A 144,179-nucleotide genomic window follows, 5' to 3' on the forward strand; every position below is an offset into this window, starting at 1 on the left:
CCTGAGCAATTCACAGTGAAATAAGTCCCTAATCAAAAGGAAACCCCCTTGGGTCCACGTGCAGCATGTCCAGAACACACCCCGACACTGAGCAATCCCCCTCAAAACAGGACATCTTTGAGTTCAAGTGTTTAAACTGTCAGATCAAATCGGCTCAACGTGGAGATTACTTGCGCAGGTGGCCATTGAATGCTTGGTTTAATGCCGGCTGCAATATCCTGCTCCTCCTGTTGATCCCAAGAACTCAGAGTGTGTAAAACCTAGCACTGTCAAAGAGAGCTGACCGAGGCTTGCCAGTCCTGCACTCTGAACAACCAGAGGGAATACACACGGTTCTGTAACCTGTTACCTGGACTACAATCAGTAATTTCATATACCACAGCAGTGTGTTTTCAATGAGTCCCCCTTGTCATTCACCACGAAATGTGTGAAACCAGTCTCCACCCTTTAATTACCCAGCACAGGGATAGTTTTAGGCAATTGGACATTTATCAGGGACTGAGGGGCAAAGACGTTAAGTGTCAGGATACACTCTCTGTGTCGAATGTTGGTCACACATCATCAAGTGATATAACCCACACACAACAAAAGTGCTACAGCAAAAGAGCAACTGTATTGTGTTTTGATGCACACTGGGAGACAATCCCTTAAGGACTCGTTCACTCATTTCTTTTGAACGCCAAACCCCTTACGGCACAGCCTCCCTCCCAGAGCTCAGAGTGACTACATTACAATGAGGGGCCTCTGTGTTTTCCTACAGTGAACTTTGCCAACTTTCTGACAGCTGATAAATGAGCAAAACACTGGCTCCCCGTTCAGCCTACTGATCATTAAATACCACACACCGCAGGACTGGGGTGCGAGGAAATGCTCCCACTAGCAGCACTTTATTCTGTTTGGTGATGATATACTCTTATGCTACATGTTGACTTAGACTTCCTGTTTATATAATATTTTTTGAATTGTCACGTGTGTTGTAGACATCGTTAAGCCCTATAACATGTAAACCTGCTGTATATAAACTCAAGTTGATCCACATACAAATTCACAAAGAACCGAAATGGGGAGAGAGCACCTTATGAAGTTGGAGACCACCTACCACCTACTACACTAGAAATCCCACACTTCGAAATAAGTTCCCCCCCCCCAAAGAAGGGGAGAACTTATTTTGAATCAGCTGCTTCTCCTCACAGTTGTAACAAATGAGACTTGGAGGGCCTCCTGGCTCTGTCATAAACCCCATCTGAGATAATACGTGATGGTCCCCACCACCACCAGAAACCATCAGTTGGAATTGAAGAGTCAGTCCACTCCACTTGCTCACCCACTGGATAGGAAGTCTGCTAATCTGAAACCTGATCCATGGGGAAGGAAGGGCTCAGGAACCAGCCTTCAGTGCTTTCACCAATCATATTCATCATCAGGCCGGGCCGCCCGGGTCCAGACTCATTAAGCCACACTGCCGCTCTTAACTAAACATCTTCTCCATAAAATAAATGCTTCCAGGTTACTCAGTCACAGTCAGGGCCCAGGTCAGAGACATATCACGCATCTGATCTCAATTACTGCTGCCTGGGGAACCTATACATGAACCTCAACACCACCCGTGCCTGAGCAAATAATGCAGTGCAGCCATGGTAACCGATAGAGAGAGGATAGCCCCATACAGATACGGTATGCATCATGAAAAGGGGTCAATTATTATTTGATAATTGGTTCCTAGTGCTTTTTCATTCCTTTATATATCCATCACGAGATGCGTGTGGTTTTGTTGCTGCGAGCTCAATTTGGAGAGACATCAGATAGAGTCAAGTTCAGACTGTAGTGTTCTGGGATGCAGTAGACCATGGTGTGTACCATAGAAATAGAATGTAATAGAATAGAAACATTCTAATTCTATGGAGTGTACTGTACAATCACAAACATTCCAGAGGGAACTGTATTGGCACCAGATCTGGGTTCAAATACATTTTCAAATATCGAGAGCTTGGGACTATAAGGTTCTATCTGCAGAAAGATGACTCTGAGATAATTGGTTTTAAAGTTCTGAACACTAATTGGTTTGAATGGTGTCAGCAATTTTTATCTTGTATTCTTTTGAACTTAACAATGTGAATTGGGATATTTAGAGTACTATATAAGTAGAGAACATTGAACAGAGCAAGGCTATGGCAATAACAACATTTTGACAAAAAATGCAGATAGAACCTTATAGCCCCAAGCTCTCGATATCTCAATTACCTCACATGCATTTCAAAGTAATATTCAGATACGTTTAATTTGAAAAGAAAAGTAGTTAAATATTCATACAAGTAGTATAAAAACACTTGGAAATTATTTGAAAATACTCAAATACACTGACTCAAATGCACTTCCATGAATTTAATCCAGGTATTTGAAAATAGTATTTAAAATAAGTATTTGAAAATACTTTCAAAGACAATTGGGTAGACTATTTGGTTTTTCAAATAACCATTCAAATACTTATTTTGAGCTGTGTATTTGAAAATACAAAAATACACAGAAAATATTTTAGGTATTTCAGGTATTTAAAATATATATTTTAAATACCTGATACTCATATAAACATGTATTGGAACCCAGGTCTGATTGGCACAGCCTAATAGCAAATCAATGAGTTTAGCTCGCAATACTCCAGTGGTCAGATTTAAAATTCCCATTTTGGGATAAGCCTTAAAAGAGAAAAGCTGCGTCTGTCTGCGTAACGTGTCTCTGCTCCCTGACGGAGAGCCAGCCACTGTCAGAATGAATGTATTGCTGACACAGTCTTGGGCTCTTGGACATGAAGGATACAGGACGAGCTGGGTCTTCTCTCGCTCCTCCAGTCTCTGGGCTGCAGAGTGATGCATCTACACCCCCCCCCCCCCCCCCCCCCCCCCCCTCTCCTTCCCCTCCCTCCCCTCTCTCTCTCTCTCTCTCTCAGAACACACAGAATGAATTTGGCAGACTCAGAGGGTTGGGATTGGCTCATGCTTGGGCTCCATAGAAAGCCAAAAACAGACTATGCTGAGGATGACTTCTGAAAGTATTGAAAGACCATCACTCCTTCTAGTGGATTATTATAGTTTTTCTCGGGATGCATCTCAATAGCCTAAAGTGGATTTCTCTTTTGGTCTCATTTTCTTAACCTGCACTGATGTGAAAGACTTACAAGAACTCCTACATACAAGTCACTTTCATTCATGTCTATCTCAGTTGCATCATGCCGACATAGCGGCACACAATAAATAACATGTTTGCAATAATTACTTGTGTATTATTAGCGCTGCAAAATAATTTTGACAGCACGTCCTCGTGCATATCATTGTTATATCTTATCGTTGCAGATTTATCATGACATGTATTTATATAAACTATTTAAAAGAAATACACGTTTTATATTTGCTAATTATGTCATCTTTATAGTAAATCATTGAAATCAGAATTGTTGTTGCCATTGAAGTCTCCTTCTGTCTACTACAAACATGCTGTGGTTAACCTGAGGCAGGAGATTCTAGCCTGGGCAGCCGCTAGTGGGGGCTATGGATATCCACTATCGTCTAGGCTTAATGTGCCCAGCTGGTAATACACTCGTGTCCCCCCGCGACGGGTTCGTACATAAAACATCCTCCATTAAGGCTGCAAAGGCATCGGTTTCCTCCTTAACTAGCTTTAATGGCGTGCCGCCTAAAACAACATTTTCCACCACCATTTGGGGATTTTCGGACAACTTCCGGATGTTGCACACCGCATTCAGCCAATCAGGTTGCAGCAATCTGTTGTTTACCCCTGGCTGAAAGTAGGGGTTCCCGGGGTTCAAACCAGGTAGGCTATGGTATAGTATAAGTGGGAAGTTTACCATGTGAACAGTTTGAAATGTTATCCTATTGGCCTACTGTTTAAGTATACCCTTAAATTGAAGTCTTATAATTATCATTTACTTGTATTAATTTATGGTAGCCTACCTTATACTATTGAGAATGTTATTTGTAATTTTGAATCTTGTGTTGTTTGATTGGATTAACTATCTTTGGTTTGTCTCTGTAGGAGGAGCTACGGCTACAAAAGGGCTGGTGCAAAAAGGTTTCTGTAATGTCAGAGTGTTTGTATACAGGCCTTTGCAATGTAGCCACTGTCAAATGTTTGGACATGTATCAAGTGTCTGCCGAAAGGAGAAGCCAAGGTGTGGGAGAGGGAACAATGGCATAAATGGATGCAGAGTTTAATTTATTGTATTATTTTGGTAGTTAAAATAGTCTGCCAATAAATACCAAAGGAGAAGAAGAAGAAGATGCAAAGGTGTGGGATATGTGGGAAAACTCACTATGAAGGAGAATGTGTAGCAGAAGAGAATGACGAAGGAACAAAGTACTGTAACTGTGGTGGAGATCATGAATTGAAGTCCTTGGAATGCCCAATTAGGGTGAAAGAGATTGCCAAAATCAGGGCGGTTTAGAGAGTCTTCTATGTGGAGGCTGTCAAACAGGTAGAAAGATCAAGTATGTCTAAAGGTCCCATGGTAGTGAATACCAGTAGGCCTACACTGCAGCCTACACTGCTTTTCTTTTGAGAATGTATTCACCCCCATCCAGTTGGTGGCGACAATACAGCACTTAGTTGTGGTACGCCATAAAACCTTAGAAGAAGAAAAATAATATACTGGTCATAGAGAATGATAGAGGCCTTTAGTGGCAAAAAGGGCATTTTAGCATGGGCAGGGCCATTGAGGGCTTCCACCATGCTTCCACGATTTTAAAGTAGTCAAAGCAGTCAAATGGGTGGGGATTCCTATGGGTTGTAGCCTCAATAGTGATGCCCTGCTGTCACAGACGCTATAATGTCACAGATATAAAGATAATTTATCAATTTCTATGGTACTGCTTAACGATTACATTGGTAGAAGCTTTTACAGTTTTTTACAGTTTTTTTTACAGATGGCTCCAAGGACCCAGATAGTGGTCGCACAGTAGCAGGAGTTTACATTACTGAATTTGATGTGGAGAAATATCAAAGACTGTTGGACTGTTGGCGATAGTAGCTGCCCTCCAGTGGGTGGAGGACGTTCAACCTGTCAGAATTGTAGTATGCTCAGATTCCCTGTCTGTATTGAATAGCTTATCATCCGGAAAATTTTCCAAGTCAAGGTAAGCTTTTGGTTTGATTAATTTATTGCCACCAGGGCCTGCCAGTGAAACTGCTAAACTGCTTGCTGACTGTACACTGTAATGCATGACTGTAGCAGGTTTACTGCATGATAGTAGCTACAGTGTATTCGGAAAGTATTCAGACCCCTTGACTTTTTCCACATTTTGTTACATTACAGCCTTATTCTAAAATGGATTATTATTTTTTGCCCCCTCATCAATCTACACACAATACCCCATAATGACAAAGCAAAAACAGGTTTTATAAAAAAAAAGATATATATATATAATAATAACATGACATTTACATAAGTATTCAGACCCTTTACTCAGTACTTTGTTGAAGCACCTTTGGCAGCGATTACAACCTTGCGTCTTCTTGGGTATGACGCTACAAATCTAAAATCTAAAATCGAATACAACAGGTGTAGACCTTACCGTGAAATGCTTAATTACAAGCCCTTAACCAACAATGCAGTTTTAAGAAAAATAAGAGTTTAGAAAATATTGACTAAATAAACTAAAGTAAAAAAATAAAAGAGCAACAATAAAATAACAATAACAAAGCTATATACAGGGGGTACCGGTACCTAGTCAATTTGCGGGGGTACAGGTTATTCGAGGTAATTGACGTAATATGTACAGGTAGGTAGGGGTAAAGTGACTATGCATACATAATAAACAGCAAGTAGCAGTAGCGTAAAAAAAAGGGGGGGAGGGGGGGGTCAATGCAAATAGTCCAGTTAGCCATTTGATTAGATGTTCAGCAGTCTTATGGCTTGGGGGGTAGAAGCTGTTAAGAATCCTTTTGGACCTACCGCTTGCCGTGCGGTAGCAGAGAGAACAATCTATGACTTGGTTGGCTGGAGTCTTTGACAATTTTTAGGGCCTTCCTCTGACACCGACTGGTATAGAGATCCTGGATGGCAGGAAGCTTGGCCCCAGTGATGTACTGGGCCGTACGCACTTACTCTGTAGCACCTTGCGGTCGGAGGCAGAGCAGTTGCCATACAAGGCGGTGATGCAACCAGTCATGATGCTCTCAATGGTGCAGCTGTATAACTTTTTGAGGATCTGAGGACCCATGCCAAATCTTTTCAGTCTACTGGGGGGGAATAGGCATTGTCGTGCCCTCTTCCCGACTGTCTTGGTGTGTTTGGACCATATAAGTTTGTTGGTGATGTGGACACCAAGGAACTTGAAGCTCTCAAACTGCTCCACTACAGCCCCCTCGATGAGAATGGGGGTGTGCTCGGCCCTCCTTTTCCTGTAGTACATGATCATCTCCTTTTTCTTGCTCACATTGAGTGAGAGGTTGTTGTCCTGGCACCACACTGCCAGATCTCTGACCTCCTCCCTATAGGCTGTCTCATTGTTGTCGGTGATCAGGCCTACCACCGTTGTGTTGTCGGCGAACTTAATGATGGTGTTGGAGTCGTGCTTGGCCACGCAGTCATGGGTGAACAGGGAGTACAGGAGGGGATTGAGCACGCACCCCTGAGGGGCCCCTGTGTTGAGGATCAGCGTGGCAGATGTGTTGTTGCCTACCCTTACCACCTGGGGGCGGCCTGTCAGGAAGTCCAGGATCCAGTTGCAGAGGGAGGTGTTTAGTCCCAGGGTCCTTAGCTTAGTGATGAGCTTTTAGGGCACTATGGTGTTGAATGCTGAGCTGTAGTCAATAAATAGCATTCGCACGTAGGTGTTATTTTTGTCCAAGTGGGAAATGGCAGTGTGGAGTGCAATAGAGATTGCGTCATCTGTGGATCTGTTGGGGCTAGGGTTTCTGGGATGATGGTGTTGATGTGAGCCATGACCAGCCTTTCAAAGCACTTCATGGCTACAGACGTGAGTGCTACGGGATTGTAGTCATTTAGGCAAGTTACCTCTTGGGCTCAGGGACTATGGTGGTCAGCTTGAAACATGTAGGTATTACAGACTCGGTCAGAGACAGGTTGAAAATGTCAGTGAAGACACTTGCCAGTTAGTCAGCGCATGCTCGGAGTATACATCCTGGTAATCCGTCTGGCCCTGCGGCCTTGTGAATGTTGACCTGTTTAAAGGTCTTACTCACATCGGCTACGGAGAGCGTGATCACACAGTTGACCGGAACAGCTGGTGCTCTCATGCATGCTTCCGTGTTGCTTGCCTCGAAGTGCGCATAGAAGTCATTTAGCTTGTCTGGTAGGCTCGTGTCACTGGGCAGCTCGCGGCTGGGCTTCCCTTTGTAGTCCGTAATAGTTTGCAAGCCCTGCCCCATCCGACGAGCGTCGGAGCCGGTGTAGTAGGATTCAATCTTAGTCCTGTATTGACGCTTTGTCTTCTTGATGGTTTGTTGGAGGGCATAGCGAGATTTCTTATAAGCGTCCGGAATAGAGTCCAGATCTCTACCTTTTAGCTCAGTGCGGATGGTGCCTGTAATCCATGGCTTCTGGTATGTACGTACGGTCACTGTGGGGATGACATCATCGATGCACTTATTGATGAAGCCGGTGACTGATGTGGTATACTCCTCAATGCCATCGGATGAATCCCGGAACATGTTCCAGTCTGTGCTAGCAAAACAGTCCTGTAGCTTAGCATCTGCGTCATCTGACCACTTCCGTATTGAGTGAGTCACTGGTACTACCTGCTTTAGTTTTTGCTTGGAATCAGGAGGATATAATTATGGTCAGATTTGCCAAATGGAGGGCGAGGGAGAGCTTTGTACGTGTCTCTGTGTGTGGAGTAAAGGTGGTCTAGAGTTTTTTTATCCTCTGGTTGCACATGTAACATGCTGGTAGAAATTAGGTAAAAAGGATTGAAGTTTCCCTGCATTAAAGTCCCCGGCTACTAGGAGCGCCGCCTCTGGATGAGCATTTTCTTGTTTGCTTATGGCCTTATACAGCTCATTGAGTGCGGTCTTAGTGCCAGCATCGGTTTGTGGTGGTAAATAAAGAGCTACGATAAATATAGATGAAAAGTCTCTTGGTAAATAGTGTGGTCTACAGCTTATCATTAAATACTCTAACTCAGGCGATCAAAACCTTGAGACTTCCTAAAAATTAGATTGACAAATAGACACAGACCGCCAACCCTTGTCTTACCGGAGGCAGCTGTTCTGTTTTGCAGATGCACGGAAAATCCAGCCAACTGTATATTATCCATGTCGTCGTTAAGCCACGACTCGGTGAAATATAAGATATTACAGTTTTTTATGTCCCGTTGGTAGGATAGTCTTGAACGGCGCTTATCCAGTATATTCTCCAATGATTGCATGTTGGCCAATAGGACGGATGGTAGAGGCGGGTAACCCACTCTCCGACAAATTCTCACAAGGCACCCGGACCTGCGTCCCCTGTATCGGCGTCTCTTCTTCATGCAAATGATGGGTATTTTGGCCTGGTCCGGTGTCAGCAGTAAATCCTTAGCGTCCGACTCGTAAACTAATAACTCTTTGTCCAGTTCAAGGTGAGTAATCTCTGTTCTGATATCCAAAAGCTCTTTTCGGTCATAAGAGACAATGGCAGAAACATTATGTACAAAATAAGATACAAACAATGTGAATAAACCCACAAAATAGCACAATTGGTTAGGAGCCCGTAAAACGGCAGCCATCTCCTCCGGCTTGGCACACTTGTATTTGGGGAGTTTCTCCCATTCTTCTCTGCAGATCCTCTCAAACTGTCAGGTTGGATGGGGAGCGTCGCTGGACAGCTATTTTCAGGTCTCTCCAGAAATGTTCGATTGGGTTCATGTGCGGGCTCTGGTTGGGCCACTCAAGGACATTCAGAGACTGTACCGAAGCCACTCCTGCAGTGTCTTGGCTGTTTGCTTAGGGTCGTTGTCCTGTTGGAAGGTGAACCTTCAACCCAGTCTGAGGTCCTGAGCGCTCTGGAGCAGGTGTTCAATAAGGATCTTTCTGTACTTTGCTCTGTTCATCTTTCCCTCGATCCGGACTAGTCTCCCAGTCCCTGCCGCTGAAAAACATCCCCACAGCATGATGCTGCCACCACCATGCTTCACCGTAGGGATGGTGCCAGGTTTCCTCCAGACGTGACGCTTGGCATTCAGGCCAAAGAGTTCAGTCTTGGTTTCATCAGACAAGAGAATCTTGTTTCTCATGGTCTGAGAGTCCTTTAGGTGCCTTTTGGCAAACTCCAAGCGGGCTGTCATGTGCCTTTTATTGAGGAGTGGCTTCTGTCTGGCTCAACCATAAAGGCATGATGGTGGAGTGCTGCAGAGATGGTTGTCCTTCTGGAAGGTTCTCCCATCTCCACAGAGGAACGCTGAAGCTCTGTCAGAGTGTCCATCGGGTTCTTGGTCACCTCCAAGACCAAGGCCCTTCTCCCCAGATTGCTCAGTTTGGCCTGGCGGCCAGCTCTAGGAAGAGTCTTGGTGGTTCCAAACATGAAGGCCACTGTTTTCTTGGGGACCTTCAATGCTGCAGAATTATTTTGGTACCCTTCCCCAGATCTGTGCCTTGACAAAATCCTGTCTCGGAGCTCTACGGACAATTCCTTTGACCTCATGGCTTGGTTTTTGCTCTGACATACACTGTCAACTGTGGGACCTTATATAGACAGGTGTGTTTATATTCTATATTCTTTCCAAATCATGCCCAATCAATTGCATTTACCACAGGTGGACTCCAATCAAGTTGTCGAAACATCTCAAGGATGATCAGTGGAAACAGGATGCACCTGAGCTCAATTTCAAGTCTCATAAGAAAGTGTCTGAATACTTCTGTAAATAAGGTATTTATTTATTTTTTATACATTTGCAACAATTTATAAAAACCTGTTTCCACTTTGTCATTATGGGGTATTGTGTGTCGATGTTTATCAATTTTAGAATAATGCTGTAACATAACAAAATGTGGAAAAGGCAAGGTGTTACGAACCTCGTGGCTTTAAACGTCTAGGGTGGCTGGACAAGAGACCCGTAACATAATTCATGCGAATTAGAAACGTGACATGGAACAGTGAGAACAAAAACTACACGACAACCATAAACTACCGTCAAACATAAAAGGTTTATTTTTGAACACACTGTAAAGGTTTGGGAAAAAGGGCTGAGCAGGACCCAAGAAATGAAACACTAGTGTAAAAAAAACCTAAACTGATCTTGCCTGCCTCAAGAACCGCTAAGCTACTGCTAATCATACAAAAATACAGTGGGTTGTCCGCTCAGGTCTAACTAGTGTTTTTAGACAGTTTTCTTCCTACGGGTAATGTACGCCCAAGGGCAACTTGCTTAAATTCCCCTTTTCCCAGAAACACACGAAGTTACCAAACAGAGTAACCAGCAAATGAGTGAGTACACAAAACACAGGACACCACAGTATCCATACTCACATACGGAAATCGTCTCTCACAACAAACACAACTGACCGGCTTTTAAACAATGGGATGTGTGATTGAAAAACCAGAAACAGGTGGTGCAATGCAGAGGAATGTCCACTGATTGGTCCACCTCAGCAATCAGCAGACACCCCAACGACCACCAATCAGGAACATAAAGGACACCTGTGATTAGGGCAGAAGGAGAGGAAAAAGACACAGGATACCTGTATCCGTAACACAAGGGATCTGAGTACTTTCCGAAGGCACTGCATGTTGACTCTGACGTTAGCTAATATGGTGACAACAATGTAGGAGCGGTTAGCGGTTATGATATGAAGGTTTGGCTTGGAAAGGTTTTTTCACCTGGTCACAGACAGCTGATGTGTTGTGCACTGAAGTCCACAAGCGAAGGGAAAAGGTGAGAGGAGGAGAGCGCATAGATGCAAGAAGGAATTACCGAGCAAAGTGATCATGCTGTTTGTATGTGGCTGCTATTAATGTTAACTATGTTTGTGTGTGATCAGGGGTGTATTCCAGTGGATGCTGCTGAGGGGAGGTTGCCTCATAATAATGGCTGGAATGGAGTCAATGGAGTGGTTTTAACCACATGGAAACCAAATGTTTGATGTGTTTGATACCATTCCATTGACTCCATTCCAGCCATTATTATGAGCTGTCCTCCCCTCAGCAGCCTCCACTGGTGTATTCATTCCGCCGATTCTGTTGAAAATGTGTCCCTGTCTGTCACCTTGATTGCTAAAATGTGGGGATGGTGGAGTTCTTTTTAGAATTTAGTAGGGCTCTTTTTTATTTTCTTAGCAGTACAAACTTAGGTAGGAGTGTAAATGCATTTGAATTCAATCACCTTTTGACAGCACCCCTTTTGATTTGAACGAAACCTTCCATACATATTTGCCCATCGCCAAAACATTCATGAGATAAAGATGCTCAAAGTTGACCTCTTTTGCATACCCCACCATACCATGAGACATCCATGTCTGTCTTCATCACTAGGAAAGATAAATGGTTGAGATTAAGCTTACAAACAGGGTTGTCAAATATTCACATATGTTGTAGCTTAGACCCTATTTTACATCATCTGAGATTTTTGTGTTGTGCCCGCCATCGGTTGAGACACAACATGCATTTGAATACAGGATGGGTGTCATGTTTTGGCTGATACTGTAAATGTACTGTGATGGAGTGAGAGGGTGGGTGTGTGAAGGGTGGTATATTCCTGCTCATTGGCTACATCTGCTGGCCAAGAGAGAGGATGGCCCGGAATGGTAAGAGCCTAATTACACACACCTGAAATTAATTAGTTTGGAGCTTGGGCGGTGGCTGTTTTAACCTGGCTTTGGCCAGATCTGTTTTTTGGAGGAGGGCCTTTTTCGAAACGACTCGGAGAGGCGGTGGAAAATGGAGTCCCTTGAGAAGGCAAGATGCAGATGGATGTTAGGAGAAATGCAGTATTATCATAAGGAGACGTATACTTGGATGACGGAGGAGGAATGGAGGGAAAAAGAGAGGCAGAGGAGGTCTAAGAGAGAGAGGGAGGAAGACTGTGAGCTTGAGTCTGTAACTGTAAAAAATAGCGGGGAAAAGGGAGAAGGTTTGTTAAAGAAGAATGGTAGGAAATGTAAGCAAAGTGAGTTGAAGCCAGGAGGAGAAATGAAAGCGAATGAGGTTGAAGTATCGGAGGTGGTAGATGTGGTGAAGTGCTCGGAGCCAGAGGCTTGCACAGAGGGTCAGGATAAAGATTAGTCTGTGACAGTAGGAGTGAAGTTTTTGGAAAGAGTGGACCCTTGCCTTTTGGCTGATCCATTTGTGGTTACAAGATGGGTGAAAAAAGCATTGGGTATAGTGGAATCGGTGAGGGTAACCAGAAGTGGTCTAGTGATAATTGTTTGTGTTTCTGTTGGGCAGAGGGAGAAGGCGCTCAGAGTTAAACAAATGGGGGAAAGAATTGTGAATTGTTTCACTCTCAAGAAAAGGGTGCCATTGAAAGGAGTGATTACTGGGGTAGCAGTAAATGTAGAAGTGGACCAACTGAAGGGGAAGATTCCCGGGGTGTGTGATGTTCGTCGTTTAGTGCGACACAAACAGGGTGGCGAGAGTGGGGAAACAGAAGAGTCATTGTCTGTTCTTTTGAGTTTTGAAGTTGAGGTTTGACCTGACAAAGTGAAGTTAGTGTATATATAAGTTATCCTGTACGAGCTTATGTGCCGAGTACATTACAATGTTACAGGTGTCAAACTTATGGGCATGTGGCAGCAGTATGTAGGAGGGAGGTTCCAAGGTGTGAGAAGTGTGCAGAAGGGCATGAGACAAAGGAATGTGAAGCATTGGGGAAAGTAGTGGTATGTGCTAATTGTAGGGGTGGCCATGGGGCTGGGGATCAGACATGTCCCGTGCGAGAGAAGCAGGCTGAGGTTTCCAGGGTAAGAGTAGAGAAGAAGTTGTCATATGCGGAGGAGTGAAGAAAGTAGAGGAAGAGGGGTCAAGGGGGGGGGGGAGTGGTGAGAGTAGTAGATATGTACCAGTACAGAGGGATAGGCAAGCAAGTGATATATGTTTCATTAAGATTGGATTTTTAGAGTTTATAGCAATGGTTATTAATTGTACTGCAGGGATGGAACGCAAGTCGAAGAAAATAGGGGTTGTGGTGGCAGCTGCAGAGAGGTATTTGGGTGTGCGAGACTTGACGTCAGAAGAGTTACAGAGAGTGTTAAGTGGTAATGTCCCATAATTTCAGGTTGAGGGCATGAGGTAGGAGTGAATATATTTAAATAGTGGAGGAGGGTGGGGTTAATTATTAGTCATCATTTTGAATTTGTGAGTGTAGTGTTAGATGGTAGGGTATTTCTTTGCTTTGTTTTATAATTTTTTTCAAGGAAAAGATAAGGGAGTTGTACTCCAGTCTAGTAGGTGGCGGTAATGCAACAAATTGGATGCCAACTGCCGTTAAACCTCATAGAAGAAGAAGAATCTGTTTTTTTGGTCTGGAGCAGCAAGAGCTGACATGCAGGGCCCTCCAACCCTGGGAGGAATATCAAACCCAACTGGACAGGAACCTACCGGATGTTACCTACCTGACCCAAGTAGGGACAAGCCTATTGAATTTCTGTTTTCTTTTGTTGGATACACCGGTAAACAGCTTAGCTGTCTGGTAGCAGAGAGGGACCGGAAGACCTGTGTAGAAAGGCTCAAAGACGAGCTAGGTTTTGGTTATATTGTTACCCAGTGCTGTGGCCCATTCTGTTTCTTTCCCTGAATAAAAGTCCTGGGTTGTTTCCCTGGAGAAAGGTTACTTTTTGTCTACGCTTGTGTTACTTCACACTCTCGTTAGCTGTTGGCCAGCCCCCCCGACTGCTACAGTACTAAAATGGGAATAAAATTGAAATTTCGACTTTCAAATGGTACCACAAAGATGGTTGGAGGTGCACACATCAGAGAATGTTGACTTGAAAGGGAATATCTGTTGTTTGAAATTATACTTTCAATCCTCCATAGGAAACCTATTGAAATCATAGAAATACAGGTAATAGAACAGACATTACCATTTAAGTTGACATTCGACGATGGGTAGATCGGCATCCATCTTTGTGGTAGTAATTATAAGTTACAATTTCAATTACATTTCAATGGTGTCCAGTTAAATTGCAGTGGTCTGAAGGGATTGGTCCATTCTATGAATTATATTTCTATGAATGAAATGACACCCACCCTGTATTCGAAAGCATATTTTGTCTCACCTGATGGTGGGCACAACACAAAAACCTCAGATGATGTAAAGTAGAGTCTAAGCTACAACATTTGCAAATCTGGAGAAAAAAAAAATCGGAGTTTACGCATTTTTTTTATCATTGATGTTGAAGGTTAAAGACTTTCATTTTTTCCTTTTAAAAATTAAGAAATTATACAATAGTTTACAACCCTGTTTGTAAGGTTTTAAATTATATCAAACTCAACCATTAACCTTTTCCAGTGAGGAAGACATGGATGTCTCATGGTATGGTTGGGTATGCAAAATAAGGCAACTTTGAGCGCCTCTATTTCCTGAATGTTTTGGCATTCAGGCCCAAAATGTCCCTTTCTGACCACTTCTTCCATGGGAAAACATGTATGGAAAGTTTTGTTTAAAGCAAAGGGGATGCTGTCTCCTGGATTTACCCAGGAGGGTTTCGTTTTTCTTCATATTGGTTTCTTTATTAATTTAGTCTGTAAGCTGTGATTGACTACACACTCCAGTACAATAGGTAGCGACATGCACCTCTAACGTTTGTATACGGACCACCATAATGCCATAGAAGAAGAAAAAGGATGTTTCTTTTCTGTTTTGCCAAAATTGCAAAAGGTATGGCCATGTATCAAGTGTGTGCCGAAATAATGTTGTTGAAGAATCTGAGGATGTACGGTGTTGCAATTGTGCTGGAAATCACATTCCCAATTCCCCTGAGTTTGAAGTGGCAAGGGTCAGGGCTGTACAGCAGGTCTCCTACACGGAGGCACTTGAAATAGGTGAAGGAGCGAGTGAAGCTGAAGATTTGGCGGTGGCTGCCCCGCAGCTTATGGAAATTCAGAGTGTTGTTCAACAGTTGAGGAAAAGTGATATGCTGATCATGAAGAAGGTGGATTTTGTGGCATTTATTGCGCATGTGATTAATTGTACTGTCCAAACAAACAAGAAGTCCAAGGAACTGGCCATAATTGTATCTGCGGCTGAAAGGTTCTTGGGTCTCCGGGACTTCACAGCTGAAACATTGCAAGGAATTCCGTCTGAAGATGCTCTTCCTTCTAAGGCCCTAGAGCCTGTAGGGATCGGAGTTGACATTTGAATCTGACTAAAGGAGTATTAATTGGTTTTTGTTTCTTTGTCTTTGTCTTTGGGAACAATTAGTGTTCCCCACCCACACATGCGGCTATTCTGTGTTGAGCAGTTAACAAATAACTAGGTACTCCTATCTGCTTAATTTAGAGTTATTCATGTAACTTTAGTTATTCTACAAATGTTGGCCTATATGTTTAGATTTTTTATACATTGTAAGGCTGCATGAAGCAACTCTAATGATGATTTGAAAAAAAGGTTGCATGAAAAGCATGAACTCTGCTTTGTTTTTTTGCGCAGGCTGTACACACTTCATCAGTCTCTCATTCACAATTTAACAAGCACTTGATAATGCCTTGAATTTTCCGGTGGCATCCCCTTCGTTTGGCCGTAATGCCCCCTAAAAAAGTCCACACCTTTTGCGGCCAGTGGCCGAATATAATAATTATAATTCCCTTCTCCCTGAGTGCTGGGTGCTCCGAAGCACCTCTCACTTACATGGCTCTCTATCACGTGATCGGGTCTTTCTCACAGGCTACAAGTGAAGGCAGACACATCGGGGACGCAACTGCGCACGTCCTTATCCAATTCCGAGGTGCATATTGAAAATATTGGAAGAACTGTCCACATTTACTTTTCGTCAGCCAACAAGATGAGTAGGCCTAATGAACAGAAAAAGTACTATTCTATGTCAATCTACTATCCCCCATATTACAAAAGTTTATCTATTCTGTGCGATAAATAAATATTCCAAACATAGTCTGGGACAGTTGTGGATGCGATAGATCCCAAATTAATACAACCACTAGCATCCAAAAAACGTTTTTACGCAATGAGGCTGACACAACAGATCAGAACGTTTAGCTTAAAATGTTGACAAACTCTTCTTCACATTATCAGCTCAGCAATGCGCACACGGCAGTAGGCTATAACTGCGAATGTTCCATTAGCAGGAAAACACCATTATCAAAAGTGACCGCAAATGCGATTATGCATGTAATGCTTTTATTATAAAGGTGCATTTTTATGGTGAAAATGATCTTCAACCAAACTAGAAAAACACAGTTAGGCACTACACCCCTTGTAAAGCGGATTAATGTGCTTAATTTTAAGAAGTTATTTGGCCACTTTAGTTGTGATACAAACCTTATCAAAACATATAGGCCTATGGGCTAGGCTGCATAAGGTGTGAGACTATGATTAGAAAAAAAATCGCCTTACGCTGGGCATCATTCACAAGTGATAATACATAATTCACAAGTGATAGGCTAGTATTGTCACCCATTAGACTATTCTTGATTTAATCTTGTCTTTACATATACTAAATAATATATGTGGGAAATTTGTTTTGATTTAGAATGGACCATTAACATGCACCTGTCTCGAAACAGGGGCAGCGGAAAAAAATACATGTCATCTATGCACTTAAATAGCGAATGGAGGACGCTTTTCCAGTGGTTCATTTTCTTGCCAGCCAGATAGGCTATACTCCTGTTGTAAGGAAAAGCAATGTGCTTAATATTCGGAAAGGTGAGAAATAAATATAGTAGGCCTAGCCTATAGAAAGCTGATGGGATCCTCCTCTTTTCAATAGAGGCCATCACTCAGTTTTTTCTCATGCAATTGCATAGCCTATATAAATGTTACGCAACATGAGCTCATGGGCTCTCATTAAGTGTTTGATTAGATTTTTGATTACATTTGCATTGATGTCAGTGTGATTAGAGGGACAATAGAGTGCTGAGTACCAGGCAGTTAGCAAGTTTGGTAGGCTACTAATGACCATCAGCAGCATCAGAGCTTGGAGAAGCCTAATTACCGTGACTAAACGGTCACGTGGAATTTGACTGCCTTCATGACTTGTGACCGCCGGTTTGGCGATACGGTCACCGTAACAGCCCTAGTGGTGGATAGGCCTTCGCTGCATGCTGCAGGGGTTGCCTTTCACCAGCAGGACCCAGATATTTTACAGGTTAAGAAGGTGGACTTTATGGCCTTTATAGCTATGGTGATTAATGGCACTGCCAAGGTGAACAGGAACTCCAGGAAAATAGATATCACTGTGGAGGCGGTGAAGTGGTTCCTGGGACTGAAAGACTTCTTGGTGGAGGAGTTGCATGGAGTATTGTCACGAGACGTACTAGCCCTTGATCATGACTCTCAGTTCCATTACATTACACATAAGAGTCATTGGATGAAGGCGTCTTCTGTAGGGGGGAGTTTTGTTAAGAGCCGCACCGCTTTGCGGTTTTGAAAGCATAAGGACCGTATCTTTAATATCGGCAATAAATATTTTTCAAAAAACTAAAGATTAAATTGATACACACCTTTATAGGGTTAGGCTGCCCACACGGCCATATTTCCATGTTACAGCGCTTGTTTACGGAAAACAGATGAAAGACAGAGTGGACTAACTGTGCTAATTAGCTATCTGCATCTCCGAACACCTGTTTGTAAACGGAAGACAGACGCCACAAATGTGTTTTCACTGTCTGACAATTACTGTTGGCTGAAACTGTGTTAAAACAGTCTACAGTAAGTGTGCATTTGTGAAATTATTTTTATGTGATTTATGTTTCTAGAACCATACCACAATTGAGAATCGATTCAGGTTTAATTGGAGTATTTGGCTGTTTTGGCGTCAAGAGCCAATTCGCCCTTTAAACAGAACAGGTAAGGTCCTTGGAATAAGAAGTAACATTAGGCTCCTTTAGTCCAATATTGGGATAGAGCCTTACCACCCTCTCAGGCCCCAGAGCCTGAGAAGGGAGATATGAAGACTTGAAGGGAGGAAGAAGTGGGAGTTTTGTTTTTATTTGGGTGGATGAAGTTAGTTTTCCCCATCGCATATTAATTTTCTTTGAAATTTTATTTTTTAACCCCGTCCAGTGTGTGGTGGTTATACACCTTTTTGTGTGTATTCCGCCATAAAACCCACAGAAGAAGAAAAATAAGAGGTTTCTTTCTGTAAAGCTCCCCACTGCAGAAGCGTGTTGCATGTAGGGCCTGCGCCAAATGGACGTAGCCTAAAAGCAAGTTCAAGTCTAGCCTCGTGTTTTTTTAAGGTTGTTATTATTCTTATTTTGTTCCTCCTGCATTGTAAATTCCCACTGGGACCTGGAACTCCACATCCTAAATGGTGACTCTGTAAGTTTTTGTCTATCCCCGATCCAGAATATTTAATTTTTATAGTCATGGAATGCTTTGTAAGAGCTATTGAAGATTGAAATCCGAAATCTTATTATAAAAAATAAATACAAATATGGATTTTTCTCCATCCACCCCTGATTCCGAATATACTATCTTCATAGTCATGGCATGTTTGTTTCAATAGCTATTGACAAGAGAGAACCGAATATCAAATATAAAACCATTTTACCTCTATACTGCTGGGCCACCTTACGATGATGACGATTTTCAGGGTGTGTAATTTGCAACATTCAATGATATTGCAATTGCAAGAAAAGCAAGTATCCATACTACTTTTACGTGGTCCTCTGTAGCTCAGCTGGTAGAGCACGGCGCTTGTAACGTCAAGGTAGTGGGTTCGATCCCCGGGACCACCCATACACAAAAATGTATGCACGCATGACTGTAAGTCGCTTTGGAAAAAAGCGTCTGCTAAATGGCATATTTAGTATAAAGTATCTTCACTATGAAGGGTAATGTTCTTAGAACAACCAATAGATGGAGCCAGTTAGCTACATTGCACACTAGCCAGCCAATAAAATAAACTACATTACACACTTGCCAGCCAAGGTGTTGAGTAGGCTGCACTTGTCATACTGAAGTGAACCAGGAGATGGGGAGCTACACCACTCGTTTCGCTCCTACCAAAGGAACTTTCACAGCTACTGTCGCAGTCATAATGTCCTGTATGCAATTCTGTGTGGACTTGTCCGTTTTTAGATGGTATCTAAACAGTTTCCTGTCAGAAAATACTTCGTATCGGGTATGGGTGTTTATTTATGAGAGTACTCTAATACTTACTTTCTTTTGCACTGCCGTACTGAGAAGAGCGCGCGCGCTGAAGGTGCGTTTTACGCATTAAATCTTACAATGAGAGGTGAGTTCCTTACAGTTAATTCCCCTGCGAATGTATTTAATCAAAGTCGGCAATCCTGGTTATTTTAGTTTGTTTATCAATGAATTCACTTTGATAATTGCGTTTCTAGAGTGCGTCGTGTGCGTATGGGCATTTATCCTGCTGCTAAGATTACCAACATGTCCAGGGGAAGAGGTCAAAGACGCCTCTGCGGATGTTGGTAAGTGTCTAATATCTTGTATTATTATAACCTATAGTATTATTCTCAGGGCTGCCAAGTTTTCCGGGGGCTGCAAACTTTTTCAGGGTTCCGGCCCAGGATTTTTTCCCCTTGCAATTCTACATGTTTTCTAATGGTTTAGCCTTAGGCCCTTTTTAAAGCACAGGTCAGAGGTATTACGTTTTTTTAAAAAGACGAATACACTCAAAACTCGATGACTTGATTTGACGTTACTTAAATATTATTTGGCCATTACATTTAGAGTATGCTAACTGTATAATAAATTAATGGTTGGTGACAGTGGCTAACCATAGTATGGATTGCAGTCTCTCCTTGTCTTTAAGAAACCTATATGTAAATATGTAATTAATTTGGGTGAACTATCCCTTTAAAATAGGACCATAGAAAATCCTGCCTTGAGGTACAGTTAACTGCCAAAATAAAGGAAACCCCCAATGTAGTTTCTTAATAAGGCATTGGGCCACCATGAGTTGCCAGAACAGCTTCAATGTGCCTTGGCATAGATTCCACAAGTGTCTGGAACTCTATTGGAGGAATGCAACACCATTCTTCCATGAGAAATTCCATAATTTGGTGTTTTGTTGATGGTGGTGGAAAACGCTGTCTTAGGCGGCTCCAGAATCTCCCATAAGTGTTCAATTGGATTGAGATCTGGTGACTGAGACACACACACACACAAATAAAATTGTATTTGTCACATTCGCCAAATACAACGGGTGTAAACTTTACCGTGAAATGCGTGCTTAATACAAGCCCTTCCAAACGATGCAGAGTTAAAAAGTAATACTCAAAATGGCTAGTGTGCAATAAAATACAATAAAATAAAATACAATTTTATTGGTCACATACACGTGTTTAGCAGATGTTATTGCGGGTGTAGCGAAATGCATGTGCTTCTAGCTCCGACAGTGCAGTAATATCTAACAAGTAGTATGTAACAATTTCACAACATATACCTACTACACACAAATCTAAGTAAGGAATGAATTAAGAATATATACATATATGGACGAGCGATGTCAGAGCGGCATGGACTAAGATACAGTAGAATAGTATAGAATACAGTATATACATATGAGATGAGTAATGCAAGTCATGTAAACATTATTAAAGTGCCTAGTGTTCCATTTCTTAAAGTGGCCAGTGATTTCTAGTCTATGTCTATAGGCAGCATCCTCTGTGCTAGTGATGGCTGTTTAACAGTCTGATGGCCTTGAGATAGAAGCTGTTTTTCAGTCTCTCTGTCCCAGCTTTGATGGACCTGTACTGACCTCGCCTTCTGGATGCTAGCGGGGTGAACAGGCAGTGGCTCAGGTGGTTGATGTCCTTGATTATCATTTTGGCATTCCTGTGACATCGGATGCTGTAGGTGTCCTGGAGGGCGGGTAGTTTGCCCCCAGTAATACGTTGTGCAGACCGCACCACCCTCTGGAGAGCCTTGCGATCGCGGGCGGTGCAGTTGCCGTACCAGGCAACTGTAAAAGTTTGTGAGGGTTTTAGGTGCCAAGCCAAATTTCTTTAGCCTCCTGAGGTTGAAGAGGCTCTGTTGCAACTTCTTCACCACACTGTCTGTGTGGGGGGTCCATTTCAGTTTGTCAGTGATGTGTACGCCAAGGAACTTGAAGCTTTCCACCTTTTCCACTGCGGTCTCGTCAATGTGGAAAGGGGGGTGCACCCTCTGCTGTTTCCTGAAGTCCATGATCATCTCCTTTGTTTTGTTGACGTTGAGTGAGAGGTTATTTTCCTGGCACCACACTCCCAGAGCCCTCACCTCCTCCCTGTAGGCTGTCCCTCCATTGTTGGTAATCAAGCCTACTACTGTTGTGTCGTCTGCAAACTTGATGATTGAGTTGGAGGCGTGCTTAGCCACGCAGTCATAGGTGAACAGGGAGTACAGGAGTGGGCTGAGCATGCACCCTTGTGGGGCCCCAGTGTTAAGGATCAGCGAAGTGGAGGTGTTGTTTCCTATCTTCACCACCTAGGGGCGGCCCGTCAGGAAGTCAAATCAAATCAAATGTTATTTGTCACTTGCGCCGAATACAACAGGTGTAGACCTTACAGTGAAATGCTTACTTACAAGCCCTTAACCAACAATGCAGTTTTAAGAAAGAATACCCTAAACAAATAAAAAATATAAAGTAACAAATAATGAAAGAGCAGCAGTAAAATAACAATAGTAAAATAACAATAGTGAGGCTATATACAGGGGGTACCGGCACAGAGTCAATGTACGGGGGTACAGGTTAGTCGAGGTAATTGAGGTAATATGTACATGTAGGTAGAGTTATTAAAGTGACTATGCATAGATAATAAAGAGAGTAGCAGCAGCGTAAAAGGGGGGGGGGGGATGCAAATAGTCTGGGTAGCCATTTGATTAGATGCTCGGGAGTCTTATGGCTTGGGGGTAGAAGCTGTTTAGAAGCCTCTTGGACCTAGACTTGGCGCTCCGGTACCGCTTGCCGTGCGGTAGAAGAGAGAACAGTCTATGACTAGAGTGGCTGGAGTCTTTTACAATTTTCAGGGCCTTCTTGACACCGCCTGGTATAGAGGTCCTGGATGGCAGGAAGCTTGGCCCCAGTGATGTACTGGGCCGTACCCACTACCCTCTGTAGTGCCTTGCGGTCGGATGCCGAGCAGTTGCCATACCAGGCAGTGATGCAACCAGTCAGGATGCTCTCGATTGTGCAGCTGTAGAACCTTTTGAGGATCTGAGGACCCATGCCAAATCTTTTCAGTCTCCTGAGGGGAATTGGTTTTATCGTGCCCTCTTCACGACTGTCTTGGTGTGCTTGGACCATTTAGTTTGTTGGTGATGTGGACACCAAGGAACTTGAAGCTGTCAACCTGCTCCACTACAGCCCCCTCGATGAGAATGGGGGCGTGCTCGGTCCTGTTCTTTTTGCCTGTAGTCCACAATCATCTCCACTATCATCTCCAACTGGGTCCAGGACCCAGTTGCACAGGGCGGGGTTCAGACCCAGGGCCCCGAGCTTAATGATGAGCTTCGAGGGTACAATGGTGTTGAAGACTGAGCTGTAGTCAATGAACAGCATTGAACAGTATTCCTCTTGACCAGATGGGATAGGGCAGTGTGCAGGCGATTGCATCATCCATTAATCTATTGGGACGGTATGCAAATTGCAGTGGGTCTAGGGTGGGGAGTAAGGTGGAGGTGATATGATCCTTTACTAGCCTCTCAAAGCACTTCATGATGACAGATGAATGCTACGAGGCAATAGTCATTTAGTTCAGTTACCTTCATTTTCTTGGGTACAGGAACAATGGTGGACATCTTGAAGCAAGTGGGGACAGCAGACTGGGATAGGGAGAGATTGAATATGTCCTTAAACACTCCAGCCAGCTGGTCTGCGCATGCTCAGCGGACGCAGCTAAGGATTCCGTCTGGGCTGGCAGCCTTGCGAGGGTTAACACGCTTAAATGTCTTATGTCGGCCACGGAGAACGAGAGCTCACAGTCCTCGGGGGATGCCTGCGTCAGCGGCACTGTGTTATCCTCAAAGCTTGTCTTGGAGCAAGACGTCAGTGTGCGTGACGTGACTGGTTTTCCTTTCATAATCCGTGATTGTCTGGAGTCTCTGCCACATACGTCGCGTGTGTAAGCCATTGAATTGCGACTCCACTTTGTCTCTGTACTGACGTTTTGCCTGTTTGATTGCCTTATGGAGGGCATAACTGGACTGTTTGTATTCGACTATATTTCCAGTCACCTTGCCGGGGTTAAATGCAGTGGTTCGCACTTTCAGTTTTGCGCGAATGCTGACATCTATCCACGGTTTTTAGTTTGGATAGGTTTTAATCGTCACAGTGGGAACAACATCCCCTAGACACTTTCTGATGAACTCCATCACCATGTCAGTGTATACGTCAATTTTATTCTCAGAGGCAACCCAGAACATATCCCAGTCCGTGTGATCAAAACAATCGTGAAGCATGGATTCCGATTGGTCAGACCAGCATTGAATAGACTTTAGCACGGATACTTCCTGTTTGAGTTTCTGCCTTTAGGAAGGGAGGAGCAGAATGGAGTCATGATCTGATTTGCTGAAGGGAGGGCGGGGGAGGGCCTTGTAGCCATCCCGGAAGGAAGAGTAACAATGGCCGAGAGTTTTTGAAGTTTGAGTACTGCAGGCAATGTGTTAATAAAACTTTGTTAGCGTTTTCCTCAGGTTTGCTTTATTAAAGTCCCCAGCTACAATAAATGTGGCCTCAGGATATGCAGTTTCCAGTTTGCACAAGTTCCAGTGTAGTTCCTTGAGAGCTGTTGTGGTATTGGCTTGAGGGGGAATATACACAGCTGTGACGATAACCGAAGATAATTCTTTCAGGAGGTAATGCGGTTGGCATTTGATTGTGAGGTATTCTAGGTTGAATGAACAAAAGGACTTGAGTTCCTGTAAGTTACCACAATCACACCATGAGTAGTTAATCATGAAACATACATTGCACGATGTACTGAGAACCCAGCTGGCTGTATGGACGGGGACAGTATACCTGAAGAGAGCCATGATTCCGTGAAACAGAGTATGTTACAGTCCCTGATGTCTCTCTGGAAAGAGATCCTCGCCCTGAGCTCGTCTACTTTATTGTCCAGGGACTGAACATTAGCGAGTAATATACTCAGAAGCGGTGGATGGTGTGTACTAAAAGTCCACTCCGAATACCTCTTTTCCGCCGGTGGCGTCTTGGAGCAGCCTCTGGGATAAGTTCAATTGCTTTGGGGGGTACAAACAAAGGATCCAATTCAGGAAAGTCGTATTTCTGGTCGAAATGCTGGGGTGTTACCGTCGCTCTGTTATTCAAAAGTTATTTTCGGCTGTACAGTGCCTTGCAAAAGTATTCATCCCCCTTGGCATTTTTACTATTTTGTTGTATTACAACTTGTAATTTAAATTGATTTTTATTTGGATTTCATGTAATGGACATACACAAAATAGTCCAAATTGGTGAAGTGAAATGAAAAAAATAACTTGTTTCAAAAAAATGTATAATGGAAAAGTGGTGCGTGCATATGTATTCACCCCCTTTGCTATGAAGCCCCTAAATAAGATCTGGTGCAACCAATTACCTTCAGAAGTCACATAATTACTTAAATAAAGTCCATCTGTGTACAATCTAAGTGTCACATGATCTCAGTATTTATACACCTGTTCTGAAAGGCCCCAGAGTCTGCAACACCACTAAGCAAGGTACACCACCAACAAGCGGCACCATTAAGACCAAGGAGCTCTCCAAACAGGTCAGGGAAAAGTTGTGGAGAAGTACAGATCAGGGTTGGGTTATAAAAAAATATCAGAAACTTTGAACATCCCACGGAGCACCATTAAGTCCATTATAAAACAAATGGAAAGAATATGGCACCACAACAAACCTGCCAAGAGAGGGCCGCCCACCAAAACTCTCGGACCAGGCAAGGAGGGCATGCAACACAGAGACCAAAGTAACCCTGAAGGAGCTGCAAAGCTCCACAGCGGATATTGGAGTATCTGTCCATAGGACCACTTTAAGCCGTACACGCCACAGAGCTGGGCTTTACAGAAGAGTGGCCAGAAAAAAGCCATTGCTTAAAGAAAAAAAATAAGCAAACACGTTTGGTGTTCGCCAAAAGGCACGTGGGAGACTCCCTAAACATATGGAAGAAGGTACTGAGCTTTTTGGCCATCAAGGAAAACGTTATGTCTGGCACAAACCCAACACCTCTCATCACCCCGAGAACACCATCCCTGTTTTTCCATCGGCAGGGACTGGGAAACTGGTCAGAATTGAAGGAATGATGGATGGTTCTAAATACAGGGAAATTCTTGAGGGAAACCTGTTTCAGTTTTCCAGAGATTTGAGACTGGGACGGAGGTTCACCTTCCAGCAGGACAGTGACCCTAAGCATACTGCTAAAGCAACACTCGAGTGGTTTAAGGGGAAACATTTAAATGTCTTGGAATGTCCTAGTCAAAGCCCAGACCTCAATCCAATTGAGAATCTGTGGTATGACTTAAAGATTGCTGTACACCATTGGATACCCATACAACTTGAAGGAGCTGGAGCAGTTCTGCCTTGAAGAATGGGCAAAAATCCCAGTGGCTAGATGTGCCAAGCTTATAGAGACATACCCCAAGAGACCTGCAGCTGTAATTGCTGCAAATGGTGGCTCTACAAAGTATTGACTTTGGGGGGGTGAATAGTTATGCGCGCTCAAGTTCTGTTTTATTGTCTTATTTCTTATATTTCACAATAAAACATATTTAGCATCTTCAAAGTGGTAGGCATGTTGTGTAAATCAAATGATACAAACACCCCCCAAAATCACTTTCGCAAGCCACTGTATGTAATAATGTAAAGAACGTTCTGGGCTAATGTGAGAATTAACACCAAAAATACAAAATACTGGAAAGTTGCTTGGAGCCAGAAACAGGGCGGCCATGTCTATCAGTGCCATCTTGTAAAAGCCTGATGCTGCCACCACCATGCTTCACAGTAGTGATGGTGTTAGATGGGTGATGAGCTGTGCCTGGTTTTCTCCAGACATAGTGCTTCGCATACATGCCAAAATGTTAATTTTTTGTCTCATCAGACCACATAATCTTTTACCTTATGCTCTGTGTCTTTCATGTGCCTTTTTGCAAACTCCAGGCGTGTTGTCATGTGCCTTTTTTCTCAGGAGTGGCTTCCATCTGGCCACTCTCCCATAAAGCCCAGATTGGTGAAGTGCTGTAGAGACTGTTGTCCTTCTGGCAGGTTCTCCCATCTCAGCCAAGGAACTCTGTAGTTCTGTCAGAGTGGTCATCGGGTTCTTGTACACCTCCCGGTTGCTCAGTTTGGTCAGACAGCCAGCTCTAGGCAGAGTCTGGGTAGTTCCATATTTGTTCAGTTTCCTAATGGTGGAGACCACTTTGCTCTTGGAAACATTCAACACTCTAGAAAATATTTTATACTCTTCCCCAGATATATGCCTCATCACAATTTTTGAGATCTGCGGACAGTTCCTTGGACTTCACGATATAGTTTCTGCTCTGACATGCACTGTCAACTGTGGGACCTTTATATAGACAGGTGTGTTTCTTTCTAAATCACATCCAAACAATTGAATTGGCCACAGGTGGACTCTCAAGGATGATCAAAGGAAATTGGATGCACCTGAGCTAAATTTGGAGGGTCATAGCAAAGGGGTGTGAATACTTATGTACATTTCATTATTTGCAAACATTTCTAAACATGTTTTCACTTTGTCATTATGGGGTATTGTGTGTAGATGGGTGAGAATGTTTTATTTATTTAATCAATTTTAAATTCAGGCTTTAACGCAACAAAATGTGGAATAAGTCAAGGGGTATACTTTCTGAAGGTACTGTATCTACATGAATGCTGGGTAAAGTGACTAGGCATCAGGATAGATCATAATACTAATAATAATAATAAGAGTAAAATAAAGAACAGAGTAGCAGAAGCATATGATGAGTGTAAAAGTGTGTGTGTGTGTGTGTGTGTGTGTGTGTGTGTGTGTGCGTGCGTGCGGATGTAGTGTATGTGAATGTGTGTGGGTTTTGTGTGTGAGTGTCAGTGTCAGTGTAGTGTGTGGGTGTGAGGGAGTGTGTATGTGTATATATAGTCTTGTGAGTGTGCATAGAGTCAGTGCAAGACAGGGTCAGTGCAGATAGTCCAGGTAACCATTTAATTTACTATTTTAGCAGTCTTATTGCTTGGGTGTAGAAGCCGTCTCTGAACATGTTGGTCCTAGAGCCAATGTTCCGGTACCGTTTGCCGGACGGTAGCAGAGTGAAGAGTTTATGGCTTGGACACACACACACACACACACACACACTTCACACACACACAGACCCCTCTTTCAAAGTCACTGAAATCTCTTCTTCTAGCCATGGTAGCTAAAATACTGGGCATTTTTATACATGACCCTAAGCATGATGGGCTGTTAATTGTTTAATTAACTTAGGAACCACACCTGAGTGGAAGCAACTGCTTTCAATATACTTTATCCCTTATTTATTCAAGTGTTTCCTTTATTTTGGCAGTTACCTGTAGCTCTCCAAGAGGGTTGGTATTTTCCCCAAGTATGGGGGTTTGAATATGTTCATGTGACATTTGATTTCTACAAAATTACTCCACATTCAAGAAAAATCAAATGAATATCAATTTTCAGGTGGTTGAGGCTGATTTGCAAAACCTTGCCATCTTACTCTACATAGGCAAGATCTTTTGCAGTTATGCCTACCGTTTTTGCCTAGCAGCTTGTGCACAATACTAAAATGTCAAAACAGGATATTTAAGGCAAGGGGCATTTCAATATAGCCTATTCTCATTTTATGACTTAGCCTATATTCAGAACACTGGCCATAAATGCTTAGAAAAATGCATAGCCCTCATTTAACTTTTTGTAATTATACAATTTCTTTTCAAAGACACAAGTTGGCATATCTGATTTCAAATAGCCTAATTACATCAGCAAAATTGGTATGTGAATCAAAAGTATGGGGAATAGCAGTAGTGTTTTTGCTGAGATATGCACACTAATTAACCTATATTTTAGTCCATCGTAGGGGATGGGAATAGTTCTACAGGGATTTTTCTGCCACAGAAACCCTCGGCCGTCTAAGCGTTTTTTCAGGACGCCTAAATACAAACTGCAACAAAAAAAAAAATGAATGGAAAAACGCAAATATAAAGTATGTAGAAAATATTATGGACCTATATATTTTTAAATAATATATTCTTTGAGAACTAACAATCACCAAAATAAAAGCTTAACAGTATTTATTTTGTTATTAAGTTTGAGCAAAAGAACACAGATTGAGGCAAAATGCATAGAATTGCGGGAAATTCTTTAAAAATGCAAAATGTTCTCTCAGCTACATGAAAGAATATGTAGAATCCCTGGAAATTAGCTTTGAAACTGCAACATTTTCTCTCAGATCCATGGCAAAATGTGTAGAATTGTATAATAAATTGATAAAGAGTCGAATAAATTGATAAAGGTAACAATGTAAATTTCTCTCAGACAAGGTTATCAAAACGTCACGCCAGGGTAAGCCAACACGAAATAGAGCCCTTACTTTAATTGTTTAAAAAATAAATGGTGGGAAAATGATTGGAACCATTTCCCTGTTTGACCGCTAGGTTTTTGGGGGTATTATGACACCTCCACTGTGGGGCTCTATCGGCACGAATTTGCACGAAGTGGGCAGTTTTGTCACTTCAAGCCCAAATACACTGAACAAAAATATAAACGCAAAATGTAAAGTGTTTCATGAGCTGTTAGTGAGCATTTCTCCATTGCCAAGATAATCCATCCACCTGACAGGTGTGGCATCCCATCCTTTAACCAAATATACTTTTCTGCAGCCCGCCTCACCCAATGTGGAATGGATTCTATTATTTCTTTATTCTAATCAAGAACCTACGGCTGAAACTAGCCAGCTAGCCAGCTAACTAGCTACTTGCTATTAGCCACCGTTAGCGGTCTTCACCACTGTCCGTGGCCTTCCCTACCTACCAGCCAGCTCTAGCCTGGACAATTATAGGTTTGCACAGCGTACTATCGACCCAGAGCATATCGGAGTTTCTGCCGGAATCACTGAATCACTGGACCTTAACACCGGATCATCGCAACTAGCTAGCTGCAACCGAATAGCTGTTGTTGGCTAATTCACCACTGTCCCGATGCAATAGTTAGCCTTGAGCTAGGCCCATCTCCCGGCTATCTACCTCTCTGTCAACCGGATGGGACCTCCTAGTGTCGACACGGAGCCCCGCCGATCCATCACGACTGGTCTGCCAACGTAATCATCTGATGTGGTTTCAACAGGCTTCCCGTTGCGATGACCACGAAGTTCCATCTGCTATGTAGAACTAACAATAATTGTAAATGTAAATCAACAGCCGTGCCTCCTGCTCGCCAGTGCTGTAGCAGCCTACAAACTGCTCACGGACTTAGCTATTGCTGTTCACTGGACATTATGATCACTCAGCTACACAGCTGATTCCTGCTGGACTGTTCCTTTACACGGTACCCTATCCTGTTTATCTGTTTAGCCTCAGCCCAAACTTTCGTCGCCATTACCAGTTGTTGTCTTAGCCCTCTCGAATAACACCTGTGATTGCGTTATACCTCTCTCCCATGTCAATATGCCTAGCCTATTGCTGTTTGGGCTAGTTCTTATTGTACTATTTCACTGTAGAACCTCCAGTCCCGCTCAACCAGCCTCTATCTTTGTCCCACCCCCCATACACACGGAGACCGGCTCAATCGGTACCTCCAGTGATGCTACCTCTTTCATCGTTACCCAATGCTTAGGTGTACCTCCACTGTACTCATATCCTTCCATATCCTTGTCTGTACATAATGCCCTGAATCTATTCTACAACGCCCGGAAATCTGCCCCTTTTATTCTCTGTACCCAACACACTAGAAGACCAGTTCTTAAAGCCTTTAGCCGTATCCTTATTCTATTCCTCCTCTGTTCCTCTGGTGATGTAGAGGTTAACCCAGGCCCTGTAGCCCCCAGTATCACTCCTACTCCCCAGGCGCTATCATTTGTTGACTTCTGTAACCGTAAAAGCCTTGGATTATTGCATCAACATCAGAAGCCTCCTCCCCAAGTTTGAGTTATTCACTGCGTTAGCACACTCTGCCAACCCTGATGTTCTAGCAGTGTCTGAATCCTGGCTTAGGAAGGCTACCAAAAATTCAGAAATGTCCATCCCGAATTACAACATTTTCCGTCTAGATAGAACTGCCAAAGGGGGCGGAGTTGCAATCTACTGTAGAGCTCTATCATACTATCCAGGTCTGTGCCCAAACAGTTTGAGCTTCTACTTCTAAAAATCCACCTTTCCAGAAATAAGTCCCTCACTGTTGCCGCTTGCTACAGAGCCCCCTCAGCCCCCAGTTGTGCCCTGGACACCATATGTGAATTGCTTGCCCCCCATCTATCCTTAGAGTTCGTACTACTTGGTGACCTAAACTGGGATATGCTTAACACCCCGGCCGTCCTACAATCTAAACTAGATTCCCTCAATCTCACACAAATTATCAAGGAACCTACCAGGTGCAACCCTAAATCAGTAAACATGGGCACCCTCATAGATATCATCCTGACTAATTTACCCTCTAAATACACCTGCGCTGTCTTCAACCAGGATCTCAGCGATCACTGCCTCATTACCTGCATCCGTAATGGGTCTGTGGTCAAACGACCACCCCTCATCACTGTCAAACGCTCCCTAAAACACTTCAGCGAGCAGTCCTTTCTAATTGACCTGGCCCGGGTATCCTGGATGGATATTGACCTCATTCCGTCAGTAGAGGATGCCTGGATGTTCTTCAAAAGTGCTTTCCTCTCCATCTTAAATAAGCATGCCCCATTCAAAAAATGCAGATCTAAGAACAGATATAGCCCCTGGTTCCCCCCAGACTTGACTGCCCTTGACCAGCACAAAAACATCCTGTGGCATACTGCATTAGCATCGAACAGCCCCCGCGATATGCAACTTTTCAGGGAAGTCAGGAACCAATATACACAATCAGTTAGGAAAGCAAAGGCTAACTTTTTCAAACAGAAATGTGCATCCTGTAGCACTAACTCCAAAAAGTTTTGGGACACTGTAAAGTCCATGGAGAATAAGAGCACCTCCTCCCAGCTACCCACTGCACTGAGGCTAGGAAACACTGTCACCACCGATAAATCTACGATAATCGAGAATTTCAATAAGCATCTTGCTACGGCTGGCCATGCTTTCACCTGGCTACCCCTACCCCGGCCACCAGCTCTGCACCCTCTGCTGCAACTTGCCCATGCCCCCCCCCCCGCTTCTCCTTCACCCAAATTCAGATAGCTGATGCCCTGAAAGAGCTGCAAAATCAGCTGGGCTAGACAATCTAGACCCTTTCTTTCTAAAATTAGCCACCGAAATTGTCGCAACCCCTATTACTAGCCTGTTCAACCTCTCTTTCGTATCGTCTGAGATCCCCAGAGATTGGAAAGCTGCCACGGTCATCCCCTCTTCAAAGGGGGTGACACTCTGTATCCAAACTGTTACAGACCTATATCCATCCTCCCCTGCCTTTTGAATGTATTTGAAAGCTAAGTTAACAAACAGATCACCGACCATTTCGAATCCCACCGTACCTTCTCCGCTATGCACGCTCAAGGTCCTAAACGATATAATAACCACAATCGATAAAAGACAGTACTGTGCAGACGTCTTTATCGACCTGGCCAAGGCTTTTGACTCTGTCAATCACCGCATTCTTATTGGCAGACTAAATAACCTTGGTTTCTCAAATGACTGCCTCGCCTGGTTCACCAACTACTTCTCAGATAGAGTTCAATGTGTCAAATCGGAGGGCCTGTTGTCTGGACCTCTGGCAGTCTCTATGGGGGTGCCACAGGGTTCAATTCTCGGAACGACTCTTTTCTCTGTGTATATCAATGATGTCGCTCTTGCTGCTGGTGACTCTCAGATCCACCTCTATGCAGACGACACCATTTTGTATACATCTGGCCCTTCATTGGACACTGTTAACAAACCTCCAAACGAGCTTCAATGCCATACAACACTTCTTCCGTGGCCTCCAACTGCTCTTAAACGGTAGTAAATCTAAATGCATGCTCTTCAATCGAACGCTCCCTGCACCCGCCCGCCCGACTAGAATCACTACTCTAGGCGGGTCTGACTTAGAATATGTGGACAACTACAAATACCTAGGTGTCTGGTTAGACTGTAAACTCTCCTTCCAGACTCACATTAAGCATCTCCAATCCAAAGTTAAATCTAGAATTGGCTTCCTATTTCGCAACAAAGCCTCCTTCACTCATGCTGCTAAACATGCCCTCGTAAAACTGACTATCCTACCGATCCTTGACTTCGGCGATGTCATTTACAAGATAGCTTCCAACACTCTACTCAGCAAATTGGATGTAGTCTATCACAGTGCCATCCGTTTTGTCACCAAAGCCCCATATACTACCCACCATTGTGGCCTGTACGCTCTCGTTGGCTGGCCCTCACTACATATTCGTCTCCAAACCCACTGTCTCCAGGTCATCTATAAATCTCTTCTAGGCAAATCCCCGCCTTATCTTAGCTCATTGGTCACCATAGCAACACCCACCCATAGTATGCGTTCCAGCAGGTATATCTCACTGGTCATCCCCAAAGCCAACACCTCCTTTGGCCGCCTATCCTTCCAGTTCTCTGCTGCAAATGACTGGAACGAACTGCAAAAATCTCTGAAGCTGGAGACACTTATCTCCCTCACTATCTTTAAGCGTCAGTTGTCAGAGCAGCTTACCGATCACTGCACCTGTACACAGCCCATCTGTAATTAGCCCACCCAACTACCTCATCCCCATATTGTTATTTACATTGTTATTTATTTTGCTCATTTGCACCCCAGTGTCTCTATTTGCACATCTTCTGCACATCTATCACTCCAGTGTTAATACTAAATTGTAATTATTTTGCACTATGGCCTATTTATTGCCTTACCTCCATAACTTACTACATTTGCACACACTGTATATAGATTTTCTATTGTGTTATTGACTGTACGTTTTGTTTATTCCATATGTAACTCTGTGTTTGTTGTTTTTATCGCACTGCTTTGCTTTATCTTGGCCAGGTCACAGTTGTAAATGACAACTTGTTCTCAACTGGCTTACCTGGTTAAATAAAGAAAAAATAAAAATCAAGAAGCTGATTAAACAGCATGATCATTACACAGGTGCACCTTGTGCTGGGTTAGATAAAAGTGCTTCATTCTATAGCTAGAGGACTCCTGAAATCTCCAGGAGTGATAAGTATACTTTTTTTTTGTCTTTATCTGTTGTGGTCTAATACTGTCTTTTTGCTAGCTAGGGCCATCTACTTTAATTGCTGCCTGTTTTCCCAGTTTGTGAACTGCTGACTGCTCATAATTTGCAGATAGTTGTTGACACATCAACCAGGATCAAGGGGCAGGGTAATTTCTGACTTGTTTTGGTAATCAATGGCTGTATTGGGGGGAGTGGTTTCACCTCTTCTAGGCAATCAGCAATTAGTACAGGGAGGTGTGCTCTCCACCTCTGCTGGGCAATTAGCAATTATTGTTAGTTCTTCAGTCTCCCCTGGTTTCTTAGCGGCAGCTGTAAGCGGCGGTCGTGTCCGTGGTGGTTTTGTCGCAAAACTAAGACCGTCGCCGAAACAAAGACGGCTCTGCCGAGTTGTTCTTCAGAGTTGTTCGAGGAAGGAAAGAGAGGAAGACTCCACATCACTCTCTCACTTGTGTATCTTACCTAGTTATTTACAAATTATCTCATTTTGCTCTTTTGTAGCTTTTAAACTATGTGTGTGTTTCTATACCTGTTCACACCTCTCCCTGCAGGCTTTACAGACGCTCCCCACCCCTTGGCTGCAACCCTTCTAATTTAGTGTACCCTGTGCGCACAACCCATTTGGAATTCCGGGTCTCTGGCAGCATTTGGAACTGCTGATCTGTGGTTAAGAACGCTGAGTTATTGGTGCGGCTGGCTTCCGGGTTAAGCGGGCATTGTGTCAAGATGCAGTGTGGCTTGGCTGGGTTGTGTTTCGGAGGACGCACGGCTCTCGACCTTCGCCTCTCCCGAGTCCATACGGAAGTTGCAGCGATGGGACAAGACTGTAACTACCAATTGGATACCACGAAATTGGGGAGAAAACATAAAAATAGCCTTCAGTGCCTTGACTTTTTGGCCCTGACGGAGACATGGATCACCCCAGAGAACACTGCTACTCCAGCTAATTTTTCTTCATCTAAGTTTTCTCTCATAGTCCGAGAGCATCTGATCGTCGCGGTGGTGGCACAGGTCTACTCATTTCACCTAAGTGGAGATTTTCTCTTTTCTCCCTCTCTCACCTGTGCATCTCCTCATTTCAATTCCATACTGTCACTTGTCCACTCAAGCTTAACATAATTGTCATCTGTCGCTCACCAGGCACCCTTGGAGAGTTCCTCAATGAGCTTGACACCTTGATAAGCTCATTTCCTCATGATGGCTCACCTCTCTTCGTACTTGGCGACTTCAACCTCCTGACATCTGCCTTCGATTCATTTCTTTCCAACTCTTTCTTTATCCTCCTTGCCTCTTTTGACCTCACCCTTTCCCAATCCCCTCCAAGTCAAAAGGCAGGCAACACGCTTGACCTCATCTTTACTAGAGGCTGCTCGCCTACTAATCTCACTGCAAACCCCCTCCAGGTCTCTGATCACTACTTTGTTTCCTTTTCTGTCTCCCTTTCCTCTAACCCTAACCACTCAGTCCCTACCCAGATGGTCATGCGCCGTCGCAATCTTTGCTCTCTCTCTCCCACTACTCTCTCCTCTTCTATCCTATCATGTCTCCCTTCTGCTAAATCCTTCTCCCTTCTGTCTCCTGATTCTGCCTCTTCGACCCTACTTTCCTCTCTTTCCGCATCCTATGACTCGCACTCTCCCTTTCCTCCCGGCCGGCTCGGCCCTCCCTTCCTGCTCCGTGGCTGAGTGACTCGTTGCGAGCTTACAGAACAGGGCTGCGGGCAACTGAGCAAAAACCTTCTGGAGGACCTATAATCCTTTCACTCCCTCCTCTCTACCTTCTCTTCCTCTGTATCTGCTGCTAAAGCAACTTTCAACCACTCTAAATTTCAAGCTTCTGCCTCTAACCCTAGGAAACTATTTTCTACCTTCTCCTCCCTCCTTAATCCTCCACCCGCTCCCCCTCCCTCTCTGCGGACAACTTTGTCAACCACTTTGAAAAAAAGGTTGACTACATCCGCTACTCATTCACTCAGCCTATTGAGTCCACTGGTCTCACTCACACAGAACTACCATACGCCTTGACCTCTTTCTCCCCTCTCTCTCCAGATGACATCCTGTGACTAGTGAGGTCTAGCCGCCCGACAACCTGCATGCTCGTCCCCATCCCCTCCTCCCTTCTCCAGACCATCTCTGGAGACCTCCAATTCCTAATTTTCCTCATCAACTCATCCCTGACCACTGGCTGCATCCCCTGACTTCAAAATGGGTTGCTCCCCTCCTCAAGAAACCAACACTTAATTTCTGTACCATAAGCCGCCTCCAACGTCATTTTAGAGAATTTGGCAATACGTCCAACCGGCCTCACAACCACAGACCACGTGTAACCATGCCAGCACAGCACCTCCACATCCGGCTTCTTCACCTGCAGGATCATCTGAGACCAGCCACCCGGACAGCTGATGAAAGTGTGGGTTTGCACAACTAGGGCTGTTACGGTTAGCATATTACCGCCACACCGGCGGTCTTGAGTCATGACCACAGTCAAATTCCACCTGACCGTTTAATCATGGTAACTAGGCTTCTCCAAAACGCTCTGATGTCGCTGATGGTCATTACAGTGAGGGAAAAAAGTATTTGATCCCCTGCTGATTTTGTACGTTTGCCCACTGACCAAGAAATGATCAGTCTATAATTTTTATGTTAGGTTTATTTGAACAGTGAGAGACAGAATAACAACAAGAAAATCCAGAAAAACGCATGTCAAAAATGTTATAAATTGATTTGCATTTTAATGAGGGAAATAAGTATTTGACCCCTTCTCAAACAGTAAGATTTCTGGCTCCCAGGTGTCTTTTATACAGGTAACGAGCTGAGATTAGGAGCACACTCTTAAAGGGAGTGCTCCTAATCTCAGTTTGTTACCTGTATAAAAGACACCTGTCCACAGAAGCAATCAATCAATCAGATTCCAAACTCTCCACCATGGCCAAGACCAAAGAGCTCTCCAAGGATGTCAGAGACAAGATTGTAGACCTACACAAGGCTGGAATGGGCTACAAGACCATCGCCAAGCAGCTTGGTGAGATGGTGACAACAGTTGGTGCGATTATTCACAAATGGAAGAAACACAAAATAACTGTCAATCTCCCTCGGCCTGGGGCTCCATGCAAGATCTCACCTCGTGGAGTTGCAATGATCATGAGAACGGTGAGGAATCAGCCCCGAACTACACGGGGGGATCTTGTCAATTATCTCAAGGCAGCTGGGACCATAGTCACCAAGAAAACAATTGGTAACACACTACGCCGTGAAGAACTGAAATCCTGCAGTGCCCGCAAGGTCCCCCTGCTCAAGAAAGCACATATACATGCCCGTCTGAAGTTTGCCAATGAACACCTGAATGATTCAGAGGAGAACTGGGTGAAAGTGTTTTGGTCAGATGAGACCAAAATCGAGCTCTTTGGCATCAACTCAACTCGCCGTGTTTGGAGGAGGAGGAATGCTGCCTATGACCCCAAGACCACCATACCCACCGTCAAACATGGAGGTGGAAACATTATTCTTTGGGGGTGTTTTTCTGCTAAGGGGACAGGACAACTTCACTGCATCAAAGGGACGATGGACGGGGCCATGTACCGTCAAATCGTGGGTGAGAACCTCCTTCCCTCAGCCAGGGCATTGAAAATGGGTTGTGGATGGGTATTCCAGCATGACAATGACCCAAAACACACGGCCAAGGCAACAAAAGAGTGGCTCAAGAAGAAGCACATTAAGGTCCTGGAGTGGCCTAGCCAGTCTCCAGACCTTAGTCCCATAGAAAATCTGTGGAGGGAGCTGAAGGTTCGAGTTGCCAAACGTCAGCCTCGAAACCTTAATGACTTGGAGAAGATCTGCAAAGAGGAATGTAACAAAATCCCTCCTGAGATGTGTGCAAACCTGGTGGCCAACTACAAGAAACGTCTGACCTCTGTGATTGCCAACAAGGGTTTTGCCACCAAGTACTAAGTCATGTTTTGCAGAGGGGTCAAATACTTATTTCCCTCATTAAAATGCAAATCAATTTATAACATTTTTGACATGCGCTTTTCTGGATTTTTTTGTTGTTATTCTGTCTCACACTGTTGAAATAAACCTACCATTAAAATGATAGACTGATCATGTCTTTGTCAGTGGGCAAACGTACAAAATCAGCAGGGGATCAAATACTTTTTTCCCTCACTGTAGTAGCCTACCAAACTTGCTAACGGCCAGTCGCTAATGGCCTGGTACTCAGCACTCTATTGTACCTCTAATCACTCTGACATCAATGCAAATGTTATCGCAAATCAAACACTTCATGAGAGTCCATGAGCTCAAGTTGCATAACATTTCTATGGACTATGCAATTGCGTGAGAAAACAGAGTTTTGATTGCCTCTATTAAAAAGAGGATCCCATCAGCTTTCTATAGGCTAGGCCTACTGTATTTCTTTTTTTCTTTATTTGTTTATTTCTCAACATTCCTAATATTAAACACATTGCTTTGCTTTACAACAGGGATATAGCCTACCAGGCTGGCATAAAAATTAACTGTGGGAAAAGCGTCCTCCATTCGCTATTTAAGTCCATACGATGACACTTATTTTTTCCATTCTAAATCAAAACTAAGTAAAGGCAAGATTTAATTGAAAATAGTCTGATTGGTGACATTATCACTTGTGAATTATGCCCAGCAAGAAACAGCGCATTACTTTTTTGTTGTTGACTTTTTCAAATCATAGTCGCACACATCATGTACCATAGCCCATAAGCCTATATGTTTTGATAAGGTTTGTGGGTAGTGGTCCTCTGTAGCTCAATTGGTAGAGCATGGCGCTTGTAACGCCAGGGTAGTGGGTTCGGTCCCCGGGACAACCCATACGTAAAAATGTATGCACACATGACTGTAAGTCGCTTTGGATAAAAGCGTCTGCTAAATGGCATATTATTATTATTATTATTATTACAACTAAAATGGCCAAATGACTCCAAATGTAGCCTGTAGGCCAAGCACCCCTGCAACACGGATGGAGAGCCCATAGCCTACAGAGCCTAGTGAAACCTCTGTTCTTATAAACCCAGTCATTGCGCAATCGCGTGTGAAAATAGTTTTGACTGGCCACTATTTAAAAGAGGATCCCAGCTTTCTCGTGCTGCTATATTTATTGCTCAATTCTTAATATTAAGCACATTTAATCTGGTTTTGACTGGCCACTATTTAAAAGAGGATCCCATCTTTCTTTTGCTGCTATATCTATTGCTCGATTCTTGAAACTAAGCACATTTAATCTGCTTTACAACATACAGTATGTGGCGCGTGAGTTTCAAGTTTGGGGAAGTACATTTTCACCATAAAAATGTACCTCTATAATAAAGCATTCCATACATTATCACATTTGCAGACTTATGTAAGAGAGCCTACTATTTGTAATGTGATGAGTAGATTGGATAGTCATCATTTAGGCTAATAATATAACTCAATCACTGTTCGCAAAAAAAAGTTCAGTGCATGGCTGAGCGAGTAGGCTACAGGCTATATCAGATAGCCTACGTTTCTTCTTTCTTTGCATGGGAAAAATGTGGCCTTTTATAAACACATTTCATACAATTCTAGTACACTTTATATGACTGGAGACATTAGCAGAATCTTTTCTAATATGACACATTTCAGAGTAGCTGTCACGACTCCCTCCTTGTTCGGGCAGGCTTCGGCGTTCGTCGTCCCCGGCCTTCTAGCCTCCTGCAGCTGGACTTCTACTTCAACACCATCAGCCCTGCTCCATCGGATCGGGAGAAGGTGTCTGCCCTCGTCTCCTGCCTCTCGGGGAAAGCCCTGGAGTGGGCCAACACGGTCTGGAGTGAAGGAGGAGACGCGTTGGACAGTTCGCTCGCCTATTTCTTTGCAGTCTTTGATCATCCCCTGAAGGAAAAGAGGCGGGCGAGCGTCTGTTCCATCTGAGGCAGGGGACGAGGACCGCGCAAGACTTTGCCCTGGAGTTTAGAACCCTAGCGGCTGGGTCGGGGTGGAACGAGCGGTCCCTCATCGACCATTTCCGATGCAGCCTGCGTGAGGACGTCCAAAGGGAGCTAGCCTGCCAGGATACCACTCTGACCTTCGACCAACTGGTGGACATGGCCATCCGGTTGGACAACCTGCTGGCTTCGAGAGTACGTCCTGGAAGGGGCCTGCTTGTTTCACCCCCCCCCCCCCCCCCCCTCAACCCGGCTCACATTCCGATGGAGCTGGGTGGTGCAGCATTCCGGGAGAACAGAGGATGACAGATCCAGTGTCACTCTTGTGGCAGAAGAGGACATTCTGCTGCACGGTGTCGTCAGAGTTCTTCTGGTTCTGGAGGCGGCAGGCAGGGCACTCTCGCGTCACCCCAGGTAGCACAAACCCACACTCGTTCAGAGCCCTCTGCTGCGCATTTAACCATCCACGTCAACTTCCCTGATTACATGGTAGTTCCCCAGTGTTAGGCGCTGGTAGATTCAGGCGCAGCTGGGAACTTTATGGACAGGTCTTTAGCTCTTAGTCTACTTATTACTTTGGTTCCCCTGTCTATTCCATTGCCCATCAAAGCACTTGACAATCGACCATTAGGGTCAGGTTTTGTTAGGGAGGTTACAGCACCAGTCACTACGTTTACGCAGGAGACCCATAATGAGCAAATCACGTTTCATATTATTGAGTCCCTTGATTTCCCTGTTGTGTTGGGCCTTCCCTGGCTAGCACTACACGACCCCAACTTTTCATGGCCGCAGAGGGCTCTCACGGGGTGGTCGCGAGAGTGTCAGGGTAGGTGTCTAGTTGTTTCCGTGTGCATTCCCCCCGAATACCTCGATTTGGCGCACGCCTTTTCCAAAATGCAGGCGACCAAATTACCACCCCATCGCTAAGGGGATTGCGCGATAAACCTCCGGTTAGACGCTGTGCCGCCCAGAAGTCATGTATATCCCCTGTCGCAGGCTGAAACGGAGGCTATGGAAACATACGTCTCCGAGTCCCTATGTCAGGGGTTCATACGTCCCTCCACTTCACCCGCCTCCTCAAGTTTATTTTTCGTGAAGAAGAAAGACAGGGGTCTGCGCCCTTGCATTGATTACCATGCACTTAATAAAATTACAATTCGCTATAGTTATTGAATCAATGCATGGGGCGTGCTTCTTCACGAAATTAGATCTCAGGAGTGCGTACAACCTGGTGCGTGTCTGGGAAGGGGACGAATGGAAGACAGCATTTAGCACCACCACGGGGCATAATGAATACCTGGTGATTCCGTACGGGTTGATGAATGCTCCATCAGTTTTCCAGTCCTTTGTGAATGAGGTGTTTCGAGACATTCTTGGTCGCGGTGTGGTGGTCTACATCGATGACATCCTGGTGTATTCTGCTACATGCGCTGAGCATGTGTCCCTGGTTCGCAGAGTGCTTGGGCGACTGTTGGAGCATGACCTGTATGCCAAGGCAGAAAAATGTCTGTTCTTCCAACAATCCGTCTCTTTCCTCGGATTCCACATCACCACCTCAGGTGTGGAGATGGAGGGAGACCGTATTTCAGCTGTGCGTAATTGGCCGACTCCAACCACGGTTAAGGAGGTGCAGCGCTTCATTGGCTTTGCCAATTACTATTTGAGTTTTATCCGGAGCTTTGGCAAGGTCGCAGCCCCCATCACCTCTCTGTTGAATGGTGGGTCATCCCGGCTCCGCTGGTCTGCTTAGGATGACGGCTTTCAGCACCCTTAGGGCTCTGTTCACCTCAGCCCCGGTACTGGTCCATCCCGATCCCTCATTGCCGTTCGTAGTGGAGGTGGACGCGTCCTAGGTAGGGGTAGGCACTGTCCTATCCCAATGCTCGGGCACGCCACCCAAGTGCCTTCTTCTCTAAGAAGCTCAGCCCGGCGGAGAAGAACTATGACGTTGTTGATCGGGAGCTGTTGGCTGTTGTCAGAGCCCAGACAGCGTGGAGGTACTGGCTCGAGGGGGCTAAACACCTTTTCCTTGTCTGGAATGGCGACTGTAACCTGGAGTACATCCGGGCAGCGAGGAGGCTGAACCCTCGCCAGGCCAGGTGGGCCTCGTTCTTCTCCCGGTTTGATTTCACGCTCTCCTATATACCAGGCACTAAGAACGTGAAGGCAGACACACTTTCACGGCTGTACGACACAGAGGAGATGCCCATTGATAACACCCCCATACTCCTGGCCTCCTGCATTGTAGCGCCGGTGGTGTGGGCGGTGGATTCGGACATAGAGCGGGCGTTACGCACAGAACCATCTCCACCTCAGTGCCCAGCTGGGCTTTGGTACATGCCATCTAGTGTCCGTGATCGTCTTATCTATTGGGCACACACGTCCCCCTCCTCTGGTCACCCAGGCATCGGCCGTACAGTGCGCTGCCTTACTGGGAAGTACTTGGCTAAGGACGTGAGGGTGTATGTCTCCTCCTGCTCGGTGTGCACCCAGAGTAAGGCACCTAGGCACCTTCCAGCGGCTAAGTTACATCCCTTACCAGTTCCACAACGACCATGGTCCCACTGATCAATTGATTTTCTAAATGATCTTCCCCTCTCTCAGGGTAACAACACCATCCTGGTCGTTGTGGACCGCTTTTTACTCACCTCTTCCGGCACTACGGGGTGCCAGAGGACATAGTGTCTGACCGGGGTCCCCAGTTTACATCTAGGGTCTGGAAGGCATTCATGGAACGTCTGGGGGTCTCAGTCAGCCTGACCTCTGGGTTTCACCAAAAACCTAATGGGCAGGTGGAATGGGTGAATCAGGATGTGGGTAGGTTTCTGCAGTCCTACTGCCAGGACAGGCCGGGGGGAGTGGTCAGTGTTCTTGCCATGGGCCGAATATGCCCAGAACTCTCTCTCTCTGCCACTCCTCGACTAACATGTCACCATTTCAATGTGTTTTAGGGTATCAGCCGGTCCTGGCACCGTTGCATCAGAGCCAGACCGAAGCTCCTGCGGTGGACAACTGGTTTCGGCGCGCGGCGGAGACGTGGAACTCTGTCCACGTCCACCTCCAGCGCCCCGTGTGTCGCCAGAAGTCCAACGCTGACCACCACCGCAGTGAGGCCCCGGTCTTTGTACCGGGTAATTGGGTCTGGCTCTCGACCCGGAACCTGCCCCTCCGCCTGCCCTGCCAGAAGCTGGGCCCGCGATTTGTGGGGCCGTTCAAAGTCCTGAGGAGTGTGAACGAGGTTACGTATAGGTTGCTGCTACCTTCTGATTACCGTATTAACCCCTCGCTCCAAGAGTCTGAGGTGCGGGAGGTCCTACCCCCCCCCCTGGACATCAAGGGGGCCCCGGCGTACTCCATCCGTTCTATCCTGGATTCAAGGCGTCGGGCGGGGGGCCTTCAGTACCTCGTGGAGTGGGAGGGGTACGGTCCGGAGGAGCGGGGCTGGGTCCCTGTGAAGGATGTCCTCGATCCCTCCCTGTTGCGGGATTTCCACCGTCGCCATCCGGATCGCCCTGCTCCGAGTCCTCCTGGCCATCCCCAGGGCCGGTCTCGGTGCGCTGCTAGAGCTGCGCGTCAAGGGTGGGTGGGTGGGTACTGTCACGACTTCCTTCCGAAGCTGCCTCATCTCCTAGTTCAGGCAGGCTTTGGCATTCATCGTCACCAGCCTTCTAGCCAATGCCGCTCCTCTTTTCATCATTCCATTTGTTTTGCCTTGTTTTTCACACACACCTGGTACATATCCCCTCATCAGTCTCTGTATAATTATTCCCTCTGCTCCCCAATGTCTTTGTGTGTTATTGTTCCATTTGGAGGTGTCGCTAGCTCGTGTTGAGCATTATGTTACTTTTATCGCCGGGATATTCACCTGTGTGTTTTGTTTTCCCAGTACGCATTTAAGTCACACTGTATTTGGTTTACGCATTGCTGCGGACTGCTGTATTGGCCAAATACACCATAATCTTTGATTCACACCTCCTGCGCCTGGCTCCGTCCTACTCACCTTGTTACAGTAGCCTACTCTGCTGACACTGACAAACAGATCAATAAAAATGACGTTGTCCATATAATAAGCCTAAGAGAAGGGGAGGCACACACAGAATAAACTGGAGGAGGAAATAATTTTCCAAAAACTAACTTTTAAGTAGCACTGACCCAACATTGATAAATAGTGAATATGCTCTCCACTTGTGCCAATAAGATACGCTATACGGTTGTTCGCTCAATAGAGTTGAGAATTTTGATAACAAAAAAACACAATAGTCCTTTTAATTGTCTTCTCTTTAAAGCAATAACCATTTGCTTTCCATCTACGTTTTCCCGCAATTTTATTTTGAAATATTGCAATATCCCTGGCTTGGCCTCTCTACCTTTCACAGACAGTCGCAACTCAACAATAATGTGCCCAAATTGCGCGCGCTGCCTTTCCTTCCGATTTTAAAACAATCCACAACATATATATTTTTTTTAAGCGAATGATCCTCTGTGGACAAACCATTGTTTAGTAGCCTATTTTGAATGATTTTATTTATTTCTGTATAGACAGGAGTAGGCTAACTAGGCTATATAATTTTGGCAATTTAATTAAATTTACTTTAGGGAAAGCTTCCCTTAGCCTTATGGAAGAGTGGCCTATGCTTACACATTAAAAACCTTGAAAATGTAACCTCAATTCACTATTTGACTGCAGGCTAGGGATTACATGTTTTTTTTGTTTTTTTGTGGGGCATTCTAAATCCAAAATAATTCCACACATATATTAGTAGGCTATATGTAAAGATTAAATTAAGAATAGTCTGATGGGTGAGAATATTATCAAGTGCTTGTCAAATTGTGAATGAGAGACTGATGAAGTGTGTGCAGCCTGCACAAGAAACAGAGCAGAGCTCATGCCTTTCCATGCAACTTTTTTCAAATCATCATTAGTGGCATCATGCAGCCTTAGAATCTATTAAAAAATCAAAACATATAGCCTAACGTTTTTCACAACTGAAGTATCATAAATAACTATAAATTAAGCATATACAGTGCATTCGGAAAGTATTCAGACCCCTTCCCTTTTTCCACATTTTGTTACTTAACAGCCTTATTCTAAAATGGATTAAATTAATGTTTTCCTCATCGATCTACACATAATACCCCATAATGACAAAGCAAAAAGAGGTTTTCAGAATTTTTTTCACATTTATTGAAAAACAGAAATACCTTATTTACGTAAGTATTCAGACCCTTTGCTATGAGACTCGAAATTAAGCTCAGGCGCATCCTGTTTCAATTGATCATCCTTGAGATGTTTCTACAACTTGATTAGAATCCACCTGTGGTAAATGCAATTGGAAGTTTCACCTTCCAACAGGACAACGACCCTAAGCACACAGCCAAGACAACGCAGGAGTGGCTTTGGGACAAACCTCTGAATGTCCTTGAGTGGCCCAGCCAGAACCCGGACTTAAACCTGATGTAACATCTCTGGAAAGACCTGAAAATAGCTGTGCAGCGATGCTCCCCATCCAACCTGACAGAGCTTGAGAGGATCTGCAGAGAAGAATGGGACAAACTCCCCAAATACAGGTGTGCCAAGCTTGTAGCGTCATACCTAAGAAGACTCGAGGCTGTAATCGCTGCCAAAGGTACTTCATCAAAGTACTGAGTAAAGGGTCTGAATACTTATGTAAATGTGATATTTCCGGGGGGGGGGGGGTTATTTATAAATTTGCAAACATTTCTAAAAACCTGTTTTTGCTTTGTCATTATGGGGTATTGTGTGTAGATTGCTGAGATTATTATTATTTTTTAATCCATTTTAGAATAAGGCTGTAACGTAAATTTTTTTGGAAAAAGTCAAGGGGTCTGAATACTTTCCGAATGCACTGTAGAAGGACCTGTTTCTTTGTTAACTGCTCAACACAGAATAGCCGCATGTGCCACTCCCTGTTTTCTTCATACTATAAAATAATATCAAATAACGCAACGGAATTATAAGCAAATCTTGCCTGCTAAATGTACTAGTGTAGCCCAAAGCCATATGGCATAGCCAGATGAGGGCCTAAAATAAGGACAACTCAGAATATGCTATTCTGTTCTTCTGAAATATGTTTCTTTTGACCTGTCTAAAATAAATAATGGATTTATTGTGATGGTGTAGGCTATATTAAATGGATTTATTATACTTTTTAAAATGTAGATGTTCCAAAGGTCCACATCAGTGGCTTGTAGCTTATGCGTGGAAGCCAGGAGATGCTAATAGTGTTTTTTAATTAACGGTTAATTACCGTGAGACCGGCAGTTATTTGCATGACAACCACCGGCTGACAAAATTTGATGACCGCCACAGCCCTATGCACAACCGAAGATTTTCTACACAAACTGTCTGAGACTGTCTCGGGGAAGATCATCTGCGTGCTCGTCGTCCTCACCAGGGTCTTGACCTGACTGCAGTTCGGCGCCATAACCGACTTCAGTGGGGAAATGCTCACCTTCGATGGCAACTGGCACGCTGGAGAAGTGTAATCTTCTCGGATGAATCCCGGTTTCAACTGTATCGGGCAGATAGCAGACAGCATGTATGGCATCGTGTGGGCAAGCGGTTTGCTGATGTCAACGTTGTGAACAGAGTGCCCCATGGTGGCGGTGGAGTTATGGTATGGACAGGCATAAGCTACAGACAACGAACACAGTTGCATTTTATCAATGGTAATTTGAATGCACAGAGATACCATGACGAGATCCTGAAGCCCATTGTCGTGCCATTCATCCACCGCCGTTACCTCATGTTTCAGCATGATAATGCACAGCCCCATGTCGCAAGGATCTGTACACAATTCATGGAAGCTGAAAATGTCCCAGTTCTTCCATGACTTGCATATTCACCAGACATGTCACCCATTGAGCATTTTTGGGATGCTCTGGATCGACATGTACGACAGCGTGTTCCAGTTCCCGCCAGTATCCAGCAACTTCGCACAGCCATTAAAAATAAGTGGTACAACATTCCACAGGCCACAATCAACAGCCTGATCAACTTTATGCGAAGGAGATATGTCGCGCTGCATGAGGCAAATGGTGGTCACACCAGATACTAACTGGTTTTCTGATCCACGCCCCTACTTTTTTTAAAGGTATTACATTTAGGTATCTGTGACCAACAGATGCATATCTGTATTCCCAGTCATGTGAAATCCATAGATTAGGTCCTAATGAATTTATTTCAATTGACTGATTTCCTTATATGTACTGTAACTCAGTAAAATCTTTGAAATTGTTGCATGTTGCATTTATATTTTTGTTCAGTGTGTATCATACTTTGACTAAAACGATTACTTATTGACTTGCATCGTTGTGCAACATCATGGGTAAGCTCTGGCCATCGTCTTTCAGCTCGAAAAAGTGGATTTCTACTGGTGTGGGTGTTGAAAACAGCAAAAATAATGTCCAAAACACATAAAGAGCACATTGTTTATGTAAATTTCCCAAAGTATACAAAACAAATATGAAGCTAATTAACAGGGGCCCAGATGGCAAAACATTTCTCCCGCTTGCTATTCTCCGCTTACTATTTAGGCTATAAATTCCCACCGCCAGCGGGCGAGTGTAGTTTGCCGTTCAAGACGTGATTTACATCCCTGACGGATAGCCCCCACTATAGGACTGCTATGAGCCCTAGGCAAGCCATCTAGCCATGAGTTAATTTGAAAGACAATAGCAAGGAATTTCTCTAATCTCAAATTTGGCCTGCCACCTTCCAGCTAACCACAGCCAGTTAGAGGCTGCAAGCTGTTTTTGTTGTTTCTATAAAAAGCTTACATTGTGATTTTAATTTGATTTATTTGCTCGTTTTAAAAACACAATACAACCATACGTGGACATAGTGTATTTAGAATAATTGAGGATGACTCAACAGTAATAAGGCTAATAATTTACAGTTTAAGTAGATCAATTATATATTGATTATGCCCAAAAATAGCCTACATTTTGCTATTGATTGAATATACTATATATTTGAGGCAATACAAACGGTTCCTTTCGGCCACTCTGGAGGGACGCCGGCCTCCCAAGCGCTCATTGCGCCGACTCTTTTGCAAAATATTTAGTCTGTTGCAAAACGTTTTGCAACAAACCGTTTACTCCAAACTGAAAACATTTTACAATGAAAACAAGAGTTTCTATTGGACAAATTCAGGGGTGTATTCATCCCACCAATTCTGTTGTAAAACTATTCTTAAAAGGAAGCAAACAGAACAAAACAGGGAGGGACCTACCTGAATTTGTCCAATAGAAACTCTTGTTTTGCTCTGTTTGCTTCCATTCTTAAATGGTAAACATTTTCCGTAATGAATACACCCCAGGTGGGTCCCTCCCCATTTCATTCCGTTTGGTCCTGAAACGGTTTCTGGTGCAAGACTTAATGGATACACCCCAGTTCAGTATGGACATTTGAAAGGGTTAGGAACACTATGGCTTTAATACATATTTGGTACTAGAAATATTCACCCCAATATCTGTCCAGATGGTTGAATGAGTTGACTACTAGCACGGTATAGGGCATTGTCTCCTATCAAGAAGCAACCGTTTCCTCTTAGCAGAAAGAGACTGAAAGACTCCAGTTATCTAAATGACTGAAGAATCCTGCTTAATGAGGAAGGATCTGCTGAACTACTGCCACTCATACATACTCTTCATTGTGAAAATGCTAAATGCTATTTATGAAAATCTCAATGGATGCGTGTCTGTGAGGGAAGGACAGGAAGCCATAACAGGATAGTGACTGCATGGCCAAGGATGTGAGAGTTGGCATCTTGCTTGTCTCACGGCAGCAGACATTTCTGTTAGCACAGCTCTACGTCCCCAGTCTGACTCCTAGTAGTCCCAACATTCTTCTTTCCTGGCTTGTAAATTAATTATAGGCTGAATCTCAACTGGAGATCATTCAACTTACTATTAATGCACTTCTGCATCGCTGCTAATGGAAGATTTGTGTGAAAATAGCAGGTTAGGTTGTGCACACATCTCGAGTTAGGATTTGGCCCTGACTAAGATGACATGCTCAGAGCTCATTTAGCTGTGGTTCTGGTGAGTATGCTCGCCAGATGACATCATGAAAAATGTGCTTCTAGCATGAGCAAAACAATGAACTCAGGCTGGAACTTGATGTTGCCCTCCTCCATTATAATAATAATAATAATATGCCATTTAGCAGACGCTTTTATCCAAAGCGACTTACAGTCATGCGTGCATACATTTTTTTTTTTTTGTGTATGGGTGGTCCCAGGGATCAAACCCACTACCTTGGCATTACAAGCGCCGTGCTCTACCAGCTGAGCTACAGAGGACCAGAGGATGTTCTGCTCATGTTATAAGCACATTTTTCAGTCTGGCATCCTAGCTAGAGAAATATTGGACACCATCTGGATATTGTGTCTTGCCCGGCAACATGGATGCGCGTCGTTATGACAATGATGCACTATGCTGATCAGGAAAACATATGCGTCCTACTAGGAAAAACTCTGGCATTCTTGCTAAGTTCAAATTGTCAGGAACAGCTCAGTACGATACTTTCATTGACTGTGTATGTTTTCTCATTTGCAGTGAATCCCTGCTGCTATTACCCCTGTCAAAACTGGGGTGTGTGTTTAAGGTTTGGCACTGACCGCTATGAATGTGACTGCACTCGCACCGGCTTCTATGGACAGAATTGCACTATCCGTAAGTGAAATGTTTTGCTTATACATTCTTTGGATGAAAGTTACATTTTCCATTTTCCTCCCTGGCTTATCAAAACATTGCTATCATTTCCTGATGTGCAGAAGGACTTGTAATGAGTAAAATGAAAAGAAAAGAAAAGAAAAGAAAAGACGAAAGCATTACATAACCAGGGAATAACATTTCCAGGCCATAAAAGTTAATATTTTGGTAGTTGGGTTCTGCACAGCTGGGGTATAGCTTTACGAAGCCAGGGAGATGGATATATTTTTGTGTCCTAACTCTGTTATAGTTTAGTTGAGAAATGTCTACGTCTTTTAGAGTTCCACCGGTCCCTCATCCATCCAGTAGCTTGCAAACTCTTTATTTTTCTCATTCCCCCTCTTCCATCCTAACGGGACCTGACATGATCCTCATGATGAGTAATAGTGAATAGTGTTTCAAATTCAGTCATGTTTTGTGGTGTACCATTGACACTTGTAGGATAGGTTTCTGGGAATCATAGTGCATCACTTTATTGAACCAGCATTTAATAATGAATAATACCAAGACGAAATGAAATGAGTTTCAATGTCTCTTAATACTGCTAGTTGTGAAATAAGGTAACGGATATCAGGTGAAAAGTTAATGCCATGTTCAAACTGGCATACCAGTGCAAAACCTTGCTTATCAAAAAATGTAACATTTACAGTGCCTTCAGAAAGTAGTCATACCCCTTGACTTATTCCACATTTTGTTGTGTTACAGCCTGAATTTTAAATGGATTAAATATATTTTATTCCTCACCCATCTACACACAATACCCCATAATGACAAGTGAAAACATGTTTTTAGACATTTTTGCAAATGTATTGAAAATGAAATACAGAAATATCTCATTTACATAAGTATTCACATCCCTGAGTCAATACGTTAGACACCTTTGGCAGAGATTACAGCTGTGAGTCTTTCTTGGTAAGTCTCTAAGAGCTTTGCACACCTGGATTGTACAATATTTGCCCATTATTCTTTTCAAAATTCTTCAAGCTCTGTCAAATTGGTTGTTGATCATTGCTAGACAAACATTTTCAAGTCTTGCCATAGATTTTCAAGCAGATTTAAGTCAAAACTGTAACTCGGCCACTCAGAAAAATGTACTTTGTTCTTGACAAGCAACTCCAGTGTATATCTGGCCTTATGTTTTAGGTTATTGTCCTGCTGAAAGGTAAATTCATCTCCCAGTGTCTGGTGGAAAGTAGACTGAACCAGATTTTCCTCTAGGATTTTGCCTGTGCTTAGCTCCATTCCATTTCTTTTTTTTATCCTGAAAAACTCCCCAGTCCTTAACAATTACAAGCATAACCTTTACAGTGAGGGAAAAAAGTATTTGATCCCCTGCTGATTTTGTAAGTTTGCCCACTGACAAAGAAATTATCAGTCTATAATTTTAATGGTAGGTTTATTTGAACAGTGAGAGACAGAATAACAACAAAAAAATCCAGAAAAACGCATGTCAAAAATGTTATAAATTGATTTGCATTTTAATGAGGGAAATAAGTATTTGACCCCCTCTCAATCAGAAAGATTTCTGGCTCCCAGTTGCCTTTTATACAGGTAACGAGCTGAGATTAGGAGCACACTCTTAAAGGGAGTGCTCCTAATCTCATCTTGTTACCTGTATAAAAGACACCTGTCCACAGAAGCAATCAATCAATCAGATTCCAAACTCTCCACCATGGCCAAGACCAAAGAGCTCTCCAAGGATGTCAGGGACAAGATTGTAGACCTACACAAGTCTGGAATGGGCTACAAGACCATCGCCAAGCAGCTTGGTGAGAAGGTGACAACAGTTGGTGCGATTATTCGCAAATGGAAGAAACACAAAATAACTGTCAATCTCCCTCGGCCTGGGGCTCCATGCAAGATCTCACCTCGTGGAGTTGCAATGATCATGAGAACAGTGAGGAATCAGCCCAGAACTACATGGGAGGATCTTGTCAATGATCTCAAGGCAGCTGGGATCAGAGTCACCAAGAAAACAATTGGTAACACACTACGCCGTGAAGGACTGAAATCCTGCAGCGCCTGCAAGGTCCCCCTGCTCAAGAAAGCACATATACAGGGCCGTCTGAAGTTTGCCCATGAACATCTGAATGATTCAGAGGTGAACTGGGTGAAGTGTTGTGGTCAGATGAGACCAAAATGGAGCTCTTTGGCATCAACTCAACTCGCCGTGTTTGGAGGAGGAGGAATGCTGCCTATGACCGCAAGAACACCATCCCCACCGTCAAACATGGAGGTGGAAACATTATGCTTTGGGGGTGTTTTTCTGCTAAGGGGACAGGACAACTTCACCGCATCAAAGGGACGATGGACGGGGCCATGTACCGTCAAATCTTGGGTGAGAACCTCCTTCCCTCAGCCAGGGCATTGAAAATGGGCCGTGGATGGGTATTCCAGCATGACAATGACCCAAAACACATGGCCAAGGCAACAAAGGAGTGGCTCAAGAAGAAGCACATTAAGGTCCTGGAGTGGCCTAGCCAGTCTCCAGACCTTAATCCCATAGAAAATCTGTGGAGGGAGCTGAAGGTTCGAGTTGCCAAACGTCAGCTTTGAAACCTTAATGACTTGGAGAAGATCTGCAAAGAGGAGTGGGACAAAATCCCTCCTGAGATGTGTGCAAACCTGGTGGCCAACTACAAGAAACGTCTGACCTCTGTGATTGCCAACAAGGGTTTTGCCACCAAGTACTAAGTCATGTTTTGCAGAGGGGTCAAATACTTATTTCACTCATTAAAATTGAAAAATCAATTTATAACATTTTTGACATCTATCTTTCTGGATTTTTTTGTTGTTATTCTGTCTCTCATTGTTCAAATAAACCTACCATTAAAATTGTAGACTGATCATGTCTTTGTCAGTGGGCAAACGTACAAAATCAGCAGGGGATCAAATACTTTTTTCCCTCACTGTACATGATGCAGCCACCACTATGCTTGAAAATATGGAGAGTGGTACTCAGTAATGTGCTGTATTGGATTTGCCCAAAACATAACACTTTATTTTCAGGACATAAAATTAATTTCTTTGTCACATTTTTTTTTGCAGTATTACTTTAGTGCCTTGTTGCAAACAGGATGCATGTTTTGGAATATTTGTATTCTCTACAGGCTTCCTTTTCACTCAATTAGGTTAGTATTGTGGAGTAACTACAATGTTGTTGATCCATCCTCAGTTTTCTCCTATCATAGCCATTACATTCTGTAACTGTTTTAAAGTCACCATTGGCCTCATGGTGAAATCCCTGAGTGGTTTCCTTCCTCTCTGGCAACTGAGTTAGGAAGGACGCCTGTATCTTTGTAGTGACTGGATGTATTGATACACCATCCAAAGAGCAATTAAAACTTCACCATGCTCAAAGGATTATTCAATGTCTGCTTTTTTTTTTTACCCATCTACCAATAGGTGCCCTTCTTTGCGAGCCATTGAAAAACGTCCCTGGTCTTTGTGGTTGAATCTGTGTTTGAAATTCACTGCTCGACTGAGGGACCTTACAGATAATTGTATGTGTGGGGTACAAAGATGAGGTAGTCATTCAAAAATCATGTTTAACACTATTATTGCACACAGAGTGAATCCATGCAACTTATTATGTGACTTGTTAAGAACATCTTTTACTCCTGAGCTTATTTAGGCTTGTCATAACAAAGGGGTTAAATACTTATTGACTCGAGACATTTCAGCTTTTCATTTGTAATTAATTTGTAAACATTTTGAAAAACATATTTCCACTTTGACATTATGGGTAGTTGTGTGTAGGTCAGTGACAAAAAAACTCAATGTAATCTATTTTAAATTCAGGCTGTAATGCAACAAAAAGTCAAGAGGTGTGAATACTTTCTGAAGGCATTTCGAACTCCAGACGTATGTAAATATTTTCATACCAGAGGAGCCAGGGATCAGTAATGATTGATGCAGATAGCACTAGATGGTTGCATTTCTCACCTCCTCTCTAACCTCCACTACTAGGACACTCTGTCCTGGGCTGCCCCAGCATATCTAACAGGCATGTTTGTTTTGGGAACTATACAATTCTACTTTCAGGACATTTAAGCTGTGGAAGTTTTTGCATAGTCCATCTATAGATGCTCAATAAAGGACAGACTTTCAGTAACATGTCAACTGCATGTCTGTGAAGTGTGGACTATCAAAATGAGGTGAAATGAACAAAGATCCCCTTATCACAGCTCAAAGTCAAAAGAAACAGGTCAGGTTTGAGTTGAACACCAAGCAATATATATATATATATATATATATATTCGCGAGAAAAAAACCATATGGGGGATTGGAAGTGATGCAGACAATTACAGTGAGGGGAAAAAAGTATTTGATCCCCTGCTGATTTTGTACGTTTGCCCACTGACAAAGAAATGATCAGTCTATAATTTTAATGGTAGGTTTATTTGAACAGTGAGAGACAGAATAACAACAAAAAAATCCAGAAAAACGCATGTCAAAAATGTTATAAATTGATTTGCATTTTAATGAGGGAAATAAGTATTTGACCCCCTCTCAATCAGAAAGATTTCGGCCTCCCAGGTGTCTTTTATACAGGTAACGAGCTGAGATTAGGAGCACACTCTTAAAGGGAGTGCTCCTAATCTCAGTTTGTTACCTGTATAAAATATACCTGTCCACAGAAGCAATCAATCAATCAGATTCCAAACTCTTCACCATTGCCAAGACCAAAGAGCTCTCCAAGGATGTCAGGGACAAGATTGTAGACCTACACAAGGCTGGAATGGGCTACAAGACCATCGCCAAGCAGTTTGGTGAGATGGTGACAACAGTTGGTGCGATTATTCACAAATGGATGAAACACAAAATAACTGTCAATCTCCCTCGGCCTGGGGCTCCATGCAAGATCTCACCTCGTGGAGTTGCAATGATCATGAGAACGGTGAGGAATCAGCCCAGAACTACACGGGAGGATCTTGTCAATGATCTCAAGGCAGCTGGGACCATAGTCACCAAGAAAACAATAGGTAACACACTACGCCGTGAAGGACTGAAATCCTGCAGCGCCCGCAAGGTCCCCCTGCTCAAGAAAGCACATATACAGGGCCGTCTGAAGTTTGCCAATGAACATCTGAATGATTCAGAGGAGAACTGGGTAAAAGTGTTGTGGTCAGATGAGACCAGAATCGAGCTCTTTGGCATCAACTCAACTCACCGTGTTTGGAGGAGGAGGAATGCTGCCTATGACCCCAAGAACACCATCCCCACCGTCAAACATGGAGGTGGAAACATTATGCTTTGGGGGTGTTTTTCTGCTAAGGGGACGGGACAACTTCACCGCATCAAAGGGACGATGGACGGGGCCATGCACTGTCAAATCTTGGGTGAGAACCTCCTTCCCTCAGCCAGGGCATTGAAAATGGGTTGTGGATGGGTATTCCAGCATGACAATGAGTGGCTCAAGAAGAAGCACATTAAGGTCCTGGAGTGGCCTAGCCAGTCTCCAGACCTTAATCCCATAGAAAATCTTTGGAGGGAGCTGAAGGTTTGAGTTGCCAAACGTCAACCTCGAAACCTTAATGACTTGGAGAAGATCTGTAAAGAGGAGTGGGACAAAATCCCTCCTGAGATGTGTGCAAACCTGGTGGCCAACTACAAGAAACGTCTGACCTCTGTGATTGCCAACAAGGGTTTTGCCACCAAGTACTAAGTGGGGTCAAATACTTATTTCCCTCATTAAAATGCAAATCAATTTATAACATTTTTGACCTGCGTTTTTCTGGATTTTCTTGTTGTTATTCTGTCTCTCACTGTTCAAATAAACCTACCATTAAAATTATAGACTGATCATGTCTTTGTCAGTGGGCAAACGTTTTCCGAGCTGGTCATGGGTGCACTTCAGCCACGCTCAAGGTCCTAAACGATAATATAACCGCGATCGATAATAGACAGTACTGTGCAGCCGTCTTCATCGACCTGGCCAAGGCTTTCGACTCTGTCAACCACCACATTCTTATTGGCAGACTAAATAGCCTTGGTTTCTCAAATGACTGCCTCGCCTGGTTCACCAACTACTTCTCAGATAGAGTTCAATGTGTCAAATCGGAGGGCCTGTTGTCTGGACTTATGGCAGTCTCTATGGGGGTGCCACAGGGTTAAATTTTTGGGCCGACTCTTTTCTCCGTGTATATCAATGATGTCGCTCTTGCTGCTGGTGACTCTCAGATCCACCTCTACGCAGACGACACCATTTTGTATTAATCTGTCCCTTCATTGGACACTGTGTTAACAAACCTCCAAACGAGCTTCAATGCCATACAACACTCCTTCAGTAGCCTCCAACTGCTCTTAAACACTAGTAAAACTAAATGCATGCTCTTCAATCGAACGCTGCTGGCACCCGCCCACCCGACAAGAATCACTACTCTCGACGGGTCTGACCTAGGGTATGTGGACAACTACAAATACCTAGGTGTCTGGTTAGACTGTAAACTCTCCTTCCAGACTCACATTAAGAATCTCCAATCCAAAGTTAAATCTAGAATCGGCTTCCTATTTCGCAACAAAGCCTCCTTCACTCATGCTGCCAAACATGCCCTCGTAAAACTGACTATCCTACCGATCCTTGACTTCGGCGATGTCATTTACAAAATAGCCTCCAACACTCTACTCAGCAAATTGGATGTAGTCTATCACAGTGCCATCCGTTTTGTCTCCAAAGCCCCATACACTACCCACCACTGTGACCTGTACGCTCTTGTTGGCTGGTCCTCACTACATGTTCGTTGTCAAACCCACTGGCTCCAGGCCATCTATAAATCACTGCTAGGCAAATCCCCGCCTTATCTTAGCTCATTGGTCACCATAGCAGCACCCACCCGTAGTCTGCGCTCCAGCAAGGTATATCTCACTGGTCATCCCCAAAGCCAACACCTCCTTTGGCCGCCATTCCTTCCAGTTCTCTGCTGCCAATGACTGGAACGAATTGCAAAAATCTCTGAAGCTGGAGACTCTTATCTCCCTCACTAACTTTAAGCATCAGTTGTCAGAGCACCTTACCGATCACTGCACCTGTACACAGCCCATCTGAAAGTAGCCCTACCCAACTACCTCATCCCTATATTGTTATTTATTTTGCTCTTTTGCACCCCAGTATCTCTATTTGCACATAATCTCTTGCACATCTAGCATTCCAGTGTTAATACTAATTGTAATTATTTTGCACTATAGCCTATTTATTGCCTTACCTCCATAACTTGCTACATTTGCACACACTGTATATATATTTTCTGTTGTATTTTTTTACTTTATGTTTTTTTACCCCATATGTAACTCTGTGTTGTTGTTTTTATCGCACTGCTTTGCTTTATCTTGGCCAGGTCGCAGTTGTAAATGAGAACTTGTTCTCAACTGGCTTACCTGGTTAAATAAAGGTGAGAAAAAAAAAAAACGTACAAAATCAGCAGGGGATCAAATACTTTTTTCCCTCACTGTACATTGATGGAAGTTACAATCTATGTGCAATATTAAACCTGATCTACCCCTAAAAAAAGAAAAAAAGGAAAAAGGAAAGCAAGCAATTTCCAGTGTGGAAATTTTTCTGATAATATAGCTTTACAATGTCAAATATACAGTGGAGTTTAAATTGGATAAACTCAGAACTGAGTCTCCTCTATCCCATCAACGGTCTGTATATCCTCTTCCTTGTCATCATTCTGTCTCTGCTAAATGTCTCCTTATGTGGAGTCCTCATCATCAGTAGTCTAGAATGCTACCATGGTTGATTGCCTCTCAACCTGCTGCTATTATGGTTGGCAGCAGCAGTGTTTCCCCTTACTATTATTCAGGCAGGGTGGGCCATCTGCCTTGCTCTGTTTCCTCCACCTTTAGTTTGGCCTGAATTAATCTCAGTTGAAAATATTGTCTTTGGAAGCCCTGGATGATTATTTAGGGACCCTGCACCCTGCCTGTGAAGTAATCTGAGGGAAACATTGACTGGCAGTCTAGGAGGGCCCCAGAGTGATACTGTACTGCAGGGATCATCAACTATTAATTTTTTTCTTGAGCGGATGATCGGGGGGCCGAAACATAATAACAAATAAATTGTAGACTGCAAATTGACCACAAGAAGCCCATATATAATAGTTGACTAAAACATCATCATTTCAAATCTTGCTTTCATCTGTATGCGATCACATGTCTCTCTATTATGTGTGGGAATACTTGGGAACAGATTGGGGAACCCTGCTGTACTGTATGTAACGTCTGTTATATCAAAGCTTTTTGCATAATCTTGTTTTACCCCTACTGTGTGCCTTCTCTCTCTGTGTGTAGCTGAGTTCTGGACAAGGGTCTACCAGAAGCTGAAGCCAAGCCCTGATGTGGTCCACTACATCCTCACACACTTCCACTGGCTGTGGAGCCTCATCAACAGGACCTTCCTACGGGACTGGCTCATGAGGATGGTCCTCACAGGTTAGTCGCCTGGCATTCAGTGCAGCCGTGGTGAGCATTCTGGCACAAAAGGGTTGCCGTGCATCAGCCTGGTGGGTGCTGTGTATAAGGGGTGGAAGGGCTAACTTAATCCCATACAATGTACAGTGCTTTGCAACCAGGGGGAACATATTATTATTATGGAAATGCATGCATGCATGGATCCATTATGGTGTTGCAACAGTTGAAAATGCATTAACGCTCTCCAGAGTTCTTCAAGTACTGCATCCTTGTGGTCCTCTGTAGCTCAATTGGTAGAGCATGGCGCTTGTAATGCCAGGGTAGTGGGTTCGATTCCCGGGACCACCCATATGTAAAAATGTATGCACGCATGACTGTAAGTCACTTTGGATAAAAGCGTCTGCTAAATGGCATATTATATTATATTATATTATTATCCTTATCTCATTTTAACTACCCAGAGCCATATATATTCATATACAGTGCATTCGCAAAGTATTCAGACCCCTTTACTTTTTCCACATTTTGTTACGTTACAGCTTTATTCTAAAATTGATTAAATTAGGTTTTTCACCATCAATCTACAAACAGTACCCCATAATGACAAAGAAAAAACAGGTTTGTAGAAATATCACATTTACGTAAGTATTCAGACCCTTTACTCAGTACTTTGTTGAAGCACATTTTGCAGCGATTACAGCATCGAGTCTTCTTGGGTATGACGCTACAAGCTTGGCACACCTGTATTTGGGATGTTTGTCCCATTCTTCTCTGCAGATCCTCTCAAGCTCTGTCAGGTTGGAAGGAGAGCGTCGCTGCACAGCTATTTTCAGGTCTCTCCAGAGATGTTTAATCGGGTTCAAGTCCGGGCTCTGGCTGGACCACTCAAGGACATTCAGAGACTTGTCCCAAAGCCACTCCTGCGTTGTCTTGGATGTGTGCTTACGGTCGTTGTCCTGTTGGAAGGTGAACCTTCGCCCCAGTCTGAGGTCCTGAGCGCTCTGGAGCAGGTTTTCATCAAGTATCTCTCTGTACTTTGCTCTGTTCATCTTTCCCTTGATCCTGACTAGTCTCCCAGTCCCTGCTGCTGAAAAACATCCCCATAGCATGATGCTGCCACCAACATGCTTCACCGTAGGGATGGTGGCAGGTTTCCTCCAGACGTGACACTTGGCATTCAGGCCAAAGAGTTCAATCTTGGTTTAATCAGACCAGAGAATCTTGTTTCTCCTGGTCTGAGAGTCATTTAGGTGCCTTTTGGCAAACTCCAAGCAGGCTGTTATGTGCCTTTTACTGAGGAGTGGCTTCCGTCTGGCCACTACGATAAAGGCCTGATTGGTGGTGCTGCAGAGATGGTTGTCCTTCTGAAATGTTCTCCCATCTCCACAGAGGACCTTTGTCAGAATGACCATCGGGTTCTTGGTCACCTCCCTGACCAAGGCCCTTCTCCCCCGATTGTTCAGTTTGTCCGGGCGGCCAGCTCTAGGAAGAGTCTTGGTGGTTCAAAACTTCTTCCATTTAAGAATGATGGAGGCCACTTTGTTCTTGGGGACCTTCAATGCTACAGAAATGTTTTGGTTCCCTTCCCCAGATCTGTGCCTTGACACAATCCTGTCTCGGAGCTCTACAGACAATTCCTTCGACCTCATGGCCCTCATGGCCCTGACATGCACTGTCAACTGTGGGACCTTATATAGACAGGTGTGTGCCTTTCCAAATAATGTCCAATCAATTGAATTTACCACAGCTGGACTCCAATCAAGTTGTAGAAACATCTCAAAGATGATCAATGGAAACAGGATGCACATGAGCTCAATTTCGAGTCTCATAGCAAAGGGTCTGAATACTTATGTGAATAAGGTATTTCTGATCTTTATTTTATATAAATCTGCTAAATTTATAAAATCAGTTTTTTGCTTTGTCATTATGGGGTATTGTGTGTAGATTGATGAGGAAAAATACATACATTTATCAATTTTAGAATAAGGCTGTACCGTAACAAAATGTGGAAAAAGTAAAGGGGTCTGAATACTTTCCGAATGCACCGTATCTACTCTTATGTTACTGCACTAAGAGAAGAGTTTCTCTTCCCTACCAATGCACTCAGACTACGGCAGAATAATTGGACAGTTTGCTTACGACTTGTGTTCATTTGCCTCCTGGTTCCTTTGTTATGTTCCCAGCATGTAAATATTTGGATAACACATATTGGCCCATGGTTTCATCACCACACTCTGAGCTCTCCCTTCTAACTCTCTACAACTGCAGACAGTTTTAGGTGTATTTAAAAGGTTTAACATCTAAGAGAGGGGCATGGTGAGGTATTGTAAGTGATCTCAGAAGCCAGGGCTGTTGCCTTAAGAAAATAGGAAGGAAGGGGTCACTGAGGCCACTACTCATCACAAGATACACACTGCCTTAAAGTCTAAATAGCAGCAGCAGCTGTGATCATAGGGACTTTTTTATTTGAGTTGGTCAATATATTTGTTATTTATATTTGCATCCTACAACACTTTCTACTCACCATACTGTCATTCATTTGTATAGCTAGGCTGGTTTTATGCTGGCCCACACTCTCTCAACCTATTTCCTCCTGCCTGTGTTTGTGTGCGTGCTAACTGGTAGTTGGGTGGCGCTGCGTACCCTGGCCTGACATCCTGACCTTATTTATTCAGTCTCTTTCCCAGGCCTGTGCTCCATGGCCCTCTAGCTGATTTACCACCTCGCTCAAAATATCTCTTCCTTTCATGGAGAGTGGAATGAGACTTTCTCACCTCTGTCTCCCTTCTTTCTAACCCCATGACTGGGAAGAGGCACTACCTAGTGTGCTACCAATCTGAGGGGTGTGTTATGGTGGTAAAGTGAGGGAGGGTTGTGATTAGGCCCGGGACGATACCAGTATCGCAATATTTTTTCCATGCCAAAAATTAAAGCCTGAAGCGGACCAACGTTTTTGGTCCTTTAAAAATCAGCTGTATGTAAAATATTGTGTTCTTTAGCTTGGGAAATAAATGTGACTCTGGATGACAACATATTGATGTTTGTTTCCAACATTAGGGCTGTTTTCCTAAAGATGTTAAATCTGCTTCGTGTTTTGTTTCCTTGCCGCCATACAAACGAGTATTGCAATACTGGTATCGTCCCAGCCCTAGGTGTGATGTGGTTATTTTACCTACTTTAGTTGAAAGTACTGATTGATTGTAAGTCTCTCTGCAAAATGGTGTTTGCTAAATGACTGAAATGGATTGGAATGGAGGGAGAGAGCATGGGTCACTTCTGTACTTCCATTATACTAAAAAGCTACTGTGTTAATAAGCATTAACAATAAAACCGATGTTGTTCATCTCATCAGTATGTACTGTATCAACCTTGTGCCTCCACTAAACCCCAACACAGCTATGTCAACCCTGTTAACAACCATGTCATGTCATCATCATGTCATGTTCATCGTCCGCCATTGCAAGCCCCATGTAGCAAGCCCCATGTGTCTTACGAATTCCTAACATCTAATCTTCCATGGCATGGCGTCTGAGCTAAGTGTGTTTGTCAAAGTGGGCTTGTTTACTGGAGGTCCTGGCTTCCCATCATCCCCTCTCTCTGTCTGGCAGCTGCATTCCTCAAAGGATTATATTCCCTCCCTGGCTGGTAGCTGGATTTCCTCACGGTTTTTCAGTTTTATTACAGGATGTGATGCGTGTATTTTTCCACAGACTGCAGTGACTCTTTGAAGCAGTCAGCCATAGTTGTTTCAAGATAGATAGCCCATTGTAATGTGATATAAACAAAAGCAGAACCTGACTGACTTGTGTGTCAGAGTCAGATTGGTTTATTTTGCTTTGCAGATGAACAACAAAGTTAGTTTCTTGATATTATGTACTATAATGTTAGTTGTTTTCAGTTGCATCATATTGATACTTTCTTCCCTCAAATGTTTGCTTGTGGCTTTGCAAAGTCAAGCAACACTTCTGATAAAATAAATAATATTTTCCTGGCTGCTTGAGGCTGTTTCTCAACTTTAATTTGATTTGGGATTAAATCCAAGGCGTGTTATACTGCAGGGCACTACACAGCCAACAATGCCCCTTTTTAAAGGTAATTTACGCTTGAGCTGACCTCCTCAGTGTTTACCGTGAGTAGAATCTCTGCCAACGGCCTTGGATTGAGTCCCGGTTTTAAACTGAAAGTTGAGAATGTTTCTCAACTTCAATTGGAAGTTTCTTCAAAGTTGAGAATGTGTCTTAACTCCACTGAAAGTTGAGAATGTGCCTTGACTCAGCTGAAAGTTTAGAATGTGTCTTGACTCAGCTAAAAGTTGAGAATGTTTCTTGACTCAGCTAAAAGTTGAGAATGTGTCTTGACTCAGCTGAAAGTTGAGAATGTGTCTTGACTCAGCTAAAAGTTGAGAATGTGCCTTGACTCAGCTGAAAGTTTAGAATGTGTCTTGACTCAGCTGAAAGTTGATAATGTGTCTTAACTGAGCTGAAAGTTGCAGTTTTAAAATATGATTATCATCAGGGTTGTTTGGAGGTCAGTTCTTTTCTGACATTACAGAATGTTTCCTGTAACACATACTGGAGAATGAGAAGTGACATCTCTTCATCTAAAATGTGTGATGCACGGACATACGTATGCATGCTTTTCTATCCCATGGGTTGTATTTCCTCCAACCATTATTGCATTTTCTGTGAAACTTCAGGCCTTTAATGATCGATGTGTCAAACAATTCTGTGTTCTCCCTCCCAAAGTCAGAGCAAACCTTATTCCCAGTCCTCCTACCTTCAACTCAAAGTATGGATACCTCAGCTGGGAATCTTACTCCAATGTCTCCTATTACACCCGTATCCTACCCCCTGTGCCTGAAAACTGCCCCACCCCTATGGGTACCAAAGGTGAGAGGGCATCCAAAGTTCCTATCGGAAAATACAAAGACTACTGAAGATTACTTACAAAAATAAATCTTCCCAACGGTAACATGCATAGCTAACATACTTTCTTTCCTCTCTTTTCTCCAGGAAAGTCTGTCCTCCCAGACCCAAAGCTGGTGGTGGAGAAGTTTCTGCTGAGGAGGAAGTTCAGGCCGGATCCACAGGGAACCAACCTGATGTTTGCTTTCTTCGCTCAGCACTTCACCCATCAGTTCTTCAAGACCCAAAACAGCATGGGCCTGGGCTTCACCAGGGCTCTAGGGCATGGGGTGAGAGAGTTGGTACTCCCTGTACTGTACTGTATATTATATATTATTCAATTATGATAGAATTATCGCATTATATTCTATTATATTTAGGGGAGGAAGAGAGGTAGGTAATGTATTTAGGTGTTAGCAGGGGTGGACAACTCAAATCCTTGGAGCAAAACAAAAATCTATTCCAACTAGGGTTGGTTGATGTCAACCTTTGTCCTATCGTGATTATCAGTACCCATAAAACATTGTGATATATAAAAATAGCCACAAAAATTTAATTAAAATGTCAGCTAAAACGACAGTTGGGCTATAGTGCGAAATCGAATGCTACTGGATGAATCATGGCGAAACATAATGTTGTTGAAAGCCTGGCACGTGCAGGAAATGGCAAATCTTTTCTTATATTCCTTTCTGGTGGAGGAGCAAAACAGGTTTATCTGTATCTGTCTGTGTTGGAGCAGTGACTGTCTGTGGAACGGGCCGTCTTACCATAATGAGCTGGGTTATAAACCTACAGTAAATCATGGGCTGGATAGAAGCAGTCTACCGTCTTCAGAACTGAATAATAATTGCTTTATTTGCCTCATAAAATAATAGAAGAATAAATATTGCTTGTTCTATATCTCATAATGCTGTGATTTGAGAATGTCCTAGGGTTAGGCTTATAGACTTTCATTCTTGTTATTTTTGAAAGCCACAGCAACTTTAGGACACCTTCATAGGCTAGAATATTTGGGAAATAAGCTACTAATCATAACTTGAACTTGTCTTAAAGCTTTTATGATAGGCCTAGTAGGAGGATGGGTTATTGGCCATTTGGTTTTCAACCTCGCATGCAATGATTTTCTCGGCCTTTATGGATAATTTCTTTCTTAATAAGCTTAAACTTGATTAAACTTGTCATTAGATTTTTCTATAGGCTATTGATATTGTTTGTTCTCTCTCATTATTAGTCCTCTGGTTATCGTACGTTTTTAGGCTATTCAAATAACTTTTTGAGATGGAACTCTGTTGCATTGATTGTTTAATCAGGAGAAAGCCATGCACAAAACAATGAAGCGTAGCCTTCAGTCACATTCATAGCCTATCCAATGGAGAGAGAAGGTAATATAGGCAGCGTTTCTTTTTTTACCGCTAGACACAAGATAGTTAAGGTGTGTCCGTTATTTAAAAAGAAATGCTAACACTTTACTTGACACACAGTGTCATAACACATTATGGTCATAACCATGTCATAATGTCATAACACTGTCATGACCCATATATTTACACCTGTTGTGACATATATTACGTTATTGTATGGCTGATTATGACATCTACATAAGTGTCAAAACACACATTTATTAAAATTATTTTTTTCCTGACAAGAAGTTTCCTTTCGTTTGAAAATGTGTTTCTTAAATCCTTTGTTGTTGTAATTAATTCTTTACAGTCATGTTTTTTTATAATATTTTTAATCACTTGTAGAAAATGTACTTTATGAAACTGTCATGAAGCATTATGACCATCATGTGTCACTTTACGTGGACTAAGAATATACACTATCAAGAAGCATTATGACCAATAATCATATAAGCCAGATAGGCCTATCACGTACCTGCCCTTATATCAGTCATCAGTCAAAAAGAGGGTGTCTTGTCCTGCTCCTGAAATCTGCTGCTGCATTCATCCCAGTCATCAGCAACAGATCATTGGGGTAGGTGCATGTCTGACATCAATGTGTGTGCAATTATAATGCTAATTGAATATGGTCATTTATTTGTTATTTTTTTATATAACATAAACGTACTGCTGGATTCTAGCTTGAAATACTTGCTATACTAGAAGTTAATGATTATATGTATAAGGAATGTATATGGTGGGGTCAATGGAGTGTGGATAAGAACTAGGGGTATGGAAGTTACTGAGAGAGGAAAAAGGCAATCACTTGGTTGTGGTCACTGATAAGGTTGGATAGCCGTGGATTAGAGAGGAGTGGGGAACGTGGGCCCAGGTCAGGTCAGATTAATTGAGAAGGAACAGTTTTATTACACACATCACTTAGCTTCCTGCCTAGCAACAGAGATGTATTGGCTGTCTAGATGTGCAAGGAGGAGACTCTTATGTAGGTGTCATAACCAGCTTAAAATAACTACCATGGTAAGTTTAGTGGGTTTTTACACTCTTAACCAGCCATAAAATAACTCAATATGTCACAACAGGTCTACATATATGTCATGACAGTGTTATGACAAGATATGTCAGCTGTTATGACATGGATATGACAGTGTCATAACGTGTTATGACACTGGGTGTCAAGTAAAGTGTTACCAAAAAAATATAGGTTTAGGCTATAGCCTAATGCCCATGCATCTGACAGAGAGAGAGAGAGGGAGAGAAACAATATTTTCTGACTGGACATTTTGCACAGCTTTGGTGGAATTCTCTGCTCTGTCTCTCTGCTCTGTCTCTCTGCTCTGTCTCTCTGCTCTGTCTGGCCTACATTACTTTCTTGTGTTCTGTAGGCTAAATAACATACAGTGAGCGCCAAAAGTATTGGGACAGTGACAAATTTGTTTTGTTTTGGCTTTGTACAAAATTATACAATGACTATGAGGTTAAAGTGCAGAATGTCAGCTTTAATTTGAGGGTATTTCCATCCATATCGGGTAAACCGTTTAGAAATGTCAGCACTTTTTCTACATAGTCCCCTCATTTTAGGGGAACAAAAGTATAGGGACAAATTCATTTATGTGTATTAAAGTAGTCAAATAAGTAGTGCTTCGTCCCATATTCCTAGCACACAATGATTACATCAATCTTGTGACTCTGAAACACAACCAAAACAAACAGCAAATGCACCCAACAAGTTTATAGAGTCACAAGCTTGATGTAATCATTACATGCTAGGAATATGGGACCAAATACTAAACTTTGGAGTACAGAGCCAAAACAAATAGGAATAAGCATGTTACTCAATGTCACTTGTATGCTGTGCGCTGTGAGACTTTTTTTTACTGCGCAGCGCCAGTCAAGTTCAAATAGGCTAAACCATCATCTGTCACATCACGATGTCATCACCATCGACGAAACAAACCCTGCACACTCTACGAGAGGGAGAGAGAGACATAAGAACCATATTCATCTCTATCTCTTGCCATGCATCATGTTTCACAAAATCTATTTTTAATCTCATATTTTATAATAATCTCTAACCAGGTGGATGCCGGCCATGTCTACGGAGATAATCTGGAGCGTCAACTGAACCTCCGGCTTCTTAAAGACGGAAAGATGAAATACCAGGTATGTAGAGTAATGCATAACTCCACTCCAGCTGTGTGAAAGCATGGACAAGTCTCTACTGGAATGTTACTGTATACATGGTACCACTCTGTGGTGAACTCTGAGGAATTTGTGCTTAAAGTAAATAATCTTGGTTCCAAGCCCCATAAATTATCTTATCATATCACAAGCGGTGAAAGAATACACCAATATCGTTTAAGAGTGACTAAATCCTAACCCATGTCAGGATAAAGACGTACACTCATGAGGCCCATTGGCTTTATCTGTTGAAACCCTGCATCAGCCATCCATGAACTTCTACAGAAAGGAGTTTTGGGATTGGTATCTGCTTTTGGGAAACGGGTGTTGGTTCAAAGTCAGGGAGAGCTGGTGTAAGAACCCCATTGATCAGTGTCTCTTTCAGCAGTGGCATGTATTAACTCTAAATGACATAACGACTAGGTTCCAGTTTAACAATGTTTACTTGACCGTATTTCCACAGTACATAGTTGCCATCACACTCAGGCCAGGTCCAACTGCAAGAGAGACTTCTGCGCAGTCGCACTAATAACAGAGTGATAGCACCGTAATAACAGAAGTATAGGGATACTTAAAACATGAATTTAACAATCTCCCACTTTTCTTTAAAGACAAATAAAACATTAACAAAATAATTACATGTCCAAGTATTTTGCAAGTCCCCCATTACAAGTGGGTTGTGTGACAAAGTTTTACTTTTTATTACTCAAGCTGCCACTTTCCATTATTGAGTGCCTTTAGGAGCACAAGACCGAATGCTCCTTTTTAGTCAGACAGTCAGCAAGCTGTTCCTTTGTGGCCGACCACAGAATCCGCTGGATTATTTGTGCTTGAATAAATGCCTTGATGCTGCTAATCTCAAGACTAAGTATTTTCTCTGTGACAGACTTAGTTGACTTGACAGCTTCAACTAGGGAGTAATTGTCAGTGACACAAACTACAGGTACAATGTGACGTTTTGCCTCACCAGTGGTAAACTCTGAGAACAAACTTGCCAGAAAGATGGTGTTGTCAATTCCATCCACAAGAGCAAGGGTTTCTCCAGCAAGTGTGCTGATCCTTTTTCACTGCCAACAGATAGGTGAGAATCTTCCTTCCTCACCCATTAACATGATTAGATGTCCTCCATCTGTAAGGTTCCCTAGGGAAGCATCACTGAAGACAACTAGTTTCAGAGAGTCATCTTTTCCCACAAGCTGAAACTTGAGTCACTTGTTCTGATTTCAGTTTATGAACAACTTGGTTTGCCTCATGAATGGTTTGTACAGTGACGTGTTTTGTGTTGGATGCCAAGTTGCAGCCATCAAACATTACATCAGGTCTACTCTGTCTAGCAACCCATAGCATTTGACCTATCTTTGGCCTCAATTGATCAGCTTAAATTCCACAGAGATGGGAATTCCTTTGTATGGCTCTTGAAGAATCCATGTGGATGGGTTGAAGATTATTGATATAGCTTTCCTGTGGCATCAGTATTGTTCTGTCAACTGTAATAAACTCCATGCCAACATAACAAAAACAAAAATGTAATGCTCCTCACGGCCGACCTGGAAAACAGCTTTGAGGTGTGGAATCACAGTTGTAGCAAAAGTCTGTGAGCCACCCCAGATGAAGTCATCAGCATGACAGGCAAGTACTCCAGTCACATTGCAGTCTTGATCAAGCCAATAGAATACTGCAGGATCCACTTGTGACATTTTGCAACCTGTACTCAGCATTGTTGCCTTAACTTTGTTGTACCAGTAGAGTGATGCATCTGCCAGGCCATACACAATTTTTTTTAGTTTCCACGGTGTTCCTTCGCCCTTAGATTCAGGCGGAAGTCGGATGTGAATGTCCCTTGACAGCTCTGTTCCCTTCAGAAATGTAGATTTGATGTCCATGGAATGAAATGAAGTTTCAATTTTTTTCTGGCAGATCACTGTCAGCAGCAATCTGAGTGGCACATGTCGGTGAGTCTTTTGGGAGTTCTTTAGTAGCCAGCTCCACAAAACCTCTAGCCACTGTCGTGACGTGACTTTCATTAATGTGATGACTATTATTTATCGAATAATTACCTACTATGTTTAATTGTTACTAGATTAAATTAATCATGTAACAATTAACTCATGTAACAAATTAAGGAATTTGGGGCATCACAGGAAAAGTTGTTTAACGAGTTACCATTTCCCGAATTAACTCTAAAGATATCTAGAATCTAGATAAGGTTTGTGGGTAGTGGTCCTCTGTAGCTCAGCTGGTAGAGCACGGCGCTTGTAACGCCAAGGTAGTGGGTTCGATCCCCGGGACCACCCATACACAAAAAAAAAAAATGTATGCACGCATGACTGTAAGTCGCTTTGGATAAAAGCGTCTGCTAAATGGCATATTATTATTATTATTATCTTATCATTTAACAGTCATTTATTAATAATTTACCTCATATCAGTCTCATTCTGAAAGTCATAGATTCTTTAAGTCTGCACGAACCCGGGTCTTACTGATCATTCCGTACCACACAAATTGATTTAATTATTTATTTACTAACTAATTAAAAATGATAACACAAGATACAAACACGTACATGGTGTATAGGTAGGGATTAGAAACTTAATACAATGAAAACGGGTCCCTAGCGGACTAACACAATATGACACTTGTTACAAAAGATGGCGAGTTAAAGAGAGAGAGAGAGAGAGAGAGAGAAAACACTTGGATACACATGGACCGTGTTTATACACAGTAATCCTAATACTTAGCCCCGTACTGTCGCATGTTTGGGAAGAAAAGCAATGCATGTATTTACGTGTTGGAGGTCTTCGTCGTGTATCTCTGTTGGACCCAGGCCTTCGTGGGAAGGGGTCGATTGGGCCTTCTCTTTCGGATGGCCTTTTAGATGTACGGCTCAGATTGTCCACAAGAGGTCACAATGTCCTTCTTCTTAGTTGTCTGTTTACTTTCACTCGTTCTGGAAGTGGTCTTCTGAGGACGGCTAATCAGCCGTGTCGATGATCCCCTGTGGGGGGATAAGAGCAGTGTAATAGACGATGGTTTGAAGAGAGTAACAGGATGGTCCCACTTAAATTCACCTTCTTAGATACAGTACTTAGAACAGCTACTCAGCCGTAACGTTGATTGTTAGTGGAGGCAACTTTGTCGTCTTCACCTCGTGTTGATTTTCAGGGTCAGGACCAATATGGACAAAAGCTGCAGCTTGAGGTCCGTCTAGTCTGATCTGATAATTCTTATCTCAGTCTTTTATGCATTCTGGTAAAGAGGGGCGTTTCCGTCATACTGACACGCTCTCTGAGTTCCCTCGGGCGTGGCTAGTTACGAGGCAAAAGTATTATTATCACTATGATTTTGTTAGAAAGCTAAAATCACATTCCTATCTTCACGAAAACATTGTCTTCCTCCTTGATACAATGTAAAGGATGTAAACCTGATATATACAGTGTAAAAGCTCTTCAAGTCACAATGTTTTCGTTATAACGCCTTTATACCATTTTTAATGACATCACAAATGTACATTAATTTTCCATATTCCATTTCTCATCATTCCCAACGTTTGGATGTTGAAATATATTGTCCCAATGTTCATTGTTGGATGTTGAAGTTTTTGGGCAGCAAAAGTCTCTGAAACAAAGGACATTCCTTTCACCATACTAGAGGGCCAGAGATAGATTCTCCTATCTCTAATTTATGGCAGTATTAAGGTGTCAAGACCGGAACATTCTGTTTTTCTCAATTTTCCATTGGTTCAAGTGATAGGTCAGCTGACCCTGTTGTACCAGAAAGGGCAGCTGGTTCAGAGTATTGCAAGTTGTACCAGTTCTGATGTTTTCTTTTGTCTTTTCCTGTTCGTCCAATGACTGTTGCTGTGTGTGGAATACCACTTTCTCTTGTAATTAACAGTTTGTCCAGTTTTCTGATTGGAACAACCATGTTTGTATTTGTATTTATTATGGATCCCCAGTAGCTGCCAAGGCAGCAGCTACTCTTCCTGGGGTCCAGCAAAATTAAGGCAGTTCATAACATTTTTAAAACATTACAATACATTCACAGATTTCACAACACACTGTGTGCCCTCAGGCCCCTACTCCACCACTACCACATATCTACAGTACAAAATCCATGTGTACGTGTGTGTATAGTGCGTATGTTATCGTGTGTGTGTATGCATGTGTCTGTGCCTATGTTTGTGTTGCTTCACAGTCCCTGCTGTTCCTTAAGGTTTTTTAATCTGTTTTTTAAATTTAATTGTACTACTTGCATCAGTTACTTGATGTGGAATAGAGTTCCATGTAATCATGGCTCTATTTAGTACTGTGCACCTCCCATAGTCTGTTCTGGCCTTGGGGACTGTGAAGAGACCTCTGGTGGCATGTCTTGTGGGGTATGCATGGGTGTCCGAGCTGTGCGCCAGTAGTTCAAACAGCTCAGTGCATTCAACATGTCAATACCTCTCATAAATACAAGTAGTGATGAAGTCAATCTCTCCTCCACTTTGAGCCAGGAGAGATTTACATGCATATTATTAATATTAGCTCTCTGTGTACATCCAAGGGCCAGCCGTGCTGCCCTGTTCTGAGCCAATTGCAATTTTCCTAAATCCTTTTTTGTGGCACCTGACCACAGGACTGAACAGTAGTCCTGGTGTGACAAAACTAGGGCCTGTAGGACCTGCCTTGTTGATAGTGCTGGTAAGAAGGTAGAGCAGTGCTTTATTATGGACATACTTCTCCCCATCTTAGCTACTGTTGTATCAATATGTATTGATCATGACAGTTTACAATCCAGGGTTACTCCAAGCAGTTTAGTCTCCTCGACTTCCTCAATTTCCACATTATTTATTACAAGATTTAGTTGAGGTTTAGGGTTTAGTGCATGATTTGTCCCAAATACAATGCTTTTAGTTTTAGAAATATTTAGGACTAACTTATTCCTTGCCACCCACTCTGAAACTAACTGCAACTCTTTGTTAAGTGTTGTAGTTATTTCAGTCGCTGTAGTAGCTAACATGTATAGAGTCATCCGCATAAATAGACACTCTGGCTTTACTCAAAGCCAGTGGCATGTCATTAGTAAAGATTGAAAAAAGTAATGGGCCTAGACAGCTGCCCTGGGGAATTCCTGATTCTACCTGGATTATGTTGGAGAGGCGTCCATTAAAGAACACCCTCTGTGTTCTGTTAGACAGGTAACTCTGTATCCACAATATAGCAGGGGGAGTAAAGCTATAACAAAGCTATAACACAAACGTTTTTCCAGCAGCAGACTATGGTCGATAATGTCAAAAGCCGCACTGAAGTCTAACAAAACAGCCCCCACAATCTTTTTATCATCAATTTCTCTCAGCCAATCATCAGTCCTTTGTGTAAGTGCTGTGCTAATTGAATGTCCTATAAGCATGCTGAAAGTTTGTTGTCAATTTGTTTACTGTAAAATAGCATTGTATCTGGTCAAACACCATTTTTCCCAATAGTTTTCCAAGGGTTGGTAACAGCCTAATTGGTTGGCTATTTGACCCAGTAAAGGGGGCTTTACTATTCTTAGGTAGCGGAATGGCTTTTGCTTCCCTCCAATCCTGGGGGCACACACATTCTAGTAGGCTTAAATTGAAAATATGGCAAATAGGAGTGGCAATATCGTCCGCTATTATCCTCAGTAATTTTCCATCCAAGTTGTCAGACCCTGGTGGCTTGTCATTGTTGATAGACAACAATCATTTCTTCACCTCTTCCACACTAACTTTATGGAATTCAAAATTACAATGCTTGTCTTTCATAATTTGGTCAGATATACTTGGCTGTGTAGTGTCAGCAATTGTTGCTGGTATGTCATGCCTAAGTTTGCTAATCTTTCCAATGAAAAAATTATTAAAGTAGTTGGCAACATCAGTTGGTCTTGTGATGATGGAGCTGAGTTTGCGTTTTTCCCCAAAGTTTCATTTAAGATGCTCCAAAGCTTTTTACTATAATTCTTTGTCATTTATCTTTGTTTCATAGTGTAGTTTCTTCTTCTTTTTATTCAGTTTAATCACATGATTTCTCAATTTGCAATACGTTTGCCGATTGGTTTTGCAGCCAGACTTATTTGCCATTCCTTTTGCCTCATCTCTCTCAACCATACAATGTTTCAATTCCTCATCAATCCACAGGGATTTAACCGTTTTTACAGTCATTTTCTTAATGGGTGCATGCTTATTAGTAACTGGAATAAGCAATTTCATAAATGTGTCAAGTGCAGTGTCTAGATATGGCTACTATATTGTGATCACTACATCCAATGGATTTGGATACTGCTTTCAAACAAATCTATGCAGCATTAGTAAAGATATGATCAATACATGTTCATGATTTCATTCCTGTACTGTTTGTAACTACCCTGGTAGGTTGACTGATAACCTGAACCAGGTTGCAGGCACTGGTTAGAGTTTGAAGCTTTCTCTTGAGTGGGCAGCCTGATGAAAGCCAGTCAATATTTAAATCACCCAGAAAGTATGTATCACATACATTATCAAGCATTTCACACATGTTATCCAGATACTGACTGTTAGCACTTGGTGATCTATAGCAGCTTCCCACCAGAATGGGCTTTAGGTGAGGCAGATGAACCTGTAGCCATATTACTTCAACAGTATTTAACATGAGATCCTCTCTAATCTTCACAGGAATGTGGATCTAAATATAAACAGCAACACCTCCCCATTGGCATTTCTATATTTTCTGTAAATGTTATAACCTTGTATTGCTACCACTGTATCATCAAAGGTATTATCTAAGTGAGTTTCAGAGATAGTCAGAATATGAATGTAATCTGTTACTAGCAAATTATTGATTTCATGAACCTTGTTTCTTAAGCTACATATGTTAACGTGGGCTATTTTGACACTTTTCTTCTGAGATGCTTACTTGTTTTTATTGCTTTACTGGGAAGCTTAGCAGCAGTAGATGTGCTCATGTTCTTTATGTTAGTGCAGGGTGAACTGCACACAGTGGACTCCTCTAGGGCACACTGGCTCAGTGCTAACAGTATACATCTGGTTGTTGGCACATTCAGGGCAGTTAGAGGGACATAAATTAGGTTACTTATATTGTGTCTACCGACGCCCCTGGTGTTATGTACATTTGCTGAAGCATTATGACAACTCTGTGTCACAATGGTAGGGATTAGCTGAGCTGGGCTTGGGTCATTGATAAGTCATTGTCTCAATGCAGCCTTATAATGCTGTGAAAGGATCCAGGAACCCAAATGATTTGGGTGGATCCATCCTCCTTATAAAACGTGTTTTGTTTCCAAAAGGTGTCGAAATTGTCAACAAACGTTATACCCATTGAGCTGCAATAATCACATAGTGAGTTGTGAAGAGCAAGAATCCTGCTAAAGCGTTCAATGCCACGATTCAGAGAGGGCACAGGGCCAGATATGATGGTTTTTTTGTTAGTGTCTAGCAGAGAGTCAATCCGCTCTTTAAAATTCAGTTTCAACTGTTCAGAGCTGCCCTTCATAATGTCATTAAAACCCACATGGACTATGATAGAATCGATTTCCATGTCCTGATGTAGTACATTCGGGAGCAGCTAAGTAATGTAATTTACTCGAGCTCCGGGATAGGACATTGTTTTTGCACCAGGAATGGTCACATTTCTTACCATGGAGCTGCCCAAAATCACGACTGGCGAGAAGGACGAGGAAATCCGCCCACTACCACTGTCACGCCCATATGTTGAGTCAGGGTGTGTATATTCTTTGTTGTGTATGTTCTATGTTGTATTATCTAGTATGTGTATTTCTATGTTGGCCGGTGTGGTTCCCAATCAGAGGCAGCTGTCACTCGTTGTCTCTGATTGGGGACCATACTTAGGCAGCCTATGGGCACTATTGAGTTGTGGGATCTTGTTCCGGTTAAGGTTTGTTATATTCTACCTTAGGACTTCACGTTTCGTTTCGTTTATTGTTTTGTCGTGTGTTTATTTAGTTGAATAAACATGTACCTATATCACGCTGCGCCTTGGTCTGATTCGTCATTAAACGAACGTGACAGAAGATCCCACCAAACGAGGACCAAGCAGCGTGCCCAGGCGGAACGAATAGCCATGTCACAGGTGGGCAATTTGTGGTCATGGGAAGAGATATTTGTGGGGAGAGGACCATGGGCTAAGGTAGATGCCCAGGCAGGAGAGGTGCAACGGCAACACGGAGGAGGCCGGTCGAGGAGGAAGCCCGAGAAGCAGCCCCAATAATTTTTTTTGGGGGGGCACACGGGGTGATTGGCGGAGCCTAGTGTCAGAGCAGAGCCAACTCTCTGGACTCACGCGAGGAAGCGTATGACTGGGCAGGCTCCGTGTTATGCGGAGCTACGTACTGTGTTGCCAGTGCGCCGGCACAGTCCTGTACGTCCTGTGCTTGCACCACGCACGTGCCGTGCGAAGATGGGCATCCAGCCAGGACGGGGTGTGCCGGCTCAACGCTCCTGGTCTCCAGTACGCCTCCTCGGTCCCGCATATCCTGCGCCAGTTCTACGAACTGTATCGCCAGTGCGCGTGCACTGCCCAGTGCGTCCTGTGCTGATGCCTCACACATACTGTGCGGAAGTAGGCATTCAGCCAGGACGGTTGGTGCCAGCTCTCCGCTCCAGACCTCCAGTCCGCCTCCACAGTCCGGCCCGGCCTGTTCCTGCTCCTCGCACCAAGCCAGTGGTGCGCGTCCACAGTCCGGCCCGGCCTGTTCCGGCTCCTCGCACCAGTCCAGTGGTGCGTTTGTCCAGTCCGGCACGGCCCGTGCCCATTCCACCGGTGCTAGGTCCGGCACCGGTCAGCTGCTCCACTCCGGAGCCAGAGCAGTCCGCTCCACCGGTGCCTGATCCAGTTCCGGTCAGCTGTTCCACTCCGGAGCCAGAGCAGTCTGCTCCACCGGTGCCTGATTCAACTCCGGTCAGCTGCTCCACTCCGGAGCCAGAGCAGTCCGCTCCACCGGTGCCTGATCCAGCTCCGGTCAGCGGCTCCACTCCGGAGCTAGAGCAGTCCGCTCCACCGGTGCCCAGTCCAGCTCCGGTCAGCGGCTCCAGTCCAGACCATGACGTCAGCCCCTCTCCAGGTTCGGGGTCTCCCACACCAGGGTCCAGACAGGGCCTGGCGTATCGTGGGAGGAAGGAGAGGGGAAGTAGCGCGCCGAGGTCCAGACCAGACCAGGGGCGCAACAGGGAGGCGGAGAGTGAGAGGTCGTCACGCCCCGAGCCGGATCCGCCTCCGAGGCGGAATGCCCACCCGGCCCCTACCCTGTTATGTTTATGTTGTGCGGTCGGAGTCCGCACTGTTGGGGGGGGTACTGTCACGCCCTGACTCAGGGGACTCTTATATGTTGAGTCAGGGTGTGTATATTCTTTGTTGTGTATGTTCTATGTTGTATTATCTAGTTTTATGTGTATTTCTATGTTGGCCGGTGTGGTTCCCAATCAGAGGCAGCTGTCGCTCGTTGTCTCTGATTGGGGACCATACTTAGGCAGCCTATGGGCACTATTGAGTTGTGGGATCTTGTTCCGGTTAAGGTTTGTTATATTCTACCTTAGGACTTCACGTTTCGTTTCGTTTATTGTTTTGTCGTGTGTTTATTTAGTTGAATAAACATGTACGTATATCACGCTGCGCCTTGGTCTGATTCGTCATTAAATGAACGTGACAACCACACTTCACAGGATTCGGAGAACCCTTTATGGACGGGCGAGAGGCAGGATAACTTGAGCCCGTTGCTCCCGGCGCCTGGTGCAGGCCTACGACAGATGGAGAAGCATCGCTCGATCCAGAACAGGGACGGAAGGTTGCCGACGCCGACTTCGAAATCGTAGTAGTAGGCACTGCGGCCGCAGACACAGGCACCCCCAGCGACGAAGGTGCAGGAAGATCAGGCTCCAGGACGGTGACACTATTCATTGTTTGTATTCGCTCCGGGCCTCTCGTTGGGAGTGTAGACTGCTTTGCGGTAGGTCGCTGTCTTCGGCTTCCATGGCTCGTGACATGCGACCATCGTTGATTGCCTTTCTCCTCATGCTGTGCTCCTTCGACTCCGCTATCAGATGGGGGAGCTCCGGGCAACACCGGCCAGTCGGATAACGACAAACGACGATGCATCCAACAAGCGCGAACGCCTTCCAGCCACCGGCATAGAAAATGTAAACATTCCACTCTGCGTTTTCCCCAGTTTCTTACGTAGGCTGGCGAGCTGCGTGATAAAGGAAGCCACTTTAAGCCTATAATCCTCAGCAAGTAAACAATTGCCGCATTGGAACTCCGAGTGATCCGGTTTGTCCTGAAACAAAGCATAATAGATACAGCTCCTACAGCGCTTTGTTAGCTTGATGGCTAGCAGCTTAGCATCTCTGTCAAGCAGGCTTCAACCTGTCTGTTAAGCGGGATTCCGGGACAAGAAATAGCGGTCCTAGCTGTTAAAGCTAACCGCGTCGTGGAATCCACGCCAAAACAAGTTCTGTATTCGTATTTAATGAATAGTGGTTTTGTTTTAATCAATAATAACAAACCAAGTGTTTTCCAGCATACAATGTTCAGCTGCGCACTCTGATGACGTATGACGACGTGTTGACGAGTCAGTGGCGGAGTTGTCTTAACACGTGGCTGTTGTTGAACGTTTTCCTAATTTGAACCCTCAACAGTATTACCTGTGTCTTGGTTGAAGGTCTCTTCTCCATTACCTGTGTCAGTTTCAGTGTCCATATCAGTGGATGCGACATCTGGTAAGTTTGTGTATCCTTTTTGTCATTTTCAGTAGGGGGCTGATTCTCAGCAACAGCCCCTCCAACTTGTTGATAATGTACTTTCTGCAATCTTGAGTGATGCACCCTGACAATGGTGTCTCCGTGCCTCACAAATATCACCACACCATCCTGGCCAATGACTACTCCCGGTCCTTTCCACTCTTGACAGTCAACTCGATTGTAGTACACTTTGTTTCCAGTCTCGTACATCTCATCTGTGGGACGAAGCTGTTTACGCAGAGCCCTGCAAATTCTCTCTGAACACTCTGCTTCAGTGAATGCTTTTCTCACCGCATGTAGTGCTGAAAGGTGCTGTCCCACCCATGCACTCACACTGGTCCCTTCTAGTGCTGGTGGCTTGTCAACCAGTACAAAGGGAAGATTAGGGTTCTGCCCGAAAACTAGTTGGTATGGACTGAACATTGTGCATTGAGTTTTTTGCCATCAAAGCCCAATCCAGGGCTGTTTTTCAGTCACATCCATGTCTTGCTTCACTTTCAGCACGATCTCTGTGAGGGTTTGATAATGTCTCTCCAGAAGTCCAATGCTCTATGGACTGTATGCAGCAGTTGTCTTTACTTCCATGTTGGATTTCTCAGCCATTTCTCTTATTTCATTATTATTGAATTCTCCTCCATTGTCACTGTACAATTTCTGGGGCGGGCCATGCACACTTATCTAGGAATTAATGAAGTACTTGACGATTTCACTGGGTTTTTATGTATTCACAATGCTTCCAGCACTGAAGCGTGTGAAGTGGTCGAGTATGTGAAGGTACCACACACTTGGTCGTAGCTCATAGATCTACAGCCACTGTTTAATTTTACTTGGAAGCCAGTGGCAAACTAACAGCTTGTCTGGATTTAAGTTTGCTGTATGTCTGGCATGTCTCACAATTGCTCACTATCTGCCGTAGAATGGAAATACTCTCATCATCATTATTCCCAGAACGGCTGAGTAATTTCTGAAGTCAGCCAACTGTAGCATGTCCAAACCACAGGAGGTTGGTGGCACCTTAATTGGTGAGAACGGGCTCATGGTAATAGCTGGAGCGGAATTATTGGAATGGTATCAAATACATCAAACACATGGTTTACATGTGTTTGATGCCATTCCATTTACTCCGTTCCAGCCATTATTATGAGCCGTCCTCCCCTCAGCAGCCTCCACTGGTCCGAACTGTTTGTGAAGTTTTAACAATACTTTGTGTTTTTCCTCTGTGGTCATGTTCTCTGTGACTCTCAGAATCTCCATGTGCTCTGTGTCTGTCACAATCTCATTTTCACATGGACTTTGTGTGATGTCTTTGTCTAAAAAATGTACACAATAGTGGCCTGAGTGTCTACTACTACGGGAGTTTGCTCGCCTCTTTCGGGCGAACGACTGGTCCATCTGAGGCAGGGGACGAGGACCGCACAGGACTACGCGCTGGAGTTCCGTACGCTGGCAGCGGGGTCCGGGTGGAACGAGCGGCCCTGATCGACCATTTCCGGTGCCACCTAAGGGAGGACGTCCGACAGGAGCTAGCCTGCCGTGATGCCATGCTATCGTTCTCCCAACTGGTGGACATGGCCATCCGGCTGGACAATCTGCTAGCAGCCAGAGGACGTTCTGGTAGGGGTCTGCCCATTCCCACTCCGGACGACTCTGACCCCGAGCAGATGGAGCTGGGGGGAGCCGCCGGTCAAGAGAGCGCAGGAGGACAGCGACAGTGCCACTCTGGTGGCACGAAGGGACAATCCACCTCACATCGCAGTCAACATTCCTTTGGGTCTGGAGGCAGTAGGCAGGGTACTCACGCATCACCCCAGGTAACGAACACCCAAACATGTTCAGAGCCCTTTGTGGCGCACTGTACCTTATCTACCTCCTTTCCCGATCACCTGGTAGTTTCCCAGTGTAAGGCGCTAGTCGATTCAGGCGCAGCTGGGAACTTTATGGACAGGGCATTTGCATGCCGGCAAGGCATTTCATTGGTTCCCCTATCCATTCCACTCCCCATCAGAGCACTTGATAGTCGACCATTAGGGTTCGGGTTGGTTAAGGAGGTTACTGTACCAGTCACCATGATTACACAGGAGACGCATGTTGAGCAGATCACTTTTTTGATTATTGAGTCTCCTGCTTACCCTGTAGTCTTAGGTATTCCGTGGTTAGCCCTTCACAACCCCAATTTTTCATGGCCGCAGAGGGTTCTTACGGGGTGGTCGCATGAGTGTCCGGGTAAGTGTCTAGGTGTTTCCGTTGGTGCGACCACGGTGGAAAGTCCAGACGGTACCCCCACCGTGCGCATTCCCCCCGAATATCATGATTTGGCGCTCACGTTTTCCAAGACGCAAGCAACTAAATTACCACCTCATCGGGAGGGGGATTGCGCGATAAACCTTCAGCTAGACGCTGTACCTCCCAGGAGTCATGTGTATCCCCTGTCGCAGGCTGAAACAGAGGCTATGGAAACATACGTCACCGAGTCCCTGCGCCAGGGGTATATACGTCCCTCCACTTCACCTGCTTCCTCGAGTTTCTTCTTTGTGAAGAAGAAAGATGGCGGTTTACGCTCGTGCATTGATTATCGACCACTGAATAAGGTGACGGTACGATTTAGTTATCCTCTTCCCCTCATTCCTTCAGTGATTGAGTCAATGCATGGGGCCCGTTTTTCACCAAATTAGACCTCACGAGTGCCTACAACCTGGTGCTTATTCAGGAAGGGGATGAGTGGAAAACAGCATTCAGCACAACCTCAGGGCATTATGAATACCTGGTGATGCCCTACGGTTTGATGAATGCTCCATCCGTTTTCCAGTCCTTTGTGAACGAGGTGTTTCGGGACATGCTTGGTCACGGTGTGGTGGTCTACATCGATGACATCCTGGTGTATTCCGCTACGCGCGCCGAGCATGTGTCCCTGGTTCGCAAGGTACTGGTCCGACTGCTGGAGAATGATCTTTATGCCAAGGCAGAGAAGTGTGAGTTTTTCCAGCAGTCAATCTCCTTCCTCGGATACCGCATTACTACCACAGGTGTGGAGATGGAGGGAGATCGCATTTCAGCCGTGCGTAATTGGCCGACTCCAACCACGGTGAAGGAGGTGCAGCGCTTCCTTGGCTTAGCCAACTACTATCAGAGGTTTATTCAGGGCTTTGGCAAGGTCGCAGCTCCCATTACCTCCTTGTTGAAGGGTGAGCCGTCCCGGCTCCGCTGGTCTGCTGAGGCTGATTTGGCCTTCAGTAGATTGCGGGGTCTGTTCACCTCAGCCCCGATACTGGCTCACCCCGATTCATCACTACCGTTCGTAGTGGAGGTGGATGCGTCCAAGGTAGGGATAGGCGCTGTCTTATCCCAATGCTCGGGCACGCCACCCAAGCTCCGCCCCTGTGCCTTATTTTCGAAGAAGCTCAGCTCGGCGGAGCAGAACTACGGCGTTGGTGACCGGGAGCTGCTGGCTGTTGTCAGAGCTTTGACGGTGTGGAGGCATTGGCTCGAAGGGGCGAAACACCCTTTCCTCATCTGGATAGACCACCGTAACCTGGAGTACATTCGGGCAGCGAGGAGGCTGAATCCTCGCCAGGCCAGGTGGGCCCTCTTCTTCACCGGTTTGATTTCACACTCTCATACATTCCGCGTACGAAGAATGTGAAGGCAGACACACTGTCTCAGCTGTATGACACAGAGGAGAGGCCCAGAGACAACACCCCCATACTCCCGGCCTCATGCATTGTGGTGCCGGTAGTATGGGCGATGGACGCGGATATAGCGCAGGCATTACGCACAGATCCATCTCCACCGCAGTGTCCAGCTGGGCTGCAGTACGTGCCTGCGCTTATCCATGATCGTCTGATCTACTGGGCACACACGTCACCCTCCTCTGGTCATCCAGGTATCGGTCGTACAATGCGCTGCCTGACCGAGAAGTACTGGTGGCCTACCTTGGCTAAGGACGTGAGGGTGTATGTTTCCTCCTGCTCTGTGTGCGCCCAGAGTATGGCACCTAGGCACCTCCCAGCGGGTAAGCTACAACCTTTACCAGTTCCACAACGACCATGGTCTCACCTTAGTATTGATTTTCTTACTGATCTTCCCCTCTCCCAAGGTAACACCATTATCCTGGTCGTTGTGGATCGCTTTTCGAAGTCCTGCCGCCTCCTTCCTCTGCCCGGTCTCCCCACGGCCCTACAAACTGCGGAGGCTCTGTTTACTCATGTCTTCCGGCACTACGGGGTACCAGAGGATATAGTGTCCGACCGAGGTCCCCAGTTCACGTCTAGAGTCTGGAAGGCGTTCATGGAACGTCTGGGGGTCTCGGTCAGCCTGACCTATGGATTTCACCCCGAGAGTAATGGGCAGGTGGAAAGGGTGAATCAAGATGTGGGTAGGTTCCTGCGGACCTATTGTCAGGACCGGCCGGGGGAGTGGTCGGTGTTCCTGCCATGGGCAGAATACGCTCAGAACTCTCTCCTCCACTAACCTAACACCCTTCCAATGCCCCGCGTCAAGGGGTGGTGTACTGTCACGACTTCCGCCGAGGCTGCCTCCCTTCCTTGTTCGGGCAGGTTTCGGCGTTCGTCGTCACTGGCTTACTAGCTACTGCCGATCCCATTCGCATCACTCCACTTGTCATGTCTTGTCTTGTCAATCACACACACCTGGTGCTCATTCCCCTAATTAGTATGTGTATAAGTGTTCCCTCTGTTCCCCTTGTCTTTGTGAGTGATTGTTTCATTGTGAGAGCAAGTAGCTCGGTTGAGCTACTCTTCCATTTGTTATTGCCAAGGTGGAATATTTCCCTTGTGATAGTTTCGTTTTGACGCTGGGTGCGTTTTATTTATGTAAACGGAATAAACTCTGGACTTCTGTGTTTTACCTCCTGCGCCTGACTCCTTCATTCACACCTCGTCACACTGAGGTAGTAAGTTCAAGGGTTTAAACATCACAGCCTTGTCATTTGTAATGTCTAGTACAGTACAATTATTTTTAGTGCCGCAAAAGTCAGCACAGTACAAGCAGTCAAAGCCAACTGTTTCTCCCTACCATCCAGACAGGCAGTATCTAGCAACTTGAAAGCTAACACTGCATCCGGGAGAACCATGTCGTACCCGAAATGTCTCTAGTAACACTGTCACAGAATCCAGTTCTTTGATCAAAGTTCCCATACCGCCATCCTTGTTCAAATCCTTTGCGGATATTTCCAGTGCTGTATCTCTCGCTCTCCCCTCAAACGATAATACCATGCAAGTGCTTGCTTTTTCTCATCCAGATTATTAACCCGTGTCCAGATTCCAGGTTAATTTTTCCAACTTTCATATAACCTCTTCTCGTCAAAGCGAGGTGGCACATTGTAGTTATTAGCCATCCTCTGCTACCAATGTTAACTCTAAATCAGGGTTTCCCAAACTTGGTCTTGGGGGCACCCCATGGGTGTACGTTTTTGCACTAGCACTACACAGCTGATTCAATTAATCAAATCTTGATGATGAGTTGGTTATTTGAATCAGCTGTGTAGTGCTAGGGCAAAAACCAAAACGTGCACCCAGGGGGGGCACCAGGACTGACTTTGGGAAACCCTGCTCTATTTCCACAGTACATAGTTGCCATCACACTCAGGCCAGGTCCAACTGCAAGAGAGACTTCTGCGCAGGTGCACTAATAACAGTGATAGCACCGTAATAACAGAAGTATAGGGATACTTAAAACATCAACTTAACAGTATGCATATGAAACTCAGGATGAGATCGCTGTGCAACTGTTGGTTATTTCGGGGTGTTTTTGAGGTAAACAGTATTTACTGTAACTAACAGTAGTGTTAGACAATTACATTGATAGAAGATACAATCTATCTGCAATATTAAGCTGATCCATTCCCCCCGAAAAAAAAAAATGACAAAAGAGGTGAAAAAAAGCATGCAAATATCAAAAACCTAAACAAAATAAAAAACAATAAAAAAAGGAACATAAAATATAACGGTAGTGTTTCAAAATGTTGGGGTCCAGGGCATGGCCCATTCCTCCACTGCTAAAGATTGGGCTCTGGCAATACATATTAATTGATTAGTTTGGCAGGTTGCTGGTGAAATTGTGTCCCAGGATGAAGACGTTGGGGAACAACTGACTTCCTGTAAGTTACAGTATGTATAAAGGAAGGACACATAATAAAGTTTATAATCTCAGAGGTCCATTCCTGTCAGTGACATCTTTTAAATGTGTTTTCCACAAAACCCCAAAGGGGACACCAATGTTTTTTTGTATTTTTTTATCATCCAAAGAAATTAGTAAAGCATGCTCATTGAATCAGTAAAGCTCAGTATTGTGCTATTGAATCAGTAAAGCTCGGTATTGTGCTATTGAATCAGTAAAGCTCAGTATTGTGCTATTGAATCAGTAAAGCTCGGTATTGTGCTATTGAATCAGTAAAGCTCAGTATTGTGCTATTGAATCAGTAAAGCTCAGTATTGTGCTATTGAATCAGTAAAGCTCAGTATTGTGTATTGAATCAGTAAAGCTCAGTATTGTGCTATTGAGTCAGTAAAGCTCAGTATTATGCTATTGAATCAGTAAAGCTCAGTATTGTGCTATTGAGTCAGTAAAGCTCAGTATTGTGCTATTGAGTCAGTAAAGCTCAGTATTATGCTATTGAGTCAGTAAAGCTCAGTATTGTGCTATTGAGTCAGTAAAGCTCAGTATTGTGCTATTGAGTCAGTAAAGCTCAGTATTGTGCTATTGAATCAGTAAAGCTCAGTATTGTGCTATTGAATCAGTAAAGCTCTTAAGGGCTCCATAGTATTACTTTCCCTTTTTCACTGTCGACTATCTTTTCTTCCAGGTAATTAAAGGTGAGGTGTACCCTCCTACGGTGGCCGAGGCGCCGGTGAATATGAGCTACCCTCGAGGGGTTCCCGTGGGGCAGCGCATGGCCATTGGGCAGGAGGTGTTTGGGCTACTGCCAGGCCTCACCATGTACGCCACCCTGTGGCTGAGAGAACACAACCGCGTCTGTGACATCCTGAAGGCCGAGCACCCCACCTGGGGGGATGAGCAGCTCTTCCAGACCACCAGGCTCATTGTCATAGGTAAGTACATACTGGACTGAACAGAGATCTCTCTCTAGTCTTTCATACTGCCAGAGACTGTCAATTTTAGACACTCAAGTGCTTTAGGTGGAATATTAATATTAAGGAAACCTTTCCATACATTTTTTGTTTATATTCCAGGTGAGACCATCCGGATTGTGATCGAGGATTACGTGCAGCACCTGAGCGGCTACCTGTTGGATCTGAAGTTCGATCCGGTCCTGCTCTTCAAGTCCCCGTTCCAGTACAGGAACCGCATCGCTGTGGAGTTCAACCAACTGTACCACTGGCACCCCCTGATGCCAGACAGCTTCCACATAGACGGAGACGTGGTGCCCTACTCACAGTTCATCTTCAACACCTCCATCGTCACACACTACGGGGTGGAGAAACTGGTGGACGCTTTCTCACGCCAGTGTGCTGGACAGGTATGGGCTGTGTGGTGACTATGGGATGTCAAATGCAGTGTTGTAATGATGAACCCTGGTCTCAATATAATTGTCATACCATAGGGGAGAGTGGGGTATGTTGAGCCATTTTGTGTTATTCAGCATCAAGGGAAACATAGCATTCTTTCTAGCAGAGATATCTACATATATTTCAGGATGTTAGAATTCATGTAAACATAAGTTTGAGAAAATAGCATGTCCAAATAAAGTGGTCTCTTGGCACAACTTACCCCGGGTATGGGGTAAGTTGAAAGTTGAGCATAGGGACAGGGTAAGTTGAGCCGCCTTGAGGTAAGTGGGTGATGGTGTCCTGTGACAGTGGGTGATGGTGCTGATCGATCAAAGTTTAATTCATGGAATGGGGGTGTGGTATATTGTATATCTTATATATTGTACATTGAGTGTACAAAACATTAGGAAATGCTCATTCCATGACATAGACTGACCAGGTGAAAGCTATGATCCCTTATTGATGTCACTTGTTAAATCCACTTCAATCAGTGAAGGGGAGGAAACAGGTTAAATAACGATTTAATAAGCCTTGAGACAATTGAGACATGGATTGTGTATGTGTGCCATTCAGAGGGTGAATAGGCAAGACAAAAGATTGAAATGCCTTTGAACGGGGTATGGTAATAGGTGCCAAGTAAACCGGTTTGAGTGTGTCAACAACTGCAACGCTGCTGGGTTTTTCACGCTCAACAGTTTCCCGTGTGTATCAAGAATGGTCCACCACCCAAAGGACACCCAGCCAACTTGACACAACTGTGGAAAGCATTGGAGTCAACATGGGCCAGAATCCCTGTGGAATGCGTTTGACACCTTGTATTGTCCATGCCCTGACGAATTGAGGCTGTTCAGAGTGCAAAAGAGGTTGCAACTCAATATTAGCAAGGTGTTCCTAATGTTTTGTACAATCAGTAAGGCGTGTAAGGCGGCAGGTAGCCTAGTGGTTAGAGCGTTGGGCCAGTAACCGAAAGGTCGTTGGTTCAAATACCCCAGCCGACAAGGTGAAAAATCTCTGTGCCCTTGAGCAAGGCACATAACCCTAATTTGCTCAAGGGGAACTGTACTACTATGCCTGACCTGTAAAGCAATTAGGGAACTAATCCATTGCCGAGACTGTGGCTAAGATGCACAATGCATGTCTCTCTCCAGAATGCGCTGTCTCCCGCCAATTTGTGCACATTCATTGTTTCATAACTTCATTGTGTGAATTGTTTGCGTTTGATTGTTAGTGTCTATCAATTCCCCATTACATACAGTATATCACCAATATTACATTTACTGTTAATTCCTATAATTTCTAATCTACAATGTTTGTTTATAGTTTATAGTTTATAAATGTGCCCATTTGGGGATCTGATAGTATTTCTGATTTGTTTAATGCACCACCACTAATGAGCTGTGGAGCTTCTCAAAGTAATATTTTCTTCAACTCAAACAGCAAGCAAACAAAGTATGTTTTTACATCCATTGAGAATGACAATAGTTTATAGTTTATAGTTATAGTAATTTCTGTTAAATCATTAATTTACCGTTCTCATTGTCGGAGGGGACACATTGTTTGCAGACCACACAACCTGTGCTACACTTGTGAGAAACAAGCTTTGGTTTATTTCATTCCATTTACGAGTTTTGTCGATTTAGTTGTCTTTTGTGTGGAGCGCTCCTGTCAATGTTGATTAAGGACGTGCACCTGATTATGCATAGAAGTAGGCCTATAGGCTACCTGGCCTGCACCCAAATGTAGGCATATAAATGTGCCCATTTGGGGATCTGATAGTATTTCTGATTTGTTTAATGCACCACCACTAATGAGCTGTGGAGCTTCTCAAAGTAATATTTTCTTCAACTCAAACAGCAAGCAAACAAAGTATGTTTTTACATCCATTGAGAATGACAATAGTTCCTTAATATATTTGAAAAATCTTTCCATCTCTCTCCCTTTCGATAACCACTCAGCATGAAAGGGGAAAATGTCATGCTTTGATCCAGTGGAAACGTCATAAAATAGGCCTACCTGATGAGCTCTTATCCCTTGCGCAAATAGCCTACAGCTGTGTCTGTCCCGAGCTCACTGGCAGCAGGAAACTCTTGAGGGCCCAGAATATTTTATACAATGTTGCAAGTTTGCTAGAGTGAGCTTCAGACCCAACCCAAGTTGATAGTTGATACAATGTGTCAAGTTCTTTGCAGACAGGCCATGCGTAGCCAATGTGATTTATAGGATATTTATTTTAATCAGGATATTTTCTACCTGCAGGCTGCAATGTTTTTATTTGTTGGCTTAATGTAGGCTATTTTTACATAGTTGGCAATGGCAATAGAAGTGACCTTTTAGGCTTGTATCATTTTCATTTAAATTTGGATAGAATTTTGATTAACCACATGACAATGATTGAGATACGAAAATGTTCTTATAAATTAAATGAAACTGTTCCATGAAAATGTGCATATGAAAACAATAACTGGCATACAGATCGGTAGACATGGTAGGATAAATTGGCATTCCACATGAGAAAGGTTGCCGACTGACTCTTCGTGTAGCCTATTACCGGCAACTTCAGGAGAGTAACAGCAGAATCTGCGAAAGCCAGCAGGAGTGGGAGGAGGATGGTCGGGTCAGGTTATGTTTTTTTTTCTTCTGGTTATCTTGATCTCTGGCTCCCTCTTGAGAAATGTGTGTCTTATTTCAATAAAACAGTGCACTTAAAGCATCAATGCATATTTAATGCATTCAGAAGGTATTCAGACCCCTTGACCTTTTGCACATTTTGTTACGTTACTTGTTTTAAAATGGATTAAATTGTATTTTTTCCTCATTAATCTACACACAATACCCCATAATGACAAAGCAAAAACAGGTTTTAAGAAATATTTGCAAATCTTTTAAAAATAAAAAATGGAAAAATCACATTTACATAAGTATTCAGACCCTTTACTCATTACTTTGTTGAAGCACCTTTGGCAGCGATTACAGTCTCAAGTCTTATTGGGTATGACGCTACAAGCTTGGCACACCTGTATTTGGGGAGTTTGTCCCATTCTTCTTTGTAGTTCCTCTCAAGCTCTGTCAGGTTGGATGGGGAGCGTCGCTGCAGAGCTATTTTCAGGTCTCTCCAGAGATGTTTGATCGGGCTCAAGTCCGGGCTCTGGCTGGGCCACTCAAGGACATTCAGAGACTTGTCTCGAAGCCACTCCTGCGTTGTCTTGGCTGTGTGCTTAGGATCGTTGTCCTGTTGGAAGGTGAACCTTCGCCCCAGTCTGAGGTCTCTGGAGCAAGTTTTCATCAAGCATCTTTCTGTACTTTGCTCCGTTCATCTTTCCCTCGACCCTGACTAGTCTCCCAGTCCCTGCCGCTGAAAAACTTCCCCACAGCATGATGCTGCCACCACAATGCTAAACCATAGGGATGGTGCCAGGTTTCCTCCGGACGTGACGCTTGGCATTCAGGTGAAAGAGTTCAATCTTGGTTTCATCAGACCAGAGAATCTTGTTTCATGGTCTGAGAGTCTTTAGGTGCCTTTTGGCAAACTCCAAGCCTCATGTGCCTTTTACTGAGGAGTGGCTTCCGTCTGGCCACTCTACCATAAAGGCCTGATTGGTGGAGTGCTGCAGAGATGGTTGTCCATCTGCAAGGTTCTCCCGTCTCCACAGAGGAACTCTGGCTCTCTGTCAGAGGGACCATCGGGTTCTTGGTCACCTCCCTGACCAAGGCCTTTCTCCCACGATTGCTCAGTTTGGCCAGGCGGCCAGCTTTAGGAAGAGTCTTGGTGATTCCAAACTTCTTCCATTTAAGAATGATGGAGGCCACTGTGTTCTTGGGGACCTTCAATGCTGCAGAATTGTTTTGGTACCCTTCCCCAGATCTGTGCCTCGACACGATCCTGTCTCAGAGCTCTACGGACAATTCCTTCGACCTCATGGCTTGGTTTTTGCTCTGACATGCACTGTCAACTGTGGGACCTTATATAGACAGGTGTGTGCCTTTCCAAATCATGTCCAATCAATTGAATTTACCACAGGTGGACTCCAATCCAGTTGTAGAAACATGTCAAGGATGATCAATGGAAGCAGGATGCACCTGAGCTCAATTTCGAGTCTCATATCAAAGGGTCTGAATACTTATGTAAATAAGGTATTTCAGTTTTTTCCTTTTACTAAATTAGCAAACCTGTTTTCGCTTTGTCATTATGGGGTATTTTGTGTAGATTGATGAGGATTTTTTTTCCCATTCAATTTTAGAATAAGGCTGTAACGTAACAAAATGTGGAAAAGGGTAAGGGGTCTGAATACTTTCCGAATGCACTGTATATCACCAATAGTACATTTACCGCTAATTCCTAGAATTTCTAATCTACAATGTTTGTTTGATTACAGTAATTTCTGTTAAATCATTAATTTACTGTCCTAATTGTCGGAGGGGACACGTTGTTTGCAGACCACACAACCTGTGCTACACTTGTGAGAAACAAGCTTTGGTTTATTTCATTTCATTTACGAGTTTTGTCAATTTAGTCGTCTTTTGTGTGGAGCGCCTGTCAATGTTGAGTAAGGACGTGCACCTGATTATGCATAGAAGTAGGCCTATAGGCTACCTGGCCTGCGCCCAAATGTAGGCATACAGTAGTTAATTTTTATGAAAACACATAGGGTGTGTCTATATATGGAAAAATACATATTTTAGAATTACTACCAATCGATTGGTCAAAAGAACAGACGACTTTCGGTCGACTAAGTTTTTTGTTGTTGTCGGGGACAGCCCTAAAAACAACACATTTCACTCCACCTAACCGGTGTATGTGACGATTAAACATTTTCTTTTTTTTATGTATACCTACTTTCAGATATACAGTACCAGTCATAAGTTTGGACACACCTACTCATTCAAGGGTTTTTCTTTATTTTTACTATTTTCCACATTGTAGAAAAATAGTGAAGACATCAAAACTATGAAATAACACATATGGAATCATGAAGTAACCAAAAAAGTGTTAAACAAATCAAAATATATTTAAGATTTAAGATTTTTCAAATAGCCACCCTTTGCCTTGATGACAGCTTTGCACACTCTTGGCATTCTCTCAACCAGCTTCATGAGGTAGTCACCTGGATTGCATTTCAATTAACAGGTGTGCCTTGTTAATTTGTGGAATTTCTTTCCTTCTTAATGCGTTTGAGCCAATCAGTTGTGTTGTGACAAGGTAGGGGTGGTAAACAGAAGATAGCCCTATTTGGTAAAAGACCAAGTCAATATTATGGCAAGAACAGCTCAAATAAGCAAAGAGAAACGACAATCCATCATTACTTTGAAGCTTTCTTCAAGTGCAGTCGCAAAAACCATCAACCGCTATGATGAAAGTTCATTAGAATTAACTGCACCTCAGATTGCAGCCCAAATAAATGCTTCACAGAGTTCAAGTAACAGACACATCTCAACATCAACTGTTCAGATGAGACTGCGTGAATCAGGCCTTCATGGTCGAATTGCTGCGAAGAAACCACTACTAAAGGACACCAATAATAAGAAGAGACTTGCTTGGGCCAAGAAACACGAGCAATGGACATTAGACCGGTGGAAATCTGTCCTTTGGTCTGATGAGTCCAAATTTGAGATTTTTGGTTCCAACCGCTGTGTCTTTGTGAGACGCAGAGTAGGTGAACGGATGAACTCTGCATGTGTGGTTCCCACCGTGAAGCATGGAGGAGGAGGTGTTATGGTGTGGGGGTGCTTTGCTGGTGACACTGTCTGTTATTTATTTAGAATTCAAGGCACACTTAACCAGCATGGCTTCCACAGCATTCTGCACCGATACGCCATCCCATCTGGTTTGCGCTTAGTGGGACTATCATTTGCTTTTCAACAGGACAATGACCCAACACACCTCTAGGCTGTGTAAGGGCTATTTGACCAAGAAGGAGAGTGATGGAGTGCTGCATCAGATGACCTGGCCTCCACAATCACACGACCTCAGCCCAATTGAGATGGTTTGGGATGAGTTGAACCGCAGAGTGAAGGAAAAGCACCCAATAAGTGATCAGCATACAGTTGAAGTCGGAAGTTTACATACACCTTAGCCAAATATTTAAACTCAGTTTTTCACAATTCCTGACATTTAATCCTAGTAAAAATTCCCTGTCTTAGGTCAGTTAGGATCACCACTTTATTTGAAGAATGTGAAATGTCAGAATAATAGTAGAGAGAATGATTTATTTCAGCTTTTATTTCTTTCATCACATTCCCAGTGGGTCAGAAGTTTACATACACTCAATTAGTATTTGGTAGCATTGCCTTTAAATTGGATTGGTCCATACCAAGATGGCGTATTGAATAGAAAGCGATACAAACCACCTCAAGATAAAAACATAATATTCAAAATCAGTAAGTTAGACTAAATATTAGCATTTCATATATTCACAGTAAATAACATTCAATCTGGATAATAACACAAAACAAATCATAAGGCTAGAGAAATATATCGACAAATATTACAACAACACGCAACACCCAAACATGGCGGAAGATAAACGAGGAGAACCAATCCCCAAGAGAAAACGCGACGCGTCGACTGATACAGATGATATATGCTTTTCACCACTGGGTCTGGTAAGTGTGGAAAGCGACCTGTTGAAGTCGATAAATGACAAATTGGGCATACTAGAATTGGTCAGTAAGGACGTAAAAGTTGAAAGCGAGTCTTGAAATGAGTGACAAAAAAACAGCGATAATGGAAACAGAAACCAAAAAATTACAAGTGACAGTAACTGACTCCAACACCATCAACACCATCATTATGTTTGCCGACGACACAACAGTGGTAGGCCTGATCACCGACAATGATGAGACAGCCTATAGGGAGGAGGTTAGAGACCTGGCCGTGTGGTGCCAGGACAACAACCTCTCCCTCAACGTGACCAAGACAAAGGAGATGATTGTGGACTACAGGAAAAAAAAGAGGACTGAGCACGCCCCCATTCTCATCGACGGGGCTGTAGTGGAACAGGTTGAGAGCTTCACGTTCCTTGGTGTCCACATCACCAACAAACTATCATGGTCCAAACACACCAAGACAGTCGTGAAGAGGGCACGACAAAGCCTATTCCCCCTCAGGAGACTGAAAAGATTTGGCATGGGTCCTCAGATCCTCAAAAAATTCTACAGCTGCACCATCGAGAGCATCTTGACTGGTTGCATCACCGCCTGGTATGGCAACTGCTTGGCCTCCGACCGCAAGGCACTACAGAGGGTAGTGCGTACGGCCCAGTACATCACTGGGGCCAAGCTTCCTGCCATCCAGGACCTCTATACCAGGCGGTGTCAGAGGAAGGCCCTCAAAATTGTCAAAGACTCCAGCCACCCTAGTAATAGACTGTTCTCCCTGCTACCGCACGGCAAGCGATACCGGAGTGCCAAGTCTAGGTCCAAAAGACTTCTCAACAGCTTCTACCCCCAAGCCATAAGACTCCTGAACAGCTAATCATGGCTACCCGGACTATTTGCACTGCCCCCCCACCCCATCCTTTTTACGCTGCTGCTACTCTGTTAATTATTTATGCATAGTCACTTTAACTCTACCCACATGTACATATTACTTCAACTATCTCAACTAGCCGGTGCCCCCGCACATTGACTCTGCACCGGTACCCCCCTGTATATATAGCCTCCCTACTGTTATTTTATTTTACTTCTGCTCTTTTTTTCTCAACACTTTTTTTGTTGTTGTTTTATTTTTACTTAAAAAAAAATTAAAAATGCACTGTTGGTTAAGGGCTGTAAGTAAGCATTTCACTGTAATGTCTGCACCTGTTGTATTCGGCGCATGTGACCAATAAAATTTGATTTGAAGATGGAAACGGACGTTAGGGAACTTAAAAATGAGAACAACCTTCTGAGAGAAGCCTTACTAGACATCCAAACTAGATCGATGAGAGAAAATCTAGTACTTACGGGTATTCAGGAAAAGGAGGGAGAAATAACCGAGAATATTATGAAGGATTTCCTGCATACAGCACTTCAAATCCCACTCGAGGCTGTCGATAAAATCCAACTCGAACGTGTACACCCTTTCGGACAAAGAGAATAGAAAGGTTCAGAACTTTTGTAAGACATCACAGTAAAGTTGAAATATATATGGCAAATAGAAATCCTAAATGGATGGTGTTAAAAGATAAATGGGAGGTGTTGAATGGAATTGAAGGATGGGACTAATAACAACTAACAATAACAAGATAACTAATAATGTAGGCACGCTGTGTCCATAATAAGTGTATGGGTTGTAGATTGGGAGCTTTTGTGAAGGAGCACAGTTAGAAAGATATGGCATATAGAAGCAAACCGGATGGACATCATGAAAATGATCGGAGAGGTTGAGAGTAGAAGAAGTTCAGGAGAAAGAACAAACAAAATGTAATTATTGTAAAATTGACTGTGTCCATGAAATGTAGGTAGTGGGTATGGGCTGGAAGTAGAGGCCTAGGCGTTGTTGACTAGTTGACTCCAAGTGGGGAAAGGGTGGCGGGCTTGGAAAGTAATAAAGGGGAATATATATATTTTTTTAAAGGATGTGTATGTACAGTGGGGGAAAAAAGTATTTAGTCAGCCACCAATTGTGCAAGTTCTCCCACTTAAAAAGATGAGAGAGGCCTATAATTTTCATCATAGGTACACGTCAACTATGACAGACAAATTGAGAAGAAAAAAATCCAGAAAATCACATTGTAGGATTTTTAATGAATTTATTTGCAAATTATGGTGGAAAATAAGTATTTGGTCACCTACAAACAAGCAAGATTTCTGGCTCTCACAGACCTGTAACTTCTTCTTTAAGAGGCTCCTCTGTCCTCCACTCATTACCTGTATTAATGGCACCTGTTTGAACTTGTTATCAGTATAAAAGACACCTGTCCACAACCTCAAACAGACACTCCAAACTCCACTATGGCCAAGACCAAAGAGCTGTCAAAGGACACCAGAAACAAAATTGTAGACCTGCACCAGGCTGGGAAGACTGAATTTGCAATAGGTAAGCAGCTTGGTTTGAAGAAATCAACTGTGGGAGCAATTATTAGGAAATGGAAGACATACAAGACCACTGATAATCTCCCTCGATCTGGGGCTCCACGCAAGATCTCACTCCGTGGGGTCAAAATGATCACAAGAATGGTGAATAAAAATCCCAGAACCACACGGGGGGACCTAGTGAATGACCTGCAGAGAGCTGGGACCAAAGTAACAAAGCCTACCATCAGTAACACACTACGCCGCCAGGGACTCAAATCCTGCAGTGCCAGACGTGTCCCCCTGCTTAAGCCAGTACATGTCCAGGCCCGTCTGAAGTTTGCTAGAGTGCATTTCGATGATCCAGAAGAGGATTGGGAGAATGTCAGATGGTCAGATGAAACCAAAATAGAACTTTTTGGTAAAAACTCAACTCGTCGTGTTTGGAGGACAAAGAATGCTTAGTTGCATCCAAAGAACACCATACCTACTGTGAAGCATGGGGGTGGAAACATCATGCTTTGGGGCTGTTTTTCTGCAAAGGGACCAGGATGACTGATCCGTGTAAAGGAAAGAATGAATGGGGCCATGTTTCGTGAGATTTTGAGTGAAAACCTCCTTCCATCAGCAAGGGCATTGAAGATGAAACGTGGCTGGGTCTTTCAGCATGACAATGATCCCAAACACACCGCCCGGGCAACGAAGGAGTGGCTTCGTAAGAAGCATTTCAAGGTCCTGGAGTGGCCTAGCCAGTCTCCAGATCTCAACCCCATAGAAAATCTTTGGAGGGAGTTGAAAGTCCGTGTTGCCCAGCGACAGCCCCAAAACATCAATGCTCTAGAGGAGATCTGCATGGAGGAATGGGCCAAAATACCAGCAACAGTGTGTGAAAACCTTGTGAAGACTTAAAGAAAACGTTTGACCTGTGTCATTGCCAACAAAGGGTATATAACAAAGTATTGAGAAACTTTTGTTATTGACCAAATACTTTTTTTCCACCATAATTTGCAAATAAATTCATTAAAAATCCTACAATGTGATTTTCTGGAAAAAAAGATGTCATTTTGTCTGTCATAGTTGACGTGTACCTATGATGAAAATTACAGGCCTCTCTCATCTTTTTAAGTGGGAGAACTTGCACAATTGGTGGCTGACTAAATACCTTTTTTCCCCACTGTACACTAAGTTGACTGTGCCTTTAAACAGCTTGGAAAATTCCAGAAAATCATCATTTGAGTCAATTGGAGGTGTACCTGTGGATGTATTTCAAGGCCTACCTTCAAACTCAGTGCCTCTTTTCTTGATATCATGGCAAAATCAAAAGAAATCAGCCAAGACCTCAGAAAAAAATGGTAGACCTCCAGAAGTCTGGTTCATCCTTGGGAGCAATTTCCAAACGCATGAAGGTACCACGTTCATCTGTACAAACAATAGTGCGCAAGTATAAAAACCATGGGACCACGCAGCCATCATACCGCACAGGAAGGAGACGCGTTCTGTCTCCTAGAGATGAACGTACTTTGGTGTAAAAAGTGCAAATCAATCCCAGAACAACAGCATAGGACCTTGTGAAGATGTTGGAGGAAACAGGTACAAAAGTATCTATATCCACAGTAAACCTAGTCCTATATCGACATAACCTGAAAGGCCGCTCAGCAAGAAAGAAGCCACTGCTCCAAAACCACCATAAAAAGCCAGACTACGGTTTGCAACTGCACATGGGGACAAAGATCGTACTTTTTGGAGAAATGTCCTCTGTTCTGATGAAACAAAAGTAGAACTGTTTGGCCATAATGACCATCGTTATGTTTGGAGGAAAAAGGGGGAAGCTTGCAAGCCGAAGAACAACATCCCAACCGTGAAGCACGGGGGTGGCAGCATCATGCTGTGGGGGTGCTTTACTTCAGGAGGGACTGGTGCACTTCACAAAATAGATGGCATCATGAGGAAGGAAAATTATGTGGATATTTTGAATCAACATCTCAAGACCTCAGTCAGGAAGTTAAAGCTTGGTCACAAATGGGTCTTCCAAATAGACAACGACCCCAAGCATACTTCCAAAGTTGTGGCAAAATGGCTTAAGGACAACAAAGTCAAGGTATTGAAGTGGCCATCACAAAGCCCTGACCTCAATCCTATAGAAAATGTGGGCAGAACTGATAAAGCGTGTGCGAGCAAGGCCTACAAACCTGACTCAGCTAAACCATCTCTGTCAGGAGGAATGGGCCAAAATTCTCCCAACTTATTGTGGGAAGCTTGTGGAAGGCTTCCTGAAACGTTTGACCCAAGTTAAACAATTGAAAGGCAATGCTACCAAATACTAATTGAGTGTATGTAAACTTCTGACCCACTGGGAATGTGATGAAAGAAATAAAAGCTGAAATAAATCATTCTCTCTACTATTATTCTGACATTTCACATTCTTAAAATAAATTGGTGATCCTAACTGACCTAAGACAGGGAAGTTTTACTAGGATTAAATGTCATGAATTATGAAAAACTGAGTTTAAATGTATTTGGCTAAGGTGTATGTAAACTTCCGACTTCAACTGTATGCATGACACATATCAAAAATACTGTTCATATTATGCATTAAACTGACAAAAATGTAATCATCATTTATATCGGGTATGGTGGCCATTGGCTCAACTTACCCCTAGGCAAACATTTTGACTATATTAGCCCATACAGGTACAAGGATGCACTTTCATGCTATGTTTAGGACCTCATATTGTATCTTATAGAAACCCCAACGGATGTACAAAACAATCTTCTTCGGTTTAGATACAAGCATCATGAAACCTATAACACAATACATTTATTTGACTTTGTGAAAATCTTTTTTTTTTACCTAACTTGCTTACCACTTTGTCCATGTGGGATTTTCCTTTACAGATTCCATGAAATGATGACCTCTTCCTAAGTATTTGGTCACATGATGGTGGCTCAACTAACTCTTTGGCTCAAGGTACCCGACACTCTCCCCAACATGAAAAGTTGTCTGAAGTGCATACAGATCTTGGCTATAATGATCTGTCTCATAAGATTGTGTGTCAGGGTTAGGGTCATTAGAAGTCAGTCTATTCAGGAAGTAATCTGAAATTCCAATCTATTTTCAATAATTTCTCAATTAATCGAAAAGCAGAAACTATGTATTTCAAGTCACTTCCTGAATTAAGTGACTTCAACTGAATTGACCCCAACCCTGATGTGTGTGTCGTCGTAGTTCTTCTTTTGAGCCAGGCACATTTCGTGTAAGAGAGATACAGGGGAAATGATAAGGCTGTAAAAGTGCCTTCAGAAAGTATTCATACCCCTTGATTTATTCCACATTTTGTTATGTTACAGCCTGAATTCAAAATGGATGAGAGGGCGGGGGGTTCTTACCCATCTACACACAATACCCCATAATGACAATGCGAAAACATGTTTGTTTTTTATGTTGCTAATTTACTGAAAATGAATAAAGTATTCACACCCCTGAGTCAATACATGTTAGAATCACCTTTGGCAGCGATTACAGCAGTGAGTCTTTCTGAGTAAGTCTCTAAAGTAGTGTTCACATTTGCAGTTTGAACAGCCAAAAAGCACATGGAATTGGATATTTCAAGCCACATTTCAAACCACCTTCATAGATGGTTTGAAGTCAAATACAAATCTGATTCCTGGCCATGTGACTTGTGTCTGAACGGTCAAATCTGATTTATTTGCCCCTCATGTTGTTTTTAGACTGTTCTTCGGTATATCTTGTTGCTTGCTAGGTACTCTGTTGACAGGTTGACAAGAACATGTGGTAGCTAACTAGCTTGTTAATTGTTTACAAACAAATCAGTGAATGTGCTAGAAAGCTAAACAGCTACCTAGCTAGCTAGTTAACTGCTGTGGCTAGCCAAAAAGGACTTGTTTTGAAAGTTGGATTATCTTATCTTTTGAAGCTTTAAAAGTGTTCTTATCCTATGATTTGGAACATTCAAATCAACTGGGAAACATCCATGGCAGGCATTGTTGTCAACTTAGCTTGCTACACAACTGCGTGACAGGAAGCACAATCACCACCACAAATCAGCATACACCACTGCACACACACCCGTTGTTACTATGACAACTAGGGTAGCCTTGTCAGGAAATGACTGCTGTCTGAACACACATCCGATTTGTGTCAGTAGTACAACGCAGATTTGAAAAATTTGAGCATTAAGGCCTGCAGTGTGAACAAGGCTGAAGAGCTTTGCACACCTGGCTTGTAGAATATTTTTACATTATTATTTTAACAATTCTTCAAGCTCTGTCAAGTTGGTTGTTGAACATTGCTAGACAGCCATTTTCAAGTCTTGCCATAGATTTTCAAGCCGATTTAAGTCAAAACTGTAACTAGGCCACTCTGGAACATTCAATGCCATCTTGGTAAGCAATTCCAGTGTATATTTGGCCTTATGTTTTAGGTTATTGTCCTGTTGAAAGGTGAATTTGTCTTCCAGTGTTGTCTGTTGGAAAGCAGACAAGGTCTGTTGAACCAGGTTTTCCTCTAGGATTTTGCCTGTGCTTCACTCTATTCTGTTTCTTTTTATAAAATAAAAAAAAACACCCTAGTCCTTGCCGATGACAAGCATACCCATAACATGATGCAGCCACCACCATGCTTGAAAATATGAAGAGTGGTACTCAGTGATGTGTTGTGTTGGATTTGCCCCAAACATAACGCTTTGTATTCAGGACATAAAGTTAATTTATTTGTCACATTTTTTGCTGTTTTACTTTAGTGCCTTATTGCAAACAGGATGCATGTTTTGGAATAAAAAAATTTCTGTACAGGCTTCCTTCTTTTCACTCTGTCATTTAGATTAGTATTGTGGATTAACTACAATGTTGTTGATCCATCCTCAGTTTTCTCCTATCACAGCAATTAAACTCTGTAACTGTTTTAAAGTCACCATTGGCCTCATGGTGAAATCCCTGAGCGGTTTCCTTCCTCTCCGGCAACTCAGTTAGGAAAGGCGCCTGTATCTTTGTAGTGACTGGATGTATTGATACACCATCCAAAGTGTAATGAATAACTTCAAAATGCTCAAAGGGATATTCAACACTATTAAACACTATAATTGCACACAGAGTCCATGCAACGTTTTATGTGACTTTTTACTCCTGAACTTATTTAAGCTTGCCGTAATGCCTCTGCTGATCCCACAGCTATTGTATGCAGTAATCATGTGCCTATGAACCAGAGCTATACTGTTAGCACTGAGGCGGTGTGCCGTAGTAGGAAGTCCACTGTGTGCAGCTCACCCTGCACTAACATAAATAGCATGAGCATGTCTACATCTGCTATGCTTCCCAGTAAAGCATGAAAACAATCAAGCATCCCTGAAAAGTGCTAAAAATAGCCCACATTAACGTATGTAGCCTAAGAAACAAGGTTCATGAAGTCAATAACTTGCTAGTAACAGATTACATTCATATTCTGACTATCTCTAAAACTCACTTAGATAATAGCTTTGATTATACAGTGGTAACAATACATGGTTATAACATCTACAGAAAAGACAGAAATGTCAATTGGGGCCGTGTTGCGGTCTATATTAAGAACCACATTCCTGTAAAGCTTAGAGAGGATCTCATGTTAAATACTGTTGAAGTGATATGGCTAGAGGTTCATCTGCCTCACCTAAAGCCCATTCTTGTGGGAAGCTGCTATAGACCACCAAGTTCTAACAGTCAGTATCTGGATAATATGTGTGAAATGCTCGATAATGTATGTGATATCAACAGAGAGGTATATTTTCTGGGTGATTTCAATATTGACTGGCTTTCATCAAGCTGCTCACTCAAGAAAAAGCTTCAAACTGTAACCGGTGCCTGCAACCTGGTTCAGGTTATCAGTCAACCTACCAGGGTAGTTACAAACAGCACAGGAATGAAATCATCAACATGTATTGATCATATCTTTACTAATGCTGTAGTGATCACAATATAGTAGCCATATCTAGGAAAACCAAAGTTCCAAAGGCTGGGCCTAATGTAGTGTATGAGGTAATGCAATACGTTTTGTAGTGATTCCTATGTTGATGATGTAAACAATATTTGCTGGTCTGTGGTGTGTAATGAGGAGTACCGGACGCTGCACTTGACACATTTATGAAATTGCTTATTCCAGTTACTAATAAGCACAACCAATCGGTTGTGCTGCCAGTCTGGCAGCACAACCGATTGGCAAACGTACTGCAAATTGAGAAATCATGTTACTAAACTGAATAAAAAGAAGTAGAAACTATACTATAAAACAAAAATAAATGATATAAAGAATGATGGTAGTAAAAACCTAATTCATCACAAAACCCACTGATGTTGCCAACTACTTTAATGATTTTTTCATTGGCAAGATTAGCAAACTTAGGCATGACATGCCAGCAACAAACACTGACACTACACATCCAAGTATATCTGACCAAATTATGAAAGACAAGCATTGTAATTTTGAATTCCATAAAGTGAATGTGGAAGAGGTGAAAAAAGTGTTGTTGTCTATCAACAATGATAAGCCACCGTGGTCTGACAACTTGGATGGAAAATTACTGAGGATAATAGCGGACGATATTGCCACTCCTATTTGCCATATTTTAAATTTAAGCCTACTAGAAAGTGTGTGCCTTCAGGCCTTGAGGGAAGCAAAAGTCATTCCGCTACCTAAGAATAGTAAAGTCCCCTTTACTGGCTCAAATAGCCAACCAATCAGCCTGTTACCAACCCTTAGTAAACTATTGGAAAAAATGTTTTTTGACCAGATACAATGCTATTTTACTGTAAACTAATTGACAACAGACTTTCAGAACTCTTATAGCGAAGGACATTCAACAAGCACAGCACTTACACAAACTGATGATTGGCTGAGAGAAATTGATGATAAAAAGATTGTGGGGGTTGTTTTGTTAGACTTCAGTGCGGCTTTTGACATTATCGATCATCGTCTGCTGCTGGAAAAATGCATGTGTTATGGCTTTACACACCCTGCTATGTTGTGGATAAAGAGTTACCTGTCTAACAGAACACAGAGGGTGTTCTTTAATGGAAGCATCCAACATAATCCAGGTAGAATCAGGAATTCCCCAGGGCAGTTGTCTAGGCCCCTTACTTTTTTCAACGTTTACTAATGACATGCCACTGGCTTTGAGTAAAGCTGACCCTCAACTGCAGCTTATAACTTCATCTTCATACACAGTCACTACCTTGCCTCGAATAGTGCAGTTTTAAGCTCTCTCTGTTTCTTGTCTGTCTGAACATGTTAATCTTTCCTAGATCATTCTCTTCCCCATTTCCAAATCAACCCCTATCAACTAACCATCTGAGAGCTATTATTATGTTGCCTGTTTCTTTTGAATACTTTTTTTATGTAGTCATGCATCCTATATTTATACAGGTAATGCCTGTCTGAGCCTTTCAGATCTAGTGTACACCAGTACCTATGGGTATGGGGTCTGAGGTTTAGTTGGTTTTAATCCTGTTTCTCTGTTTCTCAGATAGGAGGTGGGAAGAACATCCACCCAGTGGTGACCAAGGTGGCCGAGGGGGTTATTGAAGAGTCCAGGGCTCTGCGTCTCCAACCCTTCAACGAGTACAGGAAGAGGTTCAACCTGAGGCCCTACACATCTTTCTCTGACTTCACTGGTAAGACTACATATTTAGAGTTTAGAAATACCGGCGATACTAAAGGCTTCTATAGACCCATTTCCCGGCCGCGTCATAAAAAGTTGCATGCGCAGTTGGTATTGGTATTGGTATTTTATTAGGTTCCCCATTCGCTGTTGCAAAAGCAGCAGCTACTCTTCCTGGGGTCCACACAAAACATGAAACATGACATAATACAGAACATTAATAGACAAGAACAGATCAAGGACAGAACTACATCAATTACATTATTTTTTACAAAAGGCACACGTAGCCTACATATCAATAGATACACACAAACAGTTCTTAATCAGAAACCTCTTTGTTTACGTAGCAGTGGATACGATCACATGCAACTTCAAATGCAGATCGTGCAAGTTAAGAAACACGTAATCAGATGGTTATCGTCTACAACATTGCAGATGTCATCAGAGGATTGATTACCAGGCAAGCTAGCAAGCCAGCGAGGAAAGGTAAAATATCCCAAATAGAGCCAGAAGAATAATATACGTGTTGATCATAGCTATAGCCATCAGTCTTGCGTGTTTTCATGGTTATCACTCACTCACTGTTAAGTTTGTCAATGTCTCAACATCTGCATTAGCTATCCTGCGACAGAGCTATTTGATGTCGGGTTGCGCGCATCACTCAAACGTAACGTTTGATGGTAAACAGAAAATGGCTCTATGGAATCGGGTGCTCATCTGGGTAAAGTCATGAATCCAAAAAGAAAGGGTAATGGCATCTCCCAAAAAGACAGCAACAACAACAGGTATTTTCTAATGCATAGCTGCTCTTTTACTAATGAAAAAGCAGACTCATTTCGACCTCAATCGATGAATCTTCGACAAAGACTGATTTGCGGTCGAAAGAGTAAGGGGTGTGCCTTAAGAATGTATTCACACCCCTTTACTTTTCCACATGTTGTTGTGTTACAGCCTGAATTGAAAATTTATTAAATTGAGATTTTGTCACTGGCTTACACAAAATACCTCATGATGTCAATATTTTATTTTTATTTTATTTTTTTACACATTTATAATAAATGAAAGGCTGAAATGTCTTGACTCAATAAGTATTCAACCCATTTGTTATGGCAATCCTGAATAAGTTCAGGAGTAAAAATGTGCTTAACAAGTCACATAATAAGTTGCATGGACTCACTCTGTGAGCAATAATACACTACATGACCAAATGTGTGTGGACACCTGCTCGTCGAACATCTCATTCCAAAATCATGGGCATTAATATGGAGTTGGTCCCCCCTTTGCTGCTATAACAGCCTCCACTCTTCTGGAAAGGCTTTTCACTAGATGTTGGAACATTGCTGCGGGGACTTGCTTCCATTCAGCCACGAGCATTAGTGAGGTCGGGCACTGATGTTGGGCGATTAGGCCTGGCTCGCAGTCGGCGTTCCCATTCATCCCAAAGGTGTTCGATGGAGTTGAGGTCATGGCTCTGGCCAGTCAAGTTCTTCCACACCGATCTCGATAAACCATTTCTGTATGGACCTCGCTTTGTCCACGGGGGCATTGTCATGCTGAAACAAGCACATAATCATCTAGAATGTCATTGTATGCTGTAGCGTTAAGATTTCCCTTCACTGGAACTAAGGGGCCTAGCCCGAACCATGAAAAACAGCCCCAGACCATTATTCCACCTCCATTTTTTTTTCCTGGCACCCGCCACATCCAGATTCATTTCGTCGGACTGCCAGATGGTGAATCGTGATTCGTCACTCCAGAGAACGCGTTTCCACTGCTCCAGAGTCCAATGGCGGCAAGCTTTACGCCACTCATGATGATGCTTGGCATTGTGCATGGTGATCTTAGGCTTGTGTGCGGCTGCTCGGCCATGTAAACCCATTTCATGAAGCTCCCGACTAACAGTTATTGTGCTGACGTTGCTTCCAGAGGCAGTTTGGAACTCGGTAGTGAGTGTTGCAACCGATGACAGGCGATTTTTACATGCTACGCGCTTCAGCACTCGGCGGTCCTGCTCTGTGAGCTTGTGTGGCCTATCACTTGGCAGCTGAGCCATTGTTGCTCTTAGATGTTTCCACTTCACAATAACAGCACTTACAGTTGACCGGGGCAGCTCTAGCAGGGCAGAAATTTGACAAACTGAAAGGTGGCATCCTATGACGTTGCCACGTTGAAAGTCACAGAGCTCTTCAGTAAGCCCATTCTACTGCCAATGTTTGTCTATGGAGATTGCATGGCTGTGTGCTCAATTATAAACACCTGTCAGCAATGGAAATGGCTGAAATAGCTGAATCCACTAATTTGAAGGGGTGTCAACATACTTTTGTATATACAGTCGTGGTCAAATGTTTTGAGAATGACACAAATACTAATTTTCACAAAGTCTGCTGCCTCAGTTTTGATGATGGCAATTTGCATATACTCCAGAATGTCATGAAGTGTGATCAGATGAATTGCAATTAATTGCAAAGTCCCTCTTTGCCATGAAAATGAACTTAATCCCCAAAAAAACATTTCCACTGCATTTCAGCCCTGCCACAAAAGGACAAGCTGCCATCATGTCAGTGATTCTCTCGTTAACACAGGTGAGATTGTTGACGAGGACAAGGCTGGAGATCACTCTGTCATGCTGATTGAGTTAGAACAACAGACTGGAAGCTTTAAAAGGAGGGTGGTAATTGAAATCACTGTTCTTCCTCTGTTAAAACATGGTTACCTGCAAGGAAACACGTGCTGTCATCATTGCTTTGCACAAAAAGGGCTTCACTGGCAAGGATATTGCTGCTAGTAAGATTGCACCTAAATCAACCATTTATCGGATCATCGAGAACTTCAAGGAGAGACGTTCAATTGTTGTGAAGAAGGCGTCAGGGCGCCCAAGAAAGTCCAGCAAGCCCTAGGACCGTCTCCTAAAGTTGATTCAGCTGCGGGATCAGGGCACCACCAGTACAGAGCTTGCTCAGGAATGGCAGCAGGCAGGTGTGAGTGCATCTGCACGCACAGTGAGGCGAAGACTTTTGGAGGATGGCCTGGTGTCAAGAAGGGCAGCAAAGAAGCCACTTCTCTCCAGGAAAAACATCAGGGACAGACTGATATTCTGCAAAAGGTACAGGGATTGGACTGCTGAGGACTGGGGTAAATTCATTTTCTCTGATGAGTCCCCTTTCCGATTGTTTGGGGCATCCGGAAAACACCTTGTCCGGAGAAGACAAGGTGAGCGCTACCATCAGTCCTGTGTCATACCAACAGTAAAGCATCCGGAGACCATTCATGTGTGGGGTTGCTTCTCAGCCAAGGGAGTGGGCTCACTCACAATTTTGCCTAAGAACACAGCCATGAATAAAGAATGGTACCAACACATCCTCCGAGAGCAACTTCTCCCAACCATCCAAGAACAGTTTGGTGACAACCAATGCCTTTTCCAGCATGATGGAGCACCTTGCCATAAGGCAAAAGTGATAACTAAGTGGCGCGGGGAACAAAACATCAACATTTTGGGTCCATGGCCAGGAAACTCCCCAGACCTTAATCCCATTGAGAACTTGTGGTCGATCCTCAAGAGGCGGGTGGACAAACAAAAACCCACAAATTCTGACAAACTCCATGCATTGATTATGCAAGAATGGGCTGCCATCAGTCAGGATGTGGCCCAGAAGTTAATTGACAGCATGCCAGGGCGGATTGCAGAGGTCTTGAAAAAGAAGGGTCAACACTGCGAATATTGACTCTTTGCATAAACGTAATGTAATTGTCAATAAAAGCCTTTGACACTTATGTAATGCTTGTAATTATACTTCAGTATACCATAGTAACATCTGACAAAAATACCTCATAACACTGAAACAGCGAACTTTGTGAAGACCAATACTTGTGTCATTCTCAACACTTTGACCACGACTGTACAGTGCATTCGGAAAGTATACCGACCCCTTGACATTTTCCACATATTGTTACGTTCCAGCCTTATTCTAAAATATATTAAATTGTTTTTTTCCCTAATCAATCTACACACAATACCCCATAATGACAAAGCAAAAACAGGATTTTAGAAATGTTTGCAAATTTATTAAAAATATCACGTTTACAAAAGTATTCATACCCTTTTACTTAGTACTTTGTTGAAGCACCTTTAGCAGCGATTACAGTCTCAGGTCTTCTTGGGTATGACGCTACAAGCTTGGCACACCTGTATTTGGGGAGTTTCTCCCATTCTTCTCTGCAGATCCTCTCAAGCTCTGTCAGGTTGGATGGTGAGCGTCGCTGCACAGCTATTTTTAGGTCTCTTCAGAGATGTTCGGATGGGTTCGTCCGGGCTCTGGCTAGGCCACTCAAGGACATTCAGAGACTTGTCCTGAAGCCACTCCGCGTTGTCTTGGCTGTGTGCTTAGGGTCGTTGTCCTGTTGGAAGGTGAACCTTCGCCCCAGTCTGAGGTCCTGAGCACTCTGGAGCAGGTTTTCATCAAGGATCTCTCTGTACTTTGCACCGTTCATCTTTCCCTCGATCCTGACTAGTCTCCCAGTCCCTGCCACTGAAAAACATCCCCACAGCCTGATGCTGCCACCACCATGCTTCACCGTAAGGATGGTGCCAGGTTTCCTCCAGACGTGATGCTTGGCATTCAAGCCAAAGAGTTAGATCTTGGTTTCATCAGACCAGAGAATCTTGTTTCTCATGGTCTGCGAGTCCTTTAGGTGCCTTTTGGCAAACTCCAACCGGGCTGTCATGTACCTTTTACTGAGGAGTGGCTTCCGTCTGGCCACTCTACCATAAATGCCTGATTGGTGGAGTGCTGTAGAGATGGTTGTCCTTCTGGAGGTTTCTCCCATCTCCTGACCAGCGGGCTGTTGGTCACCTCCCTGACCAAGGCCCTTCTCCCCCGATTGCTCCGTTTGGCCAGGCGGCCAGCTCTAGGAAGAGTCTTGGTGGTTCCAAACTTCTTCCATTTAAGAATGATGGAGGCCACTGTGTTCTTGGGGACCTTCAATGCTGCAGACCATTTCTGGTACCCTTCCCCAGATCTGTGCCTCGACACAAACATTTCTAAAAACCTGTTTTCACTTTGTCATTATGGGGTATTGTGTGCAGATTGATGAGGATTATTTATTTTTAATCCATTTTAGAATAAGACTGTAACGTAACTATAATATAATAATAATATAATATGCCATTTAGCAGACGCTTTTATCCAAAGCGACTTACAGTCATGCGTGCATACATTTTTGTGTATGGGTGGTCCCGGGGATTGAACCCACTACCTTGGCGTTACAAGCGCCGTGCTCTACCAGCTGAGCTACAGAGGACCACAAGGTAACTAAATGTGGAAAAATTCAAGGGGTCTGAATATTTTCTGAATGCACTCTATTGTGTAGTTTAACACGATTATTTTGTGACTACCTCATCTCTGTACCCCACACATACAATTATCTGTAAGGTCCCTAAATCGAGCAGTGAATTTCAAACACAGAATCAACCACAAAGACCAGGGAGGTTTTCCCATACGTCGCAAAAAAGGGCACCTATTGATAGATGGGTACACATTTTTAAAAGCAGACATTGAATATCCCTTTGATTATGGTGAAGTTATTATTACACTTTGGATGGTGTATCAATACACCCAGTCACTACAAAGATGCAGGCATCCTTCCTACCTCAGTTGCCGGAGAGGAAGGAAACCACTCAGAGATTCACCATGAGGCCAACGGTGACTTGAAAACATTTTACAGAGTTTAATGGATGTGATAGGATGGATCAACAACATTGTAGTTACTCCACAATACTAACCTAAATAACAGAGTGAAAATAAGGAGTGAAAATATTCCAAAGCATGCATCCTGTTTGCAATAAGGCAATAAAGTAAAACTGCAAATTAATTGGCTAATAAATCAACTTTGTCCTGAATACAAAGCGTTATGTTTGGGGCAAATCCAACTCAACACATCACTGAGTACCACTCTTCATATTTACAAGCACGGTGGTGGCTGCATCATGTTATGGGTATGCTTGTCATCAGCAATGACTTGGGAGTTTTTTTGGATAAAAATAAACGGAATCGAGCTAAGCACAGGCAAAATCCTAGAGGAAAACCTGGTTCAGTCTGCTTTCTAACAGATACAGGGAGACAAATTCATCTTTCAGCAGGAAAAAACCTAAAACACAAGGCCAAATATACACTGCAGTTGCTTACCAAGACGACAGTGAATGTCCCAGAGTGGCCGATTTACAGTTTTTACATTTACATTTTAGTCATTTAGCAGACGCTCTTATCCAGAGCGACTTACAGTTTTAGTGAGTGCATACATTTTTCATATTTTCCATAAGTTTGGCCTTAAATCGGTTCAGAAATCTGTGGCAGGACTTGAAAATGGCTGTCTAGCAATGATCAACAACCAACCTGACAGAGCTTGAAGAATTTTGTAAAGAAAAATTTGCAAATATTGTACAATCCAGGTGTGCAAAGCTCTTAGAGACTCACCCAGAAAGACTCAAAGCTGTAATCACTGCCGAAGTTGATTGTAACATGTATTGACTCAGGGGTGTGCATACTTATGTAAATGAGATATTTCTGTATTTATTTTGCAAAAATGTCTAAAAACATGTTTTCACTTTGTCATTATAGGGTATTTTGTGTAGATGGGTGAGGAAAAATAATAAATTGAATACATTTTGAATTCAGGCTGTAATACAACAACATGTGGAATACAGTGCATACAGAAAGTATTCAGACCCCTTGATTTTTCCCCCACATTTTGTTACAATACAGCCTTATTTTAAAATTGATTAAATAAACGTTTTTCCTCATCAATCTACACACAATACCCCATAATGACAAAGTGATAACAGGTTTTTAGAAATTCTAGCACATTTATTACAAATAAAAATGGAAATACCTTATTTACATAAGTATTCAGACCCTTTGCTATGAGACTCAAAATTGAGCTCAGGTGCATCCTGTTTCCATTGATCATCCTTGAGATGTTTCTATAACTTGATTGGAGTCCACCTGTGGTCAATTTAATTTATTGGGCATGATTTGGAAAGGCACACACCTGTCTGTATAAGGTCCCACAGTTGACAGTGCATGTCAGAGCAAAAACCAAGCCATGAGGTCGAAGGAATTATCCGTAGAGCTCCGAAACAAGATTGTGTCAAGGCACAGATCTGGGGAAGGGTACCAAAACATTTCTGCAGCATTGAAGGTCCCCAAGAACACAGTGGGTCTCCATCATTCTTAAATGGAAGAAGTTTGGAACCACCAAGACTCTTCCTAGAGTTGGCCGCCCGGCTAAACTGAGCAATCGGGGGAGAAGGGCCTTGTTCAGGCAGGTGACCAAGAACCCAATGGTCACTCTGAAGGACAACCATCTGTGCAGCACCACCAATCAGGCCTTTATGGTAGTGGCCAGATGGAAGCCACTCCTCAGTAAAAAACACATGACAGCCGGCTTGGAGTTTGCCAAAAGGCACCTAAAGAACTCTCAGACTATTATAAACAAGATTCTCTGGTCTGATGAAACCAAGATTGAACTCTTTGGCCTGAATGCCAAGCGTCACGTCTGGAGGAAACCTGACACCATCCCTACGGTGAAGCATGGTGGTGGCAGCATCATGCTGTGGGGATGTTTTTCAGCGGCAGGGACTGAGAGACTAGTCAGGATTGAGGGAAAGATGAACGGAGCAAAGTATATAGAGATCCTTGAGCGCTAAGGACCTCAGACTGGGGCGAAGGTTCACCTTCCAACAGGACAACGACCCTAAGAACACAGCCAAGACAACACAGGAGTGGCTTCGGGACAAGTGGCCCAGCCAGAGCCCGGACTTGAACCCGATCGAACATCTCTGGTGAGACCTGAAAATAGCTGTGCAGCGACTCTCCCCATCCAACCTGACAGAGCTTGAGAGGATCTGCAGAGAAGAATGGGAGAAACTCCCCAAATAAAGGTGTGCCAAGCTTGTAGGGGGAATGATGAGGGGAAATAACAATGTAATCCATTTTAGAATAAGGCTGTAACGTAACAAAATGTGGAGAAAGTCAAGGGGTCTGATTACTTTCCGAATGCACTGTAATTCAAGAGGTATGACTACTTTCTGAAGGTACTTTATGCATTTTGCTGTGTGTCTTTTTGGGAGATGCCAATGTAACACATGCGTATGTGTGAAACTTACTCCTCAGCCTGAAGTGTCCCCACTTGCGCTGCCGAATAGCTAACTTTTCTGTGGTACACCTGGTAAGACACATTTACATTTACGTCATTTAGCAGATGCTCTTATCCAGAGCGACTTACAAATTGGTGCATTCACCCTATAGCCAGTGGGATAACCACTTTACAATATGTTTTTTCTTTTATTTTTTATTTTTTGGGGGGGGTAGAAGGATTACTTTATCCTATCCCAGGTATTCCTTAAAGAGGTGGGGTTTCAAATGTCTCCGGAAGGTGGTGAGTGACTCCGCTCTCCTGGCGTCGTGAGGGAGCTTGTTCCACCATTGGGGTGCCAGAGCAGCGAACAGTTTTGACTGGGCTGAGCGGGAACTATGCTTCCGCAGAGGAAGGGGAGCCAGCAGGCCAGAGGTGGATGAACGCAATGCCCTCGTTTGGGTGTAGGGACTGATCAGAGCCTGAAGGTACAGAGGTGCCGATCCCCTCACAGCTCCATAGGCAAGCACCATGGTCTTGTAACAGATGCGAGCTTCAACTGGAAGCCAGTGGAGTGTGCGGAGGAGCGGGGTGACGTGAGAGAACTTGGGAAGGTTGAACACCAGACGGGCTGCGGCATTCTGGATGAGTTGTAGGGGTTTAATGGCACAGGCAGGGAGCCCAGCCAACAGCGAGTTGCAGTAATCCAGACGGGAGATGACAAGTGCCTGGATTAGGACCTGTGCCGCTTCCTGTGTAAGGCAGGGTCGTACTCTCCGAATGTTGTAGAGAATGAACCTGCAGGATCGGGTCACCGCCTTGATGTTAGCGGAGAACGACAGGGTGTTGTCCAGGGTCACGCCAAGGCTCTTCGCACTCTGGGAGGAGGACACAACGGAGTTGTCAACCGTGATGGCGAGATCATGGAACGGGCAGTCCTTCCCCGGGAGGAAGAGCAGCTCCGTCTTGCCAGGGTTCAGCTTGAGGTGGTGATCCGTCATCCATACTGATATGTCTGCCAGACATGCAGAGATGCGATTCGCCACCTGGTTATCAGAAGGGGGAAAGGAGAAGATTAGTTGTGTATCGTCAGCGTAGCAATGATAGGAGAGGCCATGTGAGGATATGACAGAGCCAAGTGACTTGGTGTATAGGGAGAATAGGAGAGGGCCTAGAACTGAGCCCTGGGGGACACCAGTGGTGAGAGCACGTGGTGCGGAGACAGCTTCTCGCCACGCCACTTGGTAGGAGCGACCGGTCAGGTAGCACGCAATCCAGGAGTGAGCCGCGCCGGAGATGCCCAGCTCGGAGAGGGTGGAGAGAAGGATCTGATGGTTCACAGTATCAAAGGCAGCAGACAGGTCTAGAAGGACAAGAGCAGAGACACTTCAGGGGCGGTCACGTTTGTTTGCAAGGCAGAGGTCCTGGTTTCGAGCCTTGGTATGAGCCGAATCAGGAGGAAGTGGTACTAGCTAAGCAGGCAGTGTTACGTCCTTTACACCATCACCCTTTCCTTTTTTAAATAAGACCACATCTTTCTCAAACTTTACTGGTAAAACCACATATTTTCAGACTTCACTGCCAAGACCACATATTTCTATATGCTCATGCAAATATAAACTTGTCTGAAGTCGGTCCAGCCGATCTGCCAACTTCGGTCTGTAGCGTCTGATCAATTTGGGCTACACACTCTCACGAACACGTACATGTCGGTTGTTTTGCTCTAGGATGCCCACAGGCCTCACAAAACTCATCTGCAGGTCCCCCGGTACCAGTCGAAAAAGGTATGGAAGTACAGTATATATGGAGACTGTTTAGTGACAAAAATAAGGGGTTAAATACGTCTTTCTTATATACTGATCTTTCTTATATCTCTCATATATGTGATAGACACTTCAGAACAATCTTCTTTTAGATTTTTTGGGGGGACTATCTGTTGTTCCATGTAGTGAATCTGTTATTCAATGCGTTTGTATGGGCGAATAGCAGTAAAGCCAAATAAAAATTTTCAGTACAGTTTTTATATATATTTTTTAATACTTCAAGGGATTTTGAAATTCTAAATCAAATAGCAAAATGATCCTTTGTATGACCTTCTTAAAACAATTCCATATAGCTTAGTAGTACCTTACAGTGCATTCGGAAAGTATTCAGACCCCTTCCCTTTTACAGTGATATTTCTGTTTTTATTTTTTATAAATTTGCTAAAATATATAAAAACCTGTTTTGCTTTGTCATTATGGGGCATTGTGTGTAGATTGATGAGGGGAAAAAAACGATTTAATCCATTTTAGAATAAGGCTGTAACGTAACAAAATGTTGGAAAAGTAATTTCCGAATGCTCTATAGCTATCTTAAGATAAATGCACTAACTGTAAGTCACTCTGGATAAGAGCATCTGCCAAATAACCAAAATGTAAAATGTAAATGTTGTATTCATTTGCTTTAAATGTGCCCTATCGTTGTAATTGTGCTGCATCCGAATTGCTCTTCTGGGACAATCAAGATCTATTCTATTCTATTGTCCTTAGGTGAGGAGGAGATAGCCAGGGAGCTGGAGGAGCTCTATGGTGACATCGATGCGCTGGAGTTCTACCCCGCCCTAATGCTGGAGAAGACACGGCCCAACGCCATATTTGGCGAGAGTATGGTGGAGATGGGGGCTCCGTTCTCCCTGAAAGGCCTTCTGGGTAACCCCATCTGTTCCCCTGAGTACTGGAAGCCCAGCACGTTCGGAGGCCAGACTGGCTTTGATATAGTCAACTCAGCCTCGCTGGAGAGACTGGTGTGTCTGAACAGTAAATGGTGTCCATACGTATCCTTCAATGTGCCTCTAGCCGGGCAGGAGCCGCCTCCAAGGAAACCGTCCACTGAACTGTAAGCTATAGTGAGTTTACTGTAATCCATGGTTACGTTAGTGTTTTTGTATGGTATTATTGTAGTGCCCTTGCCCACCTTTGCCTGTACTGTATATTATGTTTACAATGCAAGGACTGCATTTATGTTGCCTATGTCCTATGTACGTTGTACTTTGTGAACATGAAAAGAAGCCTGGATAAAAACAAGGGCCAACTCATAAAATAGTCATAGACAGTGGAATAGTCTGTAATAAGGTTTATTTGATATTGATTTAGGTCTACATTACAGTACATCCATAATGATCTAGCTATCGTCATTGATTTAACAGTATTTTTGCAAAGAGCTGCCAAACGAAAATCACATTGTGGAAACTGTAAAATAGAATATTGTCAAACGAAGTACAGCAGTATTATTTTCACCTCTTGTTGGCCATTGTTGAGTAAATAAAAATCAATTTGATACAGTACTGTTTTTTTTTTTTTTTACTTCACAGTATGTGAATGTTAGATCTGTGTCAAATACCTTTCATCTTTTTAGTTGCCATTTTATCACCCATACAAAGGCAACAAGATCACTAAAGATTTACATTTTTATACACCAAAATAAATATGTAAGATTACAAAATCACTTTTGTTGACATTGTAATTGTTAACAACAAATTATACTGTACATGTTGTTGAAACAAATACAATGATAAATACTGGAAAAACTGAATTCTAAATTGTTACACGATAATGTCTGAGGGACGAATTCATGGCAGTAGAAAATGAAATTCATGACATTGAGACATTTTACTGAACATAAAGTAAACTAAATGAAAACACAATATCACTGATCATCTCAATTTTGGGTCCACTGGGTCTCAGTTGGGACTTAGTTAAGCCCTGTCGTCATAACATCTTCCTTTGGTTTCAGCACAGAAGTAACAGTCTGTTTATGGTCCAACAGAGAGAGAGAGGGTTACCTGAATAGGAAGTGTACAGCAACAAAGATTGCAATATTTTGTACACCGCTGTTTTCTCCTTGGCTTTTTTTTATTGTAGAATATACAACTGATAACAATGTATTTGCCACAATCAAACTAGTTTATAAAGTATATAAATATCATGGACATGTACACAACACTATATATATATATATATTCAGTAAAGTCAGAAACCATGGTATGTAGAAGATTTTGGAAGCAGTTTATACTTTTTTGCCTATATTACATATTTTCGTTTTTGCTTCCTATAAATGCATTATTTTAGGCCTAAAGCATCATTATGTAACTGACATTTGTAATACACATTGAAGCCATAATAAGACATTGTTTCCCTATTCAAAGACTTAGAAATAGTAAGAAAATAGAAAACTGAGCAGAAATAATAAATATGAATAAATAATTATAATCTCATGATTTTTCTTAGCAGAAACAGAATACATTGACATTACTGTATGTTATTGACACATTTGTAGCTGACTGTGGTACAGTATGTGTAGCGCATTTAGGTTTTATGAAAGGCATCAGAGTAAAGGCTGTTCTCCTATATTCTTCAGTGGATGGTTCCAGAAACCAGATGGATCACTCTTTCTTATACACACACATTCTCCTCACCACCATCAGAACAAGTCAGTCGAAACGTGAAGACGACCAACAATCCAGCCAAACTCTCCAAAGTGGAGACTAATGGCAACATCTGTGTTGGAACAATCTCTCCATCTGTATTTCCCTCTATCTAGTTACTTACTCTGGTGCACGCTGGGAGCCGATTGGTCATGCTCCTGACTGTGGGCCAATCGGGAGCTGAGCTGGGGCCCTGGAGCAGCAGCAGCGGTGGTAGCATTAATCTGGGTGGCAGCTGCCACAGTCGTGGTGGTGGTGGAAGCAGGGGCTGCTGGGTAGAAGTGGACATCAACGGCGACCGTGGTAAGGCCCAGGGAGATGCAGTGGGAGAGGAGGAGGGGGGCGTTACCGTGGGAGATGCTGACGCTATGGCGGACGGGCGTGGCATAGGGCTCAGCGGTCTGGAGGGTCAGGGAGGAGCGCAGGCTTTCCTCACGCACAGGAGGAGGGGAAGGAGAGAGAGAGGGGGGCTGGGGGAGGATTTCTTGGTCCTGGCATTGTCCGTATTCTACTCCTCCGCCCCCCCAGTCCTCCACACACTGCAGCTGGATGCTGGGGTGAGACAGGCTGCATTCCTTCTCTTCATCCAGGAAGGGATCAACCTGAGGTGGAGAGGATCCAGACAGCTGCTGCAACCGAATTTGTAATATCTTGGTATGGTAATGTGTGGGAAATGTTATATTGGACCCGATTTTACATATTCATGCATGCGAACACACACACACTGACCTGTGTGTCTTCGCTAGGCTCAGGGTAGGTCTCTGCTATGACCGAGTGTTCTGGAGTGTGCAGGGGCTGTGTCTCCTGAGTCTCATCAGAGGCAGGGTCTATCATCACAGTGACTGGGCTGGGGGCAGGAGGCCTGGCGCGTGTATCTGACGTGTTGGGGCTTTGTTCAATCACAGCCACCAAATCATCATCCTCAAACGCCCTTTCAGAACAGAGGATACATATACTGTATATTAGCCATTAGGATAAGTACAGTCCTATTTTCATAGAGGTATCCTCCACAACAACAACAATAGTGCTGACAACAGTCACCTGTTCTCATAGGTCCTCCCAGTGTCCAGACGTTCAGCATGTCTGCAGGGGACGCCCAGGTTCCTGGGAACTGTGGAAGACAAGGCTAATGGGATTCAATAAAATAAATTAATATTTCCACTTCTAACTCCATGCAGGGTTCAAATCACATACAGAATCTTGGGAATGAGCAAAACAATTTTTATATTTTTTATGATTGTAGGGGTGCCCACATTAATAGGGGGTGCCCGGGTTTGTTATGAGAGTGTCCTGCCTCAGAGTATATTGAACAATGAGCACAGTGTGCCAAAGGGTGGACAATAGGAGGGAGTTACAGTACAGTTTGAGCTATACAGGCCCACTGACCTCTAATAGCGGGGAGAGGCTCGTTCTTCTGGACCAGGGAGTAGAAGGCCATGGTGATGAAGATGAAGGCCAGAGACACGCCCACTCCCACCACGATGGGGATGTCATGTTTCTCCAGCACTGGGAGCCACGGAGGAGGAGGCTTTATTCTGGGGGAGGAGAGAGAGGGAATGAGACAGAGAGAGAGAGATTGTTCAATTATTCTCATTGTTAATGGTGATTATAATTGTCTAAAGATCCAAATACAGTATGTAAAAGACAGACTTTGGATATTAGGAGGTTCGGTTGTGATGTACATTGCTCTTGCAACATTATCCAATCAAAATCATTTGGAATAAATCCAAGTCATGGTCTCATCATGTACAAAGTTAGGTTATTACAGTCAACAGAATAATACGCCCACGTGCATGTCGTAACTTGTACAACTATGTAAGCAAGATAAAGTGATAGCAGCTGTGGTGGAGTTTCATCTGGAGTTTAAGCCTGTCAGCCACAGATAGATACAAGCTGCATACCAGTATCTACAATCTTCACCAAACCAAATCCGGACAACATTTGCAGATCATTATCTATTTTAAGAAATTCAGGTCTTGAAAGTTATTGCATTGATTAAGCCTTATTGTTGCATTCCTCCTATTCACCAATGTCCACATAGCACACAATCAATTAAAACATAGAGTATTATATTTTGCTTTTCTCAAATAAATGTATGTACACTGTAAGCAGAGACAGTGGAAACTATCTACTGTATGATGTAAGCCAGGGACCATGCTTATTTTTGTAAACGGTCACATATATCTCTCTATTATGCATGGAAATACTTTGGAAAAAACGTCCCAAATTAAAATCACTGCTGATTTGCTGGTGTTTTTACAGTCTTTTACATGCAACAATAAAAAATAAAATGTGTTGTTTTTGCTCAGAAGACATGGGGGGCCAAATAAAATCACCCGCGGCGGGCCGCCAGTTGGGGAACCCGGATGTAAGTAGACAAGACTGGGAGGAATAAAAGTCCCCTCCGTCTCCCGCCTCTGTACTGCATGGTGCCCTACCTGGGGTCCTCGTTGGTCTTCATGGGGGACTGAGAGGTGTTACTCTTCAGCCACTCTGTGGGCTCTGTGTCATTGGGCCTGGTTGGTTTGGCTGGATGAGCTGGGTTAGCAGGCTGGCTCGCGTTCTGCTGCAGGGGGTCTGGGGTGGAGGTCCGGGGGGCACTAGGGCCCTGGGGGTCAGGGGTGGGGGGTATGGTGATCAGGTCAGGAGGATGGGTGTTTGAGCCTGAAGGCTGGGTGAGGAGATCTGTACGCTGGGTTTGTGTAGGTTCAGGCTGGGTTGGTGATGGTTGAGACTGAGTTTTGGATGGTTGAGGCTGGGTTGGTGATGGTTGAGTCTGGGTTTGTGAGAGTGAAAACAGGGTGATGGTGCTAGGATCCTGGAAATGTGGGTCCGAAGGATTACTTTGAGTTACAGGACGGTGGGTTTGAGTGATTGAGTCAGGAGCATGCAGGGTTTGTATGAGTAGAGACTGAGTCAAAGGTTCTCTGGGCTGGGTAAGAGAATCAGGATGCTGGGTAGAGGGATCAGAAGGGTGGCTGGGAGAGTCTGGAGAAGGCTGCGGGAGTGAGACCAGAGACTGGGTAAGACTGGCGATGGGGTTTAGGGGTTTAATTGGTTGCTCGGTGACTTGATGCTGGATATGCATGACTGATGGCTGGTTGTGGAGGCTTTGGGATACGGACTGTGTTAATGGAGATTGGCTATGTGGGACTAAAACATGGCGTTGTGTCACTGGGGGTGGGTTGTGTGTTAATGCTGGCTGGTTATGTATTATTTGAATCTGAGTGAGTGAGAGTGACAGGACTCTATGAGTTACTGAAGGCTGGGTGAGTAGGTCTAAGGGTCCAAATAGAGGTGGAGGTGGGGGTTGTAGCACTGGAGGCTGGATCTGTGTGACTGTGGGCTGGGTTGGACTGGCTGAGGCCTGGTCCAATGGGAGCAGAGAGTGAAGGTCAGGTGGCACCAGCAGTCCTGTTTGTCCTCTGAAGAGACCTGCTAGTCCTAAAGCTGTCTGGCTGAGAGACGAGAGCAATCGTAGAGTTTCAGGAGTAGACACGTGGGTGATGTCATTGCTTGAGTCTCTTTGAGATGCTCGGACTGCAAATAGAAAATAATGAAAATAATGGTATCAAACAAAACAATGCATGCTAGTAAAACACAAAGAAAACCACTGCTTTCTGTGGGTTTCTAGGCTCAATAGTTGACTGTATAAAGTTTGATTTCAAAGAGTGTGATTCAAAATCTAAAGAATGCACATTAAAATATTGTTTTGCCTAGTAAATACAGCAAAGGGTAGTTAGTACAAGGATTTGCCTGCACTGCATACTATAGTTTATGTTTTTGTCTGTACACACCTGTGCTTCCTCCCTGTAAGGAGACATGTGACTGGGTCGTCTCAGAACGCTGAACTAGACTCAGGTCATTACTGGAACGGGGAGTTCTCTGCTCTGCTTCAGTGTTTGGAACCTGCAATTTGTGAAAAGATGTTTGTCAGATTCATGAAATTTGGCATTGTTAAAACGCATAACACACTGAGCCACTGAAAGCCATTTAAAATAAGCACACAACTGAAGAGAGGAACAAAGACGTGACTCATGATGTTAGACATGTCTACTACTGATGATGGGAAACATTTCAGCAGACAAGCGATAGAGACTTTCACATCAACCTCATTATTACTCACTGCAGACACAATCTGTCTATGCCGCTTGTCTCTATCAGCTGGGTCATCTTCAGCTTTAGATAGAGAAGATAATGATGAGCATAGAAAGGTTGACTGTGTGTGTGTGAGTGCGCGTGCACGTGCGTGTGTCTACAGATGTGGGATCTTAATTTGAGCTAGTTTGCTACAGCAGGAAAATAAGCGTACAGCAACAGGTAATTTGAATTATTATGTGGAATATAATTAATGGACATTTTTGTAGGGGTTGATACATTTTTCTCAAGGAAAAATCAAGTCTGACATTTCAAAGTGGAAATTACAAACTTCAGAAGCCTTTTTAAACCTAAATTACACTACAAGTTTAAAATGTCCTGCATTGCATTAAAAGTAAGATCCTACATCTGTATCTGCATGTGTTTGTGTATGTGTGCATGCATGTGTGTCAGACCTGGGAAAACTATAGTTTCACTATGCTTTGGGAGGAACAAATAGTTACTTTGGAGGTGACTACAACTATTTGAAACAGATCTCCAAAAATGACTACTTTTTAAAACTATTTGAATACAGATCTCAGAAAGTGACTACTTTTTCAAAACTATTTGAATACAGATCTGAGAAAGCAAGTACTTAAAAATATATATTTGAATACAGATCTTAGGAAGTGACTACTTTTCAGAAACTATTGGATTGGCTGCCTTCAACTAATGGCAGGGCTGCATCTGTAACTGCATGTTGAAGATATAAATAAAATAAATAGAGCACAAACAATCGCCTATACAATTCCAATCCATCTGACAATCATATTTGATCTACACAATAAATGTCCATCTAAACATTCTGTAAATATCCATTCTCCCAAATGTCAATTGCTGCAGGTGAACATAGTCAGGTCAAACCAATTAACCAATTATATTTTGTACAGATAATTATAGATAAGTTGTGAGGCTCAACTATGCTATGACATTTTCAATATGCCACAGAAAAGGTCGAAAGCTGCAATACATTTTACTGAGTTTCTGTATCCCAATTTGCCCAGGCTAAAAAAACATATATTTCTGAGCATGTGCAGGATATTTCTTTACATAGCTGAGTGCGCACTCTGCTGCCTATGTAGCTGATGTGCTGAATGCTCCGCTGCCGCTCCCCCTCCTTGATCGCCTTTGTCTGGTCACTGGTGTAGCCTACACACTTCATGTTGCACACAAAACTCTTCGAACTATTGCATTCCCTCAGTAGGCTATTTAGCATAAGCGCGATTTCCTACAAACTTCATGTCGTACACATAACTATTCGAACTATTGCATTCCATGCCTCAGTAAGCATAAGCGCGATTTCATGTTCTTTTTTTCAGGTGGGGAGTAGGCTACATGCAGGTATTTACATGTTTTACACAAAATACATTATCGACATGTATTTTTATTGGTCCGGATAACGTTAAACGCTTGGCTGCCTATAACGTTCGACTGTCCAGTGGTGGAACCCAGCAAGCCCCAGACACACAGTCTAAATAGAGATGTAATGTTTTTTTTTGCAAACATTGGGTAAACCAGGCAGGAGATAGACAGGCAGTCAAGTAGTGTTCTTTTTTCAGGAACTGATAGGGCAGCAACGCTGATTGTTTTTGCTCCAAAGGGTAGGGACTGCGTCCTGCTTGTGCAACTGCAATATCTGTTACAACATTCAAACAGAAGGTTTTAGCCTTCATAATATATGTGTTTAGGAATGTTCGTTTAATCGCTGCAGGGTTTTTATTTCAGCTGTTCAGAAATATCTGGCAGAGACAGGCTACATCATCACGGTTCAGAAGAGCATCACGGTTCAGAAGAGGGTGATTATAAAGACTGAAATGTGAAGGGAGGGGGAGGGGGAGCAGCAGCTACGTTACGCCTAGATCACACCGACAGTGCGTTTGCATTTTGGTACACCAGAAGTACATTCATTTCCAATGGAACGCTGCGTTTGTCTTGCAGCATTGCCCTGCAGAGGCAGTTGAAGTGCGTTCTGTGTGGTGCATACCTTGGATTTATCTAACATATGCGTCAAACTGTATGTGTAGACCGCTTGACAGAAATGGTAGCAGAAGGTGAATGTTGAACTTTTGTTGCACACATATCCAGTTGATGCTGCGTACTATTTTGCGCAACAACACTATTGGTGTGAGAGAAACAAAGGTGTGGTATGGCAGAATGTGATCCAGATCCTTAACCCTTGATCACACTGACAGCTTTAGTGCACAAAATGTTACGATGATATGTTATGCAGCATCATCTGGATATGTGTGCAACAAAAGTTCAACATTCACCTTCTGCTACTATTTCTGTCAAGCTGTCTACGCATACAGTTTGACGCATACGTTCGATAAATCCAATGTATGCGCCACACAGAATGCACTGCAACTGCCTCTGCAACGCAATGCTGCAAGGCAAACGCAGAATTCCATTGGAAATGAATGTACTTCTGGTGTACAAAAATGCAATGACGCTGTAGGTGTGATCGAAGGGTTAGCTTTGAGAAATAGGTTTCAAGAGGGGCGGGCGGGGGCGGGGCAGGGCAGGGCGAAAGCTTTTTATCTGTAGCAGGCCTTAATTTTATGATACCTGAAAATACTGAAGAGAAATTCAAAGCCATTTGCAAACATTGCAAACAGCAAGTTGGATGCTTAGCAAAACAAACTTTGAACCTCTTTGTCCATCTGAAGGAAAGTGTTCTTGTTTCAAACACACTATAACATCTGTAAAGGGATAGTTACTCTGAATATAAACTAACATGATTTTCCACCTACCTTGGCTGTAGTTTATTCAAGAAGGTCGTTTTTTATATATTTATTTTCCTTTCAACACTTAATAGACATATTTTGTTACTGTTATCATTCTCAATAACACTTAACATTAAATTGGTATTGTGCCCGTGTAATAAAACTGTAATTACTTTTGGAGCCACATTTTATTAGTATGTTGTTCCATAATACTTTGGTTATTGCATATTGTAATAATCAAAGTTACCACACATGCATAAGAACTTGATGTCAAGTGTATTACCTTGTGTCTCACTCATTATGAAAATATATTTGTTAGTCATTTTGAAGCAGCAAAAGTGGTCTACTTTAATGTTGAGGAGATTCCATGTCCCTATGTATTTCATTCTAGGCTATAGGCTATATTAAGTTTAACCATGTGCTAATGATCATATATTTAGACTAATTCAACTAACTGTTGTAGTTTTTGGTTCTTCATCAAATAGTTGGCAGCCATCAAATAATATTATTATTTTTGTAATAACTTGCATATACATTCAAATACCTTTAAATATGATTTGGTTTTCTGAGAGGTATTCAAAATACTTTCAAATATGAGTTGGTTTTCTGAGAGGTATTCAAAATACTTTCAAATATGATTTGGTTTTCTGAGAGGTATTCAAAATACTTTCAAATATTATAAGGTTTTTGAGAGGTATTCAAAATATCAAAGAAAATACAGTAGTTGCCTTTTAGTTGAAGCTCTATATAAACTATATTCGACTACCTCGAGTATTTGAAAAGTTGGTATTTTCAAATAAACTACAAAATACAACTATTTTATGCCCAGTTCTGGTGTGCGTGCTTGTATTCTACTGTATATCATAAAGCCATGGTTAAACCAGAGATGGTGAGGGTGGCTCTTCTCTGCTGTCGTCCCACTCTGTTCTCAGCGGTACAGTGGTAGTCCCCTGCATCAGACACCTGAACACTGGAGATATGCAGAGCCCCCTCATCTGCACACACATGAAGGCACAGTCACACATTCACCAAACCGCTCCTTACCACCAACCTTACACCAATCTCATCTCTTCAGATCTGCAAACACTAAAGTAGAAGGGACTATGCCATTATAAGGGAATGTGGTAGGGTTTCTTTCTTGGCAGGTATACGTTTTATTTTTTTTATGTGACTGGCTCACCATCTACATGCCTCTCCAGGGTTGGGGTGATGGAGTGTCCTCTGGTCCAGGTGTACCTGATGGGGAGGTCCCCCACTGCCCTGCACGGCAGGACCACAGAGGACCCCTCTGAGCTGCTCACTGCCCCCACGAAGGACACTATGATGGGGCTTACTGAGCCAGAGAGAGAGGGAGAGCGAGAGAGCACCACATCAGATGATCATATCATTGTCTCAATACATTCAGGTAGTAAGCACCTTAATCACACGCCTGAGCTTCACTTCCAGCTAATGTGATGAAGTTAACTTTGTTGTCCATACATAGGACATAGGCCAAGATATGTAGCATGATCAACAGTACTCAGCTCTATTAAGGCATCCAGACATGCATTATACACACAGTTCTATAGTATAACATCAAACAGAATGTGTGTACTGTACTGGGTGAGGTAAGTTACCAGCGACACGTAAAGTAGCTGTTCTCCGGTCATGCCCCACAGTGTTGGAGGCTTCACAGGTGTAAGTGCCCTCATCATAGCTCCTGACAGACAGGATGTAGAGGGTAGTGTTTCTCACGCTGAGAACAGAGAAGCTGGTATTCATTACCACAAGAAGGTTAGTGATCTCCAAGCTAAAGGTTCCTGATAGATTGGTTGGTGACGCCAAATACTTCCTCTAGTGATCAGTAACACAAGACTGTGTTCGCCCACTCAACCACCTCAAATACACTGAACGTACCCCACAGTGATCTTGCCACCAGTCTGCATGGAGCGTCCCTGTTTTGACCAGACGATGGAGGGGAGGGGCTGTCCCCAGACCTGGCACTGGAACACCACCTGGGCCCCTACAGGGACCGTCACCACTGGGGGCCACAGCCTCACAGAGGGAGATGCTGGCAGGGCAGGAAGGTGGTCAGGGGGAGGAGGAAGAGTAGGCTGGTGAGCTTGTTACTTCTGTACCTAAGGAAGTATATCTCAGACATTTAACTGTGTCTTTGATTATGATTGTGAGTGTATTTGTATGAATATAAACATGCTGTATCAAGTATCATCCTGAATATCTCATATACCGACACATGGCTAGACAATAATAAGCCTACATACTGTGTGATGTCATACAGTACCTACCCATAATGGTCAGTCTGGCTGTTCTGGAGGTCACAGATCTGTACAGGTGGACGTTGGATGCTCTACAAAAGTAGACTCCACTGTCTGTGTCATAGACACTGGAGAAACAAGCAGTTAAATACAGCTTGACACTGGCTTGTACAGTATGACTGGAGGACTACCATCATACAGAACAATAATCTAGTCATACACACACATACTGTACATACACATGCATGCGCGCGTGCACACACACACACACACACACACACACACACACACACACACACACACACACACACACACACACACCTGTGGAAGATGAGGTCTCCACTAGGCTTGACAGTGAAGTGTGTCTTGGGAGTGAGGAGGCGGTTGTTTTTGAACCAGGACACTGTTGTTGGAGGCCTGCTGTACGGGGGTCTGCAGATCAGAGTAACAGACTCCCCCATCCTCACAGCCTGGTTGGTAGGCTGCTGGACAAAGGTCCACCCCATCACTGTGGAGAGGGAGGGAGGGACTGTATGTCAGTAAAGGTGCTAGTATAGTTATGATATTTGGGTTTGATTGATAACAACCAGAGCATGGTATACAGTACCTGCTGGAAGGAGAAAGGCAGTCTGAGACCTGACTGTCTCCCTCTTGTTCCTGGCCTCACAGTGGTAGGAACCCTCATCATCCTCAGACACGTTCCTGGGGATGAAGGGCACAGCACACACATTAATATCACTTTTGTTATCTCTGCTTGCTTTTTACATTTGATTTAAAGATAAACAACTTTTATAATGTCATAATATCCTCAAGATTTCACTTGAAAACAAGCAGCTGCCCCTTGTTCTGCAGACTCAAGCCAGAGTTGTTCACAAGGAGATGGCTGTCTTTGAACCATTGCACTTTGGGAGCTGGGAAGCCTTGGACAGCACAGTGCATGGAAGCCTCCGTCTCTATGGCAACTGTGATGTTGTCAGGGCCCTGAGTGATCTGCAGCCTTTTAGGGACTCCTGCAGAGTAACAGAAAAACATGGGGGGGTGCCTCAATACTATACAGTGGCTTTCTTTCCTACAGTGGCTTGTGAAAGTATTCACCTTCCTTGGCATTTTTCCTATTTTGTTGCCTTACAACCTGGAATTAAAATAGATTTTTGGGGGGTTTGTATCATTTGATTTACACAACATGCCTACCACTTTGAAGATGCAAAATATTTTTGGTGAAACAAACAAGAAATAAGACAAAAAAACAGAAAACTTGAGTGGAGTGTACGGCTTAAAGTGGTCCTATGGACAGATACTCCAATCTCCGCTGTGGAGCTTTGCAGCTCCTTCAGGGTTATCTTTGGTCTCTTTGTTGCCTCTCTGATTAATGCCCTCCTTGCCTGGTCTGTGAGTTTAGGTGGGCGGCCCTCTCTTGGCAGGTTTGTTGTGGTGCCATATTCTTTCCATTTTTAATAATGGATTTAATGGTGCTCCGTGGGATGTTCAAAGTTGTGGATATTTTTTAATAACCCAACCCTGATCTGTACTTCTCCACAACTTTGTCCCTGACCTGTTTGGAGAGCGCCTTGGTCTTCATGGTGCCGCTTGCTTGGTGGTGCCCCTTACTTAGTGGTGTTGCAGACTCTGGGGCCTATCAGAACAGGTGTATATATACACTGAGATCATGTGACAGATCATGTGACACTTAGATTGCACACAGGTGGACTTTATTTAACTAATTATGTGACTTCTGAAGGTAATTGGTTGCACCAGATCTTATTTAGGGGCTTCATAGCAAAGGGGGTGAATACATACAGTTGAAGTCGGAAGTTTACATACACTTAGGTTGGAGTCATTAAAACTCGTTTTTCAACCACTCCACAAATTTCTTGTTAACAAACTATAGTTTTGGCAAGTCGGTTAGGACATCTACTTTATGCATGACACAAGTAATTTTTCCAACAATTGTTTACAGGCAGATTAATTCACTTATAATTCACTGTATCACAATTCCAGTGGGTCAGAAGTTTACATACACTAAGTTGACTGTGCCTTTAAACAGCTTGGAAAATTCCAGAAAATGATGTCATGGCTTTAGAAGCTTCTGATAGGCTAATTGACATCATTTGAGTCAATTGGAGGTGTACCTGTGGATGTATTTCAAGGCCTACCTTCAAACTCAGTGCCTCTTTGCTTGACATCATGGGAAAATCAAAAGAAATCAGCCAAGACCTCAGAAAAATTTTTGTAGACCTCCACAAGTCTGGTTCATCCTTGGGAGCAATTTCCAAACACCTGAAGGTACTGCGTTCATCTGTACAAACAATAGTACGCAAGTATAAACACCATTGGACCACGCAGCCGTCATACCGCTCAGGAAGGAGACGCATTCTGTCTCCTAGAGATGAACGTACTTTGGTGCGAAAAGTGCAAATCAATCCCAGAACAACAGTAAAGGACCTGTGGATATAGATACTTTTGTACCTGGAGGAAACAGGTACAAAAGTATCTATATCCACAGTAAAATGAGTCCTATATCGACATAACATGAAAGGCCGCTCAGCAAGGAAGAAGCCACTGCTCCAAAACCGCCATAAGAAAGCCAGACTACAGTTTGCAACTGCACATGGGGACAAAGATGGTACTTTTTGGAGAAATGTCCTCTGGTCGGATGAAACAAAAATAGAACTGTTTGGCCATCATGACCATCGTTATGTTTGGAGGAAAAACGGGGGCGCTTGCAAGCCGAAGAACACCATCCCAACCGTGAAGCACGGGGGTGGCAGTATCATGCTGTGGGGGTGCTTTGCTGCAGGAGGGACTGGTGCACTTCACAAAATAGATGGCATCATGAGGAAGGAAAATTATGTGGATATATTGAAGCAACATCTCAAGACATCAGTCAGGAAGTTAAAGCTTGGTCGCAAATGGGTCTTCCAAATGGACAATGACCCCAAGCATACTTCCAAAGTTGTGCCAAAATGGCTTAAGGACAACAAAGTCAAGGTATCGGAGTGGCCATCACAAAGCCCTGACCTCAATCGTATAGAAAATGTGTGGGCAGAACTGAAAAAGCGTGTGCGAGCAAGGAGCCCTACAAACCTGACTCAGTTACACCAGCTCTGTCAGGAGGAATGGGCCATAATTCACCCAACTTATTCTGGGAAGCTTGTGGAAGGCTTCTCGAAACGTTTGACCCAAGTTAAACAATTTAATGGCAATGCTACCAAATACTAATTGAGTGTATGTAAACTTCTGACCCACTGGGAATGTGATGAAAGAAATCAAATCTGAAATAAATCATTCTCTCTACAATTATTCTGACATTTCACATTCTTAAAATAAAGTGGTGATCCTAACTGACCTAAGACTGGGAATTTTTACTAGGATTAAATGTCAGAAATTGTGAAAAACAGAGTTTAAATGTATTTTGCTAAGGTGTATGTAAACTTCCGACTTGCACGCACCACTTTTCCGTTATTAATGTTTTAGACATTTTTGAAAGAAGTTATTTTTTTCATTTCACTTCACCAATTTGGACTATTTTGTGTATGTCTATTACATGAAATCCAAATAAAAATCCATTCAAATTACAGGTTGTAATGCAACAAAATAGGAAAAACTCCAAGGGAGATTAATACTTTTGCAAGGCACTGTAAAATTATTATTTATATTTTTGACAACTTTCACTACATTCCTAAAGAAAATAATGTACTTTTTACTCCATACATTTTCCCTGACACCCAAAATTACTCATTACATTTTGAATGCTTAGCAGGACAGGAAAATGGTCCAATTCACACACTTATCAAGAGAATATCGCTCGGCATCCCTACTGCCTCCGCTCTGGCTTACTCACTAAACACACATGCTTTGTTTGTAAATTATGTCAGAGTGTTGGAGTGTGCCCCTGGCTATCCATAAATAAATAAAAACAAGAAAATGGTGCCATCTGGTTTGCTTAATATAAGGAATTATAAATTATTTATACTTTTACTTTTGATAATTAAGTATATTTTAGCAATTAGATGTACTTTTAATACTTAGGTATATTTAAAATCAAATACTTTTAGACTTTTACTCAAGTAGTATTTTACTGGGTGACTTTCACTTTTACTTGAGTCATTTTCTGTTAGGGTATCTTTACCTTCATAGTTTGACAATTGGGTACTGTTTTCACCACTGCATTGATACAGGAGTTGGCAAAAACAGAAACAGACTGACACCAACACTAGTTCCATCATCCATGCTGTTCTAAGAGGAAAGGACAGGGCAGACAGAAGGGATATGGAGTAGGGGAGAGGCTGTGCATGGTGTCACCTTGTACTGTGAGTGTAGCTGCCTTGCTTTCCCGGCTGGTGTTCAGTAAGGGGTTGTGTGTGACACAGACGTATTCCCCGTCGTCCTCTATTGAGATGTTAGAGAGGTGAAGAGTGCCTGAGGTCTTCCTTTGGTTACCCCCTCCATATTGACCCTGGAGAAACACAGTTTGTATATAGACTTACAGTGGGGAGAACAAGTATTTGATACACTGCCGATTTTGCAGGTTTTCCTACTAACAAAGCATATAGAGGTCTGTAATTTTTATCATAGGTACACTTCAACTGTGAGAGACGGAATCTAAAACAAAAATCCTGAAAATCACATTGTATGATTTTTAAGTAATTAATTTGCATTTTATTGCATGACATAAGTATTTGATCACCTACCAACCAGTAAGAATTCCAGCTCTCACAGACCTGTTAGTTTTTCATTAAGAAGCCCTCCTGTTCTCCACTCATTACCTGTATTAACTGCACCTGTTTGAACTCGTTACTTGTATAAAAGACACCTGTCCACACACTCAATCAAACAGACTCCAACCTCTCCACAATGGCCAAGACCAGAGAGCTGTGTAAGGACATCAGGGATGGGATGGGCTACAGGACAATAGGCAAGCAGCTTGGTGAGAAGGCAACAACTGTTGGCGCAATTATTAGAAAATGGAAGAAGTTCAAGATGACGGTCAATCACCCTCGGTCTGGGGCTCCATGCAAGATCTCACCTCGTGGGGCATCAATGATCATGAGGAAGGTGAGGGATCAGCCCAGAACTACACGGCAGGACCTGGTCAATGACCTGAAGAGAGCTGGGACCACAGTCTCAAAGAAAACCATTAGTAACACACTACGCCGTCATGGATTAAAATCCTGCAGCGCACGCAAGGTCCCCCTGCTCAAGGCAGCGCATGTCCAGGCCCGTCTGAAGTTTGCCAATGACCATCTGGATGATCCAGAGGAGGAATGGGAGAAGGTCATGTGGTCAGATAAGACAAAAATAGAGCTTTTTGGTCTAAACCCCACTCACCGTGTTTGGAGGAAGAAGAAGGATGAGTACAACCCCAAGAACACCATCCCAACCGTGAAGCATCATTCTTTGGGGATGCTTTTCTGCAAAGGGGACAGGACGACTGCACCGTATTGAGGGGAGGATGGATGGGGCCATGTATCACGAGATCTTGGCCAACAACCTCCTTCCCTCAGTAAGAGCATTGAAGATGCGTCGTGGCTGGGTCTTCCAGCATGACAACGACCCGAAACACACAGCCAGGGCAACTAAGGAGTGGCTCCGTAAGAATCATCTCAAGGTCTTGGAGTGGCCTAGCCAGTCTCCAGACCTGAACCCAATAGAAAATCTTTGGAGGGAGCTGAAAGTCTGTATTGCCCAGCGACAGCCCCGAAACCTGAAGGATCTGGAGAAGGTCTGTATGGAGGAGTGGGCCAAAATCCCTGCTGCAGTGTGTGCAAACCTGGTCAAGACCTACAGGAAACGTATGCTCTCTGTAATTGCAATCAAAGGTTTCTGTACCAAATATTAAGTTCTGCTTTTCTGATGTATCAAATACTTATGTCATGCAATAAAATGCAAATCAATTACTTAAAAATCATACAATGTGATTTTCTGGATTTTTGTTTTAGATTCCGTCTCTCACAGTTGAAGTGTACCTATGATAAAAATTACAGACCTCTACATGCTTTGTAAGTAGGAAAACCTGCAAAATCGGCAGTGTATCAAATACTTGTTCTCCCCACTGTACATAGCCACACACAATCAAATGTACATACACAAAGACACAAAAAAGACATGCAATCAAATCCATACAGTACATGCACAGACTAATGCATTTGATACCTGAATCTGAGCGCCTTTGGTAAAGAGTGTGTTGTCTTTGAGCCAGGTGATGTGTGCAGGGGGTGAGCTGTCCCCTGAGACACACTGGAGGAACACTGCCCGACCCTCACTGACTGTCTGAGACTGAGGACTGAAGAAGACCCCCTCCAGGTCTACACACAAACACACAGAGTATCAAACAAAGGATAAAATGTATCTATGGTTTTCTCATTTCCGAGACAGATTTCACAAAAAAGCCAGATGATATGTGTATTAAAGCTAATGTATTTTATTATTTCAGCAGAGGCATATAGAAGAGCTGAGAAGGCCAACTAACCAGCTTCCATCACTTGGACAACAGTCATGATGTGTTTGGCTCCAATGCCTGCACTACAGACATATCTCCCCAGGTCCCCCTCTCTCAGCTGGGGGAAGAACAGAGATCCGTTGACCGATTGGTGGATCCCTCTGCCAGGCCCTGGACTCAGTGCTGTTGGCTCTCCACTGGCCCTCTCCCATATAACAGACAGTTCCCCCTGGCTGCTGGAGTCATACACTGCACAGTACAGTGTGAGAGGAGCACCCAGTACACCAACACCATCCTCTGGACGGGTGGAGAACACTGACCACAGACAAAAGTGTGAGATACAAACCGGAGAGAGAGAACAGGCAGAAAATTGACAAACTGTATTCTGAGACTTCCCTATTAAGGGTTGATCCTATAGGCTATGTTAAGTAACACATGAGACCCAGTCAGTCTGCTTGTCAGTAACTTGTCGTGGGAAGGGATACAGCGATGGTCAGTGCACCAGTTAGGCACCCACATTGCGAGTTACAGTGGAGAAAAAAAGTATTTAGTCAGCCACCAATTGTGCAAGTTCTCCCACTTAAAAAGATGAGAGAGGCCTGTAATTTTCATCATAGGTACACGTCAACTATGACAGACAAAATGAGAAAAACAAATCAAGAAAATCACATTGTAAGATTTTTAATGAATGTATTTGCAAATTATGGTGGAAAATAAGTATTTGGTCAATAACAAAAGTTTCTCAATACTTTGTTATATACCCTTTGTTGGCAATGACACAGGTCAAACGTTTTCTGTAAGTCTTCACAAGGTTTTCACACACTGTTGCTGGTATTTTGGCCCATTCCTCCATGCAGATCTCCTCTAGAGCAGGGATGTTTTGGGGCTGTCGCTAGGCAACACAGACTTTCAACTCCCTCCAAAGATTTTCTATGGGGTTGAGATCTGGAGACTGGCTAGGCCACTCCAGGACCTTGAAATGCTTCTTACGAAGCCACTCCTTCGTTGCCCGGGCGGTGTGTTTGGGATCATTGTCATGCTGAAAGACCCAGCCACGTTTCATCTTCAATGCCCTTGCTGATGGAAGGAGGTTTTCACTCAAAATCTCACGATACATGGCCCCATTCATTCTTTCCTTTACACGGATCAGTCGTCCTGGTCCCTTTGCAGAAAAATAGCCCCAAAGCATGATGTTTCCACCCCCATGCTTCACAGTAGGTATGGTGTTCTTTGGATGCAACTCAGCATTCTTTGTCCTCCAAACACGACGAGTTGAGTTTTTACCAAAAAGTTCTATTTTGGTTTCATCTGACCATATGACATTCTCCCAATCCTCTTCTGGATCATCCAAATGCACTCTAGCAAACTTCAGACGGGCCTGGACATGTGCTGGCTTAAGCAGGGGGACACGTCTGGCACTGCAGGATTTGAGTCCCTGGCGGCGTAGTGTGTTACTGATGGTAGGCTTTGTTACTTTGGTCCCAGCTCTCTGCAGGTCATTCACTAGGTCCCCCCGTGTGGTTCTGGGATTTTTGCTCACCGTTCTTGTGATCATTTTGACCCCACGGGGTGAGAGCTTGCGTGGAGCCCCAGATCGAGGGAGATTATCAGTGGTCTTGTATGTCTTCCATTTCCTAATAATTGCTCCCACAGTTGATTTCTTCAAACCAAGCTGCTTACCTATTGCAGATTCAGTCTTCCCAGCCTGGTGCAGGTCTACAATTTTGTTTCTGGTGTCCTTTGACAGCTCTTTGGTCTTGGCCATAGTGGAGTTTGGAGTGTGACTGTTTGAGGTTGTGGACAGGTGTCTTTTATACTGATAACAAGTTCAAACAGGTGCCATTAATACAGGTAACGAGTGGAGGACAGAGGAGCCTCTTAAAGAAGAAGTTACAGGTCTGTGAGAGCCAGAAATCTTGCTTGTTTGTAGGTGACCAAATACTTATTTTCCACCATAATTTGCAAATAAATTCATTAAAAATCCTACAATGTGATTTTCTGGAGAAAAAAAATCTCAATTTGTCTGTCATGGTTGACGTGTACATATGATGAAAATGACAGGCCTCTCTCATCTTTTTAAGTGGGAGAACTTGCACAATTGGTGGCTGACTAAATACTTTTTTTCCCCACTGTATGTATAGTAATACGAATACTTTACTTCAAAACATGAATGTTAGATGCAATAATTGACAGTGAAGTAGCCAGCAAAAGTGAGTATTGTTTTGAGTTATTACTCTAAAGAATAAAATAAAAAACATAAGAGGATTCAATAACATTAATATATGAATTTACAAAAGATCTAATGATTGAATATGTTCCCAAACACCCAATCTATCTGAGGACTGGGAGAAATCACAGATTACGGTGTGGTGTGAAGCTACATGTTGCTAGGAGACAGATGAAGCTGAAGCAGATTTTTTAAAGCCTTTTGTCACATTATACATGGGGTCTGGAAATTAGCATCGGAACTATTTAGAAAAACTGGTCTTGATCATTGCAGAAATCATGATAGTTATCAGTATTTCATTGATACATAATGAACTCGTAGTATTAGTGTTGCAGGTCATAAAGGGCGGACCTATCTCTAATGAAAACATTGTTCTATAAATGTCATTAATTAAATGACAGAGAAAAATTAACTCACCAGTATTATGCAATCATTGTGCAGCAACCAGTCTATGTATTAATTATGCATGCAATCATTAGGCAACACCAAGTTCCTGACCACATTTGGCTCCACTCTTTAACATTAAACTGCAATAACAGAAACAAAAGCGAGAGCATAGATACTGTGCACTCTGTATTCAGTTTGCCTCTCACTCACCCAGGTCAGACAGGGCTGGTTGACCATGAAGAGAGCAGGACAGAATGAGCAGCCAAAGGTGAGAGGTCACAGGAGGGGAACCCCAGACAAACATAGACTCCAGCATCCTACTGCAGGGCTCCACCTGACACTGAGGTCCAGAGAGGCTCGTCCATTGCACCAGCAGTGTGCGTGTCCTGAAAAATATTGTGCCAATCATATATCATTTTCATTTTATGAGGTGAATCAGAGATTATTGTTTGACCAGTTCAATCAGGGGCCTGGCCTGGTTTATTTCAAATTTTCCCTGTGTTGTTTGCAATTATTCATCTCATTGTTGATTTATTATACTGTGTAACTAATAATATTTTGCATCCAAAGGGGTTGCCAATCTTGTTACACTGCTGCAGTTCTTTTGTACACATGCATCTGTGTATGCATTTTCTCAATGCTCTATGTAATATATGAAAGAGCTCACTTAGCACCTCTCTCTCTCTCACTCTCTCTCTCTCTCTCTATAATTCCTATTTTGGTTGTGTGTTTCAGTGGCACCGCGATGGCAGTGGAGCATTGTCTGTTACTGGCCTCTTTACTCTCTTCAATGGGCCAGCCACTTTATCCTCCAGCTCAGCAGCAGCAGCCCCTCCACTCAATGAAGGTGACATGAAAAGGCCTGCGGAGCTTTGTACTGTGAAGATCAGTTATCATTAGCCCCCCTGGAAGAAAGCTGCTTGTCTGATCATATGGGCTTTCATGCTCATGCTCAGCCCAACATGGCCATGTAAGGATAGAAGGACTATGTGATGTGACAGTTTGTGCTGGTAAAGGCGTGTGTTTCACGCATGTGAACATTACAGGACTGAAGAGGGGGAGTGTTGGTAAGCGTAACCTACCCACCGATTCATCCAACTTTAGAGAGCCTTGGAGATCATTCCACAAGGAAGGTGCAAAAAAAACAAAAGCAGATCGGCAGAACACGAAACAACAAAATTCACATGAAAAAGTCAGGCTGAAAATCGTAACTATGTTCGCTGCACCTGGGATAACATCTGCAAATGTGTGTACGTGACCAATAAACTTTGATTTTAATAGTATGGAAACATACAGCACCAAACGAAACAAAGCACACATTTCAATTTCCATTCAACATAAATATTTGAAGTAGATGCCTGACAATTTGACACTAATTGAAGTGTATTAGTGCAGGCAGTGTGGACACAGATTACCCCCTAGAGTCGATGTCCGCGCCCCAGCGGAAATCTAATTAGCATTATAAATAAAAAAACATAAAAATCAGTTTAAACTGTTAATCTGCGGTGAAAGGTGACAGAGTTAGAGCAGTGTTTGTCAGACCATGAAATGTCCCAAAAATCAGTCTTGTATTGTCTGTAGCATCCAAACGGTTTGGCCTACAAACTACACTGAACAAAAATATAAACGCAACAAGCAAGAACTTCAAAGATTTTACTGAGTTACAGTTCATATAAGGAAATCAGTCAACTGAAATAAATTCATTTGGCCCTAATCTATGGATTTCACATGACTGGGAATACAAATATGCATCTGTTGGTCACAGATACCTTAAAAAAAAAAAAGTAGGACCGTGGATCAGAAAACCAGTCAGTTTCTGGTGTGACCACCATTTGCCTCATGCAGCACGACACATCTCCTTCGCATAGAGGTAATCAGGCTGTTGATTGTGGCCTATGGAATGTTGTCCCACTCCTCTTCAATGGCTGTGCGAAGTTGCTGGATATTGGCTGGAACTGGAACATGCTGTCGTACACGTGGATCCAGAGCATCCCAAACATGCTCAAGGGGTGACATGTCTGGTGAGTATGCAGGCCATGGAATAACTGGGACATTTTCAGCTTCCAGGAATTGTGTACAGATCCTTGGGACATGGGGCCGTGCATTATTATGCTGAAACATGACGTGATGGCGGCGGATGAATGGCACGACAATGGGCCTCAGGATCTCGTCATGGTATCTCTGTGCATTCAAATTGCCATTGATAAAATGCAATTGTGTTCGTTGTCCGTAGTTTATACCTGCCCATACCATAACCCCACCATCACCATGGGGCACTCTGTTCACAACGTTGACATCAGCAAACCGCTCGCCCACACGACGCCATACACACTGTCTGCCATCTACCCGCTACAGTTGAAGCCGGTATTCATCCATGAATAGCACACTTCTCCAGCGTGTCAGTGGCCATCGAAGGTGAGCATTTGCCCCATGAAGTTGGTTACAACGCCGAACTGCAGTCAGGTCAAGACCCTGGTGAGAACGACGAGCACACAGATAAGCTTTCCTGAGATGGTTTCTGACAGTTTGTGCAGAAATTCTTCGGTTGTGCAAACCCAGTTTCATCAGCTGTCCGGGTAGCTGGTTTCAGACAATCCCGCAAGTGAATAAGCCGGATGTGGAGGTCCTGGATTGGCATGGTTACACGTGGTCTGCGGTTGTAAGGCCAATTGGACGTACTGACAAATTCTCTAAAATCGATGTTGGAGGCGGCTTATGGTAAAGAAATGTACATTTAACTATCTGACAACAGCTCTGGTGGACATTCCTGCATGCCAATTGCACTCTTCCGCAAAACTTAATACATCTGTGGTATTGTGTTGTGTGACAAAACTGCACATTTTAGAGTGGCCTTTTATTGTCAACAGCACAAGGTGCATCTGTATAATGATCATACTGTTTAATCAGCTTCTTGATATGCCACACATGAAAGGTGGATGGATTATCTTGACAAAGGAGAAATGCTCATAACAGGGATGTAAACAAATTTGTGCACAACATTTGAGAGAAATACGCTTTTTGTGCGTATGGAAAATTTCTGGGATCTTTTATTTCAGCATGGGACCAACACTTTATATGTTGCGTTTATATTTTTGTTCAGTATATTATGACTCCTCTATGGAAAGATGAGACTCTCACGAACAGCGTTTTGGGACCAGTCTGAAGTCAGTACAGCCAATCTGCCAACTTCTGTCTGTAGCGTCCGAACAGTTTGGGCTACACCTACATGTCAGTTGTTTTGCTCTAGAATGCCCACAGGCCTCACAATACTCGTCTGAAGGTCCCCCGGTACCAGTTGAAAAAATGAATGGAAGGACATCATATACTGTATGGAGACTGTTTAGTGCCAAAAATACGGGGTTAAATACATGTTTCCTGATCTTTCTTATACCTCTCAAATATAGGACAGACACTTCAGAACAAACTTCCTTTAGATTTTTTTGGGGGGGACTATCTGTTGTTCCATGTAGTGAATCTGTTATTCAATGCGTTTGTATGGGCTAATAGCAGTAAGGCCCCCCCAAAAATTTATGTTTTATATATATTTTTGATATTTCAAGGGGCTTAAAATTCAAAATCAAATAGCAAAATGATCCTTGGTATGACATTCTTAAAACAATTCCATATAGTAGAACCCATCCCCCGGCTTAGACTGTTTAGTGCCATAAATAAGGGGTTAAATACATGTCTAAAAAGTTAACAAACGTTTTCTGATCTTTCTTATATTTCTCATATATAGGACAGACACTTCAGAACAAACTTCCCTTAGATTTTTTTCCCCAAAATAAAATAGCAAAATGATCCTTGGTATGACCTTCTTAAAACAATTCCATATAGCTCCCCCGGCCTAGACAGGGCTTAGACTGTAATGGGTTAAGCACTGTGATAGTGAAAGCGGTCCCATGGCCATGGACCCTGGCTGGTGGTGGAAGTGCTTGCTAGTGGGCATATAAATGGGCACTTACGAGCCTGACTCATCTGGCATGGGAAGCAGAGCCAGCAGTAGGTATGCTAACACACAGCTATCTGATGAGAGCCTGGGGGTGTGTGTTTGCTTTGGCCTCACAACAGACCATTTACCTAGCAAGCAGTTTAGCAAGTCATTAAGATTTGATTTAATCTCTCACGCAAGCACTTATATGCTCTGTCTCTCTTTCCCCTAAGATTTTCTTTGTTTTTGGTTTCAGATGTTTTGCCTTATAGACATGCATTATTTGTCAGCAGTATTTTTATGTAAAAGAACAATCATACTCCAATGAGACAGGCTCCCAAAGCATCAAAATGCTATCAATTTGTTTTTGAAAATACATTATTTATGTGTAATATTGAAAACATACATAGATGCATGAAAATAATGCCAGTGATTGTAAAAGGCCACTGCAACATTACCAAATTAATATGAAAGGTAATTACCAGAAACGCACAGACATCGACTGTAATATTACAGTATATTTGAACGTAACTGCAACTAGCACTATTGTTACTGGAACTACCACTATTGCTAAAAACTATTCAAACAAATGACAATATAAAATGCAGAAAGCATGCAAGTGTTTCCTATTGTAGCAAAATAGCAAAAATTACAAGACAACCTTTGCTTATGCTACTTATTTGAACGTTATAGAATTATTAAATATAGTATTATGATGTATAAAGTAATATACTTTACCTTCAGCCAGTAGATCTCTCCAGCTCTCTCCAGTCTGTGCAGACCCTCCGTTCGTCAGCTGCATATGCTTAGGTTCCAGGTGGAAAGGACAAGCCACGCTCACTTCCACATGCACGTATGCAGACACGCACGCACTCACTCACTCACCCACACACACACACACACACACACACACACACACACACACACACACACACACACACACACACACACACACACACACACACTCACACACACACTCACACTCACACACACACACACGAACACAAGAACACACACACAGAGCAGAGCATAATCCAATTATAGCCATAATGAAGAACAAAACCACCTTCACACACATGAGAACAAGAAGATCCCAAATGTTCCACTTCCAACAGTATTATAACAAGCTTATTATCACGATACAATACAAAGCATTGTGTTTCTATTATGAAGGAGCACTGATGAGTTGTGAAAGAAGATATGCACAGATAATGAAAATTCAAATTAATTATAACTCATGAATATGTTTAACCATTCAGTTCATGCCAAAAGACAATATTTGAATGTACTATCAAGAAAAATATGGGACATACAGTATGAATAAAATAAAATAAAATATTATTTGGCAAATGCGCCGAATACAACAGGTGTAGACTTTCCCTGAAATGCTTACTTACGCCGACAGCGTCATTGCATTTTGGTACACCAGAAGTACATTCATTTCCAATGGAATTCTGCGTTTGCAGAGGCAGTTGCAGTGCGTTCTGTGTGGTGCATATGTTGGATTTATCGAACATATGTGTCAAAATTGATGCAAAATTGATGCAAAATTGATGCATAGATGGCATGACAGTAAAAAAATTAAAAAATGACAGAAATGGTAGCAGAAGGTGAATGTTGAACTTTTGTTGCGCACATATCCAGATGATGCTGCGTACCATTTTGTAGGTGTAATCAAGGAGTTTACAAGCCCTTTCCCAACAATGCAGAGTTAAAAAGTAAGAAAAAAAATTTGCTAAATAAAAAAGGAAAGTAGTAACACAATAAAATAACAATAACGAGGCTATGTACTGTACAAGGAGTACCGGGACCGAGTCAATGTGCATGATTAAGATGTAGTTGAGGTAATTGAGGTAATATGTACATGTAGGTAGGGGTAAAAGGGAGTAGGCAATCAGGATAGATCATAAACAGTAGCAGCAGCACATGGGAAGAGTGTGAAAGAGTGTGAAAGTGTGTCTATGTGTGAGTGTGTGTGACGTCAATATTCGTGTGTGTTTTGTGTGTGTGTATGTGTGTGTGTGTATGTTGGAGTGTCAGTGTAGTATCTGTGAGTGTGTGGGTAGAGTCTAGTGTGTGTGCATAGAACCCCCCAATGTAAATACTCTAGGTAGCCATTTGATTAACTGTTCAGCAGTCTAATGGCTTGGGGGTAGAAGCTGTTTAGGAGCCTTTTGGTCCCAGACTTGGCGCTCCGGTATCGCTTGCTGTGCAGTAGCAGAGAGAACAGTCTATAATTTGGGAGGCTGGAGTTTGACAATTTTTAGGGCCTTCCTCCGACACCGCCTGGTGTGGAGGACCTGGATGGCAGGGAGCTCGGCCCCAGTGATGTACTAGGCTGTACTCACTACGCTCTGTAGAGCCTTACAGTTGGATGTCGAGCAGTTGGATTCCATATGTTTGATCTGTTTGATACCGTTCCAAAATTCCATTCCAGCCATTACAATGATCCCATCCTCCTATAGCTCCTCCCACCAGCCTCCACTGCTACCCATGTTAGGGAGAAGAGCAGATAGGCTAAACCTGATTGAACAGCATAACACAATGGTCTCATCTCCATGGAATTGAGGCTGTAGTATCGCTGTTTAGCACATTCAAAGGCATGGGTATTATCCAAACATAGCCTCGCCTCGGTCTACCTGTAGTAAGTCTTTGCAAATGTAAATGGACTTATTTTCCCCAATCAATTCAGCACAATCAAATGGAAATTAAAGTACAAATAGCCCGATGTATAATCTATGCAAGGAGGGTGATTTTAATTAACTGGACAAAGACTGATTTAGTTGGCACATGTGATATTGTCAATTCTGGACATCAAACACACAAATTCACCAAAGGAGGGGTGCAGCTCAATACCTACCTAGACGCTAAGCATTTCTATCTGACTGCAGATGTAATAAAGTTGAATAAAATAAAATAAAATAAAATTTTATTTGCCACATGCGTCGAATACAACAGGTGTAGACATTACAGTGAAATGCTTACTTACAAGCCCTTAACCAACAATGCATTTTTTTAGATTTTTTTTTTTTTAAGTGTTAAGTAAAAAAAAAAAAAAAAAAGCTAATAACTAAAGAGCAGCAGTAAAATAAAATAACAGTAGGGAGGCTATATGCAGGGGGGTACCGGTGCAGAGTCAATGTGCGGGGGCACCGGCTAGTCGAGGTAATTGAGGTAATATGTACATGTGGCTAGAGTTAAAGTGACTATGCATAAATAATAGACAGAGTAGCAGCAGCGTAAAAGGGGGGTTGGTGGTGGGAGGGCAGTGGAAATAGTCCGGGTAGCAATGATTAGCTGTTCAGGAGTCTTATGGCTTGGGGGTAGAAGCTGTTGAGAAGCCTTTTGGACCTAGACTTGGTGCTCCGGTACCACTTGCCATGCGGTAGCAGAGATAACAGTCTATGACTAGGGTGGCTGGAGTCTTTGACAATTTTGAGGGCCTTCCTCTGACACCGCCTGGTATAGAGGTCCTGGATGGCAGGAAGCTTGGCCCCAGTGATGTACTGGGTTGTACGCACTACCCTCTGTAGTGCCTTGCGGTCGGAGGCCGAGCAGTTGCCATAACAGGCGGTGATGCAACCAGTCAGGATGCTCTTGATGGTGCAGCTGTAGAACTTTCTGAGGACCCATGCCAAATCTTTTCAGCCTCCTGAGGGGGAATAGGCTTTGTCATGCCCTCTTCACGACTGTCTTGGTGTGTTTGGACCATGATAGTTCGTTGGTGATATGCACACCAAGGAACTTGAAGCTCTCAACCAGTTCCACTACAACCCCGTCGATGAGAATGGGGGCGTGCTCAGTCCTCTTTTTTTTCCTGTAGTCCACAATCATCTCCTTTGTCTTGATCACGTTGAGGGAGAGGTTGTTATCCTGGCACCACACGGCCAGGTCCTGGACCTCCTCCCTATAGGCTGTCTCATCGTTGTCGGTGATCAGGCCTACCACTGTTGTGTTGTCAGCAAACTTAATGATGGTGTTGGAGTCGTGCCTGGCCATGCAGTCATGGGTGAACAGGGAGTACAGGAGGGGACTGAGCACACACCCCTGAGGGGCCCCCGTGTTGAGGATCAGCGTTGGCAGATGTGTTGTTGCCTACCCTTACCACCTGGGGGCAGCCCGTCAGGAAGTCCAGTATCCAGTTGCAGAGGGAGGTGTTTAGTCCCAGGATCCTTAGCTTAGTGATGAGCTTTGAGGGCACTATGGTGTTGAACGCTGAGCTGGAGTCAATGAACAGCATTCTCACGTAGGTGTTCCTCTTGTCCAGGTGGGAAAGGGCAGTGTGGAGTGCAATAGAGATTGCATCATCTGTGGATCTGTTGGGGCGGTATGCAAATTGGAGTGGGTCTAGGGTTTCTGGGATAATGGTGTTGATGTGAGCCATGACCAACCTTTCAAAGCACTTCATGGCTACAGACGTGAGTGCTACGGGTCGGTAGTCATTTAGGCAGGTTATCTTAGTGTCCTTGGGCACAGGGACTATGGTGGTCTGCTTGAAACATGTTGGTATTACAGACTCAGTCAGGGACATGTTGAAAATGTCAGTGAAGACACTTGCCAGTTGGTCAGCACATGCTCGGAGTACACGTCCTGGTAATCCGTCTGGCCCTGCGGCCTTGTGAATGTTGACCTGCTTAAAAGTCTTACTGACATCGGCTATGGAGAGCGTGATCACATAGTCAGGTGGTGCTCTCATGAATGCTTCAGTGTTGCTTGCCCGAAGCGAGCATAGAAGTGATTTAGCTCGTCTGGTAGGCTTGTGTCACTGGGCAGCTCGCGGCTGTGCTTCCTTTTTGTAGTCTGTAATAATTTTCAAGCCCTGCCACATCCGACGAGTGTCAGAGCCGGTGCAATACAATTCAATCTTAGTCCGGTATTGACTCTTTGCCTGTTTGGTGGTTCGTCTGAGGGCATAGCGGGATTTCTTATAAGCGTCCGGGTTAGAGTCCCGCTCCTTGAAAGCGACAGCTCTACCCTTTAGCTCAGTGCGTATGTTGCCTGTAATCCATGGCTTCTGGTTGGGGTATGTACATACGGTCACTGTGGGGACGACGTCATCGATGCACTTGTTGATGAAGCCAGTGACTGATGTGATGTACTCCTCAATGCTATCTGAAGAATCCCGGAACATATTCCAGTCTGTGCTAGCAAAACAGTCCTGTAGCTTAGCATCTGCATCATCTGACCACTTTTTTTATTAACAGAGTCACTGGTGCTTCGTGCATTAGTTTTTGCAGGAGGATAGCGTTATGGTCAGATTTGCCAAATGGAGGGCTAGGGAGAGCTTTGTATGCGTCTCTGTGTGTGGAGTAAAGGTGGTCTAGAGTTTTTTTTTCCTCTGGTTGCACATTTAACATGCTGGTAGAAATTAGGTCGAACGGATTTAAGTTTCCCTGCATTAAAGTCCCCAGCCACTAGGAGCGCTGCCTCTGGATGAGCGTTTTCCTGTTTACTTATGGCCTTATACAGCTAATTGAGTGCAATCTTAATGCCAGTATCGGTTTGTGGTGGTAGTTAGACAGCTACGAAAAATATAGATGAAAAGTATCTTGGTAAATAGTGTGGTCTACAGCTTATCATGAGATACTCTACCTCAGGCGAGCAAAACCTTGAGACTTCCTTAGTATTAGATTTTGTGCATCAGCTGTTGTTTTTTACAAATGTACACTGACCGCCACCCCTTGTCTTACCGGAGTCAGCCGTTCTATCCTGCCGATGTAGCGTATATCCCGTCAGCTGTATGTTGTCCATGTCGTCGTTCAGCCACGACTCGGTGAAACATAAGATATTACAGTTTTTAATGTCCCGTTGGTAGGATAACCGTAATCTTAGGTCGTCCAATTTGTTCTCAAATGATTGAACATTGGCTAATAGGAATGATGGAAGAGGCAGTTTACTCGCTCGCCGTTCCTTACAAGGAACCCGACCTACGTCCACGATATCTCTGTCTCTTTTTCATGCGAATGACAGGGATTTGGGCCTTGTCGGGTGTCTGTAGGATATCCTTCGCGTCCGGCTCGTTGAAGAAAAAATCTTCGTCCAATACCAGGTGAGTAATCACTGTCCTGATATCCATAATTTATTTTTGGTCATAAGAGACGGTGGTAGAAACATTATGTACAGAATAAATTACAAATAACGTGAAAAAACACACATAATAGTACAATTGGTTAGAGGGCTGTAAAACGGCAGCCATCTTCTCCGGCGCCACTTCACTATATATAATGAAAGTCCTGGGGAGGAAATGTGGTCATTGGTTAACTGTAAATATATCTACTCAGGAGCATCAATAATGTAATAATAATGTAATTGATGCAATGCAATGTACTAAGTTGAGTCAAATTGTCACTGGAGCTATGAATATCTATTCTATAAATGATGCATCTCTTCCACAGTAATTTTAATGCATTTACCTACAACCCCTAAGTATAAAACAAATATTATCAGAATATTGTTTGTGATGGATGCTTGTTTCATTTTTTTAATGCAGTGATGTATACCTTCCCCTTGAGAGGGCTCATTGTGAGATAATGATAATGTGAGACATGAGAGGAGTTCCCTCAGTGTTGAGGGAGTGTGGGTGTGTAGAGTGGTTTCATTCAAACCCTCAGCTCTCTGCTCTCTAATCAGGCCCTGTGGGAAAGCAGGCGGACATTCCTGAGCAATGACTCATGATGAAAATTGCATTCACACTGAATACAGCTTACACTGCAGAATGTGGGGTACTATTACAACATGAATATATTGATTGGTACACAAAACATCCCCTTTAAACGAATGTTTATTCAAATAAGTCTAACAATTAATCAATTGAAAAGTATAGCTACTCTGCCGTGTATACTTGCTGCTGTGCCTCTCAGGGCCAGAATTGCTAGCTATCTAGATGTTTTGACAGGTTTTAAATGGTTTATTTGAGTAACAAGGGATGAAGAGCTTCAGTTGTTGCTATTGTTATTGTAATGGGAAGTCTTACACAGGAGGTGCAATTATGCCTAGCTATCACTTTAGAAGACACAATGTTAGCCTGGTCCCAGATCTGTTTGTGCTGTCTTGCTAGCTAATTTTCCCCCAACATCGAACACCCCCTAACTTCGGACACTCTCTAGCGGTTGAAGGACTAAATCACCTCGAGCTCAAAATTTTAATGGACTGGAAAATAAGCCAGCCGCACCAATGTGTCGCTAGAGCGCGATGGGACAAGGAAATCCCTGCCGGCCAAATATTCCCCTAACCCGGACGACGCTGGGCCAATTGTGCGCCGCCTCATGGGTCTCCTGGTCACGGCCAGCTGTGACACAGCCTGGGATCGAACCCAGGGCTTTAGTGACGCCTCAAGCACTGCGATGCAGTGCAATGGGATCCAGAGGTGGTGGTGGAGCTGAACTTTCATTGTGATTTCTGTGACAATATAGGGATGGAGGTCGAGATTCAATTGTTTGTTTTCATATGCAATGATTTATTTGTAAAATAAATTACATGTCTAAAATATAATATATATATATATATATATATATATATATATTTTTTTTTTTTAAATTTATTTTATTTATTTATTCAACCCATCTTCCTTTACTTTCCAAGTGCATCTCTGCAACACAAACTCCAACAGTGTTTTCATTGTTTATGTCAATGCACATCACTGAAATTAAAGTTTTATTTGATGTAAATTGTTCATACTCATTTATATTTTAGTATTAAACTGTTATCTACTTTCTCAAAACATAACATTAATCTGTAAAACATAAATTATGAGACATTATTTGGTAACAACAATGAAAAAGATGTTGGTGAATAACCATTTTTAAGAGTCCACAGGAGGGCGCACTGGGCTACACAATGAAAAGTTGAAGGCCAAGTACGTTTCTTTAACCGGATGACTAGTCAACTAGTCAACTATCTGGTCAACACTTCGGAGACGAGGTTGGTGTCTCTTTTTTAAACAGAAGTCAGAAAGGCAGATGGCTCAACCAGACCATGATTGGAGTAAGGGGGAAGAGGGCAGGTACGGTGAAGATAGGACTGGCAGCTCAGTGGAGATCAGGCCAGCAGAAGGCCTGCTCCAGCAGGTGATGTTTCTCAGGACTGATACCTGGAAAATCAGGAGGATTGAGGAGATTGATACTTGATACTTTTTGTATCCTGTAAATATAATCCTACAATGTTGTGTCCATTCATTCAAGGCATGCAGTGAGTTGTTATGCTGTCCTCCAGTGTCTGTGTGGAATGGAATTCCAAGACATTTGGAACCACCAAGACTCTTCCTAGAGCTGGCCGTCCGGCCAAACTGAGCAATCGGGGGAGAAGGGCCTTGGTCAGGGAGGTGACCAAGAACCCGATGGTCACTCTGACAGAGCTCCAGAGTTCCTCTGTGGACATGGGAGAACCTTCCAGAAGGACAACCATCTCTGCACCAATCAGGCCTTTATGGTAGAGTGGCCAGACGGAAGCCACTCCTCAGTAAAAGTCACATGACAGCCCACTTGGAGTTTGCCAAAAGGCACCTAAAGGACTCTCAGTCCATGAGAAACAAGATTCTCTGGTTTGATGAAACCAAGATTGAACTCTTTGGCCTGAATGCCAAGCGTCACG

At 43.3% G+C, this 144,179-nt stretch overlaps 1 protein-coding gene across 2 annotated transcripts; it reads left to right on the forward strand.

Annotated features, from left to right (window-relative positions):
- Window positions 1-19,140: 19,140 nt before the first annotated feature.
- On the forward strand, window positions 19,141-112,350 carry LOC311141018 (prostaglandin G/H synthase 1-like). Of its 2 annotated transcripts, XM_084176296.1 has the most exons (11): window positions 19,156-19,359; window positions 19,469-19,558; window positions 48,934-49,050; window positions 57,382-57,522; window positions 62,247-62,390; window positions 62,514-62,695; window positions 65,882-65,965; window positions 83,554-83,800; window positions 83,942-84,228; window positions 100,762-100,909; window positions 111,558-112,350. In XM_084176296.1, exons 1-11 carry the CDS (start codon window positions 19,353-19,355, stop codon window positions 111,905-111,907), a joined length of 1,797 nt encoding a protein of 598 aa, XP_084032422.1. In that variant the 5' UTR covers window positions 19,156-19,352; the 3' UTR covers window positions 111,908-112,350. The 2 variants fall into 2 exon arrangements, with proteins under 2 accessions (XP_084032423.1, XP_084032422.1); XM_084176297.1 differs by lacking the exon at window positions 48,934-49,050 and having other exon boundaries at window positions 19,141-19,359.
- Window positions 112,351-144,179: the final 31,829 nt, after the last annotated feature.

The sequence above is a fragment of the Coregonus lavaretus genome, assembly GCF_964263955.1.
Source record: "Coregonus lavaretus genome assembly, chromosome: 14".
Lineage (NCBI taxonomy): Eukaryota > Metazoa > Chordata > Actinopteri > Salmoniformes > Salmonidae > Coregonus > Coregonus lavaretus.

Coding starts and splice junctions, on each gene's coding strand:
- LOC311141018 (XM_084176296.1), top strand. Junction 57,523..62,246: donor CATGAGGATGGTCCTCACAG/GTTAGTCGCCTG, acceptor TCCCTCCCAAAG/TCAGAGCAAACCTTATTCCC. Junction 83,801..83,941: donor CACCAGGCTCATTGTCATAG/GTAAGTACATAC, acceptor TTTATATTCCAG/GTGAGACCATCCGGATTGTG.